Here is a 144179-nt window from a genome sequence, read left to right as displayed (position 1 = left end):
GTATATTTAGATATGTTGGTCAGGGGTACGACGGGGCCCTGTCCTATCTTTATGACTATGCTATCATCTGTAGAGGTTTGTAGACAGAGTTATGTTGTGGGTTTTGTATAAATAGTTTGGTTTTTATGTGTTTTATGACGGTTTATCGGCCCTCGTGCCTATATCTATTTTTGGTGATCTATTTAGTGACCTTTCCTAATTACTACCTATGTTTTCTCGGCTAACATGCTAATTTGGGGTAGGGGTACGCTTGGGTGCTCAAATTGAGCACCAATCACGGCCTACGGGGTTGGGTCGTGACATTAGAATTATAGCTCAATTAAATTTATACGGAGAAAAAATCGCTGAGAAAAAAAACTTAAAAAGACATACTCCATATTTCCATCCGCAAATATGCTCCTGCGGCAGCAATATCGTGAAAAGGGTTTTAAAAAATATTTTGAATTACTTTCTCACCTTCTTATTGTTGAACGCCAGAACGAACTATTAATAAAAAAATATGATAGTCAGCCAGTGGATTCTTTGTCACTCCCTGAAGTGAATCAGGCAAAGTATAACCAAAAAAAAAAGGTTATGGCCTCAATCGTGATCGTGATCGTGATCGTGGTCAAAGAATAAATTATAATTATGATGCTAGACTGGCACCGAGAATTGATCAGCAATAAAAAAAGAGTAAAAAGCCAAAAGGTATACCAAAGAAAAATTCAGAAAGTATGTGTCATAGATGTAGAGGTATGGGGCAATGGTCATGGACCTCCCGGTCATCAAAACATCTGATTCAGCTATATCAGACATCCTTCAAGAGGGCAGAAAATAAACTAGAACAAACTTTATCTCTGAAGATAATATTAAGCCTATGCATCTGGATGTAGCTGATTTCTTTAATTTTCTAGAAGAAAATATAAATATTGATAAGCCTAATAATATTTAAATAATTTTATTTTTATTTTTCTGTACTAAATAATATGTTTGTATTTTTCTAGTCCATGTAAATAAAAAAATTTGTATAATGAGCCATGGTTTAATTATAATATAAATTTTATTTCTTTTTGAAGAAAAATATGGATATGCCTCAAATTTTATTTAGATTAATGATCAATCACGATGATATTTGTGTAATTGATAGTGAAACAACTCATACCATTTTTAAAGACGAGAAATATTTTTCTAACTTGCTTAGAAGAAAAACAAATGTTACTATAATTTTTGGTAATTCAAAAAGTATTGAAGACTCTAGAAGAGCTACTATATTTATGCCTAAGGGGACAAAGATTGTTATAGAAGATCCATTATTTTCTTCTAAATCTCCAAGAAACTTGTTAAGTTTTAAAGATATCCGCAGAAATGTATATCGTGTTGAGACTCTAAATGAAATGAATACTGAATACCTTGATATAACCAAGCGTATCTCAGGCCAGAAATATATTTTAAAAAAATTACCAACTTTATCGTTTGGCGTATATTATGCAAAAATTAGTGCAATTGAAGCACATTTGATCATAAACCAGAAGTTTACTGATCTAAATATATTTGTGCTATGTCATGATCGAATAGGCCATCTAGGATCAATAATGATGAGATAAATTCTTGAAAATTCAACTGGACATCCATTAAAGAACCTGAAGATTCTTACGAATGATGAATTTTCATGTGTTGCTTGTTATCAAGACAAATCAATTGCTAGACCATCAACCTTAAAGGTTGGCATCGAATCCCCTGGCTTTTAGAGCGTATACATGTGGATATATGTGGACCTATTCATCCACCTAGTGGATTGTTTCGATATTTTATAGTCCTAATAGATGCATCATCTAGATGGTCTCATGTGTGCCTGTTATCATCTCGCAACCTAGCGTTTGCGAAGTTGTTAGCACAAACAATAAGATTAAGAAAACAATTTTCAGATTATTCAATTAAGGCTATTCGCCTTGATAATGCTAGTGAATTTACATCCCAAGCTTTTGATGATTATTGCTTATTAATTGGATAAAAATTAAACATCTTATTACTTATGTTCATATTCAAAATGGCCTTGCAGAGTCATTTATTAAGTGCCTGCAATTGATAGCACGACCCCTACTAATGAAAACAAAATTACCAACTATTGTTTGGCGTCATGCTATCTTATATGTAGCAACACTTGTACGTCTCATACCGACAAATTATAATAAATACTCTCCGTCATAATTAGTATTGGGTCATGAACCAAATATATCTCATCTACGAATTTTTGGTTGTGCAGTATACGTGTCTGTACCACCACCACAACGTACAAAGATGGGCTCTCAACGAATATTGGGCATATACGTTGGGTTTGACTCACCCTCTATAATTTACTACCTTGAACCATTTACAAGAGACTTGTTTAATAAAACAACTTTCCCGCAATTAGGGGGAGAGAAAAAGAAATTCGAAAGAGAAATTGAATGGAAGTTTCATCACTATCTCATTTTGATTCACGTTCCCGCACATGTGAATAGGAGGTCCAGAAAATCATTCACTTACAAAAAATAGCAAATCAAATATCAGATGCATTTATTATTTTAAAATGGATAACTAAGTCACTTATCATTGCAGTGAATGTGCCTATACGGATTGATGTCCCAAAAGACCATCTACTAGTATTAGGGATGGGCATAAAATACCGAAAACCGAATTACCGAACCGAACCGGCTATTTCGGTATTTCGGTATTCGGTATTCGGTACTTGGGTCCGGTATTCGGTACCGGAATATTAAATTTTGGTATTTTGGTTTCGGTTTCGGTATTTATTAATTATCCCGTTCGGTATTCGAGATTTACCGAATACCGAATTATTTTTGTTGGGCCTCCTAAAAATTCCTTTTAATTTTTAAACATAAAGGGCTATAGGCCCATTCCTATAATTTAATCCAGCCCAATTGTCTTCAACATACCCTAAGTGAAGTCCCTAACAGACTAACACATTACACACTAACAACACTTAACCTATTCAGTATTCAGTATTCATCTCAATACTTCACTACTATTGAAGTTCTGCTTCTGCCCTTCACGCCGCCTTCAGCCCTTCAGCTTCACCGTGCCTTCACGTCGCCTTCAGCCCTTCAGCTTCACCGCGCCTTCACGCCGCCATCAGCTTCACCGCTTCACGCCGCCTTCACCTTCACCGCTTCACACTGTCATTAGCTTCACCGCTTCACACCGCTTTCACCTTCACCGCTTCACTTGAAGGTAAGTTCTCTTTGCTTCTTCTCTTCCTCTTCCTCTTCCAGTCTTCCTTCACATTCTGTCTCTATTTTCCCCCAAAATAATACGCGTATCCTAAATTCCATTTCAAATAGATTACGAAGTTTTTGTCCTTTTTTGAGTTTAGTTGAAAAAAGTGGACAAATATATCTATACACCACGATTTCTGACTTGTGTGTTCTGAAATCTGAACCCATATACGAATTGCTTCTCACTCAGCAAAATACCACACTGACTTGTATGTTCTGAACCAAGACTCACATATTTGTTGTATTGACATTTTCTGAACCAAGACTCACATATTTGTTGTATTGACATTTTCTGAACCAAGACTCACACAAGACATAACACTTGCCTCCTAACTGTAAGTCATCCCATCCCTCCTTCTAATAACTACTCTTAATTTTTGTATATGAGAATGTGAATTTTTTATTTTATTTTTGTGATTCTGCATATTTTTTGTGTGTTTTGAATGATTCTTAATTTATGTCTTAAGATTGAGCAGGTTTCATTTTCTATATACTATAAGTGAAGTTTGTGATTTGAAATGAATTGGAAAAAGTAGTAACCAGCTCACTGTATCAGCTCTTAGTAACTCAGTTTGGTTCTCGTTGGTAAGTAATTTGTTGATTCATTTTTCTGTGCAATTTCAAGATTTCTAAGCAGTTTAATTTGTTAAATTTGAACTTTTAATTCAGTTAGAACTTAAAAATCACGGGCTTTTTGCTTTTGGGCGTAGTTGAAGTGAGAAAAAGTATGTGGTTCTAGACTTCTAGTTACTTGATAGATTGTTTAAGTAGGGAAATTTTGGATTGTGTTCTGACTTCTGATAGCATTTGTTGATAGAAACTTGACTTTTAGAAGAGCTTTCTTTCTGCATTTTCCTGTTCTGTGTTCACAAGGAAAAGAAGCTAAGTGGTGTAATTATAAGTTAATGGAAAAATCATATAGCAACATTCTTGGTCTCTATTTTTCAGTTTGTAACTTTAATGTATTGAATACTGCATTTTTCAGTGTATGTATTATGCTAATGATAGATTTCGAGTAAAAGAAAGAAAGAAAAGACTAGGAAGAATGAGATTGAATCTACATTACATGTTCAAAGTATCCTTCTTTGACACATTTTAAATTCTTTTTAGCTATGGATGATATTGACTGCATTGTTCAAGCTGAAAAACAGTAAAAGCAGATTTTGGACTCTATTTCCTCTGTTGCTACTATTTCTGACTTCTGAGGCTCAGGTTTGATTCTAAATTATAATGTGTTATAAGATTAATTCTAAATTGTAATGCATTGCAGCTTATGTTGTTTGTTGTTGTTGTTGTGTGTTGCAGCTTATGTTGTTTGTTGTTGTTGTTGTGTGTTGCAGCTGAAGCATTTTGTTGCTGTTGTTGCATGTTATATGCTGTTGAAGGTGCTGTTGTTGTGTTGCTCCTGCCAATTTTGTGCTGCTGCAGGTGTTGCCGTGTTGTTGTTGCAGGTTGTTGCTGTTTTGGTGGTTGTTGTAGGAAACTGCTGCAGGTGTTGTTGTTGTTGTGTGTAGTGTGCTGCTGCTGCAGCATGCAGCAGGTATAGTGATGCTGCAGCAGGTGTAGTGTTGCATCTTATGTTTGTTGTTGTTGTGTGTAGTGTGCTGCTGCTGCAGCATGCAGCAGGTGTAGTGATGCTGCAGCAGGTGTAGTGTTGCATCTTATGTTTGTTGTTGTTGTGTGTTGCAGCTGAAGCACTTTGTTGCTGTTGTTGCCTTTTAGTTTTAGATTTTATTTTAAGATGGTTTGTGGCTACTTATCTTGTAAAAAAAGTGCTTGCATTTGTGTTGATCGTATAAGATGCAGAAATTTGGGTATTACCGAATACTGTACCGAACTGAATTTTTATTTACCGATTACCGAATTACCGAACCGAAGTTTGAAAGTTCGGTATTTGGTACATACTTTGAATTACCGATTACCGAATTATCGAATCTAAATTTTGAAAATACCGAACCGAATACCGAACGCCCAGCCCTAACTAGTATCATAGCTTTTGAATCCCAAACACGCTTGAAGCGTGGTAGACCATTGGGTTCAAAGGATAAAAATTCTAGAAAGAGAAGCATGAGAAATAATAAAAATGATACTACAAAAGAACCTCCTAAAGAAGGTCAAGATTTGAGTAATCCAGATATTCCTAAAGAAATCAGTGAACCTGAGACTCAAGTGAATGAAGAACTTTCAATAAGTTTTACCGGTGATGAGATAAATTTAGATCGATCAAAAATTATGGTGGATAATATTTTTGCATATAATGTTGCATTTAACCTCATGCAAGATAGTGAAAGTTTTGAGCCTAAATCCATCGAAGAATGTCGATGTAGATGTGATTAGCCAGAATGGCAAAAGGCAATTCAATTAGAATTAGACTCACTTGCTAAACGTGAGATTTTTTGACCTGTAGTCCAAACCCGTGAAGGTGTAAAACCAGTTGGATATAAATGGGTTTTTGAGCTAAAACGAAATGAGAGAAATGAAATTGTAAGATACAAGGCATGCCTTGTTGCACAAGGATTCTCTCAAAGACCCGGGGTCAACTATGAAGAAACATATTCACCAGTTATGGATGGAATAACTTTTTTGATATCTCATCAATTTAGCTATACAGAAAAATCTTGAAATACATCTAATGAATGTAGTTACAACTTACCTGTATGGTTCACTTGATAATGAAATTTACATAAAAATTCTAGAAGGATTAAAATTATCTGAATCATGTACTAAGTCTCGGAAGATGTACTCAACAAAATTGCAAAAATTATTATATGGTCTAAAACAATCAGGGCGTATGTGGTATAATCGCCTTAGTGAATACTTGATAAATGAAGGTTATATAAATGATGTCATTTATCCATGTGTTTTTATTAAAAAAACAGAGTCAGAGTTTGTTATACTCGTCGTTTATGTTGATGACATAAATCTCATTGAAACCCCTTAAAAGATCCAAAAGGCGATTAAATATCTAAAAAAAGAATTTGAGATGAAAGATCTTGAAAAAACAAAATTTTGTCTAGGTCTATAAATTGAACATTTAACAGACGGGGTCTTTGTCTACCAATCTGCCTACACTGAGAAAATCTTAAAATGATTTTACATGGATAAAGCACATCCATTAAGTACTCCAATGGTTGTTTGATCACTTGAAGTGGAAAATGATCCATTTCGACCTCCAGAAGAGGATGAAGAACTTCTTAGTCCTGAAGTATCATATCTCAATGTGCACTCATGCATCTTGTTAACACAACCAGACCTAATATAACATTTTCTGTTAATTTGCTGGCAAGATACAGTTCATCCCCAACGCAAAGATATTGGAATAGTATCAAACATATTTTGCGATACCTAAAGGGTACCATTGATACGAGTTTGTTTTATACTAACAAATGTTGTTTAGACCTTATTGGTTATGCATATGCAGGTTATTTATCAGACCCACATAAAGCTCGATCTCAAACAGGTTATCTATTTACATACGGAGAAACTGTTATATCATGACGATCTACAAAGTAATCTATTGTTGCTACTTCTTCAAATCATGCCAAAATAATAACAATTCATGAAGAAAGTAGAGAATGTATGTGGTTGAGATTGATGATACAGTTCATCAAAGAAAGATGCGGCCTGAAAAATGATGTCAAAGTACCCACAGTTATATTCGAAGACAATGCCGCGTACATAGCTCAATTAAAAAGTGGCTTCATAAAAGGAGACAGAACGAAACATATTTCACCAAAATTATTCTTCACACATGATCTCGAGAAGAATTATGATATTGATGTACAACAAGTTCGTTCGAGTGGTAATCTTGCATATTTATTCACAAAGGCATTGCCAACATCAACTTTTGAGAAGCTAAAATATAGGATTGGAATGCGTCATCTCCAAAATATCAAATGAAGTTTTCATCAAGGGAGTAAAATACGCGTTGTACTCTTTTTCCCTTAACCAAGGTTTTGTCCCACTGGGTTTTTCTAGTAAGGTTTTTAATGAGGCAGTACTCAAGGCGTATTACTAGATGTGTGTACTCTTTTTTCTTCACTAGACTTTTTCCCACTGAATTTTTTCTAGTAAAGTTTTTAATGAGGCACAACATCTATGGGTGTTCAGGATAACTATGTATATTGTTTCTTGTAAAGTTTTTAATGAGTCACATTACACGTAGACATCCGAGGGGAGTGTTATACAAAAATTGGTTGTTGTCCATGTCCACTTTATTTTCCTCTATGTAACCCAACTTTTCCACCCAACTTTGTCCCCCAACTTTTCCATTTTTCTTCCTTTGCAGTGGCTATAAATAGTCATTGTTGTTATGCAATTTAATACACACTGATATTCTCTCAACTCTCTCTTTCTTTTACTGTCTCTTTCTTATTAATTTGCTAAGTTAGTTTGTTTTATAACATAGTGGTCATTATGAGTCCAACCATCCCCATTCTTTTATATAATAACTTCGTCTTTTCCATATAGGGATAACTATATAATACCAAAGGGTTAGTTAGATATAGTTTTGTAAATTCAATTAAATTTATTATTTTCATCTCGAGTTATGTATAATTAATACTCTAGATATCGAAATTTTGTAGGACTCTACAAGACAAGTCTTATTTCAGTTAGGATTTCTTGGAGGCTATATACTTTATCCTAAATCCCAATTCATGCCTATATAAATGGTATTACATTTCCTTGAAAAGGCATCTCGGAAATTCCACAAATTCATGGAATATTCATAAAGAGATCAAAATATGCCAAAGTTTTCTTGATAATCAAATACTTCAAGAAGATCCACAAATCATTTCATGGAGATCAAGTTCAAATCATCCTATCTAGTTCGATAAATACGCCACTAATGGTCCTTGATCACGATGGAAATCAAATCCAAATTATCCTAGTTCGAGAAACATGTCACTAACGGTTCTCGAATTAAGGAGAAAGTCCAGAGAGAGAAATCAAGGGAGGAACAAAATTGTACCCGCACTATTTATCAATAAAATTATGTTTCTTCATATTTTATTTGTGTTTGTAATTTATTTTTTATCACTTTAAAATTTGTTGCAAACAAATAATAAGAAAATTATTAAAATCGTGAATCGACCTACTGACTTTAGATTATGAATTGTCTCTAGCTACATGTAACCAATCCTAACCAAAGATTTGAATTATTGTGCACTTTAGATATCCAAATGCGATGCATTAGGTTTTGGGGTAAGTTTGTTTTGGTTCCTATTATATTATACCTTGAGCAAATATAATCGTTTGATTTTACAAACTAAAATGATCACCTCTCTTCAATATTAAGAACGAAGTATACCTATCCTTAAAATTAAGGGTTTAAGTTTAAATGTCGTACTAAAGTTGTCAAAATTGAGTTGTGGCCTCCATGTCCATGTGATTTCTCAAAAAAAGTGAGTGTTGAGTTGGAAAGAATCGGGCGTCATGCGAAAGTTTAGGATTGCAAATCATGTAGACGATAAATTATATGACAAAAAACTATACTAAAAAGCATAATATTATTATATAATTTAGTCAATTGGCCTACATATTTAAAACTAATAAAAAGCGTAAAAATTATAGAGAGAAAATCTCCCCATAAACAAAACTCTTAAAAGTTTACATTGTGGATGACTGGGTGATATCATGTTCTTCTTTAGAAGAGGAGTCTTCAAATTTATGGAGTTCCAAATTTTTCCGCTGAGGAAAAAATAATTAAATATGGAAGAGAATTATATTTTTCTTTGAAAAAAGGTAAAAATAATTATGGTAATACTTTGATTTTTTTTTTGGCGAAAAGTAAAATTCAAATATGATAAAAAAAAAACAAATGTTTAAAGCAATAACCTGATACACAAAGTATTTCACTATCTCACTCATATATAATGGGCCGCACTCAAAAGGTATGAGCTAGAAAGACTATCTTATCTTCGACCTTTTTTCTATCATGTCTGTCAAATGAAAAAGCTACAAACAGACTAGAACATGACTCTATTATTACACACGATTAAGAAAATTAAATATCAAGTTATGTTCACATTCTTCCAATGATGTTTCAATCTTGATCCTATTAAACTAATCCCTATGATCAGGTGGACATGTTTTAATTGAATTATATTTTTTCTACAAATCAATTTTAAATACCCACCACCACCCACCACCACAGAAAAAAACCCAAAAAAAAGGAAGTTAGTTGAGAAAAAAAAATACAATTAGCTGAAGAAACTTTATTTTATATCTCACACAGCTAGCTATCGTAAATTATGTGAGACTTTTTTTTGACTTTTTGTTTCACAAATTATTTTTAGTATACCAAAATTAGCCATGAAGCAGATGATGATCTCAGCAATGATGTTAACTGTAAGTAAAAAAAAGCTTGTTTTCTTTCCATATATTAGACACTTTGGATTAATCATTTGATCAAAGCATATTCTTGGTTTTGGCTTCTCAAGAATGGAGAAGCCACCATATCATGTAACAAACATATATATATAGATCAAAGTAATATTCATGTCTTTTTTTTTTTTTGCTTTATAAGATCATGATTTACTCTAGCCATGGAGAGGAAATGTCAAATGATCACTGAAGCAAGCAGAGACAAATTCAGAATTTAGAATCAGGTTCAGATTTTAAATGTTTTAAGTGTTATGTAATTAATATCAAAAGTTGTTGAGGTCGATGAACCTGCTCTAAATCTGCCTCTGAATGTGTTGGATACTCAACAAGAGTCCATCAAGTCAAATGAAGTGTACAGGTAAAGCATGGACTCAAGTGAAGATTAAAAGTACTTTTTAAGTTTCAAATGCTAATTAGAAGAGTGCTCACTTCTCAGATATCTGTCATTGCCAAATAATGGTTCACTAAAATTGGCATTTCTCTTCCAAAATTAAACCTTCAAAAAGATTATGATTGTTTACGAAGTTGATTGCTCAGATGGTTACTCAGCCAACAGTTATTATTTCATAAAGTCTTCTTCTTCATTTTTTGGTTGAAGAAATTTAGAATCCAACATAAAAAAAAATTACTTTCTGATATAATAATTATTAGTTGAGTGACAATATGAGAAATCAACTTGTTATTTACCTCAGCAAGGAGAGAAACTTTCCATGGAGTTATTAGAACAATGATTTTTCATATCTTCCTTTAATTGATAAGGCTTGAAAGCTTTTTTAAGATCTATTTGATCAAACGAAGATTAACTCATATACGTTGACAATGTAATTACTTTTATTTTTCAAAATCAATATAACATTTACAGGCTAGCTCCATATAAAAATTAAGATTTGTAATGTGAAAAATTAATCAAACAGACAACCTATTATAATAGGGTAAAGATAACTTGACAGAGTAAATATTCGTTACACGTTAGGTGCATAGAACTTATAAGTTAAATTCTTTGCAAAAGTTCAGTGGAAATTTGATGAAAACTTAATTATCATCTTCTTTTGAATTTTTGTTGGAAATTTAGTGATTATTAATGAAATTAGGTACTTATCTATTTTAGCGTTTGTCTTCATTATTTTTGGAGTTTAAATAAACCTATTTATGAATAAATATTATTATAAAGTCGATGTATACCAATGCAAGTTAATTCATCTATAATATAGTTGGCATTGTCCATGTTTAGTGAAAGTTGGTTTAGTTTTTTTGTTGGTTAAAAGTTGGTTTAATGAATCTCTATTAATTACAAGGGGTTAAGGGAAGAATGTGCGCTCGAGCTGTTCCACTTGATATGATTTTTTGGAGTCAACTAAAAAAAAATCTTAATTATGATTTTTTTTTCCCTACCGTTTTAGATACTTTTAATAATAAAAAGTAATTTCTAGTTATCTCAAATTTATGTGAGAAAGATTAAGAAAATAATATCTAAATTAAAATGTTTGATCATTGTATTTCTATCTCTTCATACTTTATATATATCTTATACCACCAAGTAGTATATAGTGACATTTACTTTATAGGGTAATCTATTGAAATTTCATTAATTTAGAAGCTAAATATTTAGATACACGTCAATTTATAATATTATAAATTTTATTAAATTTTAGACCTTAAATATACAGTATCTGATACGTCGAGATACGTCCGACCATTTTAACTCTAACTTTTTTTTTGCCCTTTACCTTATTGGGCTCTAAAATATATGAGAAGTCACTCTCAATAACCGACTTACTTCCAATTGTTTAAGCTAACTAGTTAAGTAAGTGTACTTGCTTTGTTAGTGTACATTGTGTTAATTAATAATAATTATATATTAAAAAAATTATTATGTGTACGTTATATTATTAAATATAAAAAAAATAGCATAAATTTTTAAGATAAAAAGTGTAGTTAAAAAGGAACATGATAATTCAATATTATACTAACAATTAAGAAGAAATGGAGTATAGTGAATAATATTTAGCTTTTTTGTTGATATTGATGCATGAAAACAAACTCTTAACAATAACATTATATTATATATGAGCATAATAATATAATATAACTATTTGGAACAAATTAACAACAACATAAATAAACTGGTATTGATGCACAAAAACACACTCTAAATAATAAGACTATATATAATATGAGCATAATAATATAATACAACTATTTGTAATAAATTAACAATAACAAAAAGGATTATGGTAAAATAAAAAATAACAACCTGAGAATTGCGGTGGAAGAAAACGTAACTGAAAGTCATCTATCAAAAGAATAACAAGACGATAATTCTGCTACTAATTAATATCATACTGTAGCAGAAAAAAACGTAAGAGACTTATGTAGGTTTCTACTTACACACAAATTAAAAGTTTGGACTATATAAATGGAAAGATTTCTTTTGCTAGTTACCCCGAGGACTAAAAAAAAAATATCCTTGATCATGTTTAAAGGTTTGAGGTCTAACTCAAATGAAGTCTTACCAACTCATCATATGATAAGGTCAGATGGAGTAATTAGTTTTCACTTAAAACTTTAAGAAGTTCTTGTTATATTAAAATAATAAAAAGTGTTTTTCTAGGTTTTTGCCTTTTGATCCTTCCTTTTTGAATCCTCTTTCTCCATGTTGTTTAGTTTATGCCACTTCAATCCAAAAGAAAAACTTGTTCTTCCTTTTCCCTTTTTATCATGTTATTTTTTAATTTTAATTAAAAATAATAAAATAATAATTTGAGAAAAATACTAAAAAGATGACTTTGTGTAAACAGAGTCCTTCAATGAAGGCCAAAAAATTCAAACAAATAAATTATATCTCAAATTATAGTTAAATAACATAATCAAAACTAAGTCACAATTAAAAAAGGCAAGAAAAAGAAAGAAAGTGATAAACCTTTGATTTTTTTTCCAGCAACTTCATTCGACGGCTACATACTTTTTTCGTCCAATAACTGAAAGAGAAAGACGAGAAGAATTCAATATCAATTGTTGATTATGTATAATTCATATATCTTTAAAGCTATTAACTAAAAGAAATAAAGAAAGATAGAAAGGATGATGATAATGAATGCAAGAAAAAGACACGAATCAGAATATTTAGAAATTCTTTGAGTAAAATTCGTATTTGCACATAGAAAATAAATGATGCAATAGCTATTTAGGATTAGCGGATTATAAAGTAAAAAACTATTATAAGAAATTAAATATATAGTAAGGAAAACATGTGATATGAATTTATTAGACACAACTACAATTTAGAAGAATTACAATTTATAGCTATAATTAAGATTTTATAGCAATTTTTTGTTTGCAGTCAAAAAAACAAAACAATCAAAAGAAAACTAACCCGTATGATTTACCTCTGCGCATGGTAATTGTTAAAGTTGTCTTATATATGTACTATTCTATTTTAAGTAGGACATTGTTTATAATTTTATGGAGGAGGTCTTTTCCAATTAAAAAAATCTTTTTCATCAAAAGAGTTAAATCCTACTAAAAGACTCCTAAAACATGGAAACAACTAAATCACCTAAGTGGATAGTCTAATAATTCGTACTCTTAAGTTTGATTTTTATTTTTATTTTTATTTTGAAAAAAATTGTGAAAAGATGATTTTATCTAAAGAGGAATTTTTTAATAAACGACAAAAAGTTCAATCAACATTTTAAGGATCTTCATGCTTTTAATATAATATAGATAATGTAACATGCATTAATATTAGGAATATATATAATGGCATATCAAAAGAATATAATATTTGGGTTAGGTTATTAATTAATAATCATCATATAGAAAAAAAACTTGGAAACTAATCTCACCTTAATCAATAATTGACATGGCTAAAATGGAAAGCCTCTTTTTTTCTTCTTCTATATAAACCAGTGAATATTAGTGGTCCATTTTATCAAGGCTTTCTTTGTATTTGTTGGGTTGGTTAAGCATTCTTGTTTGAGTTAGGCTGGCAGTCATAAGGTTGGACCATTATTACTAAAAACTCTTTTTATCATAATTTATGTGACATCGTTCATATTTGAGTATATGTTTTTAAATTGTGATCGTGAATTTGGATGTTGAAGTTTTAATTTTTTAAAAAATAAAATTATATTGATAAAAATAATATAAAAAAAATTATAAATCATAATAATTGATAATCTCAAATATTTATAAAACATATAAAAATTTGACACTCAAATTTTAGAAAGATACATAAATTGATATTGAGTATTTCTTTTAAAACTGAAGCAAAGAAGTGGCACTCATGTTACGTATTATATTGAAAAGAAAACCTAATCCTTTTCATTTATCATGGACAAAGAGACAACTTTAGTATTGGATTCCTAACAAATATTTCTTATATATTAAATAGATTTTTCCAATATAAATACAGAATCTATATAAAAGTTAACGAGTTCACCAGAATCCGCTCCCATAATTGATGTCGGCTTTCAAGTCCTATGTTGACGATGGCAATTTATTGAAGTAAGAATTCAAGGCCCCATAATTTATGTGGGCTCGAAAGGAGTGTTACTCTATCGTCAAGTCAAATCGAACTGACGAACCAAGTCACACCAACAAAAAAAAATCAAATTGTGGTTTGGTTTGGTTGGTTTGGCGTTGAAAAAAATAAACTGATCATTGTTGGTTTGATTTGGTATTGATAGAAAAAAAATCGAATCCAAATTAAATCGACATAATACATATATAATTTTATTTTTTTTATACAGAAAAATTATTTATTATAATATGCTTTGTAAGTATTTTTTAAATTAGTTTATAATTTTCAATGTTTACATATATTATTTCATATTTGGGCTTGTAATATGACTAAAAAATTTAATATGTGTTGTGTCTTTTCGTGAGTTTTTGATATGTTTTCCTAAGACAATGTCTAGAAGATGACATTGTACATCTTATTTTTTTCGATTTTATTTATTCAAGTATATTTGAGATGTCATTGAGCAATATAATCACACGATCAAGGGAACAACTTATTGGGAAAGGCAAGCACAAACAAAGGTGCAAGGCAGGGCAATAACGAAAGAAAATCCAAATCTAAACTTTTCCTTCTATTTGAACCAAGAAGAGGCAACTAATTCAAGCATAAATAATATTTGGGGCAGTAAGTATATCACCAAAATAAATATAGCAAGACAAAATCAAATCAACATACGACATGCCAAATTTACATGAAAAACCTCTTCGGTGTGAAAGATAAAAACCACAAGGCCAAAACTCCATTATAATCAACAAGAGTTGCAAATGTGTTCTCCAAAATGGCCACCAAAGAAGTGTCAGATAATGAGCAACAACAACTACAAGATAGCACCAAAAACTAGAGAAGTAAAAGGAGTACATTAAAATCACCAAACGCAACTACTGCTCACGAGCTAAAATCTGGAGCTACAGGACTCCAAATCCACTTCTGTCAGTTTTCAATCAAAGATTAAGTTGAAAGGGATAAACTGTCCAAAAATCAGCTCAATCGAACAAGAAACGAGAATCGCGGTTTAAAAATGATTGTCAGGGCTTGAGCGAAAATCTGCACTCTCTCACTTTTCTCTCTATTGTAGCTGCTAATATCTCTTGTGTATCATCTGAAAATAAGACTTACAAGAGTCTTACATATGCAACATAAGAATTGAGTTTATAGGCAAGAGTGGACTAGTCCAAATTGGGCTTTTATTTATCCACATAGGAAGGGAAAAAGACCAAAACCCAACACAACCTTCAATTGAGAACTTTAAGTGCGACATTAAATCACAGGATCAAGGAAACAACCTCTTCAATTTGATCTATTTTTCAATCACTAAGAGTGTGAACATAACATTTCTGTCTTACAAATCCCCCCACCCCCCCAAACTAAATTCTCAAATCCCCTAAAACTACATTGTGAATGTTATCAAATTTTAAGGAATGAAACTCTATTTATATAGTCATTAACATTTTTCTACCAGAAAAAGGACTAGCCAAATATGAAGACTTTGTATTTTTCTTTTTAAAAAAATCCTTTTATATTCCGTATTTTTGCACATTGGACTATTCGTGAGCTAATGCACATAAATTCAAGAATTTTTAATTTCGAATTTTAAAATGGCACGACTTGTTTGTAATCAAAGTGGAAGTCATCCAAAAAAAATATTTTTAAGTTATATTTTCGGGTGATCTGACTTCGGGAGGCCATAACCCCTTCAGCATTTAGGAATTTAGAAAAACTCTCAAAATGAAAGTTGTACAAAATTGAAATAGCTTTCCAACCATAGGACGTGGGTCTAGATGTAATATCAAAATAAGGAGATATGATTGTTTTAAGGTAGAAAGGTCAAGCTGAGTAGTGGATTCGGTCCAATCCAATTTCAAGTCGGGTTTGGCGCAATACCCACGCCATTTAAGGAAATTTTTTAGCTTTCTCCTTCATTTTTCAAACCAAAATATCCAGAAATTTCCAGAGAGAGGAGAATCTTAGAGATAAACATCAATTTTGACCAAAATCTGAGCCCCAAATTCTGAAGCTCATGAAGAGAAAAGTATTGTACGTCGCGTTGCCTTCAATTTGAGCTAAAAATTAGCCAAGAAGAAGAGTGTTAATGTGGTTGTTGCACACTTAAGGTAATTTTAAAGTCTATTTTTCATTGTTAACAAGTTTATTTAGAGTTTTAACGGATTAGAACGGAGAAAACAACGTTATAAACTCGTTTGTTGTTTTGTTGAGATTAATGAATTAAGGAGCTGTTTTAGGTGGATTAAATGGATGGAACTAGCTGAGTTATGATGTATAATAATTATTGATATTATTTATGATATTATTGATGAGTTGTTGTTCTTGAATTTGGAAGAATAAAGTGTATGAAGATATTATATACAAAGCGTATACCGGACTGTTTTGTGACAACATTTGGGGCTTTTTTACATAATTTTTGTGGCTGTTTTGTGATGATATTTTGAAGCTGTTTGGTATGATATTTGTCTGTTTTGTGATGATATTTTGGAGAGTGTTTCATGGTTTTTATGAACTGTTTTGTGGGCTGGAATATCGGGGGATTGACGGTAGTTGTTGTTGTTGATATACTATGGATATACGGAAATAAGAAGTGTATACATGCATTGACATCCGAATGTATATTGTGCTATTTTGGAAGTAACTTAAGTATGGATTTAATTCTAGTTTGATATGAAATTATTGGTATTGCTGTTGTTGATATTTTAATTGGTGTTTGGCTAAATTGAAATTTTGAGGATTATTAAGTTTGCGGGGAAAATGGTGCTCGAATTTTATTAAGTTTCATTCGTACTTGGATTAGTTAGTAAATGAGGTTACCTAACTGTGGCCTGTGTTATCTTAATTTTACACCCACGAGCTCGAAAAATAGACGTTGGACATTTAGATAGGATTCAAAGTATGTAAAGCTACCCTTCTTTCTTTTGGCATGATCCATATAAAACAAATGGACGACGAATGTATAAATTCCAAAGAAGCTCTTATTCTTGAGACACTAGGATGGCTAATGTTCTTGATTTCCCAGAACTTATATCATTATGTCTTGATACATGTGTAGGATTCCAACCGTTATATTTTGATATAATTCATAATGACATTCGAAGGGTACTGAAAATGACTACGGTCTTGATTTTCAAATAATTGTTCATTTTGATTATTCTATTAAATCTCAGATGATAATCTAATTATATATGGTTGCTCATGATATTCCACTCGTGCATACTGTTATTGTATTATTCACCGAGTCTCGAGATGGGTATGTTATCATGCACAATTTACTACATCATTTACCGAGTTTCATGATGGGCCGAGTATGGTATACGTACATACGACTTTATTCACCGAGTCCCTTACTAGAGGGCCAGGTACGGTATATGTATATAATGATATGATAATATGATGATACGATTATGGCACCAAGTCCCATAATAGACCAGGTACGGTATATGATAATGATATGCATGATTTATTTCGTAAGGCATAGGTACAATGAGTTCTTGATTATCATACTTGTGTCCTAGACTCTCTACTTCAGTTATGATCTTTCTTATTGTATTTCATGCTTTATATACTCAGTACATATCTTGTACTGACCCCCCTTCTTCAGGGGGCTGCGTTTCATGCCCGCAGGTGCAGATACTCGCTTCGGTGATCCGCTAGCTTAGGACTTCTATTCAGCTGTCTTGAATGCTCCATTGTTCCGGAGCCTAGACTTTTAGTACAGATCCTTTTTGATGTATATATATGTTTATCCAGGGGTACGGCGGGGCCCTGTCCCGTCATATGATAGTGTTGATACTCTTAAAGGTCTGTAGACATATGTGTAGGTTGTGTGTATATGTGTTCAGTTGTGTCTATATGACCTATATTTTGGGACGTTCACATTCGTAGTGGCAGCCTTGTCGGCTTGCGTATGTATAGTTGGGACGTTCCCACACATTATGACAGCCTTGTCGGCTTACGTACTGTGTTATCTTTTGATGGTTGTGACTCCTCAGGAGATAGGTGGCTTTGATATATATATGTGACAGTTTCGAGACAACGTTTTGTCCGTATAAGTTTCATATCATGTTTAGTTGCGGATTGATTATAGTTAACAGGGGTGTACACGATTGCCCAGTTCGGACACTAGTCACGGCCTACGGGGCTGGATCGTGATAAAACCAATTATAATAAGAAACTCAGGGCAAACACCCCAACGGCTATAACAAGGCATTGAAAATGAAAATGAAAGAACAATGGAACTGGAGGAGAAGAAAGAGGTATTTTGTATTTCATTAATAATAAGAAACTCAGGGCAAACACCCCAACGGCTATAACAAGGCATTGAAAATGAAAATGAAAGAACAATGGAACTGGAGGAGAAGAAAGAGGTATTCTGTATTTCATTAATAATATGATCATATTGGATTTACAGAGCAATGTATAGGCAAGCGCAGCGAAGGGAAATAAAAAAAACTAAAATGAGAAGTAAACTGGGACAGAGCTAGGTAATGTTGAACTTCTTTCTGCGGAAATATACACTTTTATATTAATGGTTACAATTAGGATGTGTTATGTATATATAAGGCGGAATCCATCGGTGGCCCCTCAAAGTTGCACCAACTTTCACTTAGACACTTTAACTAAGATTTGTTCATTTTAGACACCTCAAGTAAGGTTTCGATGTGTCATTTTGACACTTTTTTTACAATCACCCAAATATCTAAAGTGTGTGTAATACACTTGCCGTTGATGTGTCAAAGTGACCAATTAAATGAAGTTAATGACCACTTTTTTTCTAATCAAAAGTCATTAGTTTAAAATTATTTTTGATATATCTGTCACGTTTCTTCATTTAATTGGTCACTTTGACACATCAGCGTCAAGTGTATTACACACACTTTAGATATTTGGGTGATTGTAAAAAAAAGTGTCAAAATGACACATCAGAACCTTACTTGAGGTGTCTAAAATAAACAAAGCTTAGTTAAGGTGTCTAAGTGAAAGTTGGTGCCAACTTTGAGGGGCCACCGATGGGTTAGGCCTATATATAATGTATGTCGAATTTCTTTTGACTTTTTCATGTGTTTACTTTTCATGTTTTGAAATTCGTTAAAAAGAATTCTGATTTCATCATTGCCGAGAAAGGCTAAAGAAATTTCTTGGAGACAAAAGTTTAGATGGTGTTGGATTGGACAAGGAGATAGAAATGCTGAATTCTTCGTAAGAAGGTCAATCCCCACAATATATTCAATAACATTGATAAATAATTAGTTATCGGAGAAGAACTGAGGGAAGATGATCAGATGCAAATATATATATATTGAACTTTTATAAGAAACTATTTAGTGAATTTGAACAATGGAGGTTTACCTGGCTTTTCACTATTAGTATATATATCATTCCTACTTCCTCCGTCCCATATTAATTAGGCATTTTATATTTTATATGGTGATTAAAAAATTATTCATAAATTGATCAGTTTTACTTTTTTTTGGCTCATATTAATTAGCCCCTTAAAAAAATTGAATTTTATTTGTTTAAACTTTCAAAGCATATTAATTATAGGAGTAAAATGGAAAAAATTTAATTAATTCTATCCCGATTTAGTATGTGATCAAATAATATAAAAAAATATTTTTAATAAGATATCCATCTAATATGGACGGGAGTATTAAGTTTTACCTTGAAAAGATATTTCTTATATATATTTTTATAAACTTGAAGATGAAGCCAACTAGCCAAGTCAACTTTTAGAATTTGTCCTTTCGATATGTATGTGGAATCAATGTATTTGCCACTACGGAATTTGAATTATTAACAAATTTTGATTACATTAGTATTCCAAGTAATATTTATAATTCTTCATTACAAATATCTTCTAATTTTTTTCTTTTTTTTTATCGAAATAAAATTTGGATATCTAGGCCAACTTTACAAAGGTGTTGTCCCTTTTATAAAAGGTGATGAAAGCAACACAAAATGAAGAAGAAATATTCCCTTCATTGAAAAAAAATGATTTGATGTTATGGAGTATAATTTGTACTAGTGCTCTAACCATTTGCCCATTTAAATACTTAATTTTATAATTTGAGAATATAGTTTTATAAAAATTAACGGTGATGTTATACATTGTATTAGAGTGGGTTGGTGTTATGTGATAAGAATGTGTCGCCAAGACTTAATGATAAGTTTTATTAAGTGGTTGTTGTACCAATTATGGTGTATGTGGTGTAGTATTGATTGATCTAGAATTTGTGCGTCTAAAAAATGAAAGTAGCGGAATAAAAATGTTGAGATGAATGTGTAGGCATACTAGGAGAGATAGGATAATTAAGAGCAAAGATATTCGGGACAAGGTGCAACGTGGGAGCAGCCTTGGTGGTGGACAAGATGAGGGAGAGGAGACTGAAATGGTTTGGACATGTGAAGAGAAGATACACATATGCTCAAGTACTAAGGAGGTGTGAGAGGTTAGCTATGGTGGGTGTAATGAGAGGTAGAGGTACACTGAAGAAGCATTAGAGGGAGGTAATTAGACAGAACATGTCACATATGCAGCTTATTGGGGACACGTGGGGACATGTCCCTAGATATATAGGAGGATAAGAATGTCAAGGATTGGGGTAAAAGGTTAGCAGGTAGTCGAGCGTCGACTAATTTCCCCTTATCACTATTATTACTATAACTCTCCTACTATCTTTTCTTCGATTTATTATTTCATATCTTTTTCTTTAATTCGGTTATTGTATTATTATTATTGCTACTGTTCTCTTCTCCGTTATTTTGCAGCTTGGCTTCTTTACTATTGTATTTCCGTCCCATAATTGATTTCATTATATGTTTTACTTGATTTGTGGGTCTATCGGAAATGACCTATTATATTTATAAATAGAGATAAGACTGTGTACATACCACATTTTTCCTACCTTATTTATAAAACTATATTGAGTATGAAGATGTTGTTATTGTTGTAATATTTCTAACTTGAATCAGAATATTATTAATTCAAAGGGAAAATATGAATCCATGTTTGGCCTTCCCCTCTTAATTACTGGTACTACATATAAATTCCTGTCAAGTTTTATCCTGAAAATATACTTTCTTTTTTCCAACTTGAAGATGAAGCCAATTTTTAGAATTTATCCTTTCAACATGCATGTGGAGTTAATACATTGGACACTTTGGAATTGGATTTTTCACTTTTAACACTTTGCATTTTATATATATTCTTTCTTATGATGAGCCATATCTCTAATGAGATTTTAGCTTCTCCTTCAAGGTGAAATGCGTCATTGTTGTGGTGCAGTGTAGTGTGATTGCTTTACTTTTAAATAGAGGTTTAGGGTTTAAATCCTAGGTATGGAAAAAAAATTGTTGGGAGCGTTACTCTGCAAATGAGTCGTATAGTGCGCGATCAAAATTTAGTCGGGACTCCACAAACTCTGAATAAGGAGAAACTAAAAAAAGAAGATGTGCATCTTTTAATTTGACTTGTGCGTGGTCCAATTAAGCTACTATAGATGATATATATATTCCAATCCATGACATATATTCGTATATGAAATTATAACAACTTTAAGGTCTTGTGGAATTGACAAGAACCAAAAAAGTTTATTTTTAACATGCAAGAGTATAAATGAAGAAAGCAAGTTCACTGTATATAGTGAGCAGTGTAAGGTGAACCCATTTTCATCAATTTAGGTCCATTATGATTGAAGAACAGTCTAACAATAATGACATAATCAGTGTAATTTCACAAGTAAATTCTGATACGTAGCCTTATTCTTATTTTATGAAAGTAAATAGACTATTTTCGATAAACCCTCAACCTAAAAACTAGTCTTCTACGATAACAATTAATTATTCTTCATTCATATTCATGTGACGGTGGTTGACTCAACATGTAGTTTAAGATTGATTTTTTTAAAAAAAAAAAATTGGTCTTATACCTATAATGACATTTATGTGACTATAAAAGCATGTCATCAATATAAAAAATAACAATAAACTTGAATTATTTCTAATTAAAAGAAAAAGTCATTTTTTTGTCGACTAATAAATAAATAGTGTTACATAAAATAAAAAAGATGCACTATTTTACAATTCTTATTAGATCAAATACTCCTTTTATGAGAAATTGACCCAAATTTTGCAAATAATTGGAGTCACAATCTCCACTTTACAATTGTCTCCCTTAACATCATATTTCCCTTATGTTATGTACTCATATATTTACCTAAGTTTTCTATACTTGAGAAATAAAATACAATGTGAAGCATCTCACAACTCTCTTATCTTAAAAGAATCACAATAAAGTTGATTGAGGCAAATTCCCTTTTTAGATTCTTAGAACTTTTCTCGGAGAAAATGACAAAAATGGTCCCTTATGTTTGCAAGTGATTTAAAATATTCCTTCAAGTATGCACTAAATACTTTTGATAATCGATGTTTGCCAAAAATTAACTCTTTTAATCTCTATCACATATCGACCTTTGTATGTTCAATTTGACATGAACTATAATAAAAAGGAAGGAAATTAGTAGGAACTCACATTTAGAGGTAATTTTTTTTTGTAGCTTATGCTATTTTGGTTTATTTCTGGAGTCTTGATATAACATTTTGAGCTGTAAGTTTTTGCTTTTTTTTTTCTTAACGTATAGTGCATTTTTTTGAGTTTACATATTTAAGAATTTGATGAGACTTTTTTGGTGTTTATGGTTGAATCTTCTTTTTCTCCATTGTTTTCGTATTAAACATTTGACGAGACTAACAATATTAACTTTAGATAAACTTAAGGGACCAAAACTTATTAGTCCATATTTAAAGGACTACTTCGAACCTACCCTCAAACATAAGGGGCATTTTTGGTCATTTTCTCAACTTCTCTACATTATTGTCTATTTCTTTTGAGCCCCCTTTTCTTAATGCCTATATAAAGGGTCCCTAATCAATTTTATCGATACAATAGAAAGCAACTAAGTTATCTACTTTCTTCAATTTCTACAATATATGGCACCTCAAATAGAATTTGTGAAGACATTAAGTAGAGATCTTGGACTTTCCTTTTTGGAAGGTAGAAAGAGAAGATCATCTTCTTCTTCTTCTCCTTCTTCTAGTCCACAAAGGGTTGCAACACAAGAAGAACCAAAACAAACTTGTGTTTATAGATATTATCAACATTCTGATATTGTTCAAGTTAATCCTGTTTCTTCTACTGAGGAAAGAGTTTTTAGTAGCAATAATTATCAACTACAATTTCCTGAGAGGAAATCAATTGCCTTGGCTTACTAATTTAGGTTATATATATAGTATGTAACTTACAATTAAGTGAGTTTTTTAGTCAGGTCATCGATCGTACGTGTGTACTTTTTATGTAGTTTCTATGTTTTTGTATTCCCCAAATTATGCAATATTAACAAGGAGGACAAAAAAACTTTGGTCGTTGTGATTTTAGCTCATATATGCATGACCACTTATCTATTGAGCTATTTTCCTTGAGGAACTATGTGCTTCTATAAGTTACTATATATATGTAAGTTGCTCGAACTTTTTTTTAAATGTTGGCATATTTATTTAAATAGTGCATTTATAAAAAAGTTGATAGGAGTAATAATAATATTTTTGAAGAATACGAGCAACATAAAAAGCAATGTCACTTTGGTTAATGGTTTTCCTTAGTTAATTTCTATACCAAGATAAAGTTATTAGATAATTATTTGTTCCAATTCTGTGGTTGAAAAATTGAGATTGTCACTAATAATTAGTCCTAACGAAAATTAAACATTGTATTAGCATCGTAAAGCTTCTTCTTTTTTAAGTTATTTTTTTCTTATAGGAGAATCGAATACATGAATAACAAAATTCAACATAATTAATATTTACATAAAATAATACATGAATTTTCTCATAACTTATTTCTACATTACTTATACCTCCACAACTCTAACCAACTACTAAACGTCCCCTTGATACTTACATTAGTTATACATAAGTTGAAAAAATTGTACCAAACAAAGTATTAATAATTCATAAAACTAATGCATGAATTATTTTTTCGAATTAATCCTACCAAACGACCCCTTGGAATACTTCATCTACGTTGTTAGGCTCTTAACTAACATAAAAAGGTCTAAAAATCCATTCGAAGCCAAATGACTATTATAAAAAAAAAAAAAAGGGCAGCGCGGTGCACTAAAGTTCTCGCTATGCGCGGGATCCGGGGAAGGGCCTGACCACAAGGGTCTATTGTACGCAACCTTACCTTGCATTTCTGCGAGAGGCAGAAAATTTGAGGTTGAACAATTGCTGCATTTTTTAGGCGTTTTCAGTAAATTTATGGCTGCATTTAAAGCCAATTTAATTTTCTGCTGCGTATGGATGCAAATTACTGCTGTAATGGTTTCCATTTTTTGAGGCCAAACTCTGCTACATTTCTGATCATTCACTACACTATTTTGAGCCATAAGTTGTTTCATATTTTATACACAGTTTTATAATAAATGTGATATATAAAAAAGTTTTGTGATCACTCCATGTGTTTTTTTCAGAGGGGAGTATTGATACCTCCAAAATTTGCACATAGTTAAATGCAAGGGAGAATTCACACATAAAAAAATATTGTATACGTAGTAGGAATACTTAGCAGGTTTACAAGTATTGGATGATAGTAAACATGTGTAAATAATGGGTTGTAAATGTAATGTTAGTTAGAGGTTAGTTAGCAGTGTTAGTTAGCTATGGGCCTCACACTAATTAAGGAAGTTAGGTGGTTAAGTGTAATTAGCTAAGTATAAGATAGGGGTGTGTAGATATTTATTTCTCTCTCATTCAATATACACTGCATCTTCTTCTTCTCAAAATCTTCTCTCTAAATCGATTCTCTCAGAAGCCTTCCAATGGCTACTTCTACATGGTATCAGAGCAGGATCGAGGAGTTCACCGACTATTGAAGTTCGAACTGAGAAACAACAGCAGAAGATCGAAGCTAAATCAGAGCTTGAGCTGAAGAACATCGAAAGGAGCAATGGTGGAAGGTCAACGCTTGGCAACGCCAGGAGACTCCTCGTAATCGCACTCTCTGCGTGAAAGGATGGTTGTAGAGCATGGGCATCCCTTATATGTGCACCTATCGGACACCTCAGGGTGTGTGCTTGCACCGGTGAAACTCACCAGATCTGAAAACTATGGAGTTTGGAGCAGGGCCATGAGAATCTCACTGTTGGCTAAGAAGAAATTGGGCTTTGTAACAGGCACATGCACAAAGGACTCATTTGATGGTCGCTTCATGAACAGTGGGAGACGGTGAATGCAATAGTTCTCTCATGGATCATGAATACAGTGTCGGAAAATCTACTCAGTGAAATAGTCTATGCGTCAGACACACATCTAGTTTGGGAAGACCTAAAGGAGAGTTTTAATAAAGTGAATTGTGTGAGAATCCATCAAATACACACGGTAACGATGAATCTTAAGTAAGGAACTGATCCAGTGTATTGAAGGAACTATGGAATGAATCTGTTGTGATAGCCCCTTCTCCAAACTGTGGCTGTCCAAAATCAAAGGACTATATTGAGTACCTGCAACAGCAAAGGCTAATGCAGTTTTTAAGCGGATTGAATAAGTCATATGATTAGGCCAAGAGGCAAATCTTGATGAAGTCCACTGCACCAACTGTGAATCAGGCATATGCCTTGATAGTGCAGGATAAGAGTCAGCAGGCAAACACTGAGAAGTCTAATCCAATGGCAATGCAGGCTAAGAAAAGGGACAATTACAAGGGAAGTTCTATGTACTGTGAGCACTGTCACATAAGAAACCACACAAAGAATAACTGCTACAAGATTATTGGGTACCCTGCAGAAAGAGATGGTAAGTTCAACAGAAGAATGAGAGGTAACCATGAGGGCTGGAGAAAGGACTCATACAAGGATAGATACATAAGAGACAATGGTGAAGGTTGGAGAAGAGACACACACAATACAGTTGCTAACAATGTAGGTTTATCTCAAGAGAAACACTCAAACACTACTGATAACCGAAGTCAATGTGTTGAGGATAACATAAGAGAAGATGGCAAGGGTGGCCACTATGCTTCGATGGCAAGGACTCTGAAGAGTATCAAGCTCATATGACAGGTACTATAACTTGTTTGCTATCTCAATTAGCCAAGTGTGAGTGGATAGTTGACTCTGGTGCATCCCACCATGTTACTGCAAATGAGAAGTTACTAAAGAACATATTCAGTACACATGCCAGTAGAGGTTTAAAGATGCATTTGCCAAATGGAGACACAGTACCAATCATACACACAGGATGTATTGAGATATTTGGAAAGGAAAAAATCTCAAATGTGTTATTTGTACCAGATTTTAAATACAATATTTTATTAGTGTCAAAGTTGACTAAGGAGCTATGTTGTTCAGTCAATTTCTTCCCTAATTACTGTGTCTTTCAGGATTTGTACAGTGGCAGGGTGAAGGGGATTGGTAGATTGCAAGGAGGTTTAGATATTTTTCAAGGGTTAGATGAATATACAGGGCAAAAAGAAAGTGTAAAGCAGGCCTACCTAGCAGCTGTTGTTGAGAGATGTAACTTATGGCATATGAGACTGGGTCATCCCTTTATTTCTACTATAAAACACATGCCAGAATTCAGAAATAAGATAGATGTCAATACTCATAATCATTATAAAATTTGTCCCATGGCAAAATAAACTAGACTACGGTTTCTCTTAAGTACTTCTAGAGCTGATAAGCCTTTTGAGTTGATATATTTAGACCTATGGGGTCCTTACAAAACCCCTACATTAGATAAGAAAAACTATTTTCTCACTATTGTTGATGATCACACAAGGTACACTTGAATCTATCTGTTATAATTGAAGACTGAAGTAATTATTGTCTTGAAATAATTTGTTGCTTATGTTGACACTCAGTTCAATTGTAGGATCAAGATTATTAGATCTGATAATGGTACTAAATTCTTCAAATCACAATGCTATGAATTGTTTCATAACTTAGGCATAGTTCATCAAAGCAATTATCCATACACTCCTCAACAGAATGGAGTAGTTGAAAGAAAACATAGACAAATTCTGGAAATGGCCAAGGCAGTTAAAGTTCAGGCCCATTTCTCTACTAAATATTGGGGGTTTTGTGTCAAAGCTGCAGTGTATCTCATGAATAGATTACCATCAGCTGTTTTGCAGGGTCAGGCCCTTTATGAACTACTGTTTCACAAGAAGCCTAATATTGATCATCTTAGAGTTGTTGGCTGCTTGTGTTTGTAACCACACTACCAAGATCTGACAAACTTGCCTCCAGAGCCACAACAGCTGTTCTCATGGGATTCTCAGAAACACAAAAGAGTTACATTGTTCTTGATTTAACTACTAATAAGTTCTTTGTTAGCAGTGATGTGGTCTTCAGAGAGGCTGAGTTTCCTTTTCTCAACACCTCAGCATCAGATCCTGACATGTTTCTTCCACCAGGCCAAGCTGCCACATACTCTGATTCTCAAGTCAACCATCTTCCTCCCACATTCACACCAGCAGGAGCAAGAAGGCCACCAGCATCTGCCAATAATGATGATGGTGGTGATGATATTGTACCTGCATCTGAACCTGCTAATGATGATGATGGTGGTGATGATGTTGTACCTACACCTGCACCTGCCAATGATGATGATGGAAGTGATGATGCTGAAGCTATTGCTGATGATGGTAGTAATAATGCTGAAGCTATTGCTCCTCCAGTTGTGAATGCAAGGTCAGCTAGGATTATTAAGAGGCCTGGATAGTTGAATGACTACATCTCTAATACTAGTCATGATAGAACCAGCAACTACCCCATAAGTAGATATGTGTCATATGCAGCAACATCAAATCTGTACAAGAGTTATTTAGCTAAATTCACAAATTTAGCTGAACCAAAAACCTTCAAGGAAGCCTCAAAAGACAACAGATAGATAGAAGCCATGAAGCAAGAAACCAAAGCTTTGGAAGAAAACCATACTTGGAAGATTGTTGACCTCCCAAGTAGGAAGAATGTTATAGGCTCTAAATAGGTGTACAAGATCAAGTATAAAGCAAATGGAGATGTTGAAAAATTCAAGGCGAGGTTGGTAGCAAAAAAGTATAGTCAAAAGGAAGGCCTCGACTATCATGAAACTTTCTCTCTAGTGGCAAAAATGATCACTGTGAGGTCTGTGATTGCAATGGCAACATCAAAGGGCTGGAACCTTCATTAAATGGATGTATATAATGCATTTCTACAAGGAGACCTATATAAAGAAGTATATGTGGAGCTACTAGAGGGTTTCAAGAGACAGGGGGAGACCAAAGTATGCAAGCTGTTGAAGTCCCTATATGGCCTGAAACAGGCTTCAAGGCAATGGAACATAAAGTTGACTGATGCTTTGGTAGCTGCAGGATTCACACAGAGTGCACATGATTATTCTCTCTTCACAAAGAAATCAGGTATTGATATTGTGATTATTTTAGTGTATGTAGATGATCTACTCATCACTAGAAACAGCAGTAGCCTCATAGAAGAAGCCAAGAGGATTCTGCATCATGACTTTAAAGTCAAGGACCTGGGGGAACTCAAATACTTTCTTGGGATTGATATCCTGAGATCACAGCTTGGGATCATCCCCAATCAAAGGAAGTATACATTGGAACTCATATTAGAAATGGGCCGAGCAGGCACAAGACCAGCTGCCACACCATTAGAAACTGGAAACAAGCTGACCACTGTAGAGTATGACAGGATTGTTGGAACCAAAGGTGATAAAGTGTTAGAGGATGCTTCAAAATATCAAAGATTGATAGGTAAGCTCCTCTACATCACCATTACAAGACCTGATATCAGTTTTGCTGTCCAGACACTGAGCCAATTTATGCAAGAACCAAAACAGTCACACTGGGAGGCAGCCATTAGAGTGGTCAAATATCTCAAAATTGCACCAAGATAGGGCCTCATCTTTAGATTAAAATAGACACAAGAGCTGACTTACTGGTGTGATTTAGACTGGGCAGCATGCCCAAATACAAGAAGGTCCATTACAGGCTATGCAGTGAAGTTTGGAGAATCTTTGATCTCTTGGAAATCAAAGAAACAACAAACTGTGTCAAAGAGCTCAGCTGAAGCTGAGTATAGAAGCATGGCAACAGTAGCAGCAGAAGTCACATGGCTGCTAGGACTATTCAAGGAGTTGAGAGTACAGGTATATCAACCAGTAAAAATTTAGAGTGATAGTAAGGCAGCCATCCAGTTGGCTGTGAACCCAGTGTATCATAAATGCACTAAACACATAGAAATCGACTGCCACTTCATAAGGGATAAAATAAAAGAAGGCACAATCAAAGCTGAGTTGTGAGCACAAGTGATCAGCAAGCAGACCTATTGATGAAAGGGCTTAGCAGGCAACAACATTCATACTTGATGGCCAAGTTGAGAGTGCTGGATATTCTACAGCCTCCAACTTGAGGAGAGTATTGGATGATAGTAAACATGTGTAAATAATGGGTTGTAAATATAATGTTAGTTAGAGGTTAGTTAGCAGTGTTAGTTAGCTATGGGCCCCACGCTAATTAAGAAAGTTAGGTGGTTAAGTGTAATTAGCTAAGTATAAGATAGGGGTGTGTAGATATTTGTTTCTCTCTCATTCAATATACACTGCATCTTCTTCTTCTCAAAATCTTCTCCTAAATCGATTCTCTCAAAAGCCTTCCAATGGCTACTTCTACAACAAGCAAACCAGGTAATGGACATTGGCATGCTATAACAAGAGTTATGAGATATTTAATTGGAACAAAAACTTGTGATTTGTTCTATAAAAAATATCCTACTGTACTTGAAGGTATTTTTGATGCAGATTGGAACACTCTAGCAACTGATTCCTGTTCTACCACTAGTTACATTTTTACATTGGGTGGTGGTGGTGTTTGTTGAAAATTAAAAAAACAAACTATAATTGCTAACTCTACCATGAAGGCTAAACTAATTGCTTTAACTTCAAATAGTGAGGAAGTGAATTGTGATAGGACTGCAACAATTGGTAGATTTCAAAATCGTTATTACAACGGTAAATCCAGACCTATAAGGAGGAAACACAGTAATGTAAAATCGTATTTAACAAGTGGTACCATTAATGTTGATTATGTCAAATTTTGTGAAAATCTTACAAATTCTCTTACTAAGGCATTAACAAGAGAAAAGGTCTGGAGCACATCGAGGGAGATGGAATTGAAGCCTATAAATTCATGAGTCATATATGAGGCAACCCAATCTGGAGACTAGAGATCCTATAACCAGGTTCAATGGGAAAAACGAATCATATAATGACTTGTTGTGGGAAAAAAATGCACTATTTTTATTCCCCCCTATGATGTGAGTGCATTGTTTCATGTAGTGAATTGTGGAGGTTGAGTTTAAAAAACTCTTAATGAAAATTTGTATTCCATATGGGTGAAGTGTTAAACTTATAGGAGCACTCTCGACAGATTTCACCTATGTGAATGTGGAAGTAGGTTGCTTCTATGAGAATTAGGCTTATTCTCAAAGGCACTCATAAAATTGGGATAGCACAAGGCCATAATGTGTTGGCTTATAAAGCTCGTGACAACACATTTATTACTATGTGTGAGCAGTAATATTTTATGTCTCTTAAGTAGTCGTAGTTCAAATTTGAGACCACTATGACTCTGGAGTAAATGTTATTATTTCACTAAGGTTCAGTGCTCAGCACACCGTTATTATGTATAGTAGTCTTCCTTCAGCTGATAAACTCTCTTATATAATGTTAAAATGAGTGGGGGATTATTAGTTTTAGCATTTTAATATCAATATTGAGTGACATTAATTTGCATAAGTGGCATATGTTATAATTCTCTCTTTGGTGCACAAAAATGTCTTTGATTATCATTTTTAGTTAGTGCAAGATTATTCATTTCATTATGTATTTTTAACCTAATTATCACTAATAAGTGATGCACTAAATTATTATGGTGCACTAAATGATAATGATGATAATGATGGCATTCCATTATTTTTTTCATCTTTGAATGATTTTCTCTCTTATAAATAGAGAAGTCTTCTTTGTTTTAAAAAAAAGAAGAGAGACGATAAGATTAAGTGCATTAAGTTTGCTTAAAAAAACAGAAAAAAGAGAGTTCTTATAAGTTGAAGGGAGGTGTTCTTATTTGTGGAGCTTTAAACTAAACTCTTGTCCAGAGTTTGTTGAGTTACATTTTGTGATAAGGTTGTTGTATCCTAGAGGGGACAAGTCAAGAGGACTATTGTTGGATCGGTAAAAAGATTTGTTGTAGTGGGCTTGAATCTCCTTAAAGGGAGCGAGAAATCCGCGCCTCAGCCAAAAAGAGAATTTATTTTCTTTATTTTATTTTTTTAATTGTAATTTATAATCTTGTAATATCAACAACAGAAAGTGGTACTCTGTTCGTTATGAAATAAATTCTAGTGTAAATGTGTCTCTCCGTAAATGCAAAATTGGTGCCTTGCTTTTTTGACGAGAATCAAAATGTAGTTGAAGATTATAATAAAATTTGTCTTCCCTACGATTATAAAAATATTAAAGACTGATATCCTGTAGTTTCTTACATGGTAATCGTTCTTTCCTTTATAAGAAGGTCCATTAACTCCACAATACAGCCATGCAATTGAGTTGTATCAAATGCTTCATATTCTAAATAGCAATTTTTCTCTTCAATCCTGTGGAAGGTATTTGATTTTTTCTGCTTACAAAGCCATGGCTTTACACAGTAACTGAAAGATATATCACATAGAGCTATTGAAAGCATATAAAAGTAATAAAGACGTCGCAAATACTTAGAATCATTTCAAGATAGCAGGAAAAGTATTAATATTTCTGTCACCTTAGCTGCTTCTTTCCTTAACTACTCTTGTTCTGTGTAGCTATTGAATTTAAGAGTTGATGAGTGCAGATGAACGGACAGAATATTAATAGGACAATAGCGGAAGAATTCAACCATACTTCCATCCTTGCAAAAGCAAAGCCTGTTATTCAATAAATAGCGATCTTGAAGCAATGAACGAATTATCACTATGATTTCGAAATTTGGCAGATACCAAACCAATTCTTAAGGAATTCATAGTATCGGATTGCAGAGAATGACTACAACTAGCAATAATTTTAGTTATTTGCTAATTCATGCATTTATTATCTAATAATTTTCGGGTTTTAGCATCGATATACTCCACCCGATAAGTAGTTGGTCTAATATTTGCAAGTGATAAAGCTCATTAGTTCTCTTTTCTACCATCTTTTTTGTTTACCAAGATAACTAAAAGGCCTTCCAGATAAATGAAAGTGAAAGTTTCCCTTATCATTTTTTTAAAATTGAAGGCCGAGATCACCTTATTGGGTTTCAAGGATATATGAAGTACTTAAACGAGCTTTCTCAAACTTTTCGGTGATTCAACTGCAAGAGTAGGATATGCAAGATAGTCAAATACTACAAAACGCATTTTGAACGTGTAGTAAAAAAGGAAACAAAATGCATTTTGAATGCGTAGTCAAAAAGGGAGATGCAATTCGCGGATTTTACGTATTTCTAGTTTCCTATAAATAGAAGGTCTCTTGCCCTCATTTAGATTATCTCACACACAAAAAAAAATCCAAAAGAGTAAAAACACAAATAGAGTTATACACCAAGATAAATATTGTAGTCTTAAGTGTCCTCTTAGGTGACTTGTTCCTTTTACAAAAGAGAAGTGTTGATTGTTGTTTTTCCCTTGTATTTGAGAGCAGTGTACTCTCATATTATCATATTAAGATCTTTCTACCCTGTGGTTTTTTCCTTCTATCTGTTTAAGGGATTTTCACGTAAAATTCTCGTGTCCAATTTATTTTTATTATTTATTATCATATTAAACTTTAGTTATAGTGCTTACTCCCCCCCAATAGTGGTATCAAATCCCTCGGTTATTCTGTCTATTTTATGCAAAAGTATTATTTGTGAATAGTAAAATTTGATGGAAAGTACTATTCACATGAGTAGTAAATTTCGGTAATGGTACAATTTGTCACGATTGTTCGTAAAAATATTCAAAAACAATCTAGAAGGGTGTGAAGCAAATAACAATATCGAGTACAATAAAGTTTGATGTTGAAAAATTCAATGGGACTAATTTCTCATTGTGGAAAATAAAAATAAGAGCGATATTGAGAAAATATAATTGCTTAGCTGCAATTGAAGGCAGGCCCACAGACTTTACTGATGATAGCAAGTGGAATGACATAGACAGCAACGCAGTTGCTAATCTACACTTGATACTAGCTGATCAAGTGTTGTCTAGTGTGGCTGAAAAACGGACGACGAAAAAAATATAAAATACTCTTATGAGATTGTATGAGGCCAAGTCTTTGCATAATAAAATTTTCTTAAAAAAAGATTGTATATTCTTTGAATGACAGAGTCCATGTAGGTTACTAAATACATCAATACTTTGAATACTCTGTTTACGTAACTTACAATAATGGATTGCAAAATAGAAGGGATTGAACGTGCTGAGCTTCTACTTCAAAGTTTGCCTAACTCATATGATCAACTCATCATCAATCTGACAAACAATATAGACAATCTAGTTTTCGATGAGATTGCAGTCGTTGTCTTAGAAAAAGAAAATTGATGCAAAAATAAGAAAGACAGACAAGCAAATTCTTAGCAAGCTGAAGCTTTGACGATGGTGAGGGGAAGGCCAATAAAGCGTGGCCCTAGTAGGAATCACAATCATGCTAGATCTAAATCAATAAGTAAGAAGAATATTAAGTGTCACAACTATGGCAAGAAAGGGAACATCAAGAAAGATTGTTGGTTTAAGAAGAAGAGTGAACACCCTGAGTCATCAAATGCTCAAAGGAATGTTGCAAGTACCTCGGATGATGGTGATATTTTATATAGTGAAGCAATATCAAATAATAAAGGCAGAAAATGTTTCATTGATGTCTAGATCTTGGACACAAGAGCAACATGGCACATGACTTCCCAGAGAAAATAGTTCCATTAATATAAACCTATCTTAGGAGTATCTATGTTCATAGGAGACGATCATGCTTTGGATGTTATTGGTTTCGAATCCATCAAAATAAAGATGTATGATGGCACGGTATGCACCATTCAGGAGGTACGATATATAAAAGACTTGAGGAAGAATCTATTATCTTTGGGATAATTAGATAATAATGGATGTTCATATAAGACTAATGGTGGAATCATAAAAATATCAAAAGGAGCACTTATAGTGATGAAAGCAAAAAAACTTGCTGCAAATCTATATGTGTTTAAAGGTGAAACACGCTAAGAAGGAGAAACATCAACCGCGTCAGCAAGTTCATTTGAAAAATCAACGATGATGTGGCATTATAAACTTGGCCATATATCGGAACGAGGTTTGAAGATTCCTGCTGAGCAAAAGCTTCTTCCAAGGCTCAAAGAGGTTTTACTACCCTTTTGTGAGCATTGTGTTACCAGTAAGCAACATAGACTGAAGTTTAGTAGTTCTCTGTTAAAAGTAAGAAAATATTAGATCTGATCCACTCTGATATTTGGCAAGCACCTATGGAGTCTCTAGGAGGAGCAAAATATTTCGTGTCATTTCTTGACAATTACTCTAGGAGAAGTTAGGTGTATCCAATCAAAAGAAAGGCAGATGCTTTTTTGGTTTCAAAGAGTTCAAAGCGCGGGTGGAACTTGAATCTGAAAAAAGATCAAGTGTTTGATGATAGATAATGGAGGAGAATACACTGGTGAAGAATTTGATAATTTTTATAAATAAGAAGGTATTAAGAGGCAGTTCACGGTGGCATAAACTCCACAAGAAAATAGAGTAGCAGAGCAGATGAACAAAACCATGTGGGAATGGACAAGAGCTATGTTAGCAACTGCAAGGTTGGAAAAACCATTCTGGGTAGAAGGATTCAAAACCGTATGTTATGTGATCAATCGGTCACCATCAACCGCAATTGATCTGAAAACGCCAATAGAGATATAGACAGGAAAATCAGTTGATTATTCTCGCTTACATATATTCGGAAGTCCTACTTATGTTATGTACAGCACTTAAGAAAAATCGAAGTTGGATCCAAAATCCAGGAAATACATTTTCTTAGGGTATGCTGATGGAGTCAAGGGGTATCGCTTGTGGGATCCCACTGCCCGAAAGGTGGTAATCAATAGGGATATTGTATTTGTTGAAAATAAGATACAAGCAAAAGAAGGTAACACTTCAAAAGAAAAATCAGAGACTACTACAGTTAAAGTTGAAGAAATAAAAGAAGTTCCAGTTTCTTCTGAAGCAGCACCAGAGCACGAAGAACAAGAGCAAGCTGAGATCAAAACTCTACAAGGTCGACGGTCAACTAGGGAGAAAAGAGAACCAGCTTGGCACTCAGATTATTCTATGAAGGGCAATGTTATATACTGTCTATTAACAGAAAATGGAGAGCCTTCAATTTTTCACGAGGCTATGAAAGGCCAAGAATCATCTCTGTGGATGATAACAATGTGAGAAGAAATTGAAACTATTCATAAAATAAAATATGGGATCTAGTTCAATTTCCACAAATGAAGAAAGGCTATTAGAAACTAATAGATCTACAAGATCAAACGCAAGAGTAATGATCAAGTGGAGAAGTATCGTGCAAGATTGGTGGTGAAAGAATTCGCTCAGAAAGAAGGTATAGACTTTAATGAGATATTTTGTCCGGTGGTTTGACTCACAATAATTCGAGTGGTCCTGGCGATGTGTGCTACATTCGACTTGTATTTGGAGTAGTTAGATGTCAAAACTGCATTTCTTAATAGAGAACTTGAAGAAAAAATTTACATGCTCCAACCAAAAGGTTTTGAAGAACAGGGAAAAGAAAACTTGGTTTGCAGGTTGAACAAATCTCTATACGGTCTCCAACAGGCACCGAGGTGTTGGTATAAGAGATTTAATTTCTTCATTATAAGCTTTGGATACAACAGACATAGTTCAGATCCTTGTGTTTATTTCAAGAGATTTGGTGATGACGATTTTGTTATTTTGTTGTTGTATGTTGATGACATGTTGGTAGCAGGTCACAACAAAGATCGTCTCATAAATTTAAAGGCACAGCTGGCTAGGGAGTTTCAAATGAAGGATTTAGGACCAGTAAACAAGATTCTAGGAATGCAAACTCACCGAGACAGAAATAATAAGAAGATTTGGCTTTATCAAAACAATTACTTGAAGAAAATCTTGCGACGCTTCAAGATGTAAGACTGTAAGTCAATTTCTACCCTACTTTCTATAAATTTCAAGTTATCCTCAAGAATGAGCCCTAGCAATGAAGCAAAGAGGATGAAGATATCTCGAGTACCGTATGAATCAGCAGCAGGAAGTTTAATGTTCCTAGAGGAGCTCAGGCACAAACAAGAGAAGGTTGCTCTGTTTTGTGATAGTCAAAGCGTTTTCCATCTTGCAAAGAATCCGGTATTTCTTTCAAGGACAAAGAACATATGAGTTTAGTATCACTTTGTTCGTGAGAAGGTGGAAGAAGGCAGTGTGGATATTCAGAAAATTCACACCAATGACAACCTAGCAGATATGTCTACGAAGCCGATCAACAGTAATAAATTTATATGGTGTCGATCTTCTATTGGCCTAGCAGAAACGTAACATTGCAGTAATTGGTAGAAAGGATGGTGTGAAGACTTAATTGATTTTTAATTAAATCTTTAAGTGGGAGAATACAAGATAGTCAAATACTACAAAACGCATTTTGAACGCGTAGTCAAAAAGGGAACAAAATGCATTTTGAATGCGTAGTCAAAAAGAGAGATGCAAGAAGTGGATTTTACGTGAATTTTACACGTTTCTAGTTTCATATAAATAAAAGGCCTCTTGTCCTCATTTAGATTATCCCACAAAAAAAATACAATCCAAATGAGTCAGAACACAATGAGAGTTATACACCAAGATAAATATTGTAATCTTGAGTGTCTTCTTTTGCGAGTTGTTTCTTTTACAAGAGAAAAGTGTTAATTGTTGTTTTCTCCTTATATTTGAGAGCAGTGTACTCCAATATTATCATAGTAAGATTCTTCTACTCTGTGGCTTTCCCCTCTATCTGTTTGAGAGGTTTCCACGTAAATTTATCGAGTCCAATTTATTTTCATTATTTATTATCATAACAAACTTTAGTTATAATGCTTCCTCCCCTAATAGAATATTGCTTCAAAGTTTAGAAAGACGACAATTCTTAAGGTTCTTGATGTTATGTTATTATAATCTCACAAAAGTCTGATACAACTTTATACTTTACTGTATTCTTTTCATTTTTACGTAACTTCACGATTTAATCCACATAAGGAACATTGAAGATATTATTATATCTTGAAGATATCTAGTTACCTGTATTTTGGTTACTTTATCTTAAATATGAAAAGATCGAAAATAAATCTACTCACAAAGAAAATAATGGAAGAAGGAAGACGTACAAAAGGTGGAGTTGTAGAAAGAAAGGAGTTGTTACATCTATTTATTTCATTCATTACATATAACCCTTAATTTTTAGTAGCTATATTTCTTTCCAACGACTTTGTCACTCTCAGAGAAATTATAATATATTTCTTCAGAATTTTAGAAGTTGATGTCATTTGATCGTTTGACTCTTCTATATTATCGGTGGAATTTGAGAAGAGTACAATTGTAAAGTACACAAAGTTGTCTCACTAATTATTAAATTAAGGTCAAACCCATCGGTGACCCCCTAAAGTTGGCACCAACTTTCACTTAGATACCTAAACCAGGAGATGTTCATTTTAGACACCTTAAGTAAGGTCCTGATGTGTCATTTTGATACTTTTTAAATAATCTGAAGTTGGAGTCAAGAGCGTGTATTACACTTTCATCAACATGGATTAGTTGACCAATTATATTATGCCAACACTATCTTCTTTACACATCATATAACTTTAAGATTTAAAGGGTCAAAAGTTGATCTTCAACTCCATTTTCTCTTCTTCAGTTCAAAATCCCATTTTCTCTTCTTCATTTCACCGATCAAAATCGTAGGTAAGAATATGAAAGTTCAATTTTTCTTGATTTTCATTCAATTCTTAGTTAGTACTAACTGTTATGTTAGTTTATGTTGCCAATTTCCAAGTTTAAATGTTGAAATCAAGTGTTGGAGATTGCATTTTTGTTCTCTCTGTCACCACTCTTAGTCACCACTGGTGTAGTCATCGCGATTTTCTCCGACTATTTGGTGATTACAAGGATTGTCATGGCAATTTTTTCAAGTTTAGCATTTTGGAGAGTACCCAGTAGGCCGAATCGTATGTGATTTGAGCTATAACAGCTGCTGGGTATTTTCAGATTTCATAACCAGTTGTAGATTGAATCAATTCATATTTGGGTGTTTCAACACGGATCTTACCGAAAACCATGCCCATTTTCAGAAAACTTAATTATTGTAAATGGAATTTGAGAATGTTGAGAGTAATGTTGACTGTGAATGTTGAGAGTAAATATTGGCTATGAATTGTTACTTTTAAAAAATCAATTACTAATTAACAATGGAAGAAAAACAAAAAATAGATCTAGGCAATAACAATGAGATTACAAAATCAAGGTCCAAAGCTATGGAGGAAAACGTTTAGAAAATGGAGAAAAAGAAGAACAAGAAAAAAAAATTAAAAAAAATATATATTTTTTAAAAAAGCTCTTCACGCGCTCAAAAGGGGTGCAACACACGCAATATGCCAAGTCAGCATAAAGTGTTAAAATGACACATCAGGACCTTATTTGAGGTGTCTAAAATAAACATCTCCTAGTTTAGGTATCTAAGTGAAAGTTGGTGTCAACTTTAGGGGGCAATATTGGCTTAAGTAAAAATATTGGCTTTTAATATTTATTGACAAAAAGAGTAGTTTGAATTAATGCTATATATGTATTTAATTGAGTTTTGAAAGAGCAAAAAAATTGAATTTAAACGAATTTGAGTAAATGATGTTTTGAGCAAGATGTTTTGATGAGATGTAAATAATGTTTTGAAGTGTAATGATTGATGAATAGGTAATAAGATGAGTGTGATAGTTTTTCAATAAGACTAGATGATAATGTTAATATAAGCATATATTTTGGGATTAGTATTGAGCACCGAGTTGGGTAAGAGTTTAATTAACTTAAACCTAGAACTACGTAGCTAGTGTAGGATGGAGGCTATACCTCTTAAGTCCCAAAAAGAAGACTTCGATGATTGGATCCAAGATGGTGATGTCCTTTATCTTGGCAAGTTATTGGATGAATGTGGCAACAACATCACTTCGCTGTATCATCACTAGCTAATAAATGATGGTTCTCGGTTAGAGAAACTCTCAACTGAGTAAGCATTGCTTATTATTATTATTTTTAAACTTGCATTACATATTGATGTTGAGATGATGTTGAGTTCTGAGCCAAGTCTTTCTGAGAGGAGTTTCTTGATATCTATCCTTACTTATCTGCCATTTTACATACTCTTACATTCCATGTACTGACGTCATTCGACCTGCATTATTTTATGATGCAAATACAGGTGTTAGAATTCCTCAACAGGCGCATCGTTGAAGATCATTACTTTTCAGCTATTTGGTGAGTCTTTCTTGTATTCGAAGGAATTCTTTATTCTTTTATTATTGTTGAGTATTATCTTTCTTTTGAGGTAGCATAGACATGTCATTGACATCGTGTGATAATGTTAGAGGCTTCATAGACAAAATTTGATGATGTAATTGGAATAGTTCTCCTTTAAAACTATTTTTTCTAAGGATTATTTTTCTAAAAAATAAAAGTCTTAAGGCTTATTCTTAAACAATCCTTGCTATAAAAAAGAGAAGATTTTCTTCCTCGGCTCTGACTAAACTTTCTCTTTCTTCCACATAATTTACATGACTTTCATTCCTCTCTTAGAGCCCGTTTGGATGGGCTTAAAAAAAGTAACTTTTATATATGAAGTGCTTTTAGAACTTTAAAGTGCTGAAAGTTATTTTTATAAATAAGCAGTTGAGTGTTTGGATAAAAGTACTTAAATGAGGAAAATTATGTGAATTTTAGGGTTAAAAGAATAAAAAGGGTAGTTTGGAAATTTAGTTAAAATATAAGGGATATAAAAGTAATTTCCATGGTCAAAGAAAATGACTTTAAGCACTTAGAAAAAAAAAGTTAAGAATCCTAATTTTTCATTTTTGACTGACTTTAAAAACTTTCTGGCTTAAAGTTAGCATTAGACAAACACGTTCAAAAGCTGAAAAGGGGCTTTAAGTTGGTCAAAACCAACTTAAAGCCAATCCAAACGGGCTCTTAGTAAACATTTTATCCTCCTCTCTTTGATTAAAAATGGATGTAATGGTCTATTTTAGATTTATTTTTTTGATATTTTAAATGTATTTATTCTATACAGATTTCTATTTTATTTTAAAATATAATTTCTATTTCTATCATATTATTTAAATTTTAAAATAATATATTTAACTTCGCTGACAAATTTACTAGTTAAAAATAAAAGTAATTACTTTCAAAAGCACATGGATAGCGATCCGTGTCATCTCTCTAAGACTAAATCATTACCGTCCCTTAAAATCTAACGGTTCACATCATCGCGCGACAAAACTTCTTACTGAAAGTTCAAATTTTCGTCCCCCAAAACAAATTTCTCTAAAAACTTCTCCCTCCATATTCCTCTTCTCCTATATATACACTTCTCCTTCTACACCAATTTTCACCATTATCACAACACAAAAATCTTAACTTTCTCTCTCTAGACTAGAAGATCCAAAGCAATGGCAAGAACAAAGCAAACAGCTAGAAAATCCACCGGAGGAAAGGCACCAAGGAAGCAGTTGGCCACTAAAGCCGCTAGGAAATCAGCTCCGGCCACCGGAGGAGTGAAGAAGCCTCACCGTTTCCGTCCAGGAACAGTGGCTCTTCGTGAGATCCGTAAGTACCAGAAGAGTACTGAGCTTTTGATCCGAAAGCTACCTTTTCAAAGACTTGTCAGAGAAATTGCACAGGATTTCAAGACGGATTTGAGATTTCAGAGCAGTGCTGTGGCTGCACTTCAGGAGGCGGCTGAGGCTTACTTGGTGGGTCTCTTTGAGGATACTAATTTGTGTGCAATTCATGCTAAAAGAGTTACGATTATGCCTAAGGATATGCAATTGGCTAGGCGTATTAGGGGTGAAAGGGCTTAACTTTGTTTTTCTGTTATTTGGGTTTAGTTGATTTTGCTTGTAATGAAAATTTTGTTCTTCTGTTATTTGTTTTTTTTTTCATATTTGTTTTTTTATTTATTGAAGTTTTGAATTTTTTAGGGGATAAATTATGCAATTTACAAACTTATATTTATAATTTTATAAAAGTTAATAATGAAAAGTTCAAATTATTAAATATTTTTCTTAATATGTATATATTGTTTCACAAATTCATTTAATATGGAATATAGTAAGTATTAGTTATTAACATTTAGTTTTCATCATATCTTTTTGTTCAACCAGGAAAATATATGATGTCATACTCGATATTGAAGATATTGTAGTAATATACAGAGAAACTAAATAAAAAATACCAAGTCATAAATCCTAATTTTCTATGGCTGCAAAATTAGGAACTAAATGATGATATAAGCAGAAAATTGCACAAATTATATCATAAAAAGGGTGATTTTGAACTTTGTTTCGTTTTAACAAAATTTTTAAAAGAATGACTTTAAGTTTTTTTTAAAAAAAATAACCAGACAGCTTTTATTGCCTATGAAGCATAAGCATAAGAATGACTTGCTGAAATAGTTGAACCTTTGTCTCATAGTGAAAATTAATTTATGCCGACTAGTCTCGTGAATTATTTTGTAGCTTAGACTATTATTTTTTACACATTTTATTAATTAGAGCCAAAGATTTAACATCATCCCTTGCGAAGGCCATTCCAGTAAATCACCCTAATTTATAAGACTCAATATTAACAATTATGTAAAATATATTATAGAGTATTCAAACATATTTGATCAAATAATATAGATCCGATTTGATATTTTTTCTATCTATTGTAATTGCAAATTTCACTTGACTTAAGCTAATAATTTAATGCGGTCGGAAATTTATACCATAACTTGTGATTTTTATTTAATAAATCTGAAATTGGTTTGCTAAAGATTTAATTAGTTTGTTTTTTTGAAAAAAATTGACATAAATAATCGTTCATCAAATAATAGCCAATGAATATATATATGTTTTATATATTAATGTATAATAAAACTCTCCCCATTTAATTTGTTTTATCCTATTTTTGTTTTTAGTAATTTTCAAAAAGAATTTCTCTTTTTTTTTAGTAACTAGTACTTAATTTCAACTTTTCATATGACATTTAAAATCATAAGATTAACCAACATTTTGGTACATTTCATATATCTTTAATTTAAAATCATTAAATTCAATTATTTTTTTAAATTTCGTATTAAATTAAAATATGACAAATAAATTAGGAATAATATACAAGTACCCTCTTCAATTATAATCGAAATTGTTACGACACACCTAAACTAAACTAAAGTCCTATTACCTTCCTGAATTATTTTAAAGTGTAATAAATACACTCTTTAGTGCCGAGATGACACAAATAAAGTGTTCACTCCTTTTGAGGCATGTGAGAAACGAAAAAAAAGAGTATAAAATCTAATTAATTTGGACACATATCCATTTTCAATTGGACATTTTCATTATTAATTAATATACATAAGTAGTTAACATTAAAATTTAAGTTGATATCTTTTTAATTAAAATTTCTCTTTTTATTATGAAATAGAGCCCAATTTTTTTCACAACATACTTAAATTGCCGATGATCTTTTTCCAGATATTTCATCAATTTGTATAATATCAGAATAATTTTTCTTTTTCTTTTTTATTCAAACACTTAACATTAAATTCAAAAAAAAAATGCTTATTAGAAATTTAGTTTAGGTAATATATGGTTAGCACAATTTAAATTAAATTCTTTTTTTTAAAAAAAATAATAATTTTTTAATTTTTTTTAAGATCTGAAGAGATTTTTTATTTTTTTTTATCAGACTTTTTTTTATATCTGATTATTTAGTGACGTGGCGCTGATACGGAGGCGAGTGTAAAATAAATCTCTTCCCTTGGTGTGCTCATTACACTTTAAAATAATTCAAAGGGGATAATAAAATCTTAATTTAGTTTAAATATGTTCTAACAATTTCAGTTATGGTTGAGGAGGATATTTGTGTATTATCCCAATAAATTATAATAAAAAGAAGTATATATTTTTTATTTTGGTTTTCGAGCAATCTACTATATGTAACGTGGGAAAATAAGGTAAAATGGACCTTTGAGACTGAAATGAAGGATAGGGAATTTGTATTTTTTTTTATTATAAATATTTAATTAGATGTTAATTATGAAGAGATGGAGTTGAATTAGAATATTTAAAAGTTTAGGATAAAAATTAAAAGATCAAATTTTTTTAATAAAACCCTAATTTTCATTCATTTACTCCACTTTTTTAAACTTATGTTCTCTATTTCCCTCTTCTCTTCTCTTTTCTTTACTCCATTTTTTAAAACTTATGTTCTTCATTTCTCTCCTCTCTTCTCTTCTCTTTTCTTCATTTTTTTAAACGCTCTTGTTTCTTTTTCTTCCTTAACTTCTTTACTTTTTTTCTTCTCCGTTTTTCCCTTTCTTTTTAAACTTTTTGTGTTTTCATCTTCTTCTTCGGATGTTGTCATTCTCATTTTTTTCTTCACTCCGATTTGATTGTAAAAATTATATTAAAAAATTGATGAAAAGAGAAGAGAACACAAGAGATGATATGTTGTAAATGTTTATATAAACATGAGTTGTTCAAGCAACCAAGAAGATATTTAAACAACCAAAAGTTGTTTAGTTCAAACAACCAGAAGATATTTAAACAATCCTAAATTGTTTAATTCAAACAACAGAAGTTGTTTAAACAACCAAAAATTATTTAAACAACCAAAAGTTGTTTAGTTCAAACAATCAGAAGATATTTAAACAACCCTAAGTTGTTTAGTTCAAACAACCAGAAGTTGTTTAGTTCAAACAACCAGAAGATATTTAAACAACCCTAAGTTGTTTAGGTGTTTTTTACAACCCTCTTATATGTTGGACCTATTTGTAAATAGCAAAATTTTGGGATGTATAAAAATATTCTTTTTTAAATTAGCATAACCCATTAATACCTAATTATACTAGAGTACGTTTTACCTAAATAGATAACTCAAAAATCTCTTTTAATTAAAATCCCCATGTAACTTGCTCTTCATAATTCCAGCGCGCGTTACTCGTTAGGGAAGAGGGAAAGAAAATACAAAGAGAAAGAGCAGAAGCACACGGATCGTAATCCGCGTCACCTATCTGAAACTAAACCATCACCGTTCATTTCTACACAATCAACGGTTCATATTCATGAAGCCCATAATTTTTCAACTAAAATTTTCAAATTTTCAATTTCTCCCTCCACATTTCTCTAATCTCTCTATATATACATCTCTCCTCATCACAATCACCATTAACACAGCAGATTCTCTCTCTAGCTTTCTCTCTGTAGACGAGAAGTTCTAAAGCAATGGCAAGAACAAAGCAAACAGCACGAAAATCCACCGGAGGAAAGGCACCAAGGAAGCAATTGGCCACTAAAGCCGCTAGGAAATCGGCTCCGGCCACCGGAGGAGTGAAGAAGCCTCACCGTTTCCGTCCAGGAACAGTGGCTCTCCGTGAGATCCGTAAGTACCAGAAGAGTACTGAGCTTTTGATCCGAAAGCTACCTTTTCAAAGACTTGTAAGAGAAATTGCACAGGATTTCAAGACGGATTTGAGATTCCAGAGCAGTGCTGTGGCTGCACTTCAGGAAGCGGCTGAAGCTTATTTGGTGGGTCTCTTTGAGGATACCAATTTGTGTGCCATTCATGCTAAGAGAGTTACAATTATGCCTAAGGATATGCAATTGGCTAGGCGTATTAGAGGTGAAAGGGCTTAATCTAGTGCTTGTTTCTGTTTTCTGGGTTAGTGTAGTTGCCAGTTGGTTTTTGATGGAAATGAAAATCAAAAGTTCCTCTAATTCTCTTGTTTTCATGTACAATTGAAATTTGATGTTGTTCATCTAGAATGACAAAAAATGAAATATCTAGTAGTTTCTTCCATTTTATTTGGTTTTCTCCAAATATCGACAACTTTGAAATAACTTCACCTTGTGTGAGCTCGTCTCAAGCCTGGATAAAGGAGAAGGGTTGCCGAGTGTCAATTGGAAGCAACCTCTCTATCTTTCAAAATGACATCATTGTAACCAAATATTCTTACAAAACAAGCGATCAACTCTTCCTGTATAACTTCTTCAGCAGGAAGCTCTACATCTGCCTCTTTTTTCAAAGACGTAACATCTTTATCTACAATCCCACAAGGCACAATATGCTTAAAGTAGTTTAAATCAGGATCCATGTTGAATGCTAATCCATGAGATGTGATCCCAGATGAGATTCTAACTCCAATGGCGCCAATCTTTCTGTCCTTAACCCAAACCCCAGTTTCGCATCTTTGTCCAACTTGTGCTTTCACGCCATACACAGATGCCAATTCAATCATGGTTAGCTCAAGCTTCTCAACATACTTTCTAGCCCCCAAACCAATATCTCTCAACGAAACAATAGGATATAAGATTGCTTGATGAGGACCGTGAAAAGTAATGTCACCTCCTCTTTGTGTATTGTGAAGTTCTGCCCCAATGGATTTGAGCTCTGAATCAGGAATGAGAAGATTATGAACTGTTTCCCTTTTGCCAACTGTATATGTTGGTGGATGTTGTAGAGATAATAGGGTATCAGTAATTTTAAGAGCTTTTCTATCAGAAGCCAGCTTCTCTTGCAGCTTCAGTGCCTCCAGATAATTGACAGTGCCCATCTTCCAAACTTCAAGACTACGCCTCATTTCCCTGCAAATCACAGAACAATTAGTCATTCGTGTAAAGTGAAAATGCCAAACCTGCAAAATTAGGAAGTCGAGCAGAAATATGATTCTAAGTTAGAATGACAGTGGTTAAGCATATCACTGATAGAAGTGCTATAGCTCAAAACAATTACACAACAAAATGACAAGCATAAGAAGCACAATATCAGAGCTGCACTTCTATTTTGGTGGCTGGAGCAGTTTCTCAAGTCATAAACTTAATCCAAACGTTATAATCTACATGTTCTCAAAGTAAAGACAAAGATATGCTTTACTAGGAAATAGGTGAATTATGGCAGTGAGAGGATGTTACAAGCAGCTCGTGTAAGATGAAACAAGCAAACTCGACAACATCTCTTTCTCCTTATCTGTGTCTTGAGAACTATAGAAAAGCTAAGCTTTTTAAGTCTCATAAACTCTTATCAACAAAAGAATAAGTTTGAAAAACAAATTGAGCAAAAGGCCTTAGTAGAGCTTCTTGGAGAGATTTCAAAAGAACAGAACATATCTATGCCGAGACGCTTGATCAACCACGGGCTTATGCAAGGGGGGTCACCGGGTTCATGTGAACCCATGCTCCCCTCCCGAGATCATATATAATAGTGTTATGTTTTTTAAATAGTATTGAAATATAGATGTGTAAACTCACACTCAGAGTATCGTATAACGTGATGAAAATTGAGTGCACCTCTCTAAATGAGGTTAGAAATTTGAAACCTTATATCTATCTTATTTTATTTTCTTTCTAAAATTAGGTAACACCTCTCTAAGTGGTTATTAGTAGCTTTTTTGGCATTTTAATATATATATATATATATATATATGAATTAATTTTGGACCAATAATTTTAAAATTTTAAAAATTTTCAGTGATAAAAACCTAAATGTCAAACCGATCAAATTTATATCTTAGATCTACCTTTTTATAATAGTGCACCCACCATCTCGAAATCCTGAATACGCCTCTGTGATCAACAAGACATTAATTCCTTTGAAAGGCAGAATTCTTTTCTAAAATGACCCCATTTAAAATTTGATGCTCTTTCCTACATTCATGCACCAGCCAGCCCCGCTGATCTCTTATCCATCTCCTTTGAACCCACAGTGACCATCAAGTTGGGAATAAGGTGACATATATGGAGTTCGAATCAAATCTATAAACCTTTCCAGGACCTAGGTTGGAGGAAGGATGATTAAAAACAAGGCTTTTGAACTCCCTTTCCAAACATTCTTCGATTGCAACAGTAGCTAAATTAGGGTATTGACGCAGGAGGTCAATCTCGACTGAACCTTCACTTCTCAGACCTCAGTGAGGTAAATCTTACCTATTTGGATTATGCTTGGATTCAACTCTGAGCAAATAATCATCAGAAAATCTAAATTCCTTAAGTCTCATTCAATTCAATCTTTATTCATGGCTCATCATCAACAACAATCATGCTAGTTAACTGCATATACCGACCGGTTCTTGCATACCTTAAAAACATTCTTCCTCATCAACCAAAAAGCATAATTCTCCTAGTTTAGCCAATAATGGTACTCATCATTCTCAACACAGACTCTCATCAGGGATATATACCTTTTAAGCCAATTTAAAGATTTGTCTTGAATCTGATTACTCAATGTAATGCCAATTCAAGATCTGGGGTTTCCTTTATTTTTTTTCCTCTTGTTATTGGATTAAGTAATTAATTTCATCATTTAGTTTTAAAAAAAAAAAAAAAGAAGCAGCCCTTTTACAAAATACAACCCTCTAGGCTCAATGTTAAGGAAGCTGACAAAACAAGATCTGGTTTTTCCCCCCTGAATATCAAACATCAAACAGAAAAGCCCCTTGAAAGCATATGAATGTTACATCAAAATATTGATCAAAATGGATTTTTTTTTCCCATTTACAGCCTTCTGGTGGAGTTATATTTGATAAATATGGGAAAAAGATTCAATACAAATACATTTTTTTTTCAGTTTACAGGAAGGGAAACACTCAATTCATTTTCAAGAAAGAAAAGTAAATAAGGGAACATATAAATAAAGATGAATCAGCAAGAGAGAGAACCTACAAGGATTTTCAGGGGAAGCTTCAATTCACTGCAAAATCTTACTTTCTGTTAATATTCTCTGCTCAATTTCTTTCCGACCCCTTTGCTTCTCACAGGTTTTCATATCTTTTAGGGAAGAAAAAGAATAGGAAAAAGGAGAAGTCCAAAGTATTAAATTATTTTATACAGATATTGAGCCCGTTTGTATGTGCTTAAAAAAAGTAACTTTTATGTATAAAGTGCTTTTAGAATTTTGAAATGCTGAAAGTTATATTTATAAATAAGCAGTTGAGTGTTTGGATAAAAGTGATGTGAATTTTAGGGTTAAAAGAATAAAAAAAGGTAGTTTGAGAATTTAATTAAAATATAAAGGATATAAAAGTAATTTCCATGATCAAAGAAAATGACTTTAAGCACTTTGGAAAAAAAGTTAGAAATCCTAACTTTTCATTTTTGACTGACTTTAAGAACTTTATGGCTTAAAGTCAGCATTAGACAAACACGTTCAAAAGCTAAAAAGGGGCTTTAAATTGGTTTTGACCAACTTAAAGCCAATCCAAATGGGCTCATTATAAGTTTAATTTACCCTCTGTAATAACAATTATGATTGTAAAATCATTTCTAAGTTTGAATAACATAAGATGAATCCTAATACGGGTCGTTGATAGCTGATTATAATTATATATATGTATTAGTAATATAAGAATTTATTATAAGTGAATTTATATATTATTTTTTATAAAAATTAATTATTTATGTATTAGTTATTCATTTTTATTTCATGTATAATAATATATATATATTTTTTAATTTATATTATATATATTAGTTATGCGAATTTTTAATTTGAATAATGTATTTCATATTCAACTATAAAACCAATCCTTTAATTTTTCGTAAATTAAAAGTATTCTTTCACAACATCTGTCAGATACAATTTGTTTATTCAATACTGATGATGCATTAGCCAAACACAAAATATACTTTCAAATGTTATGTTAACAAAAGTAATTCTCAAGTAAGTACTATAAAATTTAGGTGACGTTTGCCCCTAATTTTTTAAAAATTTGATAATTAGTGTTTGGCCTTATTACTTATCAAATATATTTGATAACTATTTCAAGTTTTCAAATTTTTATATTTTATAAAAATACTCATCATTCATTAATTCTAACTAATATTTATCTACCAACTTACTTCATCAAAGTGGTTAACCAACACCATTAAATAACATCTTTATCTATTAATAAATAACTAGACTATTCTTTTCTACAATTTATTTTTAATGCGATTAATGTATTGCTCTTACCCATATTGTTATTTTATCGTTGTTAATTGTTGTCAATTGTGTTATAATTTTTTTTTAACGGAACATGTCCATTATAAAAAGATAATACAAACTTGTGGATATTTTAATTTTTTTTAGAACTTACGGATATAAACTAATATTTTTTGAAACAGTCAAATATTCTTAGAAAAATTTATAGCCAAATGCATGATGAAATTTCACAAAAAAATAACTTACCAAGAATATTTAGAAATTTGGGCTAAACTCTAGCTTAGAAGGTTGGTCCTAATTTATTAAATGGTAAAATTACCCTTTTACACATATTCCCCTAATATATTTACTTTTATTCCCATATACACCAAAAAATTTCCAAATTCCCTCTTTTTCCTTTCTCTCTCTATACCTCTCTGATACATCCGCCTATTCCTTTATTCTTGCCCTAATTTGCTCTAGTTAATTTGTTACTCTTCAACTGTTAATCAATTTCAAGGTTCCAAATAAGGTATATTTCAATCTTTCCTTATATGTAATTTTACTTCATCCTCATTCAATCTGATTTCTCCTAAAATTTGTATATTTTGATTTCTTCTGAAAATCTTTGAAAAATCTTCTAAATTTTTATCATTTGTTTTCTTCTGTAAATCTTTCTGTTTTTGTTTCTCATACCTTCAATGGAATCCGTTCATGGTCTCAAACAGTCCACTAAAAATCAACGAATTCTTGTTTGTCCTGGTTCTGATTCGTCTTGGGAAGGTTACGACGAAGTTAGATCCAAACATCGTAACGATCCAACAGTGATGAATAAGCTACGTGAGAAATTGAAGTCGAAAGCTACAGTTAAACATGCACCCAAAGAAATAGACAACAAGATTGAAGGGGTTACAACACGCCCTAATCTCCCAAAGGTATATGTTCAATTAAGTTTTTTATTTTAGAATGAAAATTTTGTAAAGGTTTTAATGATTCTGATACATATCATTTATGTATCAGATTCATAATGTATTTTTAAAAGGAATTTTTTTTGGAGATTTTATATTTCTGATACATCATGTTTAAGTGTCAATTTCTGTTGTTTTAATTTTTAATAATTCTGATACATATACATTTATGTATCAGATTCATAATGTATTTTTAAAAGGAATTTTTTTTGGAGATTTTATATTTCTGATACATCATGTTTAAGTGTCAGTTTCTGTTGTTTTAATTTTTAATCATTCTGATACATATACATTTATGTATCAGGTACATAATGTCTTTTTCAAATGTATTTTTTTGGAGATTTTCTATTTCTGATACATCATGTTTAAGTGTCATTTTATGTTGTTTCAAGTTTTAACGAAGCTGATACATATCATTTATGTATCAGATACATAATGTCTTTTTCAAATGCAATTATTTGAGATTTACTATTTCTGATACATTATGTTTAAGTCCCAGTTTCTGTTATTTCAAGTTTAATAATTCTGATACATCTACATTTATGTATCAGATACATAATGTCTGTTTCATATGCAATTTTTTGAGAATTATTATTTCTGATACATCATCTTTAAGTCTCAGTATTTGTTATTTTCAAGTTTTAATGATTCTGATACATATACATTTATGTATCAGATACATAATGTTTTTTTCAAATGCAATTTTTTGGAGATTTACTATTTCTGATACATCATGTGTAAGTGTCATTTTTTGATGTTTCAAGTTTTAATGATTCTGATACTTCTACATTTATGTATCAGAATATAATATATAATTGTTTTTGATACATCTTCTGTATGTATCAGATTCTCATCTCATGCATCAGATATTTTAATGCATATGATACATCGTATTTATGTATAAAGTTCAAGTTGTATTTAACCATTTTCATGTCAATGCAGGGAATGAAATACGTCATCAAGAAGATTCCATCCCACCCATTGAGATTCGGAACGGCATATAGGGCTAATTTTCTTGATGATTTTGAATCATCAATAGGTGGAGATATTGTTGTCAGAAGGCCATGGATGGTTATGTTAGCGATAACGACGATCCAAAAAAAAACTAGGAGAGACATCTCTCCAAACCAAAGAGAACTGATTGATGTCCAGTAGTTTTTTTTATAGTAAATATTTTAGGTGATTCTGATTCTTTTAATGTATCTGATACATAAACTGTAATGTATCAGATTTAATATGTTTTAATATTTTCATACATCAGATTTACTATGTTTTTCTCTGGTGTCAAAATCGAATATAAAATCAAAGTTTATGTTTTATATTTCTACTGTATCAAACTTGTATCGAGTATAATATTCATAAGTGTCACATTTTGTGAATTCTGACACATGAATCAAGTTTTATTTATTATGATACATCATGCACATGTATCAGATTCTCATTTCTCAATATTTAATGATTCCGATACATTAATTTTTAAAATTCACGTACATAACTGTTGCCTTCTTTAATAGATCAGTAATTGATATAAAGAGCCAATCTTTTATCCATAAATAGCTGATGTGCATTAACTATTCTATAGCTAAAGTTATGTATCAGCAAAAGTGAAAAAATAACTGAAATCAAATTCGGTATGAATTGATGCTCTGTTTTTTCCATTCGAGACGACGCTCTGTTTTTTGGCTTGAATCTTCATGGACATAACAATTGATTTTTTTAACAATTGATGTATCAGATACATAACTTATGTATCACCAAAACTGAAAAAAAAAATTGAAATCGAAGTTGGTTTGAATTTATGCTCTATTTTTTTGGCTTGAATCTTCAACTTCACAACCGTTATTTTTTTAACCAAATTAATCTCATTAATTAGATTAGTAATTGATTTAAAGAACCAATCATCCCTTATATTAAGATATTATCCATAAATAGATGATCTTCATTAATTACTCATTAGATAATTGATGTATCAGATACAAAACTAATGTATCAGAAAAGTTGAAAAAAGGGGATATCGGGTAATTTTGATACAATGAGGGATGTATAGTAATTAGACTTTTCCATTATGGGATTTAGGTAAAATTTACTTATTAAATTGAGGGGATTTGCACAGAGTTGTCAAAATGGGCTTGGCCCGTGAGACTGGCTCAACCTAACCCTTGCATTAATTGGGGTTGGGCTAAATTTTTTCAGTCTATTTAGAAACGAGACTTTTTATCCCAACCTCATGGGATCAACCGCGAGCCTCAGAGGCCGGCCCGTGAGTCGTGACTTTTAAAAAAATATTTATTATATATATATTTTTTTTAAGTAGTGTTTTATTTTGTCAAATCTTCAGTAACTAGACAATTGAAATTATTATAACTATGAATCTTTGACCTCTTTTACTTTTGTATTTATGCTTCATTCCTGGTTTAACCTTTCTTGTCTAGTTTATGAAAAAAATGATCATGTAATGTATGTTATTATATTGAATCTTATGATTGTTGGTTGTTATATCTTGCATGTTTTATTGTTTTGTAAGTATTCCACTGAAGTGAGTGGAACAAATGGACATGTGAATTTTTGACGTATTGGTGTTGTGTTGATTAATGTTCGATAGTCTTTCTAAGAGATCAATATTGTCTATTTTTTGATTGAAGTTGGACTGCTATTTTATAGACTCTTTAGTTAAAAGGGATAACCCGTCCTAACCTATTTAACTCGCTAATACTTTAGAATTGAGTTGGGTTGGGCCAATCCATTTTGACAGCTTTGGTTTTGCACATGAAACTTTTGAATGAAAAAGTTGAGTTGCATTATCCTTCATTTCGCGTATTTTCTTCTTTCACTTTTGTTTGTCAATTTTAAATTCTACACATTTTAATAATAATACTAATTAATATTAAATATTATATCATAATATTTGTATTAATTGATTACAACAACAACAACCCAGTGAAATCCCACAACATGGGGTCTGGAGAGAGTAAAGTGTACGCAGACCTTACTTCTACCAGGGTAGGACGACTGTTTTCGAGAGACCCTCGGCTCAAAAGAAGTATAAAAAAAGGTCAGATAAGGCTAAGAAGTTCAAAGCGATACCAGAAAGCAAATAACGAATAACGCAAATAACGAAAGCGACACAGATAAAATAGAGTAATCAAAGTACAGAAAGTAATAGAAGGATAATAACAGAAGATTTGTATTAATTGATTATAATCTTATATTATGAAAAAAAATGATTTATGTATAAGTAATTAATGTTAAATATAAAATAGAAAAAAAAATTCTCCCTCCAATTTAAAAAGAATGACTTATTTTTATTTTTGGACTACTTCAAAAAGAATGTCTCCTCTGCTTTTTCGATAATACTTTAATTTCAGTTTTCCACATGACATATTTAATGCCAAAAAATTAAAGAGTATTTTGATATATTTGACATAACTTTAATTTAGCATCAAAAAATTAAAAAACCTTTTTTATTTTCTTAAACTCAATGCTAAATCAAATAATAATAAAAATAATAATTTATTAAGAATAATAAACATTAATATTTATTTTTTTAAAGTAATGAACGAATAAAAATACATGAATATAATACATTGGAAAGATAGACTTTAAAAACAGAGGAAGAAACAACACTAATAGCTCGTTTGGATGGATTTATTTTAGATAATTTATAAGTTGATAAAATAGATGTAGCTCAGCTTATTTTTTTTGATTTATAAATTAATTTTAACTTATAAATTGATTAAAATAAATCTATTCAAATAAATTTAATTATTTATTAAAAACTTATTTTAAATATAAAATAACTTTAAATTAATCAATTAAATATTAAAAAAATTAAAAATTATTTATAAATAACTTATAAGTGAGTTCAAAGGCTTTAATACAATGGAACAGAGTAAGCATAAGGACAATATTTACATTATCTTCAGCTAACCACTGGTTTACCTTGGGTCACGCTTTCCTCTCCACGTGTCATACGAAGCTTCCATTGACACCATATATCCCCATTCATTTTCCCATGTTACCCTTTTATCTGTTTTTTTGTTAGTTTAATTTGACATAAAATTTAAGATTTTTTTTTTAAAATTTTATAATTTTAAATTAAAATTATGTCATTTATCAAAACATTTTTTAATACTATGAGCTTAAACATGTTACCTAAAAAAAAATTGAAATTAAAATTTTAACAACAAACCCATTTTTTTTGGAATAGATTAAAAAGGAACACATTTTTTTTTGGGAGTGTTAAAAATAGTTTGTTCATGGGACTACATCGAATTGCGTGCCACCCAATTTTCCCCAATCTATATATTTTTTTGATGTAGAATTGTATTACATATACTGGTGTTGTTACTGAAGAGTTTGAGGGGAAGAAGGAAGAAGTAGCGATGGATCACGCAGCAGATGCTCATCGGACTGATTTGATGACCATCACTAGGTTCGTGTTGAATGAACAGAGTAAATACCCTGAATCTCGCGGAGACTTCACTATTTTGCTCAGTCACATTGTTCTTGGCTGCAAATTTGTTTGTACTGCTGTTAACAAGGTCAGTTTTATTATACATAAATGGAGTCTTCGAATCGATAGAGACGACATCGTTGACTTTGATTGACTCTTAGAATCTTGCTTAATCACATTTGTTTCCATGCTCAATTTCCTTATCCAATCATTTCTATGTAGATATATATGCACTTCTTTGTTTCTAATTGCTATTTAGGTTTTGAGTTTTTTAATTATAATCTTGTGTGTATGATGCCTGTGAATTGTGCTGGTGGGAGATAGTAACTGGAATAGTTAAAGTGCACGCAAGCTGGCCAGATAGAATAGTCATGAAAAGGATAATCTTGTGTATGATGACTGTGTTGGTGGGAGGTAACATGTACTAAGTGGAATAATTGAAGTTGATTAGATAGAATAGTCATAAGAAAGATAATCTTGTGTATGATGCTTGTGTTGGTGGGAGATAGCAGGTACTAAGTGGAATAGTCGAAATGTGCATTAGCTAGTTGGACATAATAGTCATAAAAAAGATAATCTTGTGTGATATGATGCATGTGCTAGTGGGAGATAGCATGTACTAAGTGGAATAGTTGAAGTGCGCGCAAGTTGGCCAGACATAATAGTCATAAAAAAGATAATCTTGTGCGTATGATGCCTATGCTAGTGGGAGATAACATGTATTAAGTGGAATAGTTGAAGTGCGCGCAAGTTGACCAGACATAATAGTCATAAAAAAGATAATCTTGTGTGTATGATGCTTGTGCTGGTGGGAGAGAGATAACAAGTACTAAGTGGAAAAGTTGAAGTGCGTGCAAGCTGGCTAGACAGAATAGTCATAAAAAAAGGTTTGCTCGCTTAGGTTATGCATGAAAATGTATACTCTTGCTATTGAGAGATCTTTTTTTTTTCTATGTTAACCCAGGTACGGCTGCGCTATTGTGTTTCAGGTTTTCTCATAATTGTCTGTTAGTTTCGGGGTCAAGATAAGACAAAATAATTCTTAATTCGTGTGAAAATAAATCTTGAATTTGCGAGAATCCTATGATCTCAAATTCTATTCCCAATGGAGGCAAAATATTAGGTGATTTCTTCTCTCTCATCTGTCATAGCTTTTATTGATAAAGTTACCCGGTACTTGTGCTTGTGGGAGGTAGCAGGTACCCCGTGGGGAGTTAGTTGGCACGCAAGCTGTCCCGAACACCATGGTTATGATTTTTTCTTATTTATAATAAAGCTTAAATTTTACAAGTTCATCCGCAAGAGGTTGGGATTTTATTTGATAAAGTTGTTTTCCTTATAGTGCTTAGTTGAATGGAGGAATGCCATTTCTTCATTCTTTCTTCTCTATTCAAATTTACAGAAGTTCCGGGTGGATTGGCTTAAGAGCGGCTCTCTAACCTATCCTTCCTTATTATGTTAATGGTCGAGGCAAAGGAAGCTTCACTGCAGTGACTCTTTCAGCATGCACTTTAAACTAGTTTTTTACGTTGTTTTGTTTTATCCTTCCTTCCATTATTGATGTATTTACCTGTGGATACATCTTTTTAGGCAGGTTTGGCCAAACTCCTTGGGCTTGCCGGTGAGACTAATGTGCAGGCAAGTTGTTAGAAATGCTTGCACTCGTAGTTTTAAAGCATTTAATTCTCTGTTTCTTATCAGAATGTTATAATTTCTAATTGAAGGGTGAAGACCAAAAGAAACTGGATGTACTCTCAAATGAAGTTTTCATCAAGGCTTTGGTCAGCAGTGGCCGAACAGTAAGAGTGGCTCATGTTTTAATGTACTGTGCTAAAATACCTAGTCACTGTGATGTTAAAGATCTCAAATTATACAGTGCATTCTTGTGTCTGAAGAAGATGAAGAGGCTACTTTCGTAGAGCCAGCTAAGCGTGGAAAGTACGTATTTTAGCTCTTCATAGTTTTAAGAACTAAGTTGTTTCCATTTGGGTTTTCATTAATATGACTGCATTTCATACAATATTAAAAACAGGTACTGTGTAGTTTTTGATCCTCTGGATGGATCTTCCAACATTGATTGTGGTGTTTCTATTGGAACGGTATCATTCCACTTTGAGCTATTAATTTTTCATTCACAGGCTTTTAACTACTATAACTTTTACCTCTTACGTGATGGCACAATGACATAATGCATCTGATTTATCTAGATCTTTGGGATTTACATGATGAAAGATGCTCATGAGCCAACACTAGATGATGTCTTGCAACCTGGAAAGAATATGTTAGCTGCTGGATACTGCATGTATGGAAGTTCTTGTACGGTATGGATATTCTCTTTTATGGCAAGACTTAAGATTGTTGTTGGATTCCACAAACATAGATCCAAAACTATACGATTTATTATATGATTCTTATTGGAAACTGTTTCCAAGTGTGAATCGCAAGTACCAGTGACAATATCTTTTTGTGGCTCGGTTGTTTGCAGCTTGTCTTGAGCACTGGAAAAGGTGTTAATGGCTTTACACTTGACCCCTCTTTAGGCGAGTTCATCTTAACTCATCCCGATATCAAGGTAAAATTGTTCCTCAGCTATTTACTTCTATTTAAAACGCACATGCGTCTCCTGACCTATGACTAGGTTTGATCATCCATTTCTGGATCATGTCGTGATTCATGAGTACTCAAGATTGTCTTAGAACTAAAAGTTGGATATAGTCCAGGAAGGTGGAGTTTGTATGGTAACAAGATTTTATCTTTAGATAATTTTGGAAGATACTTTCAAGACTAGTCGATTGTTCTTTATGTTATTACTTAATTAATTAATCATTTCTTACTTGTTATCCCCCGAGAATTTCTGCTAATGTATCTAGCATCAATTTTAAAGTTGTAAAAAAAGTATCTGTTTAAAATATAATTATCATGGTTTGGAGGCAACTGCATGTTTTATTTATTCATTTATCTCATATTTTAGTATGCGACTGTAGATCTTCTCTTGATACTATTCTCTATTTGAGATTATTGAATATTGGTAATTATAACTTTTTAAATTGTAATTCTTATTAGTAGTATGGGAATAATTTCTCATTCCATCACAGTGAGTCAAATATTAAAATTGGATAAAATAAGGTAAATAGGCCATGGATGTGAATGGAAGCAAAGGTAGATTAAACACTATATTCAAATTTTAATCTGATTGACCAACAGATGTAAAAGAAATGCAAATAATTGAGTAATTGTTATTGACTGTATTACAGTTACCTTAATTTCTGTGATGACTTGGTGGCGAACCAAACAACTGATTTATAATTATAATTGTTTCATATGTAAAATATGCTCTCTTTGTGGGAATGCTAGACAGCATGCCGTATGAAATTGTGTTAGTGTAATAACATCTTAATTCCTATGTTCTTTTCTGATTCTGAAGTGGCCTCTGCTTACACTTGAAATTATCTGTCTTTCTGCTATTTGACATTATGAGTGCTTGGTCTCATCTTTTGGCCTATCAACATTCCAATTTATGATTTTCTATTTGTTTGTTTTATGTTATTTCGATTGATGCATCTTTCTGTTTAGCAAAATCATTACCTTGCTTCCCACATGCAGATCCCTAAGAAAGGCAAGATTTATTCAGTGAATGAAGGAAATGCCAAGAACTGGGATGGTCCAACATCCAAGTATGTTTAATGAGTTTAGTAATATACAATTTCCAGATTTTATGATGTCTTACTTGCCTTCGAATTTCAGATATGTGGAGAGCTGCAAGTTCCCCAAGGATGGTTCTTCACCCAAATCGTTAAGATATATTGGAAGGTACTTGAGCTATGTAGTGTGAGATTTCAAGTGCTTAAATTGCTTAGTTTCTTATGCGTTCTATCTGTTGTGATTTCATTTCCTTCCATTAAAGAATTGCATCTTCAAATTCATTGTTCAAGCATTGAATTAACTTTCTAAGATTTACTTAGGAATAGAGATGAAAAACTTCTGGTGAATTGTCATCTATTGCCAACGTGAATAGCATTATAAAAATGATTCAATGACTATCTTGCAGCTCTTTGACCATCTTGCAGCTCTTATAAGTTAACTATAGTTCAATACTTTAAAGGTTCACATGAGATGTGCAGACAGGGTTGAATGTATGTCAAACCCTTATCGACTTATAATCAAGCTTGAGTTGTTTGGTTTGATTGGACGGGTTGGGTCTAATCAAAATGACTCCTTATATTTTGAGTGAGTCAGTGAGACATGAATAGGTCTTGTGAATTTTGAAAATCGACAATTGGTTTGATGTTGGTATTTTGTAAATCAATTGTTTTTATTGCTAGAGTCCTGCTTAGCTGATCTGATTAAAATGCAAAAGATGGGTTTCTCTGTCGGGATTCGGATATTACTTTGCAGTTGTTCTTAAACGGGTAGATGCAACAACTTTTATTTCTCTTAAGACAAATCTATGTAAATGAACTGATTATGTTTTGTTAGATGTATGTTAAAGATGTTGCCTGGTGTAAATATTAATTACCACTTCATTTTACATGACATATGGACTGTAACTTGCAGCATGGTAGCTGATGTTCATCGTACATTACTCTACGGAGGTATCTTTTTGTACCCAGCTGATAAGAAAAGCCCCAACGGGAAGCTGCGGTAAGTTATGAACATCCTCTGAGTCGTGAAGAAACTTCTCAACAATAATTTTCTGAAAGGTTACAAATGAAATTGTACGAAACAGGGTTCTCTATGAAGTATTTCCCATGTCATTTCTGATGGAACAAGCAGGAGGTCAAGCATTTACCGGAAAGGAGCGGGTAAGATATCTTAAATATTTAGTTACACTAATAAAAGAGAAACTTCAAGTTTGTTTTGGTTCCACTTTTAGTCCTTGCCAAAGAATTCTCCTAGAAAAATGAAAATTGGTAGTGTAGCTGATAGTCTCATGCATGTCACAACTACGCTTTAGTCCAAAACAAGTTGGAGTCGACTATATGAATTCTGATGGACCGTTTTATGCAGGCACTAGACTTAGTTCCTACGAAGATACATGAAAGGGCACCGATATTCCTTGGTAGTTATGATGATGTGGAGGAGATCAAAAGGCTTTATGCTGCTGAAGAGAAAAACTAATGGATGCACATTTACATTCATTATCTCTCACTTTACAATTCTTGCTGATGCTCATTGCTATTTGTTGAAATAGAGCAAACTGCTGGTTGTTATAAGTCACAAAATCATCATTAATGACTACAGATGTATGCTGCACATTAGCTTGTTAGCTACTGTGATAATAATTACTACATATAAATGAGCAATCTTGTCATCTATTACACTGTTTTGTATCACACTTTTGCAAGAAAAGTCAAAAAGTAGGCAGAATGCCTCTTTTTGAAAAGTAAAAAGCAAGAAAAAGTTGACAGCAAAGAAAAACGCGTGTCCTTTTGATAATTAACGCGTAGAAAATGCATTTCTTTTTTGATAGAAACGCAACGCGTAAAATTTTTACGCGTTTTTGTTTCCTATAAATAGAGGGTCTTTTACCCTCATTTACATCATCCCAACAAAATTACAATCAGAGAAAATAAAAATACAAAGAGAGTGTTATACACAAAGATAAATATTGTATTCTTGAGTGTCCTCTTTAGTAGTTGTTCCTTTTACAAGAGAGAAGTGTTAATTGTTGTTTTCTCATTGTATTTGAGAGCAGTGTATTCCCATATTATTATAGTAAGATTTTTCTACCCGTGTTTTTTCTCTTCCATCTGTTTGAAGGGTTTTCACGTAAAATTCTTGTGTTTAATTTATTTTTATTATTTATTATCGTATCAAACTTTAGTTGTGGTGCTTTCTCCTTCCAACAGTGGTATCAGAGCCCTCGGTTATTCTGTCTATTTTATACGAAGGTACTATTTGTGAATAGTAAAATTCGGTGAAAGTATTATTCACGTGAATAGTAAATTTTGGTGACAGTATATTTTGTCACGATTATTTGCAAAAATATTCAGAAACGATCTAGAAGGGTGTGAAACAAATAACAATGTCGAATACAACAAAGTTTGACGTTGAGAAATTCAATGGGCCTAATTTCTCATTGTGGAAAATGAAAATAAAAGCGATATTGAGAAATGATAATTGTTTAGCTGCAATTGAAGGAAGACCCACAGACTTCACTGATGATAACAAGTGGAACGACATAGACAGCAATGCAGTTACTGATCTACACTTGGCACTAGCTATTCAAGTGTTATCTAGTGTGGCTAAAAAATGGACCGTGAAAGAAATATGAGATACTCCTACGGGATTGTATGAAGCCAAGTCTTTGCATAATAAAATCTTCTTAAAAAGAAGATTGTATACTCTTCGAATGACAGAGTCCATGTCAGTTACTGAACACATCAATACTTTGAATACTCTGTTTTCGCAACTTACAACAATGAGTTGCAAAATAGAGAGGACTGAACGTGCATAACTTCTACTTCAAAGTCTACCTGACTCGTATGATCAACTCATCATCAACCTGACGAACAATACAGACAGTCTAGTTTTCGATGAAATTACAGCCGCCGTCTTAGAAGAAAAAAATCGTCGCAAAAATAAGAAAGACAGACAAGCAAGTTCGCAACAAGCTGAAGCTTTAATGATGGTAAGAGGAAGATCAACGGAACGTGACCCCAGTGGGAGTCTCAATCATGGTAGATCTCAATATATAAGTAAGAAGAATATCAAGTGTTACAACAGTGACAAGAAAGGGCACTTCAAGAAAGATTGTCGGTTCAAGAAGAAGAGTGAACACCCCGAGTCATCAAATGCTCAAAGGAATGTTGCAAGTACCTCAGATGATGGCGATATTTTATGTAGTGAAGCAATATCAAATAATGAAGGCAGAAAATGTTTCACTGATGTCTGGATTATGGACACATGAGCAACATGACACATGACTTTCCGGAGAGAATGGTTCCATCAATATAATCCTATCTCAGGAGGGTCTGTGTTCATGGGAGACGATCATGCTTTGGATGTTATTGGTATTGGGTCTATTAAAATAAAAATATATGATGGCACGGTACGCACCATCCAGGAGGTACGACATGTAAAAGATTTAAGGAAAAATCTATTGTCTTTGGGACAATTAGATGATAATGGATGTTTATATAAGACTCATGGTGGAGTCATGAAAATATCAAAAGGAGCGCTTGTAGTGATGAAAGCGAAAAAACTTGCTGCAAATCTATATGTGCTGAAAGGTGAAACACACCAAGAAGGAGAAGCATCAATAGCGTCAGCAAGCTCATTTGAAGTATCAATGATGATATGACATCGTAAACTTAGTCATATGTCGGTCAGAATGATGTTTGAAGATTCTTACTGAGCAAAAGCTTCTTTCAGGGCTCAAAAAGGTTTCACTATCCTTTTGTGAGCATTGTGTTATCAATAAGTAAAATAGACTAAAGTTTAGCAGTTCCTCTACTAAAAGAAAGGAAATATTAGATCTGGTCCACTCTGATGTCTCGCAAGCACCGGTGGAGTTCCTAGGAGGAGCAAAATATTTTGTGTCATTTATCGACAATTACTTCAGGAGAAATTGAGTGTATCCAATCAAGAGAAAGACAGATATTTTTTCAGTATTCAAGGAGTTCAAAGCGCGGGTAAAACTTGAATCTGAGAAAAAGATCAAGTGTTTGAGGACAGATAATGAAGGAGAATACACTGGTGATGAATTTGATAACTTCTGTAAATAAGAATGTATTAAACGATAATTCACGGTGAAATATACTCCACAACAAAATAAAATAACAGAGCGGATGAATAGAACCTTGTTGGAACGGACAAGAGCTATGTTGGCAACTGTAGGGTTGGAAAAACCATTCTGGACAGAAGCAGTCAAAACCTCTTGTTATGTGATCAATCGGTCACAATCAACCACAATTGATCTGAAAACGCCAATGGAGATGTGGACAGAAAAACCAGCTTATTATTCTCGTTTACTTATATTCGGAAGTCCTACTTATGTTATGTACAACACCTAAGAAAAATCGAAGTTGGAACCAAAATCCAGGGAATGCATTTTCTTAGGATATGCTGATGGAGTCAAGGGGTATCGCTTGTGGGATCCCACTGCCCGAAAGGTGGTAATCAGTAGGGATATTGTATTTGTTGAAAATAAGATACAAGCAAAAGAAAGTAGACTTCAAAAGAAAAATCAGAGACTACTACAGTTGAAGTTGAAGAAATAAAAGAAGTTTCAGTTTCTTCTGAAGCAGCACTAGAGCACGAAGAACAAGGGCAAGCTGAGATCAAAACTCCACAAGTTTGATGGTCAACTAGGGAGAGAAGAGAACCAACTTGGCACTCAGATTATTCTATTGAGAGCAATATTGCATACTGTCTATTAAGAGAAGTTGGAGAGCCTTCAACTTTTTACGAGACTATGAAAGGCCAAGAATCATCTCTGTGGATAGAAGCAATGCAAGAAGAAATTGAAGCTCTTCATAAAAATAAAACATGAAATTTTGTTCAATTACCACAAGAAAGGAAGACCATTGGAAATAAATGGGTCTACAAGATCAAACACAATAGTAATGATCAAGTGGAGAAGTATCGTGCAAGATTGGTGGTGAAAGAATTCGCTCAGAAAGAAGGTATAAACTTTAATGAGATATTTTCTCCGGTGGTTTGACTCACAACAATTCGAGTGGTCCTGGAGATGTATGCTACATTCGACTTGTACTTGGAGAAGTTAGATGTCAAAACTGAATTTCTTCATGGAGAACTTGAAGAAGAAATTTACATGCTCCAACCAAAAGGTTTTGAAGAACAGGGATAAGAGAACTTGGTTTGCAGGTTGAACAAATCTCTATACGGTCTCAAACAGGTGTCGAGGTGTTGGTATAAGAGTTTTGATTCCTTCATTATAGGCCTTGGATACAACAGACATAGTTCAGATCCTTGTGTTTATTACAAGAGATTAGGTGATGACGATTTTGTTATTTTGTTATTGTTTGTTGATGACATATTGGTAGCAGGCCCCAACAAAGATAGTCTCACAAATTTAAAAAACAGTTGGCTAGGGAATTTGAAATGAAGGAATTGGGACCAACAAACAAGATTCTAGGGATGCAAATTCACTGAGAGAGAATTAATAGGAAGATTTGGCTTTCTCAAAAGAACTATTTGAAGAAAATCTTGCGACGCTTCAAGATGCAAGACTGTAAGTCAATTTCTATCCCACTTTCTATTAATTTCAAGTTATCCTCATGTATGTGTCCTAGTAATGAAGCAGAGAGGATGGAGATGTCTCGAGTACCGTATGCATCAGCAGTGGGAAGTTTGATGTTCGCCATGATATGTACAAGACCCGACATTGCACAAGTAGTGAGAGTGATCAGTCGATACATGGCTAATCCTGGTAGAGAGCATTGGAATACTGTTAAGAGGATCCTGAGATATGTCAAGGGTACCTCAGATGTTGCAATGTGTTATGGAGGATCAGACTTTACTGTTAAAGGTTATGTTGATTCAGATTATGCATGTGATCTTGATAAAAGCAAGTCCACCACAGGTTATGTATTTACTCTTGCTGGAGGAGCTGTAAGCTGAGTTTCAAAACTGTAATCTATCATGGCTACATCTACGACGGAAGTAAAATATGTAGTATCTACACAAGCTAGCAAAGAGGCAATATAGATGCAGATGTTACTGGAGGAGCTCGGGCACAAACAAGAGAAGGTTGCTCTGTTTTGTGACCGTCAGAGCATTTTGCGTCTTGTAAAAAATCCGACATTTCATTCAAGGACAAAGCACATATGAGTTCAGTATCACTTTGTTCGTGAGAAGGTGGAAGAAGGCAGTGTGGATATTCAGAAAATTCACACTAATGACAACCTAGCAGATATGTTTACGAAGCCGATCAACAGTAACAAGTTTAAATGGTGTCGATATTCTATTGGTCTAGCAGAAACGTAACATTGCAGTAATTGAGTAGAAAAGAAGGCGTGAAGACTTAATTGATTCTCAATTAAATATTCAAGTGGGAGAATGCAAGAAAAGTCAAAAAGTAGGCAGAAAAAGTAATGCCTCTTTTTGAAAAGTAAAAAACAAGGAAAAGTTGGCAGCAAAGAAAAACACGTGCCCTTTTGATAATTAACGCTTAGAAAAACGCGTTCCTCTTTTGACAGAAACGCAACGCATAAAAATTTTATGCATTTTTGTTTCCTATAAATAGAGGGCCTTTTGCCCTCATTTACATCATCCAACAAAATTACAATCAGGGAGAGTAAAAATATAAAGAGAGTTATACACCAAGATAAATATTGTATTCTTGAGTGTCATCTTTAGTAGTTGTTCCTTTTACAAGAGAGAAGTGTTAATTGTTGTTTTCTCCTTGTATTTGAGAGCAGTGTACTCCCATATTATTATAGTAAAGATCCTTCTACCCCGTGATTTTTCTCTTCCATCTGTTTGAGGGGTTTTCACATAAAATTCTCATGTCCAATTTATTTTCATTATTTATTATCGTATCAAACTTTAGTTATGATGCTTCCTCCTCCTAACAACTTTATGTTATCTGTCCAACTTGTTACTCAACTAATATCCTAGAAAAATGAGTGGAAACAAGAATATCAAACTCTTATGACTCAGTTTGGTACCTGGGATGAAATAGCAATTTTATGGAATAAAATGCGGGATGGTTTATTCTGCGTTTTGATTAATTGGATAAGGAACAATAATTTAATGAGACATTTTAAAATAATGGAATTAGCTATATTTTTCATTTTCTTACTTGTGAATATTCAAGAATTTGCTCATATATTTATCAAACTTGAGTTTTACCGTACTCGGCAATAATATAGCTTTGAAAATAGCTCAAATATAATATGATTTCTTCATAAATTGATTAGGAATACCTATTTGTAGCAATTGAAGGTTAAATCTATTTAACTAAATAGTAAGAATTAAAATGAATTCAACAATTATGTAACGATAAAAATCATATATATTTCGTGTAATTGTATAAGTTGAGTATAGGGAAGATAATATGTGCACAATTTTACCTTTATTTTATGTGGTTAGACATATGATTTTCAATAAATTCCGGCGGTGTTACAAAACTAAGATAACAATATGAAGTAAGAAACTAGACAACAATTGATCGATAAGAGAGGAAGACTTTCAATAAGAAGTCGTTTGGTAAAGGGTAAAATAATAATGTTAAATAAAATGTATTAGTAATGCTTGCATTAGTTGTGAAAATATATTTTTTATGCATTATTTGATTAAGTGTATTAAAAATAACATTGGATTATTTTTTTTTAAAAGAATATTAATACAAATATATTTTCATAACATGAGTGGAATAAAATATTTTAAAGTAGATACTCCATGGAAAAAGTCTTTCGTTTCGTCTTAAAAACAGGATCAACGAAAAAATTTGCGCTTTTTCATACTTGTTTCAACATGGCATATTTAAGTTCCCTCTACAATTTCACTGTTGACACCAATCAATTAGCATCGCCGAATTCAAACGAGCAAAAATGTCAAGCGACAGTGACGAGGATGAGCTCTTACGAATGGCATTGCAGGAGCAAACAACTGGTAAGAAACCGTCAGAGCCACCGGCGAAGCCGAACATGAGGAGCGGCGGCAGAGGAACGGGAAGTACGGATGCGACGGCGAACAGAAAAGTGCAGCAGAAGCATAGGAAGGGAGTAGAAGAGGTCGATGAAGATGATTCGGACTTAGAGATTCTCAGCATTTCCTCTGGGGATGAGGACCACGCATCCTCTAAGAAGGATAGTAAACGTGCCTCGAAAACAAGGGCTGCAAGAGGAGCTGGGAAGGATGATGATGAACTATGGCAAGGTGGTGAACCTGATTGCTGGAAACGCGTTGATGAAGACGAGGTATCTAAACTAGCATTTTCCCATAGATAAATTTTGAAAAGTTAAAACCATGAATATTTGATAAATATTTTCGAATTCACCAGTTTTTGGCACTTCCATTCACAAAACTTTAATTTTTTCTATACCTAACCCAAACACAACTTCAAATTCCAAAAAATCACGACTTCCAAAAGCTCAAATTTTCAAGTTTCAACTTCAAAAACTACGATGGATAGGAGCTAATTTTCTTTGCTTAATACAACAACAACAACAACATAGTCAGTGAATCCCACAAAGTGGGGTCTGGGGAGTGTAGCTAGTCCTTACCACTACCTCTCCAAGGTAGGTAGGGAGGTTGTTTCCAAAAGACTCCCGGTTCAAGCAATTCAAAGCAGTAATAAAATGAAAAAATTTAGCGGGGGAGAAACATGACAACGAATAGCAAAGCAGTAACTTTTCTTTGCCTAATATATTTACAATTTACAAGTGGTTCCATGTAAAGTAGGAATTTATGATAATTAGTCAAGGTGTAGGATATGGTATGATGATATTGTTTTGGTAGTAATTTTGCATATTAAAGATTAACAGCACTTTCTAAGTATTAGTGGAAGCATGTGGTGTGGAATAAGTATTGGAAAAAAAATAAACACCAAAAGGGACTTTGCTTTAGTGGCATGTCCTTGTTAGGACTATGCTTGCTTATTTACTAATCAGACATTACTGTGTATCACATACATTTGGGAGTTCATTTAAAGGAGTCAGTTTTATTTTGTGAGGTCTTCTATATAAATTTCAAGTTACATTCCTTGTGGAAGTAGATAAATAGTGCTCTTTATCATTATAAATCAGAATGTGTGCAGGAAATTTTGTTTGGCTAGTAGTGTTTAAAGCATTCTCGAATGAATGCTGAACTTAACGATCAAAACTTTTTCCAGCTAAGACGCCATGTTCGGGAGATGAGGGAGACTAGAGCAATTCCAGCCATTCAAATTAAAGCTGAGGAGGAGAAGATGGCATTGGCAAAGAAGGCACTTCAGAGTTTGCAGTCTTTCCCTCGTGGCATGGAATGCATAGATCCTCTAAGATTGGGGTATTTATTATCATCTTCTACATTTAATGCATTTCAAATTGTTCACTGGTAATGTCTTGTGCTAACTGGGAAGCTGCTTTGTACTGACAGGATAGTTGACAATAGAACATTAAGGATGATCAGTGAGCACTCATCAAGTTCCCCATCTGTAGGCGATTTAGACCCCAAAACTCGCGGTACTTAATTCTGTCACCAAATTACTTTATTGTATTAGGGCTTCCTTGCCTTTCTTTATTCATTACTATTCCCTCAGAAAATACCTTATCATCAGCCTCTTTCAATTAACATCCCGAATTGGATGTGCTATGCAATGGAAATCTTGAGATTAATCTGAATGACAAAATTTTTGTTCATAATACACTTTCTATGGTGGATGATATAGCACTTTGTGTGCCTACAGCGATTGGATGCTTCTGGATTCAAGTGTGGGCACCTACTGTTAGTACAGTTGACTGAACTTGTTTTACTGCATTATCCTTTAGGCCTGTAGCTGTGTTCTCTTTATAGTTCTTGTAGCTAGACATATATCATGATCTCATGTTCACATGGTAAGGCATGTGGATGTTTAGGCTCCTAAGCAGATTAAGACAAAGACATTTCATTCCTTTCTTGTGGATCCCTTGGGAGTGATGTTCTACTATCCTACTAGGAAATTATTATTTTGTGGTCGAGGAAAAAGCATGGGGATGCTGCTGTAGTGCACTTTGTATGTGTACGAAATAGGCATTGAGATTACCAGACAAGCCTAACAACTGGTGACTACAGCGGGATGATTTTCTGATTATACTATTTCCTCAGATTTGTTGGTGGAAATCCCTTGGTGATGCTTGCATATCTTGAGAATATCTTTGGTGGTGGACAGAAACGCATGACGTGCACTAGAACTGTGCTTTGACTGAACATATTTTAAAAAGAAAATGCCGAAGCTATTCCTTAGAGGTCACCCCCCCCCAACCCACACACCAAAAAAGGAAAAGAAAAGAGAAGGAAAGAACACCTGCCTCCATGTTGGAAGCCCACAGGGGTTTCTTCTATAGATCCTATGTGAGAAGGAGCATCTTAATGGAGATAGTTCTGGACTGTTAAGATGTTGCAGTCATGTGAATCCCCATCTTATACCCTTACCTTGAAATGTGATGAAACATTCTGTAATTGATTTAGAGATAAACAAACAATTTTTAAATCTATTGAACAGACTTACTGAAATTGAAGATTGGTCTATATCATTCTAGAGTAGTACATAATCTGAATGCCTTGCTTAGTTTGATGGTTGTGATCATGAGATGTGATTATGTCTAAAATTTGTACATATCCAAAATTATAAGATTTGTGATGTACAAGTTCTAGGCATACTATTTTTATTCTCCTTGTCCCACCAGTAAGCCACAGACCAAGCAACGGGTTTGTCCTGTTGTTTTACTTCAGGCATATTAGGCACTGTTAAATGCCATGACTAATGGCTTTATCACTTAAAGAGACAGAGTAATGTGAAACCAGGGGCTATCACTTCATGAGAAGAGCGATGTGCTTAAGATAGCAAAGTGCCTAGTGATCTACGCGAGAATCTACCATTTCTTTAGGATCTGAGTTCAAATGAGGGGAAAAAAGAAGAGAAAGAGAGAAGAGGTTGCTTCACTTTTGATTTACTTCTTTGGTCCTCATTTTCTTCTTCAGACAATGACTCTTCCTTCTTATTTTATGCAAGCCTTCTTCTGCCGCTACTTCTGATTCTACACTTCTTTTCCATGTTCCCTTAGTACATTTTCTGTTGCAATTAAAAACTGCAAATCAGTTCTTTTAATAGTTGACTATTGAAAACTAAGGGCTGGAGTTATATCTCAGTGGCCTCGTTAGAATTACATCTTAATGATGTTTACATTTGAGTTGTTGGGTTAATGCAGGCATTATTGTATATTGGATGCTAAAATTAATAGTTTTATTGAAGTTTGATGTCATAAATATTGAATTCTCATATGTTAAGTGATTTTTGTACAACAACAACAACAAGAAACCCAGTGAAATCCCACTATGTAGGGTTTGGAGAGGGTATAGTGTACACAAACCTTACCACTACCTATTGGAGATAGAGAGACTGTTTTCAAAAGACCCTCGGCTCAAATGCATCAAACCCAAGTAAAATGAAAAGAAAACAATGAAGAAAGCACAATCAGTAATAAGAAAAACAATGCGAAGTTTACACGAAAAAACGCTAACAATAGTAAAGTAATGATAATCATACACAATAACAACATATGACAAGAACTACAAGGGTACAACTAGTACTACGATAAACACTAACAAGCCTAAACCTTCTCACGTCAAGACACCCTCCACCCCCCTATTCCTCTATCCTAATCCACGACCTCCACTTTTTCCTATCTAGAATCATATCCTTGATAATATAAAGCTGCGTCATATCCTATCTAATCATCTCTCCTCAATGCTTCTTCGACCAATCTCTACCCCTCCGTTAATCCCCAACAACCAGCCTCTCACACCTCCCTACTGGGGTGTCATAGCACCTTCTCTGCACACGCTCAAACCATCGCAATCTCGCATCTTATCCGCCACAGAGGTCATTCCCACCTTCTCCCTGATAAACTCATTCCTAATCTAATCGCTTCTCGTATGCCCATACATCCATCTCAATATCTGCATCTCTGCAACATGCATCTTTTGCTCATGTGAGTGCTTGACTGGCCAACACTCCATCCCGTACAACAAGGCGGTCTAACTACCACTCTATAGAATTTACCTTTAAGTCTAGGTGGTACCTTCTTATCACATAAAACTCCAGAGACAAGCCTCCATTTCATCCATGCCGCACCAATGCGATGTGTGACATCGATCGTCGATACCTCTTCGAATGAGTTGAACTCTGTTCAACGAATCTTCAAAGCAACTTCGTACCTCTCCGCTCTCCTTTCAGTCGAGATATTTAAAATTTTCTCTCTTGGGAATAGTTGATGTTAAGTGATTTTTTTAATTTCTGTAAATCATGCTCATCGTTTCTCTCTCTTTGCTTAAAGCCCGAGAACTTACAGGATCTTGTTCATTGTCTACTTGTTTCCTATTTTCACTTTCTACTATGATTTCCTTCTATAGTTTCTCAATCTCAGGTGAGTTATGTTTGATTCTAATCAACTGAATTTTTTTACAAGATATTGTGTCAATTTTGCAGAGAGGTTGAATTATTTTTCTGAGAAGTTTGACTCAAAATTGTTTCTATCCCGAATCCACCAAGATACTGGTGCAGCAGACTTAGAGGCAGGTTCTGTTTCATTGAAGACTGATCTTAAAGGGCGTATGCAACAGAAAAAACAATTGGTCAAAGAGAATTTTGATTGCTTTGTATCTTGCAAAACTACGATTGATGGTTAGCTTCACATCTTGTTTGGGATGGAGTTTTCGTCTTACGTTGATTTATCATTGGAAGATCTAATTGGGTTTGATGCTTTTGCTATAGATATTGAATCAAAGTTGAGACGCATTGAGGAAGACCCTGAAGGTTCTGGAACTAAACACTTATATGATTGTATGCATGGAGTCAATTCAATTGCTAACCGTGCTTTTGAGTCACTATTTGAAAGACAGGTAGATAGGATGTGATGCTGTATTTTTTAGTTCCATACATTTAGTGAAGTTGATTATTGTAAGGTGTGGATTTTTTGACTCTTCTTTTGTTGTTAGTATGTAACAAATAGAAACATTTCCGTGTAGGCTCAAGCTGAGAAGATAAGATCTGTTCAAGGAATGCTTCAGAGGTTCCGAACATTGTTTAACTTACCCAGTACCATTCGTGAAAGCATTAGTAAGGGTGAATATGACCTGGCAGTCAGGGAGTACAGGAAAGCAAATTCAATTGTGCTGCCTTCTCATGTATGGAAGACTTAATAAGTTATTCTGTGACTTTTACACTTGCCAGTAATGGATTTCGCTTTCTGTTTGAAATTGTTTAAATTGATCTAAATCCTGCAAATAAGTACATTTACACAAGAATTTGCTAAAGTTTATTGCAGCTATGCATGTACACGTCTCTCCGTGTGTGGCGCCCTATGTTTCCTGGTCTTAGTAATCAATTAATTGAAGATACCTTGTGGCTGCAATAACGTAGACCGTAGTATACTCCAGGCTAGTACATGGCTGTTGGCAATGTTCAACTCTAGTAATTTGGGTGGCAAAATCTTAACTCTTTTAGAGTTTCTTTGTAAATTTCAGCGAGGCCCTTCCTACGACATACATTTTGGCAAATGCTGATGTTATATGCTAGGCATTACCGTCTTTTCTTTGCTTAACCCATCTGTGTATACCTCAATGTACATGAATAGAAATGTCCTGATTGCGTTGTTTGATAGCTCCATGGTTATTTAAAAGAAATGCTTTAAGGCCTCCCTTATTTCTGACTAGTGCAGGTTGTTTATGCTCCTTGAAATGTAGATTCTTTGGGTAGGCATTAACATGGTAAACCGGTACTTGATCGAGTTTCGTGCTTTTGATGTCTTTAGTTTGATTTAGTAGTAAAAATGTGCGCTTAACTTTTATGATGCTTGACAACTTGAGGTTATCTTTCTGAATATTACTTAAGTTTCTTTGTTTACTTTTTCTACTTCTTTGCATATAGATTCTGCCTTTTTTGTTATTTTTGTCATCATTATTCAAAGGTGTTGCTTTTGTTTTGGTCACAAATTATTTTGTGTCCTCTTCAGGTAGGAATTTTGAAGCGTGTCGTTGGGGAGGTTGAAAAGGTTATGCAAGAGTTTAAAGGCATGCTTTACAAGTCTCTGGAAGATCCTAATATTGACCTGACAAACGTAAGTCATCCTTTAGTTATTTTACCAACTTGAGTTTTTTTTTGAGAGGTAATATATATATGGAAAGTGCAAGATGAGATAATGGTGGAATGTTGGTTCTCTAAGCGCTCGTTTGGTACGAGTGATAAGGGATAACTAATCCGGGGATCAATTTTAGGACGAGCTTATCCCTTGTTTGTCTGGGATAATTTATCCCGGGACAGTAGTGTTATTTTTATCCCACATTGAGGGTGGGATAACAATGCGGGGATAACTAATTCCGATATAATTAACCCTGGATAACTTGTTCCCCAACCAAATGTGCCCGAAAAGTCCGCGTTAGGAGCTGCATGAATATTGCAGTATAATCTGTAATAGTTGAAAGACTGGATTTAACATATTAAAATCTACCCCTGTTTTTTTTTCTGTACGTACTTACAAATACTCAGTAGTCCTTACAATTGGTTTTGCTCTCCCTCCCTTTCTATAACACATCCAAATCTGTTTTGGTAGCCAGTGATTATTTTTGACCATTCCGTTCCAATAACATTTATCTGGATGGGTAATTTGAAACATGAAGATGGTTGAGATTAGGTTGTAGATCCACCACCGGATTATGGCCCTTGTTCTGTCCATCAAATTTTGCACAGGAGTAGTTTTGTGATACCAATGATATGGTATCATACTATCCCTTGAGAGAAGAATAATATTTCTGTAAAACAAGTTCTATAGGTTACGTTCCATATGTTTGCTTCTTCCATCCCACCTTATTCCTCGTGCTTGATTGGGATGCCATTATGTGAAGTGGATTATACTTCATCAAAGAACTGGAACTTGCATATTTCTGGTTCACTTGGCTTATAGAAATTACTTTCTTGCTCGTTTATCTAATTTCAGGTTTTTTTAGGCTATTTGTTTCTGTTTTGCAGGGATCAGTTGGTGTTTTCCTTTCTATAAACTTGAGAGTAACTTAGAATGGTTAATTGGCTTCTCTGTTTTACGAATTGGCTATGTTAAATTCAAATAGCTTTCCATAGAAGTTTCCATCTCTTGCTTCCCATGGAACATTTTTCTTTCCCCTGAAAAGGGGAAGCAAAATACCCAGCTCCTATACAAAATCCCCAGTTCCATCTACATTTATCAATTCATTCTGTGTAGTGTTACGAAAAAAAAGAGCTAAACTAGTGATAATATTTGCACTCCGACAACACCGACAAAATTTTAATTTTACGTGAGAAATAGAGACAACAAAACAAATTTGATTGAGGTCATGAGGGTCATGAGTTTGAGAAGTGGCACCAGAACTGGATTTAGACTCCCCTAGTGATATGCGGATATCTATGCGGATAAAATGGAAAATAAAGCACCAAATAGGTGCCAGTTTTAGTGCCATGGCATTTAGGTGCATATTGAGTTCGTTCAGATGCATGCTGAGTCACATGTAACTATTGTCATTACTTCTTTTCTCTGTTTGATAAAGAACTATTATCAATACCATAGAGAGAGGAAAGTGTAAAGTGATGATTATATACTCATTTGTCGATTTATTATAATCATGGCTCTAGTTAGAAGAAAATCAAGAAATGGAGATATGATCTGCATAGCTAACTCCAACTACTTCATCATAGTGATTTGTTTCTCATGTGGGTTAAAACACTGTGAAGGTTTTGCAGCCAAAAAGTACTAGTGCAAAAGACTAGGAATGATTGGAAGAATATAAATTTTCCTTTCTCTTTCTTAATCTTCATAAGAAGAGGAAAGACATTAGAATTGAGGAAAATCATTGTCCTCATAGTCTCTTTTTTGGGATGGTAAGGAGACAAAACTTTCCTTCACTCGACTTCTACAATTGAATAAAGAGAAGAATTACTTTCATTTTCTCCTTGCATTTTGTTCCTTAACATTTTCTGTCTTTAGTTTCCAAACACATTGTTATGTGTCAATATAAAGTTCTAAATATTCTGTAGACAAAAAAGAACATATGAAATTGTTCTTGATAAATGCAGTACTAGATTCATTACCAACCTATGTTATGTATATATTTCCAATACCTTCCAGAGTGGTCAAGAAGCTAGACAAATTGAGAAGGGATTTTTAGTGGCTTGGGAAATAGGAAGGTAAGGGTATGCACTAAGCTAAATGGACAACAGTTTAGCAAGAACTCAGGTGGTCTTGGTATCAGCTACGTTGCTCGGACTCTCCAAAATTGTTTCCACACACATGTCGGATTTTCCAAAATGCACTGAGGTTGCAGAATGAATGTTTAATGATGAAGTGTCAGTGGAGAAATAGTGGAAGGAGGTTATTCAGAACAAGTATGGGCAGAGCAGGCCATGGTGCAATATTGTCACTAGTATTTATGGAATTTCAGTTTGGAGGTCAATAAGGGGTCTTTGAACCAAACTCTTGGAGAATGTTACTCATAAATGGTAACATAATTCTTTTTGGGATGGATGAATGGAATGGCCTGGCGGCATTGAAGAACTCTTACCTTGATCTCTTTTCTTTGTCTCTAACCCTAAGGCATATGTTACTTGGACTCTTCAAAAATATCGACGGGAGCGTGTTGGATACTCCAAAAGTAGTCATTTTTGAGAATCTGACAGGGGTGCGACAATAATTTTGGAGAGTCTGAGCAACATAGCCTAAGGCTGCAGTGGTTGAAACTTGGTCCACTAGTGGGTGTGATATTCAATTTAGGAGATATTTGAATGATTGGGAGATGGATAGAGTAGATCAACTATTACAAGAAGTCAGCACCTTCAAAGGAACTTCTCCAACTTCAGATACAATCAGTTGAGGCATGCTAGTGATGGCAAATTCTCAGCGAACAGATTATATAAAAAAGAGGTGAGGGAGCAACCAGGATGGGAAACAGGACCATGGGAACAGATCTGGAAAAGTTGGGCACCAGCTAAGGTTAAATATTTTTTCTAGATGGTGGCTAGGCTGTCTAACACAGGATAGGATGAAAAGAAGGGGGTCTCAAATAGTTTCCAGATGTTCGTTTTGTAACGAGGCAGAAGAGACTTAACAACAACCTGTTTTTGCATTGCAAATTCACTTCACAGATCGGTCACTATTCTAAGTCCTGCAGAAATAAACTGGTCAATGCCAGAACATATTGCTGATTTATTGAGCTGTTGGATTTTGAGGGGTGGGAGCAAGAGTCAAAAGAAATAGTGGAAAGTAATCCCAGCATGCATATGGTGGACAGTTGTGTTCTGAGGATAGGTTTAGTTCCATTCATAAAGTTAAATAGAATTGTATTATATCCCTTTTATTTTGGTGTAAAGAGGATTGTATAGATTAAGTTGAACAGATAGTAGATCTTTTAGGTTCTTTGTAATATTTTCTCCTAGTTTGTAATTCTCTCTTGAGGTTGCCAGCATGTCCTTAATGCTGAGGAATACGACATTACCAGCTTTTAAAAAAATATATGAAATTGTTGCAGTGAAGGAAGACAAAAGGAGGAAGAATGAAGAGGAAAGTAGGTTCCATAAATCTACCAAGAGCTTCTTAGAGATGACTCCTCAGTCTCACGGAAAGGTTGCTTAAGCTTAATAACGTTAAGGATGCAACAAAGTAAACTCAGTTCGTTTACCTATTACCTCTATCTTATTTGTTAGTGCACATTTTATGGACCAATATCATCTGTCAAATGTCAATTCCGAGACCATTACTATGCTGTGTTTACATTGGATGCAAATTCATTTATGCAATGGAACAATGCTGGATGATGTTGATTTGCAAATTGCAATCACACTGAAGTATGTGGCATTTACTGCTCCTTTTTGACATGGTAGCTTCCTATTCATCCTAGTTCAATCACTAGTAAAGGTTTTTGATGTCTATCCAGAATCGAATGTACCATTTTGCTTCTCAACCAAGAGTGTTAGTTAGATGTAAAACACTTCTAATGATCTGCTGATACTGTGGGGCATGCGGTATTGGAAAGAGGAAAACACCTACTGGACTATAAATCTATCTTTGTAGTACATGAGGGAAGCCAATAAAAATTGTAGCAATTCCACTTATACTTGATGGAAGATTTAGTAATTATGTATTCGTTGTCTTGCTTGTGTTCCCCACTTGTGGGATCACACTGGGTATGTTGTTATTATCTTGCTTGTGTTAAGGTGAATCAGATCTCAATATTCATTCAACTAAACATCTCAATAATCATTCAACCTTTTAAATGCTGACAATTTTACTCATATATTAGTTGTTAAATAGTTTTGAGATTTCAAACTTCACTTTTTACTTATGTGCGATTTCTGAATGCTTTTTGTAGCTTGAAAATATAGTGAGGCTCTTGTTGGAGTTGGAACCTGAATCAGATCCTGTATGGCACTACTTAAATATACAGGTGAAGCATCTAAATCCGATATCATCCTTTTTGTTTCATATTAGCATTATGCTTAGGGTGGATTAGAGGGGGTTGGGGGTGCTCTGCTCCCACAAGATCCAATACCCTTTGCTGGAAAGTGTTAGGTTTGGATCCCTCAGCGCTACCTCCCCCCTCCCCCTCTTTAAATGCTGTTTAGTTGTTGGCTTTTAGAGCCCTAATTTTTGTTGATTCTCTCAAGGTCAACGTTTAAAAAAAATTGGACCAAGGTGATAACATTTGATGTAAACTAATGGGGAGAATTTCGTATTCAAGAGCTATAGAAAAAGTGAACTTTTCATTAAAAAATGTGATACTTTACAAAGGGTAGCCTGTTCTCTATGCATAAGTGCTTCAAACTTTAGATAAACATTGAAGACTACTAAATCTCTACAAACATCAATTTTTTTCTTTCCATGTGGTCTACGTCAGTTCACAGGGGTCATTTCCCAAGCTTTACTTATCTTCCCTTTGCTCCTGAAAGCCAAGCTGTGCAGCACATTTTTATATGGTAACCTGTAATCCGCTTCACCCATTTCAATTACCAAACAGATTCCATATTATATTCCATAGTTGATGTGCCACTTGTCAATGAAGTAACTACAAAATTTTTGGGTTAGTACCAGAAGTAATAACGATCATGTCTTTCGTGGATACCCTGCTCTCTTACTCATGGAACACCCTCTAACTTGAGTTATCTTCCTCTTTATTAGATTCTCACGTGTAAGTATGTAGTCGTGATGCTAATAATGCAAAAATCATATGTGCATGGTGTTCTGGAGATCTATATTGAGGACTGAGAGAAATCTTGTTCTCCCTTCTCAGTTATGTATGATGGATCTTACAGTGAATAGACCCTTAATTTGTCTCTCCCATTTCCATGTGTCACTCAAAAAAGATTCAAGGAAAAGAGAAAGCTAAAAGAAAAATTTGGCTTAAGATCAGCACTAGTTTTACAGAGATTCATATTAATCCCACCATTTGCATTCAATAAAGTCTAAAACCTGGTAAGATATTTTAAGTCAGTTGTTTGTTGTGATCTTTGTTCTACAAAAGGCCGACTATATTTTAAAAAGATATTCTTTTTGGTCAGTTCTTTAAGTTATTTTATGCCAATAAAAAACATTTAAGAAGTTTAACATTGTCTTTACTGTTGATTAAGAATCAGCTATTGGGATAAATAAAGAAGATAGTGAGTCCCTTAAAGACTCTTTATCTTCTCATTGTTTTAATTCTAACAAACTGATCTTATACTGTTTCAAGGTTTTCATTGCTCTTAACTAATCAATAGCAAAACATATTGTAACATTAGTACTTCTAGCTTTGTTCTCTATCTTTCTCGTCTGAACTTCTATGCTTGTCATGTTTAAGAAATCTGGCTTTTAATTGCTTAATTCTCATAGGACAGGAAAATGTAGGGTATGTTCTGAAAAAAAACCTCTTCTCTCCCAAGAATGATTGGCATTGTATTCCCCCCTTTAAGACAGTGTAATAGTGTTTCCCCTTATGGATGTGGTAAATGTTATCTTGCTTTATGGATGGCATTTGATTCTGACTTATCTACAATAGGAAAAAACTTTAGATGTAATTCTGCTACTTTTCAGAACCACAGAATTCGAGGCTTGCTTGAGAAATGTTCTTTAGATCATGAAGCTAGGATGGAGAATTTACAGAATGAGATGAAAGCCAGAGCTTTATATGATGCAAAATGGAGGCAAATTCAGCAAGATCTGAACCATTCCGTAAGCATGACTGCCTGTTATTGGAAAGCTGTTGAGTATCAATTCGACTACTTATTAATGATCCTTATCCTTATTAAATGTTATAAATGATGGTCAGTCAGACATTGATTACTCTGCATCTCTTGGAAATACAAATCTTCCTGGTGATTTGGAACTGTTAGAGATGACTGGTGAACAAGGTGATGCTTTTAGAGGAAAGTATATACGTAGGTTGACTGCTGTTGTTATCCATCATGTACCTGCCTTCTGGAAAGTTTCTGTTTCGGTGTTCAGTGGGAAATTTGCTAAGGTAATGAGACTCTCTTACCCTTTTCACATTATTCATCAGGTCGGTCCATATATTCTAAGATAAGATTAAGATATACTCTGTCATTTACCATTCTACCAAGTCAGTGACGTGGTAGCTTTTGTGGAGTAAATTTGAGGCTATGATACACTTTTGGAAAAAAAATGATAAATCACTACTTGCTATATGTAGTCGATCTTGTTTTGTTTCCCCTTTAAATTTGTTTTTTCAGAATCCATTACTAGGGGCGATTTTGGACCACTTAACTCAGACTAGTTTGCTTACACATGTTGAAGTCATGGGACATGTAAAACTTTTCTTATGTAAGTTTGAAATTAATTAAATATAGGAATATATCTTGTGCTTTCATCTTGTCCAACTTAAATCAGATGGGTTGATTTGCATGTTTCTAGGAGAACTCACTCTTCAAAAACGAGTGCTGATTATAGAGAGTATGCAAAATCTCTGTAATATTGAAAAGTCAATGGTCTTATGATGTAAATTTTCTAAGTTTAGATGTTGTGGGCATTTTAAGATAGATATTGAAATTTTTTAATTTTTTTTTTAACTTGGAGGTTTGATGAAAAGGGTAAGCATCTGAATGATGGTCATTAACACAGGCCAGTTGAAGCATAATGCTATGAAATTTTATTGCTTCCGGAAAAGGGTTTAAGTCCCATACACAATAAGTAGACCAACAGGGATTGTAAAATATAATCCAATTGCATTAGGTAATTCAGTCTGGATACAAATAAAGGTTCCTTGATTTTTGCTACAGTTCATCATAAGTGATTCTTCTCCGGGTCTCACATTTTTGTGAAGTTGATTTAGCATATAAGAATTAATTTGCCTCTCCCGAGCATTCTATTGATGCAAAACAGCCATGTAGACAGCAAATTTCACAGTACTTTCAACGTTACCCATTTATTTTTCAGTGTCGTTACTTTCCTGCCACTTTTTTTGTTAGTAGTACTGTGAAATAGCACACTTCCGAACCTCAACCATTGGGTTTCTTGGCACTATGAAAACAAGCACCCATGATTAGATAGCTGAAATCTGCCGCACCATTGCCGCACTGAATTTTGGTTGTGTCCATCGGTGACGGCCATCTATCTTATTCCTTTTAATCTAAGTTGTGCGGACTCTTCACTTTGGATGCCACACCTGTGTCGGATTCTCCAAAAATACACTACTTTTGGAGAATCCGACATGCACCCGTTGACATTTTTGAAGAGTCCGTGCAACATAGCTTTTAATTATAGTTTCTCTTTCATTCTTTTTGTACTATTTGGCAACTTCAAGTGGTATATCCATTGACAGCTGCATAAATGACTAGAATTTGTTTTTAAATTGGTAATTTCTGGGGATAGATATAGTAATTACCAATTTTTCTCGTTTACTAGAGAAATTTGTTGCTTCTCCAATTTCGGGGATGCACATTAATTTTGCAGTCTTTTCTATTATGATTTGTTGCTTGCTTCCATTTTCTAGCTCTTTGATTTAATGGTTCTTTTCTTGTAAATAGGCTTCCCAAGTGTCATCTGATTCAAATGTCAATGTCTCTGCAAAGAGAACTGAAGAAAAAGTAGGAGATGGAAAGTACTGTAGTCATTCTCTTGATGAAGTTGCTGGGATGTTGCAGAGTACTTTATCAGCTTATGGATCCGAGGTAAATGCTTCCTCTTGATGGCAGGAGAGTAAGTTGCAGTAGGTTAGTTTACTTTGAGACATCTATGCACCTAGTTGTTTCCCTTATCTGGCTGTTGATGGAGTAGTTGTTGTTTCTGAGGGACTTAGAGCCTGTTTGGATTGGGCTTTTGGCTTATGACTTATAAGCCAAAATCCATAAGTTAGAAATTCTAACTTGTGGCTTTTGGCTTATTTTTGTTATTTTGGCTTAAAAACAAGTGCTTATAAGCACTTTTTTACCCAAACACTACAAAACTGCTTAAAAGCTATTTTGGCTTAAAAGCACCTGAAATAAGCCAATCCAAACAGGCTCTTAGTTCTCAATTGTTAGGCCAGCTAAAATTGGTCTTTATCTTTTACCTTTTGTATCACTTTCTGTTGAGACAACAGTACCATTACTGCCTAATTCAGAAGAGAATCGGACTATCACAATCCGGATTAAAATGGACTATCTTAGACCTCATCGAAAGACAAAGACAATCAGGTAGTTAGAAATGGCTTTCCTGCAAAATATAATATCTCATGATGATTCCAGAATAAAGGATCCTTAGATTTATGCCACAAGTTTATAGACAATTTAAGCCACAAGTTTATAGACAATTTAAGCTCTTTCTTTTTTCTTTTTATGGGATGTAGCACATCTATTATGTGAATCTCTATATCCATCACTTTCTACTTAGTCCCATTTAATTCTAATACTGCTAAATGTTCATTTTAGTGTAAATTAAGAGTTCTTTAAAATTAGACGATCTCTAAATCCCTCACTTATAGGTGTACTGATAAAAGTTTCTTACCGTTTCTTCAGACATATATCATACCTAATGCAAATGTGACAACAACAATAGCTAAGTATTAGTCCCAACTAGTTGGTATGCCTATATTTTATTATATTCTTAGTTAAATCTTCATTGATTTCGGGAGATCGTAGGTTTTCTGAGAACTTTCATCCATATGATTTTAGGTCTATTTCATCCCTTTAAACATATTCAATCTTCATATAGTCTCACACACAAACCAGTGCATTTGGAGGTTTACGTTATATATGGCTAAACCATCACAAGTGACTTCTTTTTTTATACTCTATATGTGCTACTTGTGCTCTCTACTTAATGTGGTTATTTCTAATCTTGTGTGATTTTATTTCTATCTCAAAATACTGCATTTTTACAACATTGATATTGTGGATAATTTGGTCTTAGATGCTTGACATTCACTCCCATGGATATTGCTGGTCTTAGCACTGTTTTCTAGGATTTTTTAAACTCTTTATAGTCATCTTCCTACTGCATAGAAGTTGACCTCCCTCCATTTCAAATCTCCTATTTTAGTTCTATATGTTACTTCGTCATCTATCATTTCCATTCTCCTAGAAGATTGAGTCTAGAAATCTGAATTGTGCGCGTTTGGGCTCCAATAATTCCATTCAATCTTTCTTCATTTTGTTGTTATGGATGTCGCTATCCGTAAATTATGTCTTGCTTCTACTTTTCTAAAATCCATGATCTCTAGAGTGTTTTTGTTTGACTCCCTTACTAGTTTCGTTAATTAAAATAATATCATTTGCAAAAGGCATGCACCATAGAACCTCATTCCAAAAGCTATTAATTAGCTCATCTAGGATAAACAAGCAAAGTTTCAAGGCAAATCCTTGGTTTACATCCACGGTCTTTGTATCTCAACAACAACATACCCTGTGTATTCCCACAAAATGGGTCTGGGAAGGGTAGAGTGTACGCAAACCTTAACTCTATCTCAAGAGTGAGGTAGAGAGACTATTTTCGATAGATCCTCGGCCCAAGACAGAAATAGGCTAGAAAAAGACATAATGGAAGTACAATAGAAAACATGTAGTAACAAAACAACAAATAGTAGCAGAATAGTACTTCAACAAAATAAAACTATAATCGAACTAACACGAAACCATAGATGGCAATAGAAATTGAAGAACAAGAAACTACTAGAGTAGTCCTATGACTACTAGTAAGGGCAACAAGATAATGCACTCCTATCTACTAACTTTCTACCTTAACCGTGTAGGCGTGTACTCCACAACTTCCTATCAAAAGTCATGTCCTAGGTAGCTACAACTGTGCTATGCCCTGTCTTATAACCTCTCCTCAATACTGCTTCGGTCTACCTCTACCTCTCCTCAATCCATACATAGCCAACCTCTCACACCTCCGTACGGGGGCATCGGTACATCTCCTCATCACATGCCCGAACCATCTCAACCTCGCTTCCCGCATTTGGTCTTCCACCGAAGTCACTCCCACTTTATCCCGGATATCCTCATTTTTAGTCCTATCTCTCATAGTAAACCCACACATCTATCAGAACATCCTAATCTCCGCCACCTTCATTTTCTGAATTTGGGGGTTCTTAACTAGACAACACTTCTCCCCATACAACATAGCTGGTCTAACCACTACTCTGTATCTCCTCTCTCATTATTCTCATAATTGGGATCTTCCATTCATATTAATAGTCGATGGAATTTATATTTTGATATGGATTCTTTTCACGCCAAGGACCTTTCTCTCTCATTGTTCTCAAATTTGTGACTAGTCAGTCATATTTATCTTTTTATGGAATTTATATACGTATTTGATATGGATTCCTTTCATACCAAGACCTATTATTGAAGAACTTTCTTGGCACTCTATTGTATGCTTTCTCTGTGAATATCCTTCTTCCTCTTCTTATAAATTCTTCTTAGCAAACATATAAACTCTACTGTAGTACTAGGCATGAGCCACACTTGTCTCTATCACCCTTATAATGTCCCTAAATCTATGCCCTATAGTTCTTTCCCAATTTTTTTTTTTTGAAACTGGTAACTTTTGTATTCCTCAGCAGTAAGGGCAATGCTGGCCACCTCCAAAAGACATTACAAGGAAATAAAAAATACAAAACAACACTTACAAAGAGCCTATGAAGTCCACTAATTGGACTTCCTTTTCTATATCCCGTTCTTTACACCAAAAGCCTAAAGTGGTAATTACTTTCCATTTGATCTCCTGCATTGTACATTCCTTTCCTTGAGAAATTCTTTGATTCCTTTCTTTCCATATAATCCACCAAATACATGCTGGAACTGTTCTCCACCATCTTTTCTGACTCTTGCTGCCTCCCCATTTGATCCAACAGCTTAGGAGGTCAGAAGTGTGCTCTGGCATAATCCAATGTTCATTGGCTATGCTAGTAAACAAAGCCCACACCTGTGCAGTTACTTTACAATGTATGAACAGATGCTTGTTGGTCTCCAAAGCCTCTTTGCAAAGGAGACATCTGGATGCTATAGCCTCATGAGTTAGACACTTCTTCCTAGCAACCAGCCAAATGAAGCACTTCACCTTGGTTGGGGCCACACTTTTCCATATTGTTCTCCAAGGTCCACTGGATCTTCCTGCACTTCCTCTAAGCCCCCAGTTGTATACTCTGTTCACAGAGAATCTCCCAGCTTAGGAGGTCAGAAGTGTGCTCTGGCATAATCCAATGTTCATTGGCTATGCACCTGTGAGTTCTTTCCCAAATTTCAATCTATGGATCGGATCGTAAGTCTAATACTGTAGCAGTATGTACAATTTTGAGTATCTCCTTTTTTGATATATACTGAAACCGACATGCTCTCTCTTCGGTCGTTTGACCTTTTTTACTCCATGATATAACATTGAATTTGGTTTGGCGTGTTACTGTTCTTTCTTCTGGCCATTTCCATGTTTTTACATGGAATACCATCTAGACCGTACAATTTTTAACCCTCATATTCTTCATGACGTCCTTCTTTTTTAGTAGACCTAATCATATGAATGTAGCTAAGGCTTCTGTCTGTTTGTCTATAAAAATTTGTACAGTTATCCTCGTGTCTTGTATTGAGAACTTGAGTGAAATATACTCTTCATCTCTCTTTGATCTCACTATCTTATGTCAAAACTTTTTAGGAGATAGACATTCATGGTTTGAGTTTTACCTCTCTTCTATCTCGGTGGTGCCAGCTTTATATCTTATGTTTTCAGTTTTATCATACATGCTGCTAGCTTATATATCCTCTCGTGTCTTGTATAATATGTTTGGTCAAACTTCTAAAATCTTCTTATTTTGCAAAGTGCTTTTTGTCAGAAGTGTTTTTTCGAAGTACTTTTGGAGAGAAGCCGTTTGTGTTTGGCTAATCAATTTGAAAAACACTTTTGGCAATATTAGAGCAGTAATTTGTGTTTCTTTTAGCTTATGAAAAACATCTTCTGCTACTACTCAAAGCACTAATTTTCCCCGTAAACGTTTGGCCAAACACCTCAACTTCCTAAAATAAGCACTTTTTGGAAGAAAAAAAAAACATTTTTAGCTTCCCAGAAGCTTGCCAAACGTGGTATTATTCTGATTTAGCTTACAATGGATTTGAAATCAATTTGGAGTTTTTTCTAGTAGATCGGATAAGCTTTTGTGATTTAATATGTATCATGCTTCTTCCTAATGCATATCATGGCATGTTGAAATTACTCACAGGTTCAGAATGCATTTCGAGATCTTGAAGAATCAAATATTCTTTGCCCATACATGAGTGATGCCATAAAAGAGATATCTAAAGCATGCCGCGCATTTGAAGCCAAAGAATCAGCACCTCCAGTTGCTGGTATGTTAATTTTCCAAGTTGACGTATGCTATTGTCTGTGAAATGTTTCCAAGTGATTTCTCTGGTGATTAACAGTTATCGCATTGCGCGCACTTCAGTCTGAGGTCACAAAAATTTATATATTGAGGCTCTGTTCCTGGATGCGCATTACCACTGAGAAGATAACAAAAGATGAGACCTGGATCCCAGTATCTATCTTAGAAAGGAACAGATCTCCATATACAATTTCTTCCTTGCCTCTGGCTTTCCGTTCAATTATCACATTTGCAATGGATCAGATCAATACGTAAGTTAAGCATGTCACAAAATGCTGTAATTTTATTTAAACATAACTGTGCATGTGATCTAATCCTCCTGCTACATACTGCGCTAAGCTGAAGGGTTTTTCCCTAGCTAACTTCTTTTCAATATGCAAAACACTTGTTAAATTGCCTTTAATGTTTGTCAGGAAGTCATTTATTTTAGAGTCAATTATTTTAAAATTACAATACGTGCATCCAAATGTATGTGTTTGTGAAGCTATCAGGACAGATTCAAGGATACACAGGCTCGCGAAGAAATATGTATGTTAAAAATAGACTTTCATGTTTCCTCAGTGCTAATGACACACACTCGTGTCCAAATTCATACTAAGGGGGATTTGATTTGATTTGAATTGTTCTGTGGTTTGGTGATACTTATTGACTTGCTGTAACGAGTTGTGCTTATTGGTACCTGTTAGAGTGGGTAAAAGTTCCTAGTTGGGGAATGGACTGGTGGTCTGCTTGTATGGACTTGAGCAACCTTTCCCTCATGAGCTAGCTTTTGTGGTTGAGTTAGGTCCAGGTGCCATATCTTTACATGATATCAGTGTCAGGTCCATCCCCGTTTGGGCTCCCAGGCCATGCTCTAGTTGGGCCTGGGCGTGAAGGGAGACTTTGGCAATCCCCCTCTCATGAACTAGCTTTTGGAGTTGAGTTAGGTGCAGGTGCCATATCTTTACAATACCATTAATTATTATGACAACTCCTCCTTGAATGCTTTATAAGTGAAACAATTCTGAATGACATCTTCTTCTGGAAATCCTAGCTACTCTTAGCATGATATTGGGAAGTCTCATTGCTATTACTTTGCATATTTGTCCATAGGCCAAATCCGATTTGTAATTATTGGAGACTCAAATGACGGATAAGCAAACATGATGACTTATATGTTGTTCTATATCTCCATGAATTTGGGAACTCTTGCTTGCATTGTAGTATTTGGTCTATGTACCAGAACTGATAACATTCAAGATTATGCAGGATTATACACAAAAGATCCTTTTTTGGCTCTATTTTTAGCAGATATATAATTTCTTCTCAGCGAAGATGTAGTGCCTCTTGTCTTTTTACGTTGTTTGGGCACTTTAATATAGGCCTAAAGGAAACAGACTTGAAATTGTTACTCGGAATGAATTTTGCAAAATGTATGAACAGTTGGTCGATTATTGTACACTCATTTCTGTATTTTTGTTCTTTCCAGAATGATCCAGTCTTTGAAGAATGAGGCTATGAAGTTAGAGGACATATTCTTGCTGCTTCAAGAAATTCAGGAATCTGTTAGACTTGCCTTTTTGAACTGTTTGCTTAATTTTGCCGGTATGTAAAGCAGTTGATACCTCAGCATTTCAGTAGTTGATAGACTTTGGAAGATAATACAAAATTTTACACTCTAATTAGGCCAGCTGGGCCACATTGGCAATCAACTTCTGAACGAATATGACAGAGAGAGTTCACATTTTCAAAACGGACATGCTGAACCAGAAGATAAATCATTGGATCCTCTTCCAGGAAGTATTGTTAATCCACATCGACAGTTGCTGATGGTTGTAAGCAATATTGGATTTTTCAAAGACGAACTTGCTCATGAATTGTACAGCAAGTACAGACGAACTTGGCTGCAGTCGAGGTACAAAAATAGCTCTTGAGTACTTTTATAGCTTTTAAATCAAGTTAAGCAGTACAAGTAGCTCTGTAGTACTGTTTAGCTTGTCTACTTTGTATGATTTCTTCTGTCGAATGTAATGTCAGAAACATTGGGAACAATCTACTCAATGAGGGTTGATAGGATTACGGGTACTTCGTTATATCAATGAGTTGCAGAACTATGTCCAGGTTGATTGCCTAAAGAGTTTGCAATTCGATGGGCAATAGGAGTTTATTTTCCAAACCTCTTCTGTTAGCTTACAGAAATACTTTCTATAAGATAACCACGAAACTAATTTTTTTTTTTTAAGGCTTATCTCTTAACTTTGTAGTTGGAAAACTTTTTCTTTCCCCAGGACTTTGAAAGCTTTCTCTGAACAATGAAGTAGTGATGCACCATTAGGACCTAAAATGTTCACTTGAATAGTTATTTTGACAGTCATCTCATCTTTACACTTTGACAGAATAACATTTTGTCGAGCTACCTAACATTAATTAACATCATACTATCTAGTGTCTTTAAAGCCCCACCTGAGATGCACTTCATTCTTGAGGGTCGGTGCAATGCAGTCTAAGCACTTTATCTTGCTTAAGCAATGCTTTAGCACAGGCGCTGCATGTACCTCTATGTTCTTGGGCTCTTTCATAAATAGAACAACACTGAACAATAAAAGGGAAATGACAAAGTACTATACTGATTGTAGGATAATTTTAGTGATTATGAATAGGAAATTAGACACTAAGTAATCTTAACTAGTCCCTAATCTGTATTGGATTGGAAAATCTTTATCATAAATTTAAATGATTATTGAAATTGATTGACATGGTTTTCTTCATATATTCCAATTTATTAAGTTTTTCAATCCTTTGGTCTAGAGAATTATTTGTATTACAAGAACATACCCAGAGTAGTCCCACAAGTGGAGGTTGGGGAGAGTAGGATGTACGCAAACCTTATTCCTATTTTTTGTGGGGTAGAGAGGATGCTTTCAATAGATCATCAGCTCAAAAAAAGTAAAATCAAAGCAGGAAGGAAAGGATTATAGCAACAACAATATAGTAATACACAAAGCAAATGGAGCAAAAAGGGGATTGTTCAAATGGTAAACACTCTTCACCTCGTTGTGAGTTTGAGTTATCAAGGGAGCAAGAAAGGTGGGAGCTCCAGGGGAGAGGTAAAAAAATTAGTAGTAGTAAAATTAAAGAATAAGATACTATGCGGATACTAAATAGTACTACTAAATAAGGAGAAGATGAGAAGAGGAGACTACCCCCCTGTCTCTCCCACATAAAAGTACGAAATATTCTGGTATCTATTACCCTTCTATCTTAATCCTCGATCTCCATACCTTTCTATCTAGCGCTATGTCCTCGAAGATGTGTAATGTTCTGTCTATCACCACTCTCAGTTCTTCTTTGGCCTACCTCTACCTCTTTTAAAACCTACGATAGCCAACCTCTCACATCTCCTTACCGGTGCATTAGTGCACCTCCACTTCAAATGTTCGAATCATCTCAACCTCACTTTCCTCATCTTGGCCATCACGGAGGCCATTCCTACCTTGTCCTGCATAACTCCATTCGTAATCTTATCTCTCCTAGTATGCCCACACATCCATCTGAGCATCCTCATCTCTACTGCCTTCATATTCTGAATGTATGCGTTCTTACTGGCCAACACTCTTACCCTTATGATTTGGTGACACATTCTTATCACACAACACCCAGCCGCAGGCCTGCATTTCACCCACCGTTGCTCTAGTACGATGTGTGACATCATCGTCAATCTCCTCAGTTTTCTTGGATTATTGACCCAAGATACTTGAAACTTCCTCCCTTGGGTATGACTTGCGTATCGATCTTCAATTCCACCTCCTCTCACGCATCACGTCATTGAATTTGCACTCCAGATTCTCTCTCTCCATAGAATTATTTGTATTCATAGTTGTTTTTTCTTGGACTACATAATATGTATATAGCTTTGTTTTTATTCTACGTTTTTCTGTTTACTTCAGCTCTCGCTTTGTACTTAATAAAGCCGTAGAAGTTAGGGGTAAGGGGTAGCTCAGTGCACAAAGCATCCCACGTTTATGCGAGTTCCGAGGAAGGGACGCACCTCAAAGGGTGTGATGTAGAAAGTTGTAGAAGATACTTGGCGTTTTTCTATGTTTTTCACCTTTGCTAGCACTGATGCTAAAGTGCTGTGCTACTGTAGGGGCAAGGATGAAGAGGACGCTGATATGCAAGATCTCATTACATCTTTCTCTGGGCTTGAAGAGAATGTTCTTGAGCAGTATACTTTGGCAAAGGTATTCATTTGTAATGGAGATCCTTCTGTTTTGTTTCATTATGGTTTCCACTTGTTATTGTAATCGAGAATTCTTAAAGAAATTTTCCGAAGTAAATTTAAAGTACATGTCTGTAGGAATACCAAGCATATGAATGGTGCACAAAGCACTATGCTAGATGCACAACTTGTTAGTTATAATCAGAGAAACCTGTGCCTTTTGAAAGAAATGACTTAAGAACATTCTTACTTTCATAACTTTAAAAGGTTCATGCTCCTTGTTGTCACTTAAAAAGTGTCTGTTCCCCTTTTTAGTATTCTCCTGTCCTTTTACTTCTTTTTTTCCTAAACGATGTGACTTTAAGATGTTAACTCTACCAGTATCCTCAAGGAATACCAAGCTGTCCAGATAGCCTCTCTGCCTATATTAACCCCCCACCCCACCCCACATACAGAGACCCCTGTTGACTTGATCCTCAATAATTGGGAGGTGAAGCAACGGAGTAACCTGAAAAATCCAAAAGCTGACAACAAGATATTGATGCTTTGTGCTTGATATTGGTGGAGTAGACTTTTCTAAAACGACAGAGGATTGCTCTTAAACTTTGCCTTGTCCCTGATTGGAGGATTCCTAAATATTCTATTTTTGGAAATATTTTGTCAGAGAAATTTGTTCAGAACAGCTGCTGTAAACTATTTGTTGGAGAGTGGTGTACAATGGGGTGCTGCACCAGCAGTTAAGGTGAGACGTCTTTCTCATTTTGGCCTTCTATAACAGAAAGTGTTTTCCACTTGGAATGATAGCACGATTCTCTATGTGTTGCAGGGAGTACGAGATGCTGCTGTGGATTTACTACACACTTTAGTTGCTGTACATGCAGAGGTAAATTCTCCAATGCTTTTCTGGGGATATCGTTGCTCGTTCATAATTTGGGTAGACGGAAATTTTAATTGATTTATCTGGTGCATAGTTTAAAAAGTTCTAAATCTCAAAATCTATCTTTACATGGTGATTTTCTTATACCATTCTCTCCCGCATTGCTCAGTCTAACTTTCTAATTTTGGTTTTTTTCTTACAGGTCTTTGCCGGTTGTAAGCCTCTGTTGGATAAGACACTTGGTATTCTTGTTGAAGGCCTAATAGACACTTTCTTAAGCCTTTTCCATGAAAACCAAGAAACAGATTTTACAGTATTAGATGTGAACGGCTTTTGTCAGCTTATGCTTGAGGTCAGTTAAATTGTTAGTGCTTCCTGGAATCACTTTTTTGCTGTTAGAAACCTTCTTTTTGGAAGGTGCAAATACAATTTTTTTTTTTTTTTTTGCTTTTGTTTTGTTGAGGGCATTTGTATTGCTTAAGCTTTTACGCTGGTTGCAACAAGTAGAAGCAGAAATATACTTAAAACAAAAACGTAGAGAGGGAGGTTCAGAGTCCATGTTCTTGCATTTGTTTCTCTAAATATTTTTAAGGACTACTGAAAGTTGATAGATTAAAACAGGGAACTGAAATGGATAGGTCATGCTCTCCCATGACTAACTGCGTGGTGTTGTCTCTGATAGTCTGTATGGCTTAATCCTGCAGCTTGATTATTTTGAGACCATATTGAATACTTATTTTACACATGAAGCAAGGGAGTCTCTGAAAACTTTACAAGGGGTCCTTTTAGAGAAAGCAACTGAGAGTGTCCCAGAGACTATTGAGACTCCAAGTCATAGTCGTCGGCAAACACGTGGAAATGATGATGTACTTCAGGATGAAAGGCAGCAAGGGGGGAATGTATCACCTGATGACCTGATTGTATGAAATACTTTCTCTATCGACTTTTTTCCAGATTTTGTGTCATGTCCTATGCAATCTGCTTTAGACATTGTTAGGACATAAATTTTCTTGCAGCATATTGTTTATTATCACAAGGTTCAGTCCAGCCAGCAAATTTTCTGTTGGCTATGATATTTGCCTTGCATCAAATTATCTAGTTTAGACATTGTCATTAAAGTGTTTCACCACCTTTTCTTACATGCCTTGGGATTATTCCCAATTTCACAGGCTCTTGCACAGCAGTATAGTTCTGAGCTACTTCAATCTGAACTTGAGAGGACTCGAATCAATACGGCATGCTTTGTGGAGTCAATTCCTCTGGATTCTGTCCCAGATTCAGCAAAAGCAGCTTATGCTTCTTTTAGAGGATCAATGGATTCTCCCAGTAGAGGATCTCAAAGTGTTGGACCCCCAAGCTACTCCAAACAAAGGCGACGATAAATTAGAGGTATCCATTTTCTTTTCTCAAAGTCAATCTCCCATAATGCTTGTGGCAGTTGTATTATAGTAACTTTACATTAACGATATTGACAATTTCCTGATAATTTCACTATAATCACAAGCCTAATTTTAATTTCAGTGTTGCTGATAATGAAACCATAATCACAATCCTCATTCTAATTCGTTTGCTTTTTCAGGATGAGTTGATTTTAACAATATAAAGGATGATTGCAATTGGAAGACAGCCTTATTTCCTGTTTATAATGTGTTGCGCTTTTCGTCCCATATTTCGAACGTCACAGTGGGGAAGCCTCTTCATTTAGCTGTGAAACACAAAGTCCAGAAATGATTTGACAAAATAATGTGTAGGTGTATCCTGCAAGTTGTTTGTTGACTTTCATGGCTTCCATTTTACTTGACCTTGTACAAGTCCTTCAGCTGGCTCTCATCTAATATAATCTTTGAAGAAAGAATTGGTCAGCACAATAATGGTGGGAACTGGGAAGCAAGGTAATCCTCTTTGGGTAATTTTCTGTTTTCATAAAAGCACATTCAGTTTCTGCATTTTCTTGCCAGAAAGTCTACATTGGTAGGAGTCAGGTCTGCGTACACTCTACCCTCCCCAGACCCCACAATGTGGGATTTCACTGGGTTGTTGTTGTTGTTGTTGTAAAGTTGAGATGAAAACGGGAGAGTTACTCATCCAATTCATATTGTTCTTATATTTTGCATATCCAGATTAACCATTGAAAGAGTAAAGTTTCTGTTGTCACATTCGCGTTCAGTACGGAGGAAACATTTTCCTATGTTCGTTAGTCAAATTGTTGGAAAAACATTTTCTCTAGGCTGATAAGTTTAAAAACGAGGAAAATGATTTTCTTAGTGGACGTAAAAAAAAACAAATTCTACAAAGTGACATTCCATTGTCGCCTAATTTACCCACCTCATCTCTAATCATGATAATAAGGTAGCACCTTACAACAAATTAATTCCATGTCATATAAAATAAAATTAAAAAAGAATATACACTGCAACTGAAAAAAGAACAACCAAATGTAATTGGACTACATGTGTGTAAAATTTGGTGTTGCATATACAACCAAGATTTGAAATTGTGCACTATAATTTGGATGGTAACATCTTGACCATTGGATTTTCAATTAAAGGACAAATAGTTTGATATTTATGAGCAAACCAAAACAAACAAAAAAACATAAAATAATATAGCTTGCAAACATAAAGCTAATCCAATTAAGTTAATTTATCCTCTCTTGTTACATCACATTGAAGTAGACATAAGTAAAATCAATTCAAAGATAAAATAAGAAGTGGACTTGAAGTCAATAAATGCCCACAAAGAATTTCTTTATTGGGAAATTAACGAGAATGTCTGTGTAATAAAAATATTTTATTTCATACCTTCTTAAGAAAAAATGTTTATAAAATACTCAACAGATATATAGGTTGGTTATGAACTTTAAAGTATATAACTCTATAATCCTACTATTCTTATGAAATTAGGTTATGTAATTTTTAATGGCCGCTTTTCGTCTTTTCTCCTCCATGTTTCTTGATATAAAAGTTTTTCGGAAACTTACCTAAATATGCTATATTAAAAAAAATATTTATCATTTATAAAAATAATATTTTTTTCGCGGAACATTTATAATACATATATAATATAATTTTAATACATATTACAGAAGAGTACTTATAAAACACATATAATACAAGCTTTATTCATGGATTATATATTTATCGCACATTTTAATACACTTTTAATATATTGTGTCAATTTCTTATCAAACAAACATAATATATTTTAAAACACTTATAATACATTTTTAATTGTATGTATAATTCACTTTTAATACATAACAGAATTATCATAGTATTGCTATAAATGATAATAAATAAAAAAATATCGCTAAAATCAATAATTATTTATTAAAAAGTGTTCACCCAAATAATTTTTTCAAAGTTTTAAGCTGAAGCTTCACGTCACAAAATGGATAATTTATTTTCAAATCATCACAATTTTATAAACGAATATAGAAAGATAATTTCTTTTATTATTCCGCTAGGATAATCCTGTAAAAGTCTTTTTTTTTTTTTTTTGTTATTTGAAGTCAAGATGAGCTATTTTTCCCCTTTTTAAAACGTCCTTTTTATATACAGCTGCTCAATGTGGGCTTTTCTTTTGGTCCATTTATTATTGGGCCCAATAATAGTGACATTTAACATGCACCTTCATTTTCAATTTATTACCCACTTGTAAATTATGCTTTTCACCTTTTTTTTTTTGGGTAATGGGGATTGATTCCCTTCTTTCATTCTTTGTTTATTGAATTTTTCAATTTATTTTCTTTCACATTTTCAGGGTAAAACTCAATTCTTATTTTAGTGTCTAAGAAAGATTGGTCACTTTGTTTACTATGCTTATTTACAAGAGGGGTAAAATAAGGAGATTTTTTTATCACCGACACTCTTTATCATACTTGTTAAAGCCTTATCAAGGGGTCTAAATGCTTTGAATGGTATAGAGAATATATATCAAAAAAATTGAAATACTTAAGTGGAGTGGTGAAATCAATCATCTGATATTTTGATTTATGTTAATGATATTATCATATTTGTATCAACAGATAATAAATTTGTGAAATTTATAATATCAGCGTTGAAGAAGTATAATTAATTTCAAAATAACTGATCAATTTAAACAAAAGTGCTTTCTATATTCATGAAAAGATGACCACAAGAATAATATCCATGATTAAGAAGGTGACACAAATCAAACAAGATACTTTTCCTTTTTATATAGTTAGGTTGTCTAATTTTCTATGAAAGAAATAAGATATGCTACTATGATTCTATTATCAAGAAAATAGGAAATTCAATAGGAGAGATATCTTGTAGTGCAATATATAGTAAAACTTCAGTAAATTAATATAAGTGGGATCATAAAATATTATTATTTTGTAGAGGTTATTATTTAATTAATAAATTAATATTTATTAATTTAAAGAATATTTGAGAATTAAAGAAGATTAATTTTGATATACAAAATATGAAGACGAAATTAGAATTCATAAGGAAAAAATGTCATTTTTTTTAATGAATCCACTTGTGAAAACATTATTCATGAACGTTAATAACCTGTTGGATTACCCAGGTGAAAATGATACATGTTAAGAGGTTCAGAGCTTAGAAGAAATTGTGGATACCATCGAGAAAAAAAATGTTGATGATGAAGTTGAAGATGATACAATACCTTTGGAACTAGTTATGCTTAAGGAAGCACTTGTCGCATCTAAAAGTTTTTACAATTTTATAATGCAGTTCGAACAGATAATACTGAAACTTTTAGATGCAATTAAAAAGTTAGAGATGAGCTTCAACTAGATTTAAATTTTAACAAAATACAATAGAATCATATTTCACTAAATTGTCTTAGATATATTTGTACTTTTATAGAATTATTAATTTATAATATTAATGGGACCATATTTTAATATTTAAAAATATATAATCTTATTATATTATCGAAATGAGTGATTTTTTCCCAATAGTCCAAGTCGGGATCGGAGAAAAATATTATCTTAGAGAAATTATTAATTTATCGAGTATTAATTTAGTGAGATTTAATTGTATATGATGTCTCTTGGGGCAATCCAGAAAAAAAAAACTGAGAAATTTTACAGAAAACTTAGCTTATGTACAAAAAAAGGAAATATAGAAAACCACTGACATTAATTTTAATATATATAGTCAAACAATTTATTTATTTTAGCTTTCAATAAATAAAATCGATCTACATATTCTGAAGATCGAATATATATCATACATTCATACTTTTGCGGCATAATTTGCCCAAAAATTTGGTATTTTTCAGATTTGTAATTAAAAAATAATCACCAATTCTAAAGTCATTAAAAAGTAAAACTTACATAAATCCCTTAAAAACATGGTAATTTAGATACATTAATTTCAGTAATCTGAATACTGTATCCGGATAGAAAGAAGAAATTTTTAATTTTTTTAAAAATAGATAGGAGTAATGGAAAATATGGTAAATAAAGAGTGTAATTAGGTAAAAAAATTTTAAAATAACTATTTTAAAAAAAAATTCACAATAATGTCATGTATTTCAAAATTAGAACAATATGTTTTTACTTTTTTAAGTTCAAAATTAATGATACAGTCATGATATTTCCGCATTAAAAATAATCACTTTTCAACAAATTTTCAAATATTACTTTTTTTAAAAAATCGAATCAAAAAGTGGCTAGCCCATACAAATTTTTTACTCTAATGGCTGGCCAGCAGTTTATTCTTCAATTTTAATAATTCTATTTTTAAAAATTATTAAAGACAAATGAGAAAATAAAACTTTTCTAAGAAACTTTCCATTCCGCCGCCCTTCCACAATAAAAAATAAACGGAAGTAAATTAGCTTCTAAACATAATATTCCCTTCATATTTCTTTTATTTATCACATTTCGCTTTTCGAAAGTTAAATTACATAAATTTTAACTAATATTTTTATAAACTTTTCGAACATCTAAAAATTTTAAATATAGAATTGTTCTGAGTAAAAAAGAAGAAGAAGAAAGAAGAATTGTTCAGATTTAGTTTAGCTCCAACAATTAGTTAAATTAATTCTCGTAAAACGAAATGTGATAAGTAAAAAGAAATCGTGGGAGTATGAAATTAGGTTTTTGATAAATTAGACAGATAAATAGTATTTAATTTGTTTTGATTTAATGCAAGCGACTTGATTTATAATTAAAAAGGTTATATTGAGAACCTAAAGCTTTGGATTTAAATGCACGAGGAACTTAAAACCTACAAGTTGCAATTGTAGTTTTTTTTTTTTTTTTTTTTATGTTTTCCACTCGGTGTTTGAGTCCGCATTTGAGCCTCAATTAAATTTGGATCGCACACTGTAGCGTCCAATCGGGGGTGACATTCCCAACAGAATTTTCTCTATATTCAAAGCTCAAACTCAAGACCTCAGATGAAGAATGAAACAATTTTACCATACCATTGTAGCACAATCTATGTTGGTAATTGCAATCATAGTTAGGTTGTATATGGCCAAATTAAATTGTTCTCCTTTATAAATGAGTTGTTCTTTAATTTTGCGAGAAAATAATGTATTAAAGATTAAGGTCATATAAGAAAAAGTGTGTACTTTAGGGTGCAAAATAGAAAGACGAGGGATAGTGTTCTTTAACATAAAACTTTTTTTTTATAATTTTCTTATTTTTACATAAAACATAATTCTAGGCTTCTCATTTTTTATTTTTTTCACCCAATGTTCGATAGTCGTTTGACTTCGCAATGTTCAAGACTCATAAAAGGAAAAAATATTTCTTATCAAAAGAATTTCATTCTCAAGACTCAAACTCGAGAACTTTAATTAAGGATGAAGAAATTTCTATTAATCCTACCATTAATTTTTGATGGTTGATCATAAGCTTCTCAATAAAAAGAAAACATATTGCAGGCACATGAAAATTCTTTTATGCCACTTTTGTTAGATTTAGTAGAACATTTTCCAGAATTTTCTTTAGCAACCTCTTATATCACACAATCATATTAAAAAAATCAATAATATTTTTTTAAATAAATAATGTGGAAAGGCGTAATATATATGATCCATTAATATAGTGTTCAAAACTAATTATATTTTTTTAAAAATTATATATACCGTTTAATAAAAAAACTAAACCCTATACGCAAGCTTAAATAAAATTCAATTTTAGGAGAGGCTCCTCTATTGTGGGTAAACAAAAAACCCGACCATTAAAGTACTATTTTACTATTTATAATAAAAAAATAAAAATTAATGCGTTATCTTACGCATGTACTCAAATGAATACTTTCTTTTCATATTAGTTGATGATTTAAAAAATTATTTGTACACTAATTCATTATAATTTGTGTCCAAAATTTCTACCTTCTTTAATAGAGTCAAACACACTCTTAGACGTAGAAAAAATTATACCCCATATCTATTTAGAAAAATTAGTTATCAAGTTGGAATACACGGATAGTTACTACAAAGTATCGTACTAATAACAGTTGAAGTCCCAAAAGGGAAAATTGAAAAAAAAAAATCTAATAGGAATCACAACGTTTTTCCTTAGAGATGGAAAATTCGTCCATCAGATTTTATGAATTTGCAAATTCTTTTTTGGTAAGTTAAAAGAATGAAATTGGCTGATATTATAACGATCATCATATACTATCGGAGTATAAAATTCACATGTTATATACTTTAATAATATGCACGTATACAACATCGTGATACAACATAATCGTATATCCTATAGGTATATAACGTCAAAATTTTGTTTTTTTAAAAGAGCAAATTTTGTAAATGGGAAATCATGTAAAAATATAAAAAGAAATTCCTTTTTTTTTTCCTTAGATTTTTCATATACCATTTGACAGTATTTTCTAAAAATCATTATTTGGCAGTATATTCTCTTAATTAATTAGTCGTAGGCATGTGTAGAAGCTACATATATAGTTATTAAACAAAGGCATGTGGATTACATTATGACTTCTGTTAAGTTTAATAATTTGATAATTAAACATATTAATTAAGCAACATCTTTTCATGTGTGTTATTAAAGCTTTGTCTCACGGAGCTATATTAGATTGCAATTAAATCTCTTCATATGCTTGTCCTAGCTTCTTAATCACGCTATAATTATCCTTTAATTAGATATTAGGTTGTATACTTTTCGTTTTCTAGTGTTTGGCTTAGAAAGGTTTTTCCAAAGACGAGAAAGAAAAAGTCATTTGGTTTTAAAAATAAATTTTGGATCCAGTATATCAGGAATTATTTAAAATGGACTAATTTTATCCTATGCTACGTTTTTTACTGGAAAAAAAAAACTCTTCAACAAGTAAGATAGCTCAAAAACACTCTTCTTACTACAGATTGTTCCAAAATAAGAAAAAAGGAACCAATTTTACTCTCAAATTATTCAAAATAGGACAGTTTTGCCCTTGTTCTTTTTTTTTTTTTTGAGTGGATTGGGGTGGGGGAGGGTGTGTGTGTGAATATGTGAGATATATAATAACATATAAAAAATATATAAACACTTCCCATTTTAACAAATAAAAATCATGACATATAACCTTTTAAATTTTTTCTTTCACTTCCTTATACATTAGGTATATGAGTTTTTATTTCTAAATACTATATCATTTACATTTTATTATATAATTATTTAATTTTTTTCTACATTAACAATAATGAATGAATAAAACTTCATAAGAAAGAGAAAGTACAGTGATAGAAAGAATAACACGATTCCCTATCATGAAAAATGAATAATAGGATAAGAGTGCATAGGTTCACTACTGGACTTTTCTCTAACTAGTAAATTAAAGAGTGCCTTAGTTGCCTATATGCCATCAAGGTTGCTTGCAAGTCACGTTAGTGCAGACACAACATAGTGTCATGGTAGTTTTAGATATGTGAGACACAATTTACTTGCAAGCCCATACGCTATAACTAAGACTCTCATATTGTCTTGACATTTTTAGTGCCCACTGAAAGAAAATCAATTCTTCCTTAACTAAGTATAAAACGGATTTGTACTATCCTTTTATTTTCTAAGAATGATATGATAAAAAAATCAAATTCATTTATACTGTTGGAATGGGTGTGTTCACTGTCACGTAGGGACCAGGTCCCTAAACAGAATAATCAAAAAACGAACAGCTAATGCAAGTAATGAACAAGACAAGAGTTTTACGTGAAAAAGGACGAAACAACCAGGACCTGTCCAACAGGATTTTCAACCAATCTTCACTAGATGCAAGGACAAAGTGATCTATTACAACCTATATAACTAGATACAAATTCTCTTCACCCCTATGCTTGCAACACCCTATCATAAGACTTCGAACCTAAGCAATATGACTATTGCCCACTACCCCAACTCACTCTAGTTGACGTAGACTTTCAACACTCCGATCAAGACTAACTCTAGCAATGAATCGGAAACTAAGCAATAAGACTATTGTCCACTACACAACCACCCCTAGGTTGATGTAGACTTTTCCATAAATAAATAGTAAATCATGGAAAACTAGGCTTCAAATTATCGTAGATAATAAAAATTTAAAATGAATTATTTCCATCGACCTAAAACTTTGGGAGCAAAATTATTCAAATGTATATATACCGATAGCTTGTATTTGATAGAATAAACAACTTATAATACATAAACAAGCTATGCTATTGGATATACCCAACCATTATAAATATAAATGGAAAAGTTATAGTCACTCAACTAATTTATCAATATAGTAGAACTATACATAACACATACACTATCGGTATATATGTTATGTATAGGTATGTATATTATACGTATAGTCAGGGGCGGAGACGGGTAAGTACAAGGAGGTTTTCAACAAAAAATTATACTATTTATACATAATTAATATTATTTATTATATATATTAAATGTTAAATCTCATTTGACTTCTTGATGTATTTACTTTTTTTATATTTTAAAGTCATTAACTTAGTAAAAATTCTAGCCCAATTATTATATATAGTATATGCATATTATAAATGACCGAGTGATTCAGATTCGTAATTATCCCAAAGCAAGTTTCAATATAATAGTCTACCTAAAGAATTGTGTAAATTACTATCCTTTTTAATCCTTTTACTATACGAAAGTCAATTATTTTTTTGCCCTTTATTTTATTTTTAATTTTTTTGTGGAGGAGGTAGAAAGGTGAAAAGGAAAAATCCAGTAGGGTGGTTTGCTTAGCTAATGCCAGATAAACTGTGAGGGTTAAATCCACATGTATGACACATGGCTTATGTCTATAAATTCACATGCCTACCATGTTCAATTGAACCCTTTGTAACTTTTCCATATGGGGGCCACCCAATAGACAGCTCACTTTGGTCCATGTCACACTCTTTGTTTTAAAAATAAAAAGAATTTGGAGGTAGGAGAAACAGCGAAATGAGAAGGGGATTATAATGTGAAAAATTAATCGATAATTAATTAATTGTTATTACATACATCAATAGTTTCTCATATTAACTGAAAAAATAAGTTGATTATATTTATCTATTATTTTTTTTGTTTTAATTTATGTGGCATTATTTAATTTGATATAAAATTTAAGAAAGAAAAAAATGAATTTGTGACCTAAAACAAATCTTAGACATTTGTATGACTATAAATTATTTCATTAAGATTAAAAAGAAAATTTTAAAGTTAACTTATTTCTAATTATAAAAATAACTTTTTTTTTGGGATGGACAAAAAATACTCGTTATACATGTCTACTATTTCAAAAATAGATTTTTTACTTCTACTTGTCATTTTTAACATATCAAGAAAAGATTAAAAAAAAATCATGTTTTTCCCTCAACATTAACTTATTTCCCAAATTATTTTCCAAGACTTAATACTAAACATCAATAATAGGGGTGTGTGGTAAAATAACTATGTCAATCATTTTTGTTCTTAATGGTTGTGTGAAGTTCTAATATGACAACTAAAAGTGAATGGAGAAAGTAAAAGAGTGCCCATAAATTGAGACAGAGAATAATTATTTTATCACAATTTGACACTCCCTCTTGCGAACTGATTTTTTCATAATGGGGAGGGGGGGCATAATTTGGGGGGGGGGGGTTGGTTAATTCAAAATAAGTGGATTTATTTAAATGTTTGAAACCTTTTTTTTTATTCTTCATTTTTTTTAGGTGATAAGTTTAAGTGATTTTTTGGGTTTTCTTGTTCGGACTTGTGGAGGTCCAACTAAATTCGAATTGCGTATTGCAGGGCCCATTCAGGAGATGACGTTCTTAGCATAATTTTTTTCATACTCAGGACTCGAATCCGAGATCTCTAGTTAAGGGTGAAGCAGTTCCACTGCACCACAACCCATGTTTAAGTGAGTTAATTGCTCATATATATGATTTTACTTTAATTATTTCTATTCTCAAGAATAGTTTGGGAATAATTAAATGGGCAAAAGTGAAAAGTGGTATTAAATTTATGTCCTAATTTTTTTTCTATGAGTGTACATTACTTCACAAATTTACTTAATATGGACTAGAGGAAGTATTCTCTTTATATGAATAAATGTTGCACTTTTGATTAGGCACTAAATTTAAGAAAGAAAGACTTTTAAAATTGAGAAAATTTCACAAATAGTTACTATAAAAATCTTAATACGCCAAAATGGCTACAATTTAGGTAATTACATTCCATAACTATAGCTATAACAGTTGTTTATGTAATTCGATGGCAATATACAAACAAGGTAAGTATTTACAAATTCTGTATTTATACATTTTAGGAATTTTTCAGAACTAATACAAATTAAATGTATCAACATCATAATTATATACATGGTAGCGTAAGCATATACAAAATTTGAATTTATTCAATTAGGAAATTCTGAATTTATACAAATAAATTCTTAATTTATACAATTTGGGAGATTAATTATATAAATTCTGGATAACTATAGCTATGTATATTAATTACTAGAAAAAGTTTGCCGCGAGTGGGAATTAAATTAAACTATAGCTATATGTATTAATTAACTAGTATATGTTTGCTAATTCGTGTCATTTCCCCTTTAAAATTTATGGTCAAATAAATCTTAAATATTTGTGTGATTATAAATTATTTAATTAAGGATAAAATATAAATTTTAAAATTAAGTTATTTCTAATTATGGAAATATAACATTATTTTTTGAGACAGATTAAAAAAAGGTTAACATAAATTGGAATTGAGAGAGAGTACTACTCTTTCTCTAACTACTTTCATTTTTCTTCATATTTATTAGAATAAGGATAAATATATAAAAAAATTATATATAATTACTGTTTGCTAGCTCAACCCAAGAATTAGTTTGATAAATAAGATTCTGAAGATCGAATATATATCATACATTCATACTTTTAAGAGAATTAAAGAACCAAAAAAAGAAGAAGATGAATTCTCAACTTTGTTTATTAATAGTTTTTGTTTGTCTTTTCCATTTTCTTGGTGGATGAAAGAGCAATAACAGATACTTACAGCAACTAAAGTTACAAAAAAAGAGTTTAAATTTTAAAGAATAAAATAGAAATTAATTGAACCGAAAGAGAAAAAGAGAGGGAAAATTCATATTAAACACAAGTCCACAATCATGACTTGTTTTGAGAATCTAACATATATATATATATTTTGACTAATAAGGATAGTTGTCTGCGTCTTCGAATTTGATATTTATGAGTTCTAAATTTCAGTAAGTCATTTAAGATTATGAACTTTAAATTTATAAGTTATACATATGAACCTCTTTTCTAATATAAACATAAATATAAAGCTTGAGGCTGTTTCCAAGGCTTGAACCCGTGACCTTCTGATCACATGACATCAACTTTACCAGTTACTCCAAAACTCCCCTTCTCACTTAATATATAATAATAATTAAATATTTATTATATATATAGAGAGAGAGAATTTAAGCAAAAACTAGTAAATTTCCGTGGATCCGCTCCTATTTACAAGAAGTTGAAGGACCCTACCATAATGTGGTGTGCTGTGCTGTAGTATGGAGTTTGTGCAAAATAGTTCTTGCCACGTTCAAAAAGAAATGTCCATGTGAATCCGTGTTTGTGTTTTTATGTAAAAAATATTTGTAAAATTAATTGTTCCATACGTTGAATTAAAAAAAAAGAAGAGTGAATTTGGAATATGAAAGTCAATACACAATACAGCTAACATATACTACCAAAAAAAGTAATAATACGTATAGATGTGTGCTTATATTTATAACCTGTTAAAAAATTGTGCTCTTGACTATTATTTTGCCCTTTCTCTAGAAGTTCCTTAGTTTACTCCTTTGATGATTCGCGAACTCACATCTTCAAGATTGAAAGTAACTTGAACTCTCTTGTACAATATTTATTTTTTACTTCTATGAAATAAAATATACTTTGTAAATATGTTAAAGGTCGGATACATAAAGTACTACAAAATCAAAATTAAAGAAAAATCATTTGACTCTGCGAATAACAATAGTATCATTAACTTTTTTTGGTAGAGAGAAAATAATTCTACTTTCAAAATATTTTATTTTAATTTCAACTTTAATTTTTTAAAAATAAATAAATAAAATATCAGCATAATATTATCTAAACACCTACTAATTGTATTCATTAATTAACTTTGGTTTTTCCTCTTAACATTTTGAAGAATAAAGTTAGATAATGAAGTTAACAAAGTATCCACCGGTGGTATGATGCAGGTAACGTGGAACTGGATTAATTCTTCTAATTTATTTAATTACTAGAGAAGTATGAGTTTTCAATGTTATTAAGACGTTGTATAAACCAATAATCAAAATATTATACAACTAATCCATATATAACGGAGGTAGTGGAATGATAATTGGTAAGTACTCTTTCCTCTTAAATTAAGATCTCGGGTTTGAAGATTGAAAATAGAACGGATTTAGTAGGGATCATTTTTATCTCACAAAGAAGGACTTTTCGATACAAATTCCAATTAGTTGAACTTCAGAATAGATAGCAAACATAAAATAAGAAATAAAGAAGGTATCATACCAAATTACCAATTATACATAGTAGCTAACCACCACTATACCTTAATAGATCATCAAACTGAAAAATTGACCCAAAGAAAAATTGACACAAAAATAATATATATTGCAAGGTTATCGTGGGGGTATTAATTAATCAATTAAAACTAGAGTTTGAAAATAATGCAATCAACAATAAGTAACTTCGGTTAAAAATTTAAAAAAATTAAATTGATTTACAACTGTACAAAAAAAGATGTATATCAAATGTCTTTTTTAATAATTTAAAATGTGGACGTTGACACATCATCTTCATCCAACTCATTGCATTAACTTCTTCAATAGTATATGGGGCTTGGAGTATAGTATATTTAATTTACAATGATTACAATCTCATACTAAAATGTTAGTAATAATTAATCTTTCTGATTTCCTTCCGTATTCGGTTTGAAGCTCGATTAATTTGAATTTACATCTCATAAGATTTATTTAAGATATTACTTTTTATCAAGAATTTTTTAATATTTAAAAATTAAAATCAAAATCTTTATTTAAAATAGAAATAACTTTATTCACTGCATCACTAATACTTACTAGCATGAAGACATCACCTATCATTTCTGTATTTTTCTAAAAGTAAACTCAATTATGCCAACAACACCCATTTTCACATTGCCATCAAGGATTTCTAATTAATAAAGATTAAATTACATTAATTAATAATGTCAGCTAGAAGAATCTTTCTTACTCACCACTAATTTGACAGTAAGTAGTGCTTGGCATCAATTATACATCTCTACCTTATACTTTTAATTATCTATATTATCATTGTCTTCGTCAGTGTGGACGTATGTAGAAAGTAACTTAAAATTAATTCATCCAAATTCAATTATTAGAGGTTTGTGTTACTAAGTTATCCCTAGTAATTATGATTTGAAAATCTAAGTTTTACTATTATTACTTTATATAGCTATTTAATGATAAGGATCATAATAGAAGAAAATAATAAATTTATCTTGATTGCTAACATGGACAAATAAAGCAGAAAAATCTACTTTTAGTGTAAAGGCCAAGTAAAATAGAACGGAGGAAGTAATTTTACGTATTTTACATCTTAACAACCTTCTAACATCTTTGTGCCCAACTTAGAGCCCGAACAAGAACATATTCTGCAAAAATAATAATAATATATTCAATATAATTTAATAAATAAAATCTGAGGAGAATGAGATATACACAAATATTATTCTTATACTATTTCGATAGACCTTCGACTTTTACATACTAGTAACTAGTAAGAGATTGTATTTACATTTAAAAATCTAAATAAAGTTTTTACAAGGGGACATAACAGTATAAACAACATTATTATTGATGTGTATATATAATTATATTATATGGTCAGAGGGTATATAGTTAGGTAAGCACCTCGGATCCAATGAAACACAGACATAAAACAAACTAGCAAAAATAAAGTAATTATTACTAGTATAAGAAAGTAAGCTCAGAGATGAGCAACAAAAATAATAATTGCATACACTTACCATCCATATATTCAGGGGCGGAATCAGAATATTTGATAAGGGGGTTCAAGAAAATTAAAAAATAAGGGACTGAATGAAAAAAGTAAAAAATGTGTCATTGCCGAGAATCGAACCCACAACCATGGGCTCAATCTCAAGCACCTTATCCACTAATCAACAATCTCCATTTGTTAAGGGGATGCAAAAATAATATTTGTACATGAATAAAAAAATTCGCAGTATATATATAGTGCAATTTTCCGACGAAGGGGGTTCGGTCACCACCCCTCGCACCCCTGTAGTTCCGCCCCTGCATATATTGACATATACGTAAATATATACATAATACATACGTAATTAAATTATACACACCCAACATACACACATACTGTCTCAGTTTTCTTGGGTTCGAGGAGATAAATTTTTTTTATGACTATTTACAAATAAAATAGAAGAAAATGATTATTTTAAATTTCTTATTTGTAAAAATTGAAAATGTCATTAATGTGAAAATAAAGATCATAAAACTGAAACTTTATAAAGGACTACAAAATCAAATCTCTCGTTCGATTAGTTCCAAGTTGGACGTCATTATTTTAATTTTGTGGCCCTCTAAAGTATTCAGCATCATTCTACTAACGGTCTAATGTTATGAGACTTGTACAGTTTCAAAAATTCAAACTGATTTTATCTTTAAAAATTTTACACTTTGGTATATTATTTTATTTATCAATTAACTTTTCAACTGCTACTTTTATAATTTCTTTTAGAAAAAAATGGAAAATATTTTCTTTAATTTTGAGGAAATATATCACTCATTAAAAAGGTAGTGCTTATATATATATCCTCATCATTTAATAAATGATGTATATATTTTTACTATCTAACAAATGATGCATATATACCTTCATCGTTTAACAAATAATACATACATCTATATTTGCTTTCCAACTAATAATGGGTATTTATCCTTAATGACTGAATAGAGGAGGAATTGCTTCTTCTTCTATTTTTTCATTTGCGTTGGAGGGTAGAAAAGATAAAGAGAGAACTTTTTAAAATTACTTGACATTTTTAGTATTAAAAAATCAATTTAAAACTTTTTTTAATTTAATAAATATAGATTTATTTTTAAAAACACATCATTATATATATATATTCGATCTAAATTATAAAATTGAATAGTATATTTGTCCTTTTTACCCCTTTTATTTTCATGAAAAGTAAATAGTAAAATGTAAAGAAAATGCGGCTAGTCTTCTCATCATCAATTACGTGCCATTCACCTCTTTTTTCTCAAAATATGTGCAACAAAAAGAAGGGTGCCCCATTTTGCTTCTCATACTTAACAACCTTTTTGAATTTCACTTTTATTCCCCCTTCTTCTCTATTTTTGTCTCAATTTATCTGACGTAATTTAATTTAATATAAAATTAATTTTTAAAATAAATTATAATTATTTATGTAATTATAAATTATTATTTTTTTCTTTTTTTTTACCTTCCATTTTAGAAGATTTATAATATTTTCACACTTCTCCTCCAATGTGACTCGAACCCAGGACCTACCGATCGTGGATGAAGGTGCTTAACCAACTGAGCAAGCCTCACTTGTCACAATTATAAATTATTTTATTAAAAGTAAAATACATATTTTAAAATTAAATTATTATTATATATAGAAGCATATTATTTTCTTTAGAACTAATTAAAAAAAAAAGTAAATCATAAAATTAAAATAGAGAAAATAATATATGTATATGTATATATATTATTCTAACAATTCCCTTTGGAATCAGTTGAAATGACCCAAAATTATGCATTATTTATAATCTTCCAGCCTAGCTCCCAAAACAATATATTTTGCTTATCTCACTTGTTCACGCAAACACAAAATCAAGATTCTACATGTATAATTTATGTATTTGATTATAAATGATCTGTATTGCTCATTTGTATTTACATGGATTATTGATTGGTAGGGTCCATAGGTTGGCATTATTTATTGGTAAATCTAGTCCCTTTGGTAAAAAAAAAAAATGTCTGACTCTACGATTAACTCATCAAGCTATATGCAATCAAAGGCAAACTAGTTATGTTCTACCTAGTAGAAATAATTTTTTATGATCACTTAAAAATTAAATTAAAAAATTATATATATGTCTTTTTATTTTTTTATAAAAATAACATAAAAATAAATAAATTTGTAAGGATAATAAATCAAATTCCTCTCGCAGATGATGAACTTATAAGTTAAATAATAATTATTTTCTTCTTTTCATATTAGTTGTTCACATTATTAAAAATAATTATCTTAAAATTATTTATCAATTTACAAAATTAAAATACTATAAAGTTATATTTATCTCATTTTATTCTTATAATTAATTATTTTTGAACTTAATAAAGTTCAGAAATAGTTTTTAACATGTGATTTAATTCTTCTTATTTATATGATAATTTTTTTTTATAAAAAAACTACTATTGCATACGTATAAAAAGACAAAAGTAGCTACGTGAAATGCCCCCCTAAATTTATTTTTCATTTGTACACTAAAAATAAAATATTGAATAAATGATGAGAACTTAATTTCGGTATCAAATGACCTACATCTAACTAGTTTAATACTTTAGGGACAAAATATTTTTTATTAATTAAAATTCTATTTTAAAACTCAAATTTGAAACTTCTAATTTAAAATAAATTTTAAAAAATTCCTTACCACCCAAGCTTAACATTTGATAATTAACTAATTTAACTAATTTGATTGTGCGATGGGCATAGTGTGTATATAGTTTAGAAATAATTTCACCTACGTTTGATTGATAGGCATTATTTACTAGCGATTTTAATTTCAAGCAGATAAATTACAGCTTGCAATCCGAATGGAGGACCACTTAATTCAGTCTTTAATCTTTTTAATTTCCCTTAGGTTTTGAACAAATTATTATAATCAGCTTCTTTTTAAACTCCAAAATTGTCACCCTACAGCTTTAGGGTCCCCTATCCCTATGTGGCTACACAAGCATCATAATCTCACAAATTTACTCACTCCATCAAAAGTAATTTTTTTTATTAAAAAAAAGTACTTATTGGAAAGAAACCTCATTAACCTATAATTAGCAATAGTTTTTACTTTTTATGAGTCCAAGTTTTATATTTTGATAGTAAAAAAAATATTTGCTCAATTAAAGTCTAAGTAACATATGCATTTAAAATTAACTAAAAATTTATATATATAAAATTTGACATAAGAATTTTATAGTTATAAATTGTTTCGTAAATTTTAGTCTGTTAGAAAATTTTTATCCAAATTTTCAAGAAAAGGGGTGTTGAATAGCTTTTCCTTGAAGGTTGTTTAAGACCTTATCAATTGATTCTTCTATCTCACCCTTAGTAGCAATAGATTGAGGTTTTTCATCAGCACTTTCATTTTTCATCTTATACATATAATATATTTTTTATAAAATATTATTTATTACACAATATTTGATTATAACTATTATATATCAGTATTTGCTATAATGAATGTCATTATTATCATAGGTAAAATGTTATTCTAGAGAAGTAAAATATAACACGAAAAATTAATTTTAGAGAAAATCAGGTCGTTACAGTGAAATGTCGTTATAATGAGGGGCCATTTATAGAGAGGTTTGATTGCTAATGTAGTATTAAGAGGTCATTTAGTACGAAGGACAAGAAAAATTAATCTCAAATACAATGTAAAAATTATTTTATTTTGCGTTAATTTGGTTAAGGGTAATAATTAATCTCGAGATTATTTATCCCACCATTTATATTATAATTATGAGATAAGTTTATATAATAATAATAATAATAATAATAATAATAATAATAATAATAATAATAATAATAATAATCTCATGAGATATCACAATTCATTAGACTTGTCCATCCCATCCCTCATACCAAACAACTCATAATATTATTCATCTTACAATATCCATGTAAATAACTTATATCCCTTTGTGATTTTATTAATTCTTCATCTTCAAAATCGGAGATTTAGATTTGTAATGCTTTACGAGTTAGTTTTAATTTTATGTCCTTTAATTTTACGAGTGAGCTTTATTTTTATGGATAAAAGATAATCATTTTTTTCATATAAGAAATCTAAAAAGATCATTTTCTTCCGTTAATTTGTAAGTGGTTATAATTAGAGGGCATTTCCACCTTCAAAACAACTTTCAAGGACAATTTAGGAATTTCATAGAATTAAACTAATCAAGGATTATAAGAAAGGAGATCTCATATTATTCATCATCTGGTGAAGTAATATAAAATTAGTCAGATTAGCATCTATGATTTAAAAGGTCGATGGGATTCATGTTATAGATGCTTTTGCCTTTTTATATATTAACCCCACCCCTCCTTTTTTATTTGGGTTTCTAAAAATGGAAAAAGAAATTACAAGTTAGAAAAATCGAACTCAACTCTTACCAATAAAAAAAGTTCAGATAATCAATCAATTAAACTAATAAAATTCCCCCCTCCCCCTTCTATCTACCCCTATAATTAACTCTCCCCATTCCTCTTCTTTTTTCTTTTAAAAAATTAGAAAATTGAACTGATCAACTCTTACCAATAAAGTGAAAGCTTATATAATCAATAAACTAAGCTACTGAGATTTTCGCTCACTCCCACCCCACCCCATCTATCGAGTCGATTAACTACCCCCACCCCCCTTCTTTCTCCTTTTCATTTGCCTTTTTTAACAAGTATAGACAACAGCCACTGCAATCCAAAATGCCCAAAAAGCAAAGATGACCTACTTGAGCCGGCTTTTAACTATATTTAGCTGGACAGACAAAAACCAACTTATTATCCTCATCGTCGCTTTCTGCACCTCTTGCTCTTTCTTTTTTTTCAATTCACCCATCTACAGTAGACTACTGTACAATTATACATATATCTGTGTATATAAATATATAAAATATACGAAAAAATTATAGTAATATCTACTTTATACTAAATATACATACCACATATACAGTTGAAATATGTATATTAATAAACTAAATGACCAAAGAGTACATTTACATAAATTTTTCTAATATCTCTCTCTATATATATATATACCGCCAACCTATACATACACATTATTCGGTATGCATTTAATATTATACCATATTTGTTTTGAAGCAATTATTTTATATTTATAACAACTTGAATGAACTAAAGCGACCCATTTGGTTATCTTGATAATAAAGAAAATACATTTTCTTTTTTATTTTCTTTTTCTTTTATTGTGTGTATACCTTTTTTTCTTTGTATTTTAAGAGGGAGGTGTGAGATTGACAGACAGATCCCACCGAAATAAATTACTAACAAATTCACTACACCCTCCATCTTCATAAAAACCCACAGAATTCACCAATCTTTTTTGTTGTTTGATTTATTTTTATCTATAATAATAATAATAATTTCAGCTTATAATTGCTTTCACAGAAGAAGAAGCTAGTAGAAAAGGGGTGACTCCTCTTTTCTTTTAGAAAAGATGCTTGGTGTTTCTTCAAGCTTAATAGCTAGTAGTACTACTAGTACTGCAGGTGATGGAGCTGCCATTTCGGCAGCTCCACCAACACAAGAAGCTCCGGAAAGTGGAGGAAGTAGCGAGGGTGGTGGCGGTGGAGGATATTTTTCAATTGGAGGTGAAGAAGGAGAAAGGAATTCAGGTGGAAACAGATGGCCGAGGCAAGAAACTTTAGCTTTACTGAAAATTAGATCGGAAATGGATGTTGTTTTCAAGGATTCAAGTCTTAAAGGACCCTTATGGGAAGAAGTTTCCAGGTATTGATTTTTTATTTTTTTTTGGGTTCAATTAATTACTTTTACATAATCATTATCATGCATAGGATTCAGTATTCACATAGTAACAGAATCTTTTTCGAACAAAATTAATGATTTTTTTTTTGATGAATTAAAAGAGATCTATATATGGAATTAAAATTCCATTGAATTAAGTAGTGCTTGATGAAAAGTATCATTTGTTTCAGCAGCTTTTGAGGAATTCAGTGTCCAGTTTTTTTTTGTTTTTTTTTTTGGTGATTCAGTTTTGTTGTTATGCCATTTTTTGCCGATTCCAGCAAGAAATTCAGGATGAGTTTCTCTCCTCCTCTTCAACACTTTTTGTGCTTTCCCCAAATTTACTCAAATTCTTTTTTCTTCTTCTCTTCTTTTCAATGGAAAAATATGCTTCTTTTCAGTTTTATAGGCTTCTAAATTACCTTTGGTTTTGATAATTTATGGTTTCTTAATTATTATGTTAATTTTATGTATGTGAATATTATGAGATTTTGTTTTATTATTACTAATGAATAATGACTATGAGATCAGATAAGATGAGGTGTTAATTAAGTTTTTTCTTGTTTGTTCTTGTATTTCTTTTATTTCCATTTGTTTCCTTGCCAACTGTGTTTGTTATTCAGGAAAATGGCGGACCTGGGTTATCATCGAAGTGCCAAGAAATGTAAAGAGAAATTCGAGAATGTGTACAAGTATCACAGGAGAACCAAAGAAGGCCGTGCTTCTAAAGCAGATGGAAAAACTTATCGCTTCTTTGATCAGTTACAGGCTTTGGAAAACAATCCGGCTTCTCATTCTAATTTACCGCCGCCTCCATTGGCAGCAACACCGATAACAATGGCAATGCCGATGCGATCAGGAAATGCTTCAGTAAATCCTCCTATGCCAACGCCACAAAATCATAATCATCCTTTTGTTGTTTCACAGAATACTGTCGTCACAGCAGCAGTAGCAACACCGGCTGTTAGTCATCTTATGACTGCACCCGTGCTGCCACAGTCACAACCACAGCCATCAGTACAGCCGATAACTAATAACTTGAACCAGTTGAATCGCTCTCAAGGTAATACTACCGCTAGTTTTCTGTCAAATTCAACTTCATCTTCTTCGACTTCATCAGATGAGGATATACAAAGGAGGCACTCGAAAAAGCGGAAATGGAAGGAATTCTTTGAGAGTTTGATGAAGGATGTGATTGAAAAGCAGGAGGAGTTGCAGAAGAAGTTTTTGGAAACGCTTGAGAAGCGCGAGAGGGACAGGCTGATGAGAGAGGAGACATGGAGAGTACAGGAGATGGCCAGGTTGAATCGGGAACACGATCTTTTAGTCCAAGAAAGATCAATGGCAGCAGCAAAAGACGCAACAATCATCGCCTTCTTGCAAAAAATAACGGAACAACAAAACACACCAATTCCGAACAGTACTAATAATACTTCTCCTTCTCCTTCTCCAGCTCAAATACAATTAAAATTGTCCGAAAAGGCATTGAATGTGATACCACAACCACAACCACAATCATCACCACCACCAACTATCGCGGTATCACTACCAATGACAATCCATACCCCAGTACAAACACCGCCGCAGGCACTGACATTACCTGTGGTATCTGCAAAATCCTTTGAACCTCCTCCAAAAACCGATAATGGTGGCGAGAATTTCTCTCCAGCAAGCTCTTCAAGATGGCCAAAAGAAGAAATTGAAGCTTTGATTAGCCTCCGGACCTGTCTAGATCTAAAGTACCAAGAAAACGGACCAAAAGGTCCGCTCTGGGAAGAAATTTCAGCTGGAATGCGAAAAATTGGGTACAACAGAAATGCAAAGAGATGCAAAGAAAAATGGGAGAACATCAACAAGTACTTCAAGAAGGTTAAAGAAAGCAACAAAAAAAGACCAGAAGATTCCAAAACTTGCCCATATTTCCACCAGCTGGAAGCATTGTACAAGGAAAAAGCCAAGAACGAAGTTGTACCAAATACAGCTGGGTTCGGATTAAGACCCGAAAACAACAATCCAATCGCTCCTCCTCCCATCATGGCTCAACCGGAGCAACAATGGCCACTTTCTCAAAATCATCAACCGCAGCAGCAGCAGCAGCAACAACAACAACAAAATCGTGATCATCATGATAATGAAAGCGACCACAGCATGGATCAGAACGAAGACGAAGATGATATTGATGATGATTATGATGATGAAGATGAAGATAATGGCTATAAGCTAGTAACAAACAAACAACAACCATCATCAATGGCGGCCGCTGCGGTAACAACAACGGTTTCTGCTGCTGCTGAGTTTAAATAAGCACGAAAATAAAACTGATAACAACATAAGCAGTAGCATCAAAGTGATAACAGAAAAAAAAAGTTTTGGTAAGTGACTGTGCATTGGGAATGGCAAGTGGGTCAACAGATTGTGCAGAGATTTGTCGTATTCAGAAATTCTTGTTGGCGAGAGGAGACGGTGACTGCAGTAAAAAATATCATTTGGAAATTAATGCAAAGGCATTTAAGTTTACACATGTTTTTTTTTTTTTGGTTTGGTAAGAGGGTATAGTTGTTATTTTTTTTTTTTTAATTTTTGTGGTAAAAGTATATTTTCACTTTTATTATTTATTTATTATTTGAAATTTGAAAAAAAATAAAGTTTTATTGAGGGATGGGAGGGGTGAGAATGGAGACATATAAAAGAATAAATAAATGCAGGGATAATGTAATTTGTACTCTCTTTTTTTTTCTTTCTATTTTGTTCATGGGGGTATGTAAATGTGAGAGAATGGTTACTGCATTTATATGTTTATTTTCTTTTCTACGATTTTAATTTTTTTATTTGAATGGTTCAATCATGTTAAAAGTTCTTGTTATAATTTCTTGTGCAATAGATACTAGTTATATCAGGTGGTGTTCATGATTTGATATTTCTGACGATAATTCGGTGCACAAAATATTACACGTTAGTAGATTTAGAGATGCTTCACACTTCAAGAGGTGTGATATAGATATTATATCCTAATGCAAACATTAATAGCTACTTCTACGACTCGAATATGTGACCTATAGATCATCACATTGACTTGCATTAGTGGTTCCTTTAATGACTCAAATCCATGACCTATAAATCGATCACATGAACTTACATTAGTAGTTGTTTTCATGACTCGAACCTGTAATCTATAAATCACACATACACAATTTACTATATATTGATACACTTTAGAATGATTACAAAACCTGTATGTTAATGACAACAGGAAAAAAAATTTAATAAGAACAAGGACAAACGGGGAATAATTCTGTCCCACATACCAACTTGTGAGGCAACGTTAAGAGAAATAGTTGCAAAAACAGCTAATAGTGTATGTTTTTTGTATTTATGATTCCGTCTTCAAACTAAAAAGAAATAGGCATAGAAAATTTAACTGTGGGTATTTGATCTACTCCAGCCACTATTTTTTTTTAAACCTAGAAAAATTCGAAGCCGCTATTTTTTTGGACATACACTGAGTAAATCTGCTCTTATGCATTAATTGCAAATTACAAGAAATGTAAATTGCACTAGCTAAGCTCAGTACGATGAGCTATCAATCTAATCTCGCTTATTTACTATCTGATGCACTAATTTAGTCACCTTTACGGGTATATCACTTGTTTCGTTATTCTTTTTTTTGGATTTTTGTATCATACAACAGTCTAGTAAAGGCCAGAATAATAATTAAAAAAAATCATAATCTTTAGTTCTTATAATTTTTAGTCGGTATAGAGTTTATAATTACTACTATATGATCTATATATAATTAGTGTATACTTGTTATACACGGAGTATACACTTGCGACGGCAACAAATTATTACAGCTTGATGGGGAAATTTTTCTATTAAAATTCCTTTACTTTATTCATTTTTTTTTTGTGCGTCTCTTAATTAGAATATCATTTAGATTTGAATTAGGATAACTTATAAATAGTTTCATTTATAAGTATCCACCAAAATATTTTTTTGTTTTTTTTAAAAAAGGAATCATTTTACAGTATACCAAAATATTGGCCAGCCAAAATTAATACTACTTTGATCAGCAATAGTCTTAGGGAATATTGTGTTTTGTCTTTCTTTTCAACCAACAATTAACATTTTATTTTACACATTCAAGAACAATAGCATTCAGTCTGCACCTGTAATTGATGAGGGGCTAATTATGTTTTAAAATTTGTACAATACGACTACACATTATTGTGAAATTAAAATATCGGGGATGTGGGGAAGCATTAATAAGACAATATATACTTAAACTACTCCCTCCGTCCGATTTTATGTGGCACTTTTTTTTAGTCCTTTCAAAAAAAATATCACCTTACTATAATTAGAAATAATTTAACTTTAAAATTTCTTTAATGATTATTTTAGACCATACGTTTTCAATAGTCTTCCTTTTTTTTCTTTAATATAGTGCTAAGTCAAATAGTATCACATAAAAATGGAATGGAGGGAGTAGTACTTATTTGTAAGGTGTAGGATCGTATAAACTAAAAAGAATGGTTAGGAAAGCTTTTTTTTTTTTTAATTTTGTTTTTTATGTGGTGTTCGATATTTATATTGAAATTCATTTAAATATAAATTCATGCATTATAGTGTACAATTTCGAAAGTGACGCTCTCAAAAAAGATTTTTTCCATTATTTTCAAAAGTTGAAACATGAGATCTCTGATTAAAAACAGAGGATTTCCGATCATCCACCACACAAGCCAATATTGGTGGTTCGGAAAACTTTAAATGTAGTGAAATGAGCATAATTTTCATTGAATTGTTGACTTTCACATAGCCCACAAATGTTGTTGTTAGAAGAAAGACAGAAGAAAAAAAAGATAAAAGAATAATAATGATGATGATAATGATAATGGATGGTGAGAAAAAAAGAGAGAATTATTGATAAGTTGTCGAGTTTATGGTGATGCTTTTTCTTCCTCTTCCCACATGACTTGTTGGGTTAAAACAAATTGATCTATTCTCACTTTAATTTCTTATATTAGAAGGTCAAAATAGAACTATTAGAAAAATAATTACTAATAGGTTCAAAATCAATCATACTAGCTAAAAAGATTAAAATCTATTTTCAACTAGAAAATATATATAATCTATATTAATAAAAAAAATCATCGTCTCCATCTTAGCTAAATTTTATTGATTTCAAGAAATGATAGATCTTAATTCGTCTACCTCATTCTTTTTTAACAATTTCATTTATTATAATTTCACACTTATAGATCAGTAAATCTGTCGGTTGATACAAATATGACCAAACCAAACCACATCTCAATGTCTTGAGGCCTAGTTCTTTCGTATGTTTTTCAGGAATTTGTACCTCACCACATATTCGAAAAATAACTGAAATTATTGGCTTTATGGTTTGTATGCGGGGCAGAATTAGTGTGTTGATTACGAGTTCAGCTGAACTTGTATGGTAAATTTGGTTCAAACTTTAAATTTGTAGTAAGAAATTCATTGAATATCATATACAAATTATTAATTTAGAAATCAGTAACTTAAAATTAATAATTAATATTCTCATAATTTCATAAACTTCAAAGTTTGGTTCCGCTTCTAATTGTATTCAAGTTATCATAAGAAGAAAAGAATACCTCTCTTATATATATGGTCAATTATTCAATCATGTATGTATATATGTGGTTCTGTATGTGTATATATTGTACAAGTAAAGTAATACCATGTCATAAGATTCTTTCTGTCTTCAATTATTCGTAGACTACATTGATAAGTAACTTCAACTTAACTTAAACAATAACTTTTTAAAGACAAAACAGAACTAGCTTAAATAAGAAACTAAACTTTCATAGCACGTATACATACAATCACTAATACATGATGTCAAAATAGAATAATAATTAAATTTTAAAAAAAGAAGAGAAAGAACGAACATCACGTACTTTAATGCAAATAATAGTTGACACATCAATGTATATAATTGAATTTACATAGTTCATTTGAAACGAGTCATGAGGAAATAAGTATCATAGGGTGTTGACGGGTCGGTTTGGATCGATTATTGATCAAAATTAAAATTAAATTACTCTAGTCGGTTTTTAAATTATTAAAAGCAAACCAAATCAAATAAAATATTCATTTATCGATTTAGTTGTTATCTGTTTCGGATCGGTTTTATTTGATTATCTGGTTATTAATCATACACGAAAATAAAATAAATGATTCATTCAAAAAAGAAAAGAAAGACAAAATTCATTCAAAAAGAAAAATAGTTAGAATGACTAACATTACAAAATTTCAACTCACTGAATTTATTGTGAATAAAGCTCTAAAATTTATCACTTTTGGCCTATACAAGAAAGAGCATTGACATTTCTAGTTCCACCAAAAATTTATAGCTTTAGTTGCTATCTATTTCGGATCGATTTTATTTGATTATTCAGTTATCAATCATACACGAAAATAAAACAAACGATTCATTCGAAAAGGAAAAGAAAGACAAAATTCATTCAAAGAAAAAATAGTTAGAATGACTAACGTTACAAAATTTCAAATCACTGAATTTATTGTGAATAAAGCACTAAAATTTATCACTTTTGGCCTATACAAGAAAGAACATTCTAGTCCCACCAAAAATTGTCATAGGCACCCATGTACATAAAACCAACAAGATAAATGCTCATTCTGAGTTTTTTTGCTTTAACAAATAAATTATAAATAAATTTTAATGAAAAAATATAGAAAATATTTAAATTGTTCATATATATATATATTTCTTTGAGTTTTTTTGAACAAAATCAAAATCAAATAAAATATTATCGATTTTAAAAAATGTAAAACCTAATCAAATCAAACCCAAATAAATCGGTTAATTTACTCGATCTGCTCTGATTTTTTGATTTGGTTCGATTTTTTACCCAAATCATAAACACCCCTAAGTATCATGCAGCTAAGTAAATTTGAAAAAAACAAATTGAGTTTAATGTAGTAATTTCTCCATCTCAAATTATTTATTGTGTTTCCTTTTTGCACGCCTCTTAAAAAATGTTAATTAAGATGGATTTTTGATTATCTTACCCTCCTTTATTTCTTAATTATGATGTAATCTCTCTTTATTGAATATTTATTTTATTTATGTGACATGACTTCATAATTAAAGTGTTTGAAGAACAATTACTATTAATGCTAAAATGGAAAAAGATAATTAATTTTATATTATTTTTTTCAAATAATAAATAATTTGAAATAACTATTTTTTGAAAATCACGATAAATAATCTGAGACGGAAGGAATATAAAACTACTCAAAGGAAAGAGAAGAATATAAAACAAGGGTCTACATGAGCCCCTAGTAGTTTACCGGATAAATTGAGTTGTCGGGCATTCCCGGCCCACCACCAGAGAAGGTGAGGGCGTCTTTCTTTCCAGCCGCCATAGGGCTTCATTCTTCTTCCTCTCCGACTTTACGATATTATCCTTGCTAGTTTGATCTCTCGGATTGGCGAACGTCGAAAGAGAAGGCGGAGGAAGGAACTGACTTTCCTTTGCCAAAAAAATCCCACGTATGAAGTTCTCGGATTACGTACGAATCAATTAAACAAGCCAATTTTCCGGGTGTTAAGAAAGATATTGAATCGAAAGCGAACATGGTCACACACAATTTTCCTTGGAATTTAACGATCCAAATTTTCATATTCCAAGAAATATATTTTCTTGACTTGGTTTGTTAAATTTACTTGCCACATGCAAAGTTTTATACTATAGTGTTTCAAATAGTTTGGCATCTAGGCTAGGGATTAAAATTAATTAAGGTGAACATAAAAAATGAACAAGATAACTCCAAACAAATAACTTAAAGTGAAACTTTCTTTTGCTAAACTAAAAAAGACTAAATAAATTTCTTAAATTCTTTTATAAATCACTCGATTTAATTAACTACGAACGAAGAATAAACTTCATTTCCTTGAGCCTTATATTTTTTTTAGATTAACAAATATTTTTCATGTTTGTAGCTTTCATTCTAAAGAAACATATTTATTTACCTCAAATTGTTGACTTTCAAGTTCCAATAATGAATATATAGTTCTAGCCGTAAATTGAAAATTATCCATGACCGGAGACCTTCGGCCATAAGACTTTAGGCGCAACGACCCCTCCCTTCTTCCTAGAACCTATTTTTGGCAGAAAGTGGAAAGGATTGTATAGATTTGGGGGGGAGGGGCTTCCAGATTATGAGTCTTCAACATAAATATCACTCTTTCATTTTTAGTTCATCCCAAAAAGAATATCATTTTACTGTAATTAGAAACAGTTTAACTTTAAAATTCTCTTTTTACTCTTAATGAAATTATTTATAACAACACAAATATCAAAGGATTGTTTTAAATCACAAGTTTCAAAAGTCTTTCTTTTTTAGTTAAACACTATGTCAAGTCAAATAATATCACATAAAATGAAACGAGGAGAGTTTTAGGGATACACGAATGAAGTAGTAGTAGTAGAACAAATTGAGTATGGAAGCGGACAGACAATAGTGATTTACTCAATTTTGCCAAACGAGCGGATCGAATTGAATATGATTGGGTCTAAAAAATGAAGAAAATATTCGATCCTTTCATATTTAACATGGAAAAAAAATGAAGTAACCAACGAGTAATTTATATGAATATTCATAGTATCTATAGCTTCATAAATAGTCAGATGAGAGCACAAATTAAAAATTGAAATTAAAATTATAGACTTTCAGAAAGCAAAAACTCATAAAAAAACAAGCAAACAATTGACAAATAGGTATCAATAACATGGATCGGCAATCCATATATATGAGTATCCATTCTTTTAGTTAGATAAATAATATGGATGACCTTCATATTTGATTTATTTTTAAAAGAATTTCATCAATATTGAAGTACAAATTTTTTAGGTACTTTAACGGATAGAGCTTTTTTATGGTATATTGAGAGTTATATAGTCTCCCGTCAATCAAAAATCCCCCAACATTATTATGTACCCCAGGATCTCTAACTATGCGAAATCGATTATCCAATCCATATCTAATGAATCGGATCGGATTAAGGTTTTTTGTATCCTACATTGGCTGAAAAAAATTAAATTGAATGTTCTTTGATATTAGTCCTCATTAGTCAATTTAATTTGAAAAATAAGTGATTTAGGGAAATAGTGATGATATGTTAAAATAACTAAAATGACTTTAATCTATATACGTAATTAATTTAAAACTATTGTTACTTGGGTGTGCATCGGTCGATTTGGTTTGGTTTTAAGTATTATCGATTTGGTTTATCGATTTTCAATTTTTAAATATGCTGAATCAATAACTAAACCAACAAGATATTTGTTATCGATTTTCGGTTTATCATATTTTGGTCTTTAATGGTTTGATTTTTTTGATTTAACCAATAAGAAAATGCTTTCAAAATAAATATACGACTTCTCCAACATTTTGACGCGATACAAGCATACAACGAAACAAGCAAATCAGACGTTCTTGTTGTGAATACTCATAATTCACAATCCTAGCCGTCGCCTAACCCTTGTTGTTATCTTTGTAAACCGTAGTCGTTGTCATTCTTAGTTCTTTAGATTTTGATGTTGTGAACCTAAAGTAATACTAAATCCTAAAGGGGCGGACCTAGAGGTAATCGAGGGGGTTCACCCGAACCCCCTCGATAAAAAATTACATTGTATATATAAGGTATTTTTAAGAATTTTTATGTCTACACATTAATTTTGAACTTCTTGAATATAAAATTAGAGGTTGACTTAGTGGTTAAGAGATTCAAAACTAATCTTGAGGTTCCAAGTTCAAATATTAAGTACTACATTTTTTTCCGAACCCCCTTAACGGAAATTCTAGATCCGCCACGCCCCCTAATTGTTAGCTGAAAAATGACAAATTGGGAAAATGTATAGCAGAGGTATATATATACATTAATTTTTTTTAGCAAAGTTAACAATATTATTTATAAGTTGAAAAGTTATGAGTTGAGGTACTGATCAATTTATTTGATAATATTGTAGAACATGAGTTGGTGGATAATTAGTGATACATCATGCCATTAATGGTTATATGAATTGCACCAAAAAATAATGATCACTTTTTTGTTAATGTATGTCTGCTAACATAAAAAATAATGCACTTTCATATTATCAGTTTAATATTAAAATGCACATGATCCAACATAAGCTTATCCAAACACACTCAAATATATCTTAAATCCGTAAATAATTTGAAAGGGAGAAAAGCATGATTAATTTATATGTTTAACAAATATAACATGTACATTACGGAAATTATATGTTTTTGGTCCACGCTGATAACATGAACCATGATATATAGTGCACGGTAGCAACTAATACTAGTGGTGGTAAATCGACAGAGTTAAAATGAATTGAATTGTAATGAAAATAAAAATACTCAAAAAATACTATATGTACGAGTGAAAAATTCAATAATGAACAAAAAAAAGATCAAAAATATCTCTGAGCTATAAAAAAAAGTTTTAAAATATTCTTCATTTACGTTTTGATCTAAAAATACACTCTTGCTCATCTGTTTGATCTAAACATATTCTTCCATTCATCTTTTTTGCTCACTTATATACTTCCTTCAATATCTTGATGCAGCACATTGTGTTCTTAGATATTTGATGAAAGATTGATGAGGTTTTGATCTTAACATGTCTGCTTCTTCTTGCAAATATTATTATTAGATGAGGTTACGAGTACCAAATCCTCGCTAGCTATTTAATCTTTTCATAACTCTTTCTCTCTTAAGCAAAGCCAAAAGATATAAAGGTACATTTAATATTTGCAATCACTTAATGAATTTAAAGCTCGAAGATATAAATAGAGAACATAATTAATGACATAAAAATAAAGTGTTTGTATAAATATCCAATCACATAACCAACAACATTAATTGGTTCTACAACCTAGCTAATAACTTATCTACTCATGTTTTCTAAGATAAAAACAATTAAAACATTTATGAAAGCTTACAAAAATAATGAAGAAGATGATAAAAGGAAGAAAAGAAAAGTGTAGAAGATGAGAAAGGGGTCTCTTGGATACGTGCACAAACAAATGGAAGTAAACGGGCTAAATGTTTATAAGAAAAAAATACCTAATTATACAAATATTTCTACTATATTTACTAATGTTTCATATAGTCTGAAATAATTAAATATTATCTCACTAATTTCATATCATATTTCAAGTTACATACGATATTTAGATACATATATTTCTGCTATCGGATACACTGAAATAGGGAGAAAGACGAGCAAGAGAAGGGGAGAGGGGAGCGAGAAAGGAAATCACACTAGATACATGTATTTGAGATATCAGATACATTCCAAAATATAGATACATAAGGAGAGAGGAGAGAGAGAAAGGGAGAGAGGTGAGCTAGATAGGAGAGAGGCGAGAGAAAGAGAGAGTCAGATACATGCAAATCTACTTGGATATAGTGTATCTACAATAAATTACACCTATCTGATATACATATATTTGATGTGCGAGATAGATATATCCAAAATCTAAATTCTGATAAGATTCATAACATTGAAAATTAGTGTAATAATTTACTTTTAAACTAATGAAATTTGTGTTGTTTGCCCATTTTTGTATTCGAATTGGGCTTCTAAAGAGAATGGAACTGGGCCACTAAAGACAACGGATATTTTTGACAAGTTTTTTGCACGGATTGCCCTTATTTTGGAGTATTTGTACGACTGACCCTAAATTTTGCCTAAGAGTCTGTTTGGATGGACTTATTTTAAGTAACTTATAAGTTGAAAATTGTTTATAAGTTTTAAAAAATAAGCAGGTGCAGCCCAACTTATTTTTCTTGACTTATAAGCTGTTTTCAACTTAGAAATTGCTTAAAATAAGTCCATTTAAACAAACCTAATTATTTATTGAGGCTTATTTTAAGCACAAAATGACTTTAAGTTGATCAGCCAAACACTTGAAAAATTAAAAACAACTTATAAGTAACTTATAAGCCAATCCAAACGGGCTCTAAGTCTATTTTTATCCTTTAGTGAGTTAACATTAGTTGTTCGAAATTTGCCACTTGGCAGAGTTAGGCCTCATGTATTTTTATTAAGATTAATACGTTTGAATCTGAATCTGAATCAATATTTAAGTATTAGGATGTGTATTAAAATTTAGATATCACATTTGAATATTAAGATGTAATTTCTAGATCTGAACATTGAATGATTAAGACTATTTATTCTCAATAATCCGAATGTGCATATGAAATTAAATACTATGTTGATAAAATATTATGAAAATCTCATTTCAATAAAACAATATTATTTAGAATATAGAAGCAAAAATAATTTAGTAATAGTATGTTATGATATCACTTCTTTCTCGGACTCTCTTATTTACATCTATTGGGAGATGAAAATACTATTACAACATCAATAATATATCTGATATAATCTCACAAATGGTGTTTGATGATCAAAGAGTCTAAATAAAATTAGCAGTTTAAAATAAAATTTTAATAAAAGAGCTCAAGTATATACATAATTTTAAATTTTACATAGTTATTGTTTTTAATCTTGATAAATATTTTTTCAAAACTATTTAAATTTAATTTCATGAATATGATTTCAAACTACTTCCAAGAGTACCGTTTAAGAATATTTCTTGACTAGAATTTTCTTAAAAAATCTTAGCTACCTCCACATTCTTTTAAATCACTTTTGAATTTTCACTAAATTATTTCATAGAGAAATATTAAAATACAATAAATATAACATGTGAACGTATACCATCAAAAGTAATGTAACAAAGATAATCAAGATAAAAAGATCAAGAACGAAGGGGAAAAAATCCTTCATATATTTAGAATGTAGATGCAAAAAATAATCTAGTAATTGTATGTTATGGTATCACTTTTTCTCCGCTACAACAACAGTATCTCTAGTATAACCTCATAAGCGGTGTTTGATGATCAGTGTCTCAATAAAATTAGTGGCCTAACTTCAAGTATATACATGTTGTATATTTTACATAGTTGTTATTTTTAATCTTGACCAATATTATTTCACTCAAAAACCTTGAGTTTTTGAAAAAAATAATACATCCAAAAAAATTATGAAAAAGAGAGTTCTTGACAAATATCAATACACCACAAAAATTATTAATATAAAAAATTACTAAGCAAAATGTTTGTAAAGATTATGAAAACTTACCAGTTCAAAAGAAAAAAAATTGATATTTGATTGAGAAAAGAGAAAAAACAATGTCGATAAAGAGAGACACGAAATTGCGCATGACTATTTTTTGTGTAGAATATAATAAAGCGTATTAAATGCGTTTGATTGTTGTTAAGACCCTCATATAGATATGATTCATTCAGATTTCTTCATATCCGTTAAGAAGCTTTTTTAGAAGAGAAACAAATGAATTTAATGAGCTGAATTTAAATGATTTAGGTTCAAATCTAAAAATCTAACACACTTAGTAGTAGGCTGATCTAAATTATTAAGATTCAAATGTTTATTAAATGCAAACAAATGAGACCTTAATTATTATGAAATTCTAATCTTTGCTTATAATTATCATACACTGTATAATTGTACATTGAATCAATATGAAAAGGAAATTTATATACATCACTTCTCATTTACTTTTACCCATAAATAATATGTGAAGTCAACTTGGAAACCTTGTAGCACATGTATCATAATTAATGAACCTCTTCCCCTCACAATTATTTATACTATCATCAGTTAAGATTGTCAACTAATCTGTTTAATTTAAAGATACATATCTAAGCTACTATCACAGGGAGACGAGTTAATATCTTAAAAGATGATTGATTATGAAAAATTATCTAGTAAAATTATTAAATTTTATTTTATATCAATAAAATTATCCAACTTAAAATTTTTATCTGTAAAAAATCCTTCAGTAACATTTATCATTAAAATAAATTTGGCATGACAAATTAAGTTACTTTTTATCCCATGTGTAATTATGAATCCCATAAATAAGAAAAATTATAGAGACCAACTATTTTATGCTCTAAAATCAGTTTATGTGACTGTCAAATTTGTCCCTTTTTTTATTTATATAAAAAATTAAATAATTTACATATTGAAGCAACTTGGTCGTCATGTAACTGGTTCCAGTTAAGCATAACGGCGGTTTTAAGCATATTTCAAAGCATTGAAAGTGTTTTTTAAATTAGGATTCAAATTTACTAATTTATCCTCCGTTTTATAAACTCATATGCTAAAAATGAAATTTCTCATAGTTCAGTGACCTTTCAAAATATTAATTCCCTGAAAATTATTAATTCTATGTATTTTTAGTTTTTTAGTGACTCGAACTCATGATCTATGATTGACGAAAGAAAATGCTTATTATCCGAGCAACCTCCTCTTGTCCCGAAGACTTAGGGGTCATTTGGTGTGATGAATAAAAGAAAATAGTCATGGGATAACTTTTTAGTACCTCTTTATTTTTTATTTGGTTACAAAGTATGAGATAACTTATCGCAGGATTAATAAATAGTATTGAGATAAGTTATCTCTTTTTCTTGATGGAATAACAATATCAGAATACCTTATCTCGGAATAAAATAATTAAATAACAAAAATATTCCTGAATTAACTTCATTATCACTTTTCATATCTTTCTACCATATTTATAAAGCCCGCTGAAAATTTTTGTTGCTCATCAAATGAAGTTTGATAAATTTCAAATAAATCAATAATTAGAATAATAAAATTATTCAACTACTTGCGTCCTATTTTACAATCAAAAATAATTTCTAGAACTTTGTTTCTCGTTATGATTGGTCAAAATATTATTTTTACAATAAGAAATACTATCAATTTTTCCAAATTTCAATCCAGTTTAGGCTATTATATTGGTGCAGTGTTTCTCCAATGTTGATTCATTTATTTTTGTTTATTTTTTTGCTTATGACAGTGAAGAAGAGAGGCTTCTCACTGGCCTCAATAGATTGCTCCAGTTTTATTCTGATGGATTGCAAACTTAAAAATAATTGAGATTCTTTTGATTTTGTTTTTAAGAGTGAATAATTAAAGCTCTATAAAAAATATATATATAAAAAGCTAAATAAGGTAGAGGTTAGTTTTGTAAATAAATAACTAATTTTTAGAAAGTATCCAATGCTTATTTGTTTTAATACAGCAAACCAAATAAGCAATAAAATTTAATTCAAACATAGTTAATCTCATTATAACTTATTTCGAACCAGACAAGTATATAAGGCTATCTCTGCTATCAAAATCATAAAACAGAGAGCTAAAATGGTGGAATCAACGATTCTTTCTCGAAAGATGATTAAGCCCTCCTCCTCAACCCCTTGTTCACTTAGACGTCACAATCTCTCTTTATTTGATCACATTATTACTCCAATTGCAGCTTTCTATTCTAAGCCTGCAAATCACAACAACAACAACATAAGCCAGATTCTTGAAAACTCCCTTTCAACAGTATAAACATCTTATTATCCTTTTGCTGGAAGGTTTATCGAGGAAAATAAGTTGTTATATGTTGATTGTAATGACACTGGTCTTGATTATTTGAATGTACGAATTAATTGTCCAATGAATGAAGTTCTTAAGCATCCCTATAATGATGCTATTGATGTAGTTTTCCCCAAAAATTTGCCTTGGAGTAGTTCCTTTTACTTGTGGCTCAATTAAGCCATTTTGATTTTGGTGGATTAGCAATCAGCACAAAATTGTTGAAGGATATAGTCTCTGTAAATTCCTAAATGATTGGGCATCTACAGCTCGAGATTTGAATTTCAAACCATCTACTCAATTTGACGCGGCTTCTTTCTTCCCAATATCAATTGATGATCCTCCCTATGTACCCGATTTTGTGCGTGAACCTCAACGATGCGTGTCCAAAAATGTACAATTTCTCGTCCTCTAGTTTGGACAGACTCAAGGACTCTGTTTCACAAGTGCAGAATCCAACTCGCGTTGAAGTTGCCACAGCACTACTTCATACATGTTTATCGAAGAAGGAGAATTTTAAACCAACTCTATTGTCTCATGTCATGAATTTACGCACACCAGTCACCACTAATGAATACCATTGGAAATATGTGTGGTTTCTTTAGCTATGCAGCTGAGACTGAAGATGAGGTACAAGTTCACCGTTTCGTTGCTAAACTACGTGAGGCTAAACAACATCTTCGAGAAAAGATGAAGGATCAAATAGCTGAACACGCGCTGGAATCAATGAAAGCTGCTGCAAACACATCGTATGAGAGAATGTTTTGCAGTAGCTTGTGCAATTTAGGATTATGTAACAGTGATTTCGGATGGGGGAAGCTCATAAGAGTAACGTTACCGACACATCCGATGAAAAACAATGTAATTTTCTTGGATGAGCCAAATGGAGAGGGGATAAATGCAATAATCACCTTGACAGAAGATGATATGTTAGGATTTCAACGTAACCAAGAGCTCCTGGAATTTACTTCTCCGGTTGTTACAAATTAATCCTTCGAGTTCTAAGATATATGGAAATTGTGTGTGTAATTGTTCTTTTTTTTAAAAAAAATTATTGTTATGACTTGCATGTAGCTTCAAGTATGTGAATTTTATTTCAAAAAGAAAAACTTGAAGAATCTATGTCATATTCAGATAAAACAATTATATGTCTCAACCCTCTCACTCCGAAACCTTTCACATAGAATTAAACAAAAGTAGTGTTATCCATCTTGTATTAAAATCACTAAACTAGAAACAGTAAAGATATAAGGAAAAAAAATAGTATCCGAGTCTACAAAATTTACTGTGTGTCCTTAAGGAATTTAATCCCCTCACTGTACTCGAGGTTATAGATTTTTATTTCCTCCCAAAATAAAAAGGATAGAACATTAAAAAAGTAGCGGTACCTCAAACTTCTTTAATTTCAGCGAACTCAGAAAGAAGCAACGTAATCACACAAAGACACAACTTTATTTGTAAGAAAATATATGCAGAAGAGGGAGAGAACTCGATGCAAAAAACTGAGAGAAGGCCTCTCTATTTATAACCAACAAGGGTGCGAAGTTTCTTTTCAAAAGAAAAGTGTCTGTTCGGAAGGAACATGTCTTTTCCGAATTTGCGAAGGAAAGCATCTATTCGGAAGGAATAGGTCCCTTTCGAATCCGCAAAATTTAAAATTCCGTTTATTAGTTAATTCGGTAATTATTTAATTCCGTAAATTAAATTAATTCAATTAATTCATGAATTTAATTAATTAATTATTTAATCAATAATTCCGAATTAATATTGAATTAATATTAATAAAAAGGAAATTAATTAATGAGATTGATAAATAAATTTTGTCTAAAAAATTATCAATCAATCACATCATTTGCCAAATCCAAAGCCGAAGCTGAGCCGAGCTGAGCCGAGCGACGACAAAGACAACGCGAGGGGCACCCTCTACTTAACCCTTTATGAGTTAAAGGAAGTGTTTTCTTATATACGAACAAAACATTTCCTTTCTTCTACCAATAAGGGGGATATGCCTTTTCATTTTCCCTTCATTTGGTGTTCCCCACATTTTCTTGTTTTCCAATTCTTCTTTTCCATTCACACTTTACTTAAACCCAACAATCCCCTACATGAATGAGGAATGACCATTGTTTAAAATATATGCATGAAAAAATGTGTGATTCGTAAGTAAGAATTAATTGCATTCAGATAAGTGGGTTTTTCTTTGAACTTTCCATAGTGAACATATATCGGATATACTCAGTCAATTGGTAGATTTGATATCTTTGAACCGTCGAGCTTTGGTGTATACCTAGACAACATAAGTCACATAATTAACCCTTTAACTATTTCTGGTTCTCATTGTTTTGTTCATTTCAGCCATGAATACTTCCTAGTTCTTAAATGCGTAGAGAATTGTCCTTACCAGATTCTCCTTGAAGCGGCTTAAACTTCACACTTACATAGGTGATATCTAAATGTGTTATCCCGTAAAAACACCATTTGATATGCCTTTTATCAAACTTAGATATTATTAAAAGGTCCTAATGCCTTATCCTTGTTACTGAACATTGTCGCATCATGAGAATGGATTATAAAAATTACTTTGAAAATGTTGAACCATCATCAATGACTTTGTTTGATCTCCTTGAACCTAAATCTTGGGATCTCCAGTCTTCTAGGTAGAGTTACCGCCACGATGATTTTTCCTCGGTCATAATCTCATTCCCTTTGATGATCTCTCAACTTTCTCTCTAGTTAGGCCTTTTGTACGTGAATCTGATACATTATCCTTTGAATTTACATAGTCAATTGTGATAATTCCACTAGAGAGTAGTTGCCTAACAGTATTATGTCTTCGTCGTATGTGACGAGACTTATTTTTATACATAACGCTCCCAACTCTTCCTATTGCAGCTTGACTATCACAATGTATGCATATAAGAGCCATTAGTTTGGGCATAAATGGAATATCTTCTAAGAAATTTCGAAGACATTCTACTTCTTCACCGGCCTTGTCTAAGGCTATAAACTCAGACTCCATTGCAGAGCGAGCTATACATATTTGTTTGGATGATTTCTAAGATAGTTCCTCCACCAATGGTGAAAATATATCCACTTGTGGACTTAGTTTCAGTTGACCCAATAATCCAATTTGCATCACTATATCCTTCAACAACTGTTGGATACTTATTATAGTGTAAAACAAAGTTTTTAGTGTGTTCTAAATACCCCAAAACTCGTTTCATTTCCATCCAATGATTTTGGTTGGGATTATTTGTGTATCGACTCAATTTACTTATAGCACAAGCTATGTCTGGCCGTGTACAGTTCATGATGTACATCAAACTTCCCAACACTCTTGCATAATTCAATTGAGCTTGACTTTCACCTTTATTCTTAGCAAGATCAAGGTTCACATCGTGTTTTTGCACTTTTGAAGTTTAAGTACTTGTATTTTTCAAGTACCTTTTGGATATAATGAGTTTGAGACAATGCTAGACCTTGAAAAGTTTTGTGAATTTTAATTTCCAATATCACATCAACAGCTCCTAAATCTTTCATATCAAATTTACTAAAAAGCATACGCTTAGTAGCATTTATGTTTGCAATGTCGTTACTCATTATTAACATATCATCCACATATAAAGAAATAATGATAACTTTGTTTGGAGTGTCTTTAATGTAAACACATTTATCACACTCATTAATCCTAAATCCATTTGTCAACATGGTTTGGTCAAACTTCGCATGTCATTTTTTGGGTGCTTGTTTTAGTCCATAAAGTGACTTAACAAGTTCGCAAACTTTATTTTCTTTACCAGGAACCACAAAGCCCTCGGGTTATTCCATGTAAATTTCTTTCCCCCAATTCTTTGTTTAAGAAAGCTTTTTTACATTCATTTGATGGATTTCAAGACCATATACTGCAGCTAGTGCAATTAACATCCGAATGGACGTAATCCTAGTTATAGGTGAGTATGTATCAAAATAATCAATGACTTCTTTCTGTCTAAATTCTTTGACGACAAGACTTGCCTTATATTTGTCAATAGATCCATCAACTTTTATTTTTCTTTTGAAAATCCATTTTGAACCCAAATGTTTGTTATGGAGGAAGATCAACCAATTTCCAAGTATGATTGCTCAAGATTGAATCAATCTCATTATTGACAGTCTCTTTCTAAAAAGATGAGTCCGCAGCGGACATAACTTTTTTGAATGTTTGAGGCTCATGTTCAAGAAGAAATATTACAAAATCAGATCCAAATGAAGCAGATGTCTTTTGACGTTTACTGCACCTTGGATTCTCTTTATTAGGTACATTTCCCTTTGGTTCTTCTCGAGGTCGTTTAGACCCTTCATTAGATATTTCAAATCTAATTTTATACAGATAGATATGTTCAAAAAATTTAGCATTATCTGATTCTATTATCGTATACTCATGAATATCCAGATGTTCAGACTTATGAACCAAAAATCAACATGCTTTACTATTTGTAGCATATCCAATGAAAACGGAGTCTACAGTCTTAGGTCCTATTGTGACCCTCTTAGGTTTAAGAATTTGGACTTTGGCTAGACACCCACACACTTTGAAATATTTTAAGTTTGGTTTTCTTCCTTTCCATTTCTCATATGGAATAGACTGTGTTTTGCTGTGGGGAACTCTATTGAGTATTCGATTTGCTATAAGGATGACTCCCCTCCACAAGTGTTGTGGTAAACCTAAACTTATAAGTAAGACATTCATCATTTCCTTTAAAGTTCAATTTTTCCTTTCTGCAATTCCATTTGATTGAGGTGAGTAAGGGGAAGTAGTTTGATAGATGATTCTATTTTTCAAACATATTTCTGCAAAAGAAGATTCATACTTTCCACCTCTATCATTTCTTATCATTTTTATCTTTTTATTCAACTGATTTTCAACTTCAGTTTTGTATTGTCTAAATGCTTCTATTGCTTCATCCTTACTATTCAATAAATAGACACACCAATATCTAGTGCAATTGTCAATAAAAGTTATAAATATTTTTCTCACCACGAGTTGGTATTGACTTTATATCACAAACGTCTATGTGAATCAATTCTAAGGGACTAAAATTCCTTTCAACAGATTTATAAGGATGCTTAATATACTTAGATTCAACACATACTTGATATTTTGATTTATTGCACTCAAAGTTAGGCAATACTTTTAAGTTGATCAATTTTTGCGAGGTTTTATAATTGACATGTTCTAAGCGTGAATGCCATAAATTATTTGACTCAAGTAAGTAAGAAGAAGTTTGAATGTTATTATTATCAAAAATTATTTCATTTCCTCCCATGATAAAATGGATAGAACATTAAAGAAGTAGTGGTACCTCAAATTTCTTTAAATCCAGCAAACTCAGAAAGCAGCAACTTAATCACACAAAGACACAATTTTGTTTGTAAGAAAATATATGCAGAAGAGGGAGAGAACTCGATGCAAAAAATTGAAAGAAGACCTCTCTATTTATAGCCAACAAGGGTGCGATGTTTCTTTTCAGAAGAGAAGTGTCTGTTCGGAAGGAACATGTCCTTTTTGAATCTGCAAAGGGAAACATATGTTCGGAGGGGAATCCGCGAAATTTAAAATTCCATTTATTAGTTAATTCGGTAATTATTTAATTCTTCAAATTTAATTAGTTCAATTAATCCACAAATTTAATTAATTAATTATTTAATCAATAATTCTGAATTAATATTAAGAAAAAAATAATAATTAATGAGATTGATAAATAAATTTTGTCTAAAAAATTATCAATCAATCACATTATTTGCCAAATCCAAATTCGAAACCAAGCCGAGCGAGCGACGACAACGGCGCAAGGGGCACCCTCTACTTAACCCTCTATGAGTTAAATGAAGTGTTTTCTTATATAAGGACAAAACATTTCCTTTCTTCTACAAATGAGGGAGAAATGACTTTTCATTTTCTCTTAATTTGGTGTTTCCCTACATTTTCTTATTTTTCAATTCTTCTTTTCCATTCTTTCCTATTCACACTTCACTTAAATCCAACAAGTAGTACTATACGTCACAATAGTCAATAGTTCAAAATATGTCAAAAATGTTTGGAAAAATTAAGGTCAAAGAACACACTCAAAGGTGTGATCTAGTGGTCAATGAGGTGGGTTGATGAGCACGATGAGGCCTTAGGTTCAAATTCTAGTAAAGATAAAATACTAGTGATTTCTTTCCATCTGTTCTCATCTTGGTAGATAGAGTCAATTGGTATGTGTTGCTTGTGAGAACCTGGGAGGCGGTATGTATTTCATGGAATTAGGCGAAGGACAATATATTAAGTGATTTCTTCTCCTCTGTACATATTGCTGGTAAACAAATGCAAGCAGATATCCTATAATTAGTTGAGATGACCCCAACTTGTCCGGACACCAGAATTATCTAAAAAAAGAAAGTTTAGCAACTAACTAACGAAACCAAATGAAATTGCAGAAAAACAAGGGGAAAATGAACAAAGGAATAAGACAGAAGAATACCAAAAATAAATTAGTTAAACAACTTAATAAGATTGATTATGAAGAACAAATTGATAGTTAAGATTTACTACCAACTATTTATCAAAATATATACTAACTATCAATTATTTCCCTTTTCTATTTGAATGATGATGATATTTGAGAACAACGGATAATTAAGATGTGTTTTGATAAATAACTGATGAAAGTTTAGGTTATAAACTTATATTGTTGATATTTCAGATATAAAACTCAAAAAATCAGAATACTTTAAATGTGTTTTTGATCATTAACTCTTTTATTTTAGGTTGAATAGGTTAAAAAGCTCCTAAATTCACCTTCGAAATTGTCATAAAATAGCTCAAGGAGGAATATGACATGATGTGTAACTAAACATCACGCTCTAAAAAAATTTCAAAGAGTTTCGAGTGATAGTACACATGAGAAAAGAAAATGAGTGAATAGGTTAACCTCCCCATCAAACCCTTCTCAACTATCATTGTATTGCAAATTTCATAACTAAACTATTAGGGTTTCCACATTTCATAAATCTATTGGGTTGGGTGGATTCTTTTCATCTCTCATAATGCTTCGTTATAAGTTTTTTTTTGATTCCTTATAGTTGTTTGAAGTCCATATAGTCTCGATTAAATTTGGATCGTGCACCACAACCTATGTTGATCGCTTTGTAATAAGTTATTCAAACCTGTGGATTCAACTACATGAGAGGTTGTTATTTTTAACCTATTCATTCTTTATTTTATCCGCCATGGATTAGATTATTTTAATAGGAAATTTTATAATGTACTCTTCTATCAAAATAGTCGGGACCAGGTCCATTATTAGAAATCAGTACAAAAATATAAAGAACAGAAAGGTAAAATTAGAATCAAGATTTTACATGAAAACTCCTTGCTCAAGGAAAAAAACCATTTCCTGTCCCACAGAATTTCATCTCAAAACTTCACTAAATAACTGGGCCAAAGATTCAGATTACAAGCTCTTGCAATCTAGGAATTGTGCTCACAATTCCTTCTCTCTCCTTGGAATAACTCTTTTACAAATCTGAAGCAATAACTCTAATGCTTCCTAAATCACTAGACTCCTTACTGATTTAGATTTCAAGTAGTCTTCATAACTAACTCTAGTTATTTTGACAAGATGAACAAAAACCAAAATAATGAACAAATCTAATTTCCTTTCTAGATTATGAATAGACCTTATAAGATTAAGAACAAAAATCACGACTCTAAAATAAGAACAAAGTGACCGATAACTCTATCAGGTCCTTAGTATTCTTCAAGAGCAAACTTCAGATTCTTGAGAGTATGGGCTTCAATGGATTTTTCTTTCAATTGTTCCAAAAAGCCACAAGAAAATAGTTGTAAAGAATGTATATATATCAATGATATACATTGCGTTTGACGATTTGTATTAGGTAGACAACTGGCCCTCTACACAGGGACTTGATCGCGTACATACAGACCTGCAAATTTGGCAAGATCTGTTTTGTACTATTTGTCTGCTGTCGTTATTAACAAAGTGTCCTCAAAGGTACTAGGTCCTTTACTTGTTCCCTGAGTTTGTTAAATCATAAAACAACTACCACTGAGTATTATCAATTTTCCCTTTTTTGATGATGGAAAACTCCTTCACAATATTCTCCCTTTATCACCTAAGATTAGAGCCAGAAGTAAGTCTCCCTATAGCCAATATTCCCCCTTTCACCAATATCCAAGTACGCAGGGCAGAAACAATAAACAAACAATTTCCCAATATCAACAAAGAATTCCTCCATTCCCCCTATCACCAAAATCCCTTTCTCCTAATATTCCCCCTTTTACCAATATCCATGTACGCATGGCAGAAACAATAAACAAACAATTTCCCAGTATCAACAAAGAATTCCTCCATTCCTCCTATCACCAAAATTCCTTTCTCCTATAAATAATTATTAGCTTACAATATTCCCCCTATCATCAACTTACAATTCCCCCTCTTTTGAAATCATTAAAAAGGAAAAAAAGTAAACTAAAATCAAAGCATGCATTATTATAGAAAAGTTATAGCCACTAAGGACAACACTAACACAAGCCAATAAATAATGAATCAAGAGATTAATTGGAGAAACAGAAACATTCATTCATTCTAAATAAAGGATAATATTCAAAACATTACAAAATAGATGAAAATATAAACCATTATGATCGGTTGGAGAAAGAGGAACGACTATAGAGAATGATACTAGGGGGATGAGGGGTTTTTGAGTGAGGGGTTTGAGAAGAATGGACATTTGAGCAGTATGACTTTCATGATGTAGAAGTAGTTTGTCTTTGAGACTGATGACCTACGCAGCAAGACTAACATTTTTTTCTTTAAGTATTTGCAACTCAGAAGAACCTGGTCCTTCTGATTGTGTTGTAGCTAGTTATACTTTAAGACTTGCAATCTCAACATCCTTAGCACTTAAAAATGTTGTCATATCTTCCAACTCATGCTTCAATTGCCCCTACTCAATAAATAATTCAGATATCCTACTTACTTGTCCAGTTGTTATCTCAACACATTCACATTCAACCAAAGTGTTTATGAAAAATGTCTGTGTAACAGTCCCTCTTACACCAGCACCCAGAGGAACTTTAAAATGGTTTAAAACTTTAGTAAGAAAATATCCATACCTCATTCCATGCTTACCATCCTTGGCAGGTATAATTTTATACATATGTTCTAAGATGATGGCTGGTAAGTTAATAGTATCAAACTTACTCAAGGCTTTCATGATAAGCAAGTCAGAATCAAATGTCACTGTCTTTTATCTGATCTCGAAAGTATTACTTTGTTCACAAATTTAAAATAGAGTTGATACGCTCCCTTGAGAAACTTCTTAGGAATACCTTCCGTATTCAGTTTTTAGAGTTTCCCACACTCTTGAACAAACTTCTTAGAACATACCATCCATATAACAAATCTGATCTCCTCAATTTTTACATTCAGAATTCTACCAAGCACAAATTCATCCAAACAAATATCTAATCCTCAAACATTGGTGTATAGACACATATCGTCTCTAAACTCAGCATTATAGTAAAAATCTCAAACCTGTTATTTATGCAACATATGAATATGGTCATTAAATAGATGTTTCTAGTCTTGAATCAATACAACATCAGCCAACTTACACATTCTTGGCTTGTCTAGGATGCCAGTGTCAAATATTCTCCCATTCAGAACCTTTTGAGTCTCAGAATATTGACTTTTTCTTCTTTGGACAGGTTCTTCTCAACCTTCATCCTTTTGCTTTTTGAACCTAGTCCCTTGTCAGATCCAGGATCAAATGCAACAAACAACTCATCCGTATCCATTTCTTCAGTATTGAGAGAGGATTTCCTTCTTTGTGGAGATTGATCAGGGGATGTATCTCTTTTCCTCTTGATTTGATTCTTTTCTCCTTTCATATTTTCTCCTTTTGTTTTATTCTTCTTGGTTGCCGACTTCTTTGTAGAGCCTTTCCTTATCCTAGGCTTTGTGACCCTTTTACCTTTAGAATCAGCCTTCTTCAAACTTTTTTCAACAATTTCTTCGCTCTTCTCTAACTCAATTTCACTATCATCTTCTCCTTTTGATACGTCAATGATTTCACCTTCTTCAAGTATAACAGACTTATCAACCTTTTTCAACCTTTTTCTTCTTTTCTCTATTGTTTTCTCCTTGCTCACTTTAATTTCATTACTCATCAATTTTTTTGGAAGAGCTTCTTGTAGTAGGGTGGAGTTTTGGCTTTGAGACTGTAGTATCCACTACTTTCTCTTTTACTTTGCTTGAAATTGGCATCATTTTTCTTCTCAATCCCCAAGACAAGGGCATATTGAACTCATCGTCTTTATCATTAAGAGCACTTACAGATAGTGGAACAGTTTCTAGATTTTTATCCAAATTAGAGATAGTTCTTTATAGAGAGAAGAATTGGCATTACCTGGTTCTTCTTCCAAAAATGAAGGTATAATTTTATTCTTCATGGTTGCAAGACTTTTTGCAGCTAAGTTTTTCACTACCAATTCTTCACTCATTGTAAGAATGTTTGACTTAGTCCCTTTTATTTCTGGAAGATCCCCTTCAAAATTTTGTTCTGTAACATCATTTGAAGATATGCCAGGCTAGGATAGAGATAACTCGAGTTTAAAAGAGGATTTGGGATGAATAGACTCATTTGAGGAAAAATTATGAGGTTCGTTCAGGTCTAAAGTAGAAGAGACAATAGGAACACCCAGTTCATTTACTTGACTAGAAGCATAAGAAACAAGGTTTCTGGACACTTTACCCAAAGAAAGGGTTGAAGGGGGAGTAGAAGAAAATGGAATGTTAGAATTGCTACTAAATATAGTAGGATCAATGTCTTGAAGAGCTTTTAGCATATCCTGGATATTAAAACTTGGGTTAGGCATTCTGGGATTTGAAGGTAAAGGATGAAAGATAGAAATTTTGGAAGAAGTTGATGGATTTGTTTAGAACAAGTTAGGGTTTTGATTTGAAAATTATAAGAACTTGAGAGGGTATATAAAAGGAAAGATAGAGGTGTGTCATGTCTCTTCAAAAAAGTCATGACAATTGAGCTTTAACAGATGGGACAATGGTCAAAAATCAATGAATGACACATGGCAATCAGAACAATTCACACAACCAGACAATAAAGCAATTTAAAGAATACTAACCTTGAGACAAGACTAAGTCCCTCTCCACAGTTTTAGGAATGAACCTTTCTTCCCCTCCAGGTTTCCTTCTATTCAAGCTTACTTCTTATGAGTATATACCTGCATAAGTACCAGATTAACTTTTCATAAATAAAGTGTTATAATTCAAGTTTTGATACATCAACAAATCATGAGACTTAATTGACGGAACTGGTCACATAATCGGTGTGTGTCACAAACCAAATGAAAATCAACTGTAAAAGCTGCCACCATCTATTGTGGTTGGTGGATAAATCAGAAGAGGCTACAAACTATGACGTCTGATCGACAGATCTGATCCCATAAATAATGGGTGTCATAGATCAAATAAGAACCAACTATAAAAGCTGTCACCACCTACTGTGGTTGGTGGACAGCAACTGAAGGAAGAAGACGTCCAACCAATCAGAGAAGACTAGGTTGTTTTGTCCACAAGTCATATATTATACTAAGGACATAAAATAATTTAGTTCTACACATCATACTTTCAAGAAAAAAGGAAAAAGATGTGTGTGCTCAAAGATAGAATAACTTCATCAAGACAGCAAGGGACCTGATCGAGCAACTATCGAAGAATAGTTTTTAGGTTGCTGTTTTGTTGAAATGTTGAGTCTAATGTGCTAAATATTATAAAATCAGTTCCTATCATATAAAGAAATATTGATTACTTCTCTTTGTATTGTGTCATTTTGATTTTATTGCTAGAGTTAGTTTTGAAGTGGTAAGAAAAGTCTACGTCAATCTAGGGGTGGTTGTGCAGTGGGTAATAGACTTATTGCTTAGTTTTCGAGTTATTTCTAGAGTTATCATTGATCTGAATATTAAAAGTCTATATCGTCTAGAGTGAGTTGGGGTAGTGGACAATAGAGATATTGCTTAGGTTCAAAGTCTTATAATAAAGGTATTGCAAGCCGAGAGTTAGCATTGATCTGAATATTAAAAGTCTATGTCGACTAGAGTGAGTTGGGGTAGTGGGCAATAGAGATATTGCTTAGGTTCAAAGTCTTGTAATAAAGGTATTGCAAGCCGAGGGGTGGAGAGAGTTAATGTCTATTTACAATAGGTTGTAATAGATCATTTTGCTCTTACATCTTTAGCGAAGAATGGTTGGCTAAATCTTTTTGAACATGTAGTTGTTTTTCCTCGCTTAAGTAAGGAGCCTTTTCTCGTAAAATCTTATCTTGTTCATTACTTGCATTAGTTGTTCATTCATTGATTATTTTGTTTAGGAACCTGGTCCCTAGGTGATAGTGGACACACATATTCCAACAATTGGTATTAGAACGAGACTCTCTGATCGACTAACACCCAAAGATATTACTGTAAAAGAATGGCTTCTCTACTAAATCTAGAGAAAGGACAATCATCTACAAGACCCCCTCATTTTTATAGCCCATTCTATAGCTGGTAGAAAATTCGCATGCATGACTTTCTTATGTCTAAACATAGTGAATTATGGTATATTATTCTTGATGGCCCTTTTGTTCCCACAACTGAACTGAATGAAGGAGAGGTTACTAAAATTATACCCAAAATTGGGCAATAATATAGTGAAGCTAATAGAAAGAAGATTGAGAAGAACTACAAGGCTAAAATGCTTTTTATATGTGGTTGTGAAGCTAAAGAATATAACAGACTCTCAGTATGTGAGTCAGCTAAAGAGATCTGGGAATGTTTGAAGAATGCTCATGAGGGAACTGAGCAAGTTAAAGAATCCAAAGTTTAAATACTAACCACCCTATATGAGAACTTTGTCATGAAGGAAGGAGAGACCATTTATGAAATGTATACCAGGTTTTCTTCTATAACCATCATTTGATGTATCTAAGAGAACCCATTAGTCAAAGCAAGCCGATTCGAAAGGTTCTGAGAGTTCTTCCAAAGTCATAGGAAAGCAATGTGGATGCTATTACTAAAGATAAGGATATGAAGACCTTTACCATGGATGTATTTATTGGGAATTTTCAAATCCATGAGTTAAATAGGCAGCGCGATGGTCATAAAAAGGACAAGTCCTTAGCTTTAAAGTTTGGTCAAAGTGATGATGATAATGAAGAAGAGGATATGACCTACTGACCCACAAATTTCACAAGATTGTGAGAAAGCACGGTGAATTTATGAAGAAGAAAAATACTAGTAGGTTAGTAAATGGAAATGACCTATGTCACAAGTGTGGAAAGCTTGGACATTTCATTAGAGATTGTCCTTTGAACAAACAGGAACACAAAGAATTCCTCAAGCTTGAAGGAGACAAAAATAGAAGAAGGGACCAGGTACCCGAGAAATCAAGAAGAAGGGTTGCTGCTGATTATGTGGTAAAGAGAGCTTTAGCTATTTGGAGAAATTCCTCAAGTGATACTGAAGAGTCCAAACATCCAGAGGATGTATTCATGTTGGCTATTAAGGATGATAAAAATGTGTTTGATAGCATGTTTGCATTTATGGAAAAATTTGAAGATGAAGATGATGAACATGTAACCTTGCTTGACCTCAAAGAAAATCTTGATTGTTATTCCATCAAAAAACTAAAAAAATTGGCTGGTGTATTGATTAACTCACTCTGTGAGTTAACTGCTGAAAAAGATTTTCTCAATAATAGCATTGATATATTTCAAGATGAGAAAATTGCCTTAGTTACTTAAATGACTGAGTTGGAAGAAAAAATTGTTATGCTGGATTCTGAGAATAACCATCTCAGTGAAATGATGAAGAAAAATCCTCTAACTGATGTCAAGTTAAAAGGTAAGGCAAATAAAATTGAAATGAAACTTGAAGAGAGTTTGAAGAACTCTAAGTTAAAGTGAGCCTTTTCACTGGAGAGAAATCTTTAGCTAGAAAGGAACCTGGTTAGAGTCAAGCAAGAGTTAGACATAGCTCTAAAATAGGATAACTCTTCAAAGATGTTGACTAGTCTAATTAATCAGGGATAAAATGATGTAAGAGGTCTTGGATGTTCAAGAATAGAACCCCCTTTTAATTCACATAGCAAGTATGTGTCTATAGCTGATAATCTGTTGTGCATTTACTGTGGTAGAAATAGGCACCTTAAAAAGGATTGTGAAGCATTCAAAAAAATTGTGAAAAAATCCTTAGATTATGCTAAGCAGAAAGAAAACCTGAAGAAGGGACCTGGTCCAAGCATTAAAATGAGAAAATAAAACTTGCCCTTCAAGACTAAAAAAACGTTGATTACCCCTTTGTCTTCCTTTTGGGAGTTCAAGCTTAAATGGATTCCCAAAGCTAACAAATAATCCTTTTTGCAAGAAAAGTCAGGAGGAAGGACTGAAAACGTCCTCTCTTTTAAGGCACTACAGGGTGGTAGTGTCTCTTTCTGAAATGGCAAAAAAGGATACATTCTTTGCATTGGAAGAATTGGAAAGTCACTAAAACACTCTATTGAGGATGTGTGTTACGTAAATGGACTGAAATACAGCTTGCTAAGTGTCTTCCAAATCAGGGATAATAGGAATGAAGTCAAATTCTTGTCCAAAAAATAACTAGTGACTAATTTGTCTACAAAAAAGTTGATTCTCACGGCGAGGAGATGTAAAAAATATGTATGTGGATGATCTCAGTTCAGCTCAAGGTGACAGTCTGACATGTCCTATGACTCAAGATGAAAGTGCTGATCTATGGAACATAAGATAGGGGCATGCGAGCACATCTTTACTCAACTAACCTATTGTCGGGGACCTTGTTCGTGGGATTCCAAAAATAAAATTTGGTGATAACAAAGTTTGTGATGCATGTGTCAAAGAAAAATATACCAAAGCCATATTTAAGCATAAGAAAGAATTCTGATGAAGGAAATGATGATGTAGACAAGGAACCAGATGAGGGACCCGAATCTTAGTCTGGAGGTGCTGATTCAGATCATGGAAATGCTCACTAGTTCAACTGTATGCACCCAACCCTCTTGTGGCTAGATTCGAAAAATAGGTATTCAAACTTTTATAAATATAATTGGCTTAAATTCAATCTCAACCCGTTGCAAGTATACATACATTGTGAGATAGCTGAAGCAGGGAAAAAGTCAGGAAAGATATGTACAAACCAAATTCCTCCTTGCTTAGTTCCTTCATGAGAAGTCCTCAAACAGTCCCAAATTTCTTTTGCAGACTCACAAGTGGAGATTCTATTGTACTCTTCAGCTCCAATGCCACACACCATTAATTTTTTTAGCCTCGTAGTTCTTCTTAATCTTCTTCTTGTCAGCCTTAATATACTGCGTACGAGTTTTAGGAATAATCCTAGTGATCTCTCCTTCTTTTTCCTTAGTGGTGGGAACATAAGGGCCTTCAAGAATGATGTCCCAAAGTTCATTATCATCAGCCACGAGGAAATCATGCATACGAGTCTTCCACCAGCTATAAAATTGATCATTAAAATGTGGAGTTCTGATTGAAGATTGACCTTCTTCGAAATTCAGTGGAGCATCCATTCTTATAAGAACTTCTCTTAGTGTTAACCAGATAAAGAAAATCTACTCTGATACCAATTATTAGAATGCAGCTTCCACCAAAACAGTAGGGACCAGGTCCCCTATTAGAAATTGGTACTGAAATATAAAGAACAGAAAGGTAAAATCACACTCAAGATTTTACGTAGAAACTCCTTCCTCAAGAGAGAAAATCACGATCTGTTCCATGGGATTTCAGCTCAAAATTTCAGTAAACAACTGAGCCAAAGATTTAGATTACAAGCTTTTGCAATCTAGGAATTGTGCTCACAATCCCTTCCCTCTCCTTATAACAACTCTGTTACAAATTTGAAGCAATAACTCTACTGCTTCTTAAATCACTAGACGCCTAGCTGATTTAGACTTCAAGTAGTCTCCATAACTAACTCTAGTTATTTTGACAAAATGAACAAAAACCAAAACAATGAACAAATCTAATTTCCTTTATAGATTAGTAATAGACCTTACAAGATTAAGACCAGAAATTACGACTCTAAAACAAGAACAAAGTGACTGATAATTCTCTATTAGGTCCCTGGTCTTCTTCAAGAGCAAACTTCAGATTCTTGAGAGCTTGAGTTTGAATGGATTTTTCTTTCAATTGTTCCAAAAAGCCAAAAGAGAATGGTTGTAAGTAAATATATATATATATATATATATATATATATATATATATATATATATATATATATATATATATATATATCAATGATATATATTGCGTTGGACGATTTGTACTAGGTAGACAACTAGTCCTTTGTATAGGGACTCGACCGCATACATACAGACCTGCGGACTTGGCAAGATCTGTTTTGTACTATTTGTCTGCTATCGTTATCAATAAGGTGTCCTCAAAGGGACCAGGTCCTTTAACTGTTCCCTGAGTTTTTTAAATCATCAAAACCAACTAACACTAAGCATTATCAGGAAATAATTAAAAACACCCTTAAATTTGACACGAATTTTTAAATGCACGCCTAAATTATGAGGAGTGTTAATTGCCCCCTGAACAAGGATATTTAGAACTCTTTACCTGTCCAATAAGTGACAAAGTCAGGATTTTCACTAAGGGGGTTCAAAATCTGAAGAAGTAGACACACGAACTAATCGAAGGGAATTCGACATCTACTATATATACATAAAAAAATATTTTTATCAGAT

At 32.6% G+C, this 144179-nt stretch overlaps 5 protein-coding genes, 2 long non-coding RNA genes and 1 pseudogene across 8 annotated transcripts in view; 7 read left to right on the top strand and 1 right to left on the bottom strand.

Annotated features, from left to right (window-relative positions):
- Positions 1-150, top strand: part of LOC129889374 (uncharacterized) — a 2536-nt gene extending 2386 nt beyond the window's left edge. The window contains exon 3 of the long non-coding RNA XR_008766893.1: positions 1-150. This exon is cut by the window's left edge and continues 103 nt beyond it. This is a non-coding gene — a long non-coding RNA (uncharacterized LOC129889374).
- Positions 151-9510: 9360 nt separating this feature from the next.
- LOC129889368 (uncharacterized) lies at positions 9511-10078 on the top strand. The gene is made up of 2 exons (XR_008766892.1): positions 9511-9605; positions 9784-10078. It is a non-coding gene; the product is annotated as an uncharacterized LOC129889368 (long non-coding RNA).
- Positions 10079-40963: 30885 nt separating this feature from the next.
- On the top strand, positions 40964-45376 carry LOC129894665 (histone H3-like centromeric protein CENH3). The gene is made up of 2 exons (XM_055970335.1): positions 40964-41386; positions 44780-45376. Exons 1-2 carry the CDS (start codon positions 40979-40981, stop codon positions 45206-45208), a joined length of 837 nt encoding a protein of 278 aa, XP_055826310.1. The 5' UTR covers positions 40964-40978; the 3' UTR covers positions 45209-45376.
- LOC129879913 (octanoyltransferase LIP2, mitochondrial-like) lies at positions 45333-48366 on the bottom strand. Of its 2 annotated transcripts, none has more exons than XM_055953663.1 (2): positions 48226-48366; positions 45333-46156 (listed from the first exon to the last, which is right to left on the bottom strand). In XM_055953663.1, the coding sequence occupies exon 2, from the start codon at positions 46150-46152 to the stop codon at positions 45469-45471; it is 684 nt and encodes a 227-aa protein (XP_055809638.1). In that variant the 5' UTR covers positions 46153-46156; positions 48226-48366; the 3' UTR covers positions 45333-45468. The 2 variants fall into 2 exon arrangements, with proteins under 2 accessions (XP_055809638.1, XP_055809629.1); XM_055953654.1 differs by having other exon boundaries at positions 48230-48363.
- Positions 48367-54620: 6254 nt separating this feature from the next.
- Positions 54621-60205, top strand: LOC129879904 (fructose-1,6-bisphosphatase, cytosolic-like). Its single transcript, XM_055953642.1, has 12 exons — positions 54621-54975; positions 56478-56525; positions 56612-56686; positions 56764-56825; positions 56920-56986; positions 57095-57208; positions 57373-57459; positions 58491-58561; positions 58632-58697; positions 59442-59528; positions 59614-59689; positions 59895-60205. The coding sequence occupies exons 1-12, from the start codon at positions 54817-54819 to the stop codon at positions 60003-60005; spliced, it is 1023 nt and encodes a 340-aa protein (XP_055809617.1). The 5' UTR covers positions 54621-54816; the 3' UTR covers positions 60006-60205.
- A 6106-nt stretch (positions 60206-66311) lies between these two features.
- Positions 66312-92333, top strand: LOC129879894 (exocyst complex component SEC5A-like). Its single transcript, XM_055953630.1, has 22 exons — positions 66312-66775; positions 67690-67844; positions 67935-68020; positions 71026-71220; positions 71311-71438; positions 71565-71723; positions 72551-72655; positions 76929-77003; positions 78626-78763; positions 78861-79052; positions 80575-80718; positions 85242-85368; positions 85444-85654; positions 86872-86987; positions 87069-87297; positions 89530-89623; positions 90266-90343; positions 90428-90484; positions 90681-90830; positions 91183-91398; positions 91648-91867; positions 92058-92333. Exons 1-21 carry the CDS (start codon positions 66407-66409, stop codon positions 91858-91860), a joined length of 3237 nt encoding a protein of 1078 aa, XP_055809605.1. The 5' UTR covers positions 66312-66406; the 3' UTR covers positions 91861-91867; positions 92058-92333.
- Positions 92334-111235: 18902 nt separating this feature from the next.
- On the top strand, positions 111236-114678 carry LOC129879885 (trihelix transcription factor DF1-like). The gene is made up of 2 exons (XM_055953618.1): positions 111236-111797; positions 112436-114678. The coding sequence occupies exons 1-2, from the start codon at positions 111505-111507 to the stop codon at positions 114114-114116; spliced, it is 1974 nt and encodes a 657-aa protein (XP_055809593.1). The 5' UTR covers positions 111236-111504; the 3' UTR covers positions 114117-114678.
- A 12453-nt stretch (positions 114679-127131) lies between these two features.
- Positions 127132-128360, top strand: LOC129889359 (acylsugar acyltransferase 3-like; annotated as a pseudogene).
- The last annotated feature ends 15819 nt before the right edge of the window (positions 128361-144179 follow it).

The sequence above is a fragment of the Solanum dulcamara genome, chromosome 1 (assembly GCF_947179165.1).
Source record: "Solanum dulcamara chromosome 1, daSolDulc1.2, whole genome shotgun sequence".
NCBI lineage: Eukaryota > Viridiplantae > Streptophyta > Magnoliopsida > Solanales > Solanaceae > Solanum > Solanum dulcamara.
Note: the sequence above shows the minus strand (reverse complement) of the source record. Positions and strands in the feature narration are given on the sequence as shown.

Bases quoted from the DNA above. Each gene is read 5' to 3' on its own strand.
- LOC129879885 (XM_055953618.1), top strand. From the start codon at position 111,505: ATGCTTGGTGTTTCTTCAAGCTTAATAGCTAGTAGTACTACTAGTACT. The intron at 111,798-112,435 runs GTATTGATTTTT...TTTGTTATTCAG, and splicing joins TTATGGGAAGAAGTTTCCAG to GAAAATGGCGGACCTGGGTT.
- LOC129879913 (XM_055953663.1), bottom strand. From the start codon at position 46,152: ATGAGGCGTAGTCTTGAAGTTTGGAAGATGGGCACTGTCAATTATCTG.
- LOC129894665 (XM_055970335.1), top strand. From the start codon at position 40,979: ATGGCAAGAACAAAGCAAACAGCTAGAAAATCCACCGGAGGAAAGGCA. The intron at 41,387-44,779 runs TAACTTTGTTTT...TTCTCTCTGTAG, and splicing joins GTATTAGGGGTGAAAGGGCT to ACGAGAAGTTCTAAAGCAAT.
- LOC129879904 (XM_055953642.1), top strand. From the start codon at position 54,817: ATGGATCACGCAGCAGATGCTCATCGGACTGATTTGATGACCATCACT. The intron at 57,209-57,372 runs GTATGGATATTC...GGTTGTTTGCAG, and splicing joins TGTATGGAAGTTCTTGTACG to CTTGTCTTGAGCACTGGAAA. The intron at 57,460-58,490 runs GTAAAATTGTTC...TCCCACATGCAG, and splicing joins TAACTCATCCCGATATCAAG to ATCCCTAAGAAAGGCAAGAT.
- LOC129879894 (XM_055953630.1), top strand. From the start codon at position 66,407: ATGTCAAGCGACAGTGACGAGGATGAGCTCTTACGAATGGCATTGCAG. The intron at 90,485-90,680 runs GTAAATTCTCCA...TTTTTCTTACAG, and splicing joins TAGTTGCTGTACATGCAGAG to GTCTTTGCCGGTTGTAAGCC. The intron at 91,399-91,647 runs GTATGAAATACT...CCAATTTCACAG, and splicing joins TATCACCTGATGACCTGATT to GCTCTTGCACAGCAGTATAG.